The following is a 144,179-nucleotide window of genomic DNA, read 5'->3' as shown; positions in this document are numbered from 1 at the left end:
TTAAAGTCTCTCCAGGCAACCTGAACAAGATAAGATGGTAGCTGTTGCAAGTGTAAACTGGGATGAGGAAAGTAGGAGAATGAGTCAGGGAAAGAGGACATAATGTACAAGCTGTTTTAAGGGAAATGAATTTGATAATCTGGCCATCAACTGAGGCATTGGAACTACACGGGGGAGATAAGCAAAGATCTAGAGACAGAGATCCCCATTGAAATGGAATAGTTAATATGGCCTAAAGAGTAAGGAAACATTTTAAACAATCAAGAAATAGAGAAACTGAACTCATGAGAACCTTAGGATGATCATGGTCAGGAAAAAAAAACTTAGAGGTAAAACTATGAGGAATCTGTAGTTCAGGAATTGAAATGTAAGGAGAAATAATGCTTAACACCAATTTCCACAAGATGGATACAGGTAAAGGGAAAGCTGGAAAAAGGCCTTACAATGCAACCATCACCTTTCCTGCCCATACCACCCCCAGTCTACTGGGGCGGTGGAAAGACAAAATGGTATTCTGAAAAACAAACTAGCTAAATTATGTGAAGATATCAATTTGAAAGGGCCTGAAGCTCTACCCTTGGTGCTCATGACTATGCGCTCTCACCCTAACTGTCTCAAGAGCTTGCATATACAGGTAGTGGAAGCTCAGAAAAAGCCCACCATTGAAGACTGCCATCAATACCAGCCTGGGGACCTAGTCCTAGTAAAGACCTTCAGGAGAAAGAACTGTTTGGAACCTCGATGGGAAGGGTCTTTCCAAGTCCTGCTCACCACCCATATTGCTGTGAAGGTTGAAGGACGCCCTTGTGGATCCACGCATCACACGTCAAGCGGACGCTTGACCTCAGACGGAAGTGCTTGTGCAAGAACTTTAACTGAGCCATCGGAATGCTGACTCTGATTTGGATCCTGTCCTGCGTGGTCCTTGCGGGGGCATGGAATACCAATTCTGCGGTTCAATGAATACAGGCCGTAGCCTTGCAAGTTCATCGGATTGAATGTTGGATTTGTACTCATTTTTCTCCATGCAAGACAGCAGCTGAATTGCATGAGAGGGTGGAAATGACCCTACCTTGTGCTGCTAACAACTCGAATGGCCCTGAAGATTAAAGGGAAGGAAGATTGGGTCCACACCACTCGTTGTAAAAAAAAACATTGTCCGGCAATCCTATAACCGTCGTTACCAGTGAACTAATTTGCATTATGTATCAGATACTGCCTTTTGCTATATTCTGTCTTTTTGCTATATTTTGTGGGGTGTACCCAAAGGATTCTCACCCCAACACCTTTTTGTCTTTATGCCGCGCCTATGCTAGACAAGTAGGACAGGGTGCCTGTTGAATATGTGCCCAGACTCCCCAACATGGAGGTGAGTCAAGCGCCTATCAGGCAAAACCAATGACTGAGGAAGAAGTGAAGGATCTCACAAATTTCCTCACCCGTCAGATGATGCAGAATCCAATATGTTCAGGGGATGGTTCCGTCGCTCTCCACCTGCTAATGGGTGGAACTATACAGATCATGGCATAAGAATCAAACCTCCTCAGGGGCTGATAAATGCCACCTATTGGTGTTCAAACCTTGCAACCAGTACCTATAACCTGGGACAGCATGTTATGGATAAAGTGCGAGAAATAAAGAAAGTTGGAAAGATCAAGCACTTTTTATAACAGGGATTCCTGGTGGGCTACAGTAATGGGGTGGTTCTCCGATTGGGGAAGTTGGCTGCAGTATGTTTTAATCGAGTTAGTTTTAATAGGTGTTATAGGGTGTTGTGCATGTGCTACTTTGAGGATTTGCTGTATCCGGTGTATTAATGGAGCCAAGAATGGAGTCACCACTGGATTAGGAGGAGCTCCCATTGTCCCTCAATTGGTACGCACCCGCCCCAGTGAAACCCACTGGTGGGGAGAAAAAGTTTACCCTGCCAGGGATCAGCCTTTTCCTTATGGTTATGAGCTCCCTTTTGATGATGAAGATACTATTCCTCATTGGTATTAATCTAAAAGATTAACAAGGAGGGATTGTGGAAGAATAAAATACATCTATACTTGTGAGAGAAATAAACTTAAAATACATGTATAATGAAATTACTGTAGAATGTCCCCAAACAGTCATGCAGCCAGCACATAAATTAGCAAATCAAAGGGCCAGTGCTACCTTCCCAGACTAAGGGGCTCTGGATGTCAGATACGGTGGCAAAATCTAAGAAAAAAACTATTGTGTGTGCATTGCCCAGGATATGTAACCAATTAGCACTATCTATTTGCTGAACCATCGACATTGTCCTGTCTACTTGCTAAACCATTGACATTGTCCTATCTATTTGCTAAACCATTGACATTGTCCTGTCTAATTGTTAAATCATTAACACTGATCGCTATCCTTTGAAGCCATTTGAAACTATTGTAATTGCCCAAGTTTCTGTCACGAACCTTTTGCTTTATCTATGTGTGTAAAGAGGTGTTAGTCAGAGTGCCGGCTAGCTCCGTTGTATGCTGTTGGGCTGTCCGTGATATCACGATTATAATAAAAGGCTTCCGAGACAAACCTCCTGGGTCTGAGTGTTTACTCCGTTTTTCCGCAACAAAGGGGAACAGCTGCTCCCTATCCACCCTGTCCATGCCCCTCATAATATTGTACACCTCGATCGGGTCTTCTCTGCTTCAACAAAAACAATCCAAGTCTATCCAACCTCTCTTCATAACTTAAATGTTTCATGCCAGGCAACATCCTGGTGAATCTCCTCTGCACCCCCTCCAGTGCAATCACATCCTTCCTATAATGTGACGACCAGAACTGCACACAGCACTCCAAGGTTCTATACAACTCCAACATGACCTCCCTACTTTTGTAATCTATGCCTCGCTTGATAAAGGCAAATGTCCCATATGTCTTTTTCACCACCCCACTAACATACCCTTCAGAGATCACACCAAGGTCCCTTTGTTCCTCAGAACTTCCTAGTGTCATGCCGTTCATTGAATACTTCCTTGTCAAATTATTCCTTCCAAAGTGTATCACCTCACACTTTTCAAGGTTAAATTCCATCTGCCACTTATCTGCCCATTTGACCATCTCAACTATATCTTCCAGTAGCCCAAGACACTCAACATCACTGTTAACCACCTGGCCAATCTTTGTGTCATCCGCAAACTTACTAATCCTACCCCCCACATAGTCATCTATGTTGTTTAAATAAATGACAAATAATAGGGGACCCAGCACAGATCCCTGTGGTATGCCACTGGACACTGGCTTCCAGCCACTAAAGCATCCTTCTGTCATCACCCTCTGTCTCCTACAACTAACCCAATTTTGAATCCACCTTATCAAATTACCTTGTATCCCATGTGCATTTGCCTTCTTTATAAGTCTCCCATGTGGGACCTTGTCAAAGGCTTTGCTGAAATCCATATAAACTACATTAACTGCAGTACCCTCATCTACACACCTGGTCACCTCCTCAAAAAATTCAATCAAATTTGTTAGGCATGATCTCCCTCTGACAAAGCCATGCTGACCATCCCTGATCAAACCTTGCCTCGCCAAGTGGAGATAGATTCTCTCCTTCAGAATTTTCTCCAATAGTTTCCCTACCACTGACATGAGACTCATGTGGCCTGTAGTTCCCTGGATTATTTCTACAACCCTTCTTAAATAGCAGAACCACATTAGCTGTTCTCCAGTCTTCTGGCACCTCCCCCGTGGCCAGAGAGGAATTAAAAATTTGGGTCAGAGCTCCTGCGATCTCCTCCCTTGCCTCCCTCAGCAGTCTGGGACACAAATCATCCGGACCTGGAGATTTGTCCATTTTTAAGCCTGCTAACAGCTCCAATACCTTATCACTCCCTACATCAATTTGCTTAAAACCTCACAGTCTCTCTCCCCGAGTTCAATACCTTCATCCTCGTTCTCTCGGGTGAAGACGGATGTGAAGTATTCATGCAACACTCTAGCGATGTCCTTTGGCTCCACCCACAGATTGCCCCCTTGGTCCCTCTTTCCCTGGTTATCTTCTTCCCATTGATATACTTATAGAATATCTTGGGATTTTTCCCTACTTTTACCAGCCGGAGCTTTCTCATATCCCCTCTTTGCTCTCCTAAGTGCTTTCTTAAGCTCCACCCTGCACTTTCTGTACTCCACTAATGCCTCCGCTGATTTGCTTCCCTTGTACCCGCTAAAAGCCTGTCTTTTCCTTCTAATCGTAACCTGAATATCTCTGGTCACCCATGGTTCTCTGGGCTTGTTACTCCTTCCTATCACCCTAGAGGGAACATGTTGAGCCTGTACCCTCCCCATTTCCTTTTTGAATGCCCCCCACCCCCCCCATTGCTCCTCTGTCGACTCCCCACAAGTAGCTGTTTCTATGTGCTCATTTACCATTGCCAGTCTATTATGTTCCACTTAAGGAAGCCATAGATATTTGCACTGCAGCACTATACCATGGTGCACATAAGGTTACTTAATAAGATAAGAACCCATGGTGTTGGGGGTAGTATATTAGTGTGGACAGAGGATTGGATAACTAAGAGAAGACAGAGAGTTGAGATAAGGGGTGCATTTTCAGGATGGCAACCTGTAACTGGTGGAGTGCCACAAGGATCAGTGCTGGGGCCTCAATTATTTACAATATATATTAATGACTTAGATGAGGGAAGTGAATGTACTATCGCCATGTTTGGGGATGACACAAAAATAGGCAGGAAGGCAAGTGGTGAGGATGACACAAGGAGACTACAGAGGGATATAGACAGGTTAAGTGAATGGGCAAAAACTTGGCAGATGGAATATAATGTGGGAAAACGTGAGATTATGCACTTTGGCAGGAAGAATAGAGGAGCTGAATATTATTTAAATGGAGAAAGACTGCAGAAGGCTGCGGCACAGAAGGATTTGGAAGTCCTTGTGCATGAATCCCAAAAAGCTGACATATAAGTTCAACAGGTAATAGGGAAGGCAAATGGAATGTTGGCCTTTATTTCAAAGGGAATGGAGTATAAAAATAGGGAATTCTTGCTAAAACTATACAAGGCTTTAGTTAGGCCACACCTAGAATACTGTGAACAATTTTGGTCCTCTTATCTAAGGAAAGATACAATAGCATTGGAGGCAGTCCAGAGAATGTTCATTGGGTTGATCCCAGGTATGGAGGGACTTTCTTATGAGGAGAGGTTGTGTAGGTTGGGCCTCTACTCATTGGAATTTAGAAGAATGTGAGGCGACCTTATTGAAACATATAAGGTTCTTAGGGGGCTTGATAGGGTAGATGCTGAGAGGTTGTTTCCCCTTGAGGGAGGGTCTAGGACCAGAGGGCATAATCTCAGAGTAAGGGGGCACCCATTTACAACAGAGATAAGGACGAATTTCTTCTCTCAGAGGGTACTCAATCTGTGAAATTCTTCACTGCAGAGGGCCATAGAAGCTGGGTTGTTAAGCATATTCAAGGCTGAGACAGACAGATTTTTAATCCATAAGGCATTCAAGGGTTACGGGGAAAAGGCAGGAAAGTGGAGTTGATAATTATCAGATCAGCCATGATCTCATTGAATGGCAGAGCAGATTCGATGGGATGAATGGCCTACTTCTGCTCCTACGTCTTATAGTCTTATGACCTAGACCCGACACCATTGTGTGAACGAATATTCATTGAGGTTATGAACTTGGCAACTCGCGCAGTTGAGTTCAGTTTTAACAACACCATGTATGACCAAATAGATGGTGTTGCCATGGGATCCCCTCTAGGCCCAGCTCTTGTTAACATCTTTGTCGAGTTCCATGATAAACGTGTCTTCGATGCAATGACACCTAACCGCCTACCTCTCGCATATTTGCGACATGTGGATGATATATTTGCTTTATTTAAACAAAAGCTGCATGTAATAATTTCCTTACATGTCTTAATGGGCTCCATCCTGCACTCAAATTCACCTTTGACATGGAACAGTCAAATGAACTCCCTTTCCTTGACATACTAGAAGATTGAAGCTCCTTTTTTTCCTAACTGGTGTAGTTGGAAATTTGAATCTCAGTGCTTGCAATTTCTGAAATCCATTTATCTGCTTTGGGAAAATGTTGACGTCTTTCGCTCAGACTGCCTTAAAGACAATTTCACCGAAGTGAGTAATTCCATTTTAAGAAAAAGGGAAATGGAGGCAGAGTTGGAATTTTGCTGAGTGTAATTAAGCAGTCTTTGTGATGGAAAAGTTAGGAAGTATTCAGTCCAACTGAACATTGAACAGGACCCCATGGTTGCCAATAGTTTATTTTCATCCTGAGATGATGGCCAGGGAGCATGGTGGAATTTGTGGCAGCAGAATGAATTTGTGGCCAGCATGCCAACACTGATGACTTTGTCCTTCTCAATATTTAGCTGGAGGAATTTATGACTTACCCAAGAGTAGATATCGATCAAGTAGACTGAAAGCAAAAAGTGGGCAAGAGTGGATGTGCTAAGGTATGGCAGGATGTCACCAGAGTGCATGTGGAAGCTGATCGCATATCTGTGGATGATGTCACAGAAGTAGCATGTGGCTAAAGAAGAATAGGGGACTAAGGATAAATCCATGAGGTTACAGTGTGGAAGCAAAATGAGAAGCTAATTCTGGATCTGTGCTTAAATACACTTAAATAGACAGCAATGTGAGCATTGCCATGGAGGTGGTCTACGGAAGAAAACAGTTGTAGAAGAACAGTGTGATCAGCTACATGGAACACAGTGGAGAGCACAGGAATGTAATTCGTGACTTTCATTGCTACCATTTCTGGACTATAAGAATGGCAGATCCTGGACTTGAGGGAGTCAAACAGGCAGATTAGACACAGTTGAGCAAAGAGGTGGCAGGGTCTGACACATTTGAAGAAAGGAAAGTTGGAGATGGAGTAATTATTGGAATGAAGTGGGCTTTCTTTAAGGATGGGTGAATAGGTTGGTTTTGAAGGGGGAAGTTGGTGCCTGAGGAAATCTAAGTTTTGACAGCTGCACTTGCATAGGGAGCGAGAAGGAAGATTTACAATCGCAACGTTGATTGGCGATGGGGTTGAAGGACTAGGAGGAAGATTTTATCGATGAGAAAAACTTGGAGAGGGTGACAAAAGATGCTAGGATGGAACCTACACAGAACTGGAATCAGGGCTGGAGTGGGGAAGAGATTGGAGAGACTTTGGGGTATGTTGACAGATGGCCTTGATTTTGGTGATGTGAAATCCATGATGTCCTTGTGTTGGTTGTTTATGTTAGTGTTTAAAGAGAGAATGGAGGTTTAGGAGAGTGATGTTGAAGGGAAAAAGGAACCTGAGTTGGAATAGCTGGCAGTTTCCTTGAAAAGAACAAAGTATGATAATGCTTAGTGTGGTCACGGTAGTCTGGTGATGAACAGTTAGACCAATTTTGTGGAACCTACATTTGAATTAACTTCAAAAAACCTAGAATTCCATATATTAATGCAATCGCTTGTAGATGAGAGGGGTAGATTGGTAAAGGGGTTAAAAACAGAATGATCCAGAATTGCAACAGCAACAACATAGGGCAGGATTTTCCCGTAGGCGAGTGGGAGGCGGGGCCTGCCTGCAGACGCATAAAATGACTTGCAGTGACGTCAGGCAGAAGTCCCGATGTCACCGCGCCCCATTTAAATTTTCAGGTAGGTGGGGGCTCAGCAAAATCAGCTGTACACTCGCCGACCTTAAGGTTGGCGGGCAGGCCAAGAGGCCCGGCAGGAATTAGAGAAAGCATGAAACATCATCCACAGGCGGGATGCGGTTTCATGTAGGTTTTTAAAAATTTTAAGTTTTTAAAAAGTTATGGGCATGTCCCAACTCATGTGATAATGTCACATGAGGGGACATGTCAGGAATTTTTTTTTTCTCTATTTTTAATATTTTTTACTGTAGAGCCGATCTTCCTGAGGCAGCACTTAGCCTCAGGGAGATGAGTGCACTCTTTCGTGCGCATGCGCGAAAGAGCACACTCTCGGGTTTAGGGATTCCCCCCGCCCGCACAGAGACCCCACATTGCTTCTGTGCAGATGTCACGCTGAACGGGCCTTAATTGGCCTACCCTTGTAAAATGGCCCCGATTGGGGCCGCCGATTGGAGAGTGCGCCGGCACTTTAACTTCCCCCAAACATGGCGAAAATCCTGCCCATAAACTGGGCAGTCATTTTACTATTATTCATTCAGCACTATTACCCAAAACAAATTTCACCATCTTTATATCACACCGCACACCTAGAACCAGATTTTTGCTCCCAGGTCATGTGCGCAGGGATGGGAGAACTCCCAGCTCTGCAAACCTGACCTTTAAAGTTGGTGACCCGTGGTTCCAATTTTCATTCTGTGGGGGTTAGGCTGGATTAGAAGTCAGACCCGCCATCCCCAGAACCAGTGCAGAGACTACCATGTACGGAGGTGGGCAGGATAAGTCCTGCCTCTGTGCTCTGGCCCCTTGTTGAATTCCATTAAAAAAATTAAGTCAAAAAACAACCCTCCAGCCTTCACCATCATCCCCCACACACACTCCCCATGCCATATCCATGCCAACCTATGCCAACTCATAAACCCCACCCACCCCATGGCCCCTTATACCCCCTATGACAATACATGCTCCTCTACCCACCCCCATGGCCCTTTATACCCCCTATGCCAATCCATGCCCCCCACTACCACCCTTTGCCCTTAGCCCCTCCACCCCAACACACTTAGTAGCCACCATGGGAAAACCTCAGGAGCCATGCTGACATAAAATAAATTATGTGTTGATTGACAATGTCACTATTTTGAACAAAAAAAACACTCTCATTGATAAAAGTAACACAAAACATAGGAACTCCTTCAAATAATCTGCTATGAAAATAAATATTTCCATTCTATAGCCGCTTGGAGCTGTCGATCAAACTGCTCATTTAACAGGCATCCCACTGTGATAATGTTAATTTGTAAAATCAGTCATTGCAGCATAAATTCTATAATGATAGCCCACATGCTTACGTCAACAGACAGAATGAAATATCAAGTGCTGACTTTTTTTTGAACTCCAGACTGTTTTTCAAATTTAAAGCTCAGCAGAGTTAAATCCATTGACAGCTTTGACAGTTCCAATGAGTTTTGACAGTTATTTGGCATCTTTGACAGTTCCAATGAATTTATACACTTTTTATGCACAATCATGTTTACTATTAACAATCCCAAAGGGTGCCTTACCTCTCCCAAAGGTGTCTTGGGACAACATCCAAAGGGGAATCTTACCTCTCCAAAGGGTTCCCATGCTATCCAAATGAATCCACCTAGTTCAGACCAGCCCTTACCTGGTCTAATATGCACATGCTGGGTTTCACGCTCCTGGGGCAGAATTTTCCATTTGTCGGGCGGGCGGGCCTGACCCAATCGCAGGCGGGCACAGAGCTAATCACCGCCAGTGATCGGGGCCGCACCTCCATTTTTCGTGAGCGGGCCAATTAAGGCCCACCCAGCGTGACATCCACCAGGAAGCACGATGCGCTCCCTGTGCAGGTGGGGGAGAATCCCTAAAATCGAGAGTGGGCTCTTTCAGGCATGTGCACGAAAGAGCGCACATCTCCCTGAGGCTAAGTGCAGCCTGAGGGAGATCGGCTCGACTTATAAAAATATTAAAAATAGAGAAAACAAAAATCCCTTACATGTCCCCTCATGTGACGATGTCACATGATTTGGGATATGTTCATAATTTACAGAGCAACTTTAATACAATTTTTAAAACCCTACATGAAACCTCATCCTGCCGCTGGATGAGGTTTCATGTTTTTTCTAGTTGCCGCCAGGGCTTCTGGCCTGCCCACCAACGTTAAGGTGGAAAATTTAAATGGGGTGGGGTGACGTCGGGGGTTCCGCCCAGTGTCATCCTGCATCATTTTATGCGTTGGCGAGTGGGCCCTGCCTCCCGCTCGCCGACGGTAAAATTCTGCCCCTGGTGTATCAATATCCTACTTCAGTGGAGGCAGCTGGGGATTTAAATGAGCAGCTGCCTCCATAAACCACTCATGAGTGATCCCCAGCCCAACTCCAGAACCACTCCTGCAAAAATAGGAAGTGCCATGTTTGGGGGCGGGACTTAGGATTCCTGGCTCATCCGCCATTTTCACCATGACAGAAAGCCTCTTCATTGTGGTGAAAACCTGGGCCCTAATAGATAAATCTGAAAACTAGAATCCCGGTGCATGATTTGGTGCTCAAAATAAGGGGTCAGAGATTTTAAGAAACTTAAGATCAATAAATGTACTCAACGCAACATGGTATTTGTGTATAAATCCATTATTTTAAGTAATCCAACTTTGCGAGCTATATAGTGCAACCATTAGGCCATAAAGAACATTTTGCATTCCATAGGTAAACATCTGCTTAACACAATAGTAATTTTCTGACTCTTTCCTGGTCTGTACTTAATGCAAATTGACAGAGCGTTTCATTTTAGTCAACTGTAAAAGAGGATGAGCTCATCATTCTTCTACCATATTCAATAAGTAAAACCATTACTTCTCCTGTGTTTTACTTCCTGTACGTCTCAAACCAAACATATTACTATTGTAATCGATTCAGGCCATAGTTAAACATGAAGGCCTGATTTAAAAACCCTCCACAGGTTTCATTATTTGGCAGCTTTCCCAGGCATTCAGCGCTCAATATGAGAGACTGTCCAATAACTTTCCTTTTAATGCCGGGAACTGTTCCCTACTGACCCCAGTGGCAGCCTCCAGCTGCCCAAAATCCTGTTTCTACATGTCAGCCTTCACATTATTGCTGTTGGGATTGGGCAAGATTCAGCATTCTCAAACCCAAATGGTCCTAAAATCTTTTAAAATAAAACCTAAAGGGAGATCAAATGATAAGGCATCACATTCTCATGGCCATGCAAGCCTGCACCTTAGTTCAGCCCTCACCTGCTGCACTTATGCTCCCAATTAAGATCAATGCTTAACAGTTTAAACAACTGCAGATTTGTACAGATTTGGATAAATTTGTAAGGAGTGAGATTGGTCTTTGTCAGTAGCGCAAAGTTGGCTCATAATGAATCAGCAGCTGATTTTACGCACTGTCTGATTTTCCCTTCCATTATGGCCAATGAATCAAAAATCAACTATAGTAAAATAGGCTACTAATTCACCAAGAGCCCATACCACAAGTTGCCAAAAAACAATTTTGCCTCCATACACTCTGCAGTCCCAATTTTAACTCAGTCGGCATAATGAAGTGAGCAGTTAAAGTGATAGTTAAAGCGGCAGTCATTACTTTCTTGATGCATTCCTGTCCAATGTCACTTCAACTCGAGGATAAAACATTCGAGGGATCTGAAGCATTAGGTGTATTTTTGCTAAGTTGAGAGAAAGCAGCATTTGTGATCACTGTTTGCAGCTCACTGCTTGGTGCTTGGCTTAGACGCAAAGATGCAGCTCAGGCCAAATAGTTATAATTAAGTCTTGGAAACCCTATGAAATTGTCATGTTATAATTGACCATCAAGTTCTCTATTGAGCTAATGGTCAATCAATGTGCTGAAAACCTCCTGATGTCTATACCATCAATCTCTCCAGGATGTTCTGAATGACATTAGAAACTTCCTGCAGCATGTTTTAGGTGTGTATAGTGGACTTCTGCAACATAAGAATGATATGCATGGAAACAATAAGCACTGCCTCCACATGAAATCAATGCTACTGAATCATTGTTCTTTTGAGATCTGTGTCTCTAAGTTCCCCAGCCAAGGTACATAATTTCTCTATCCTCACTGGAGGAAAGGCATTTTCCCATTCCTATGGTGGAATTTAATGGGACCCTTGGGAGACAGTTGGGAGATGGAGAGGGGAGGAGCCAGAGAATTGGAAGGAAAGCCTTCCCGACATTGTGGAATTCTCTCAGCAGCGGAGAAGGTCAAGAATGGCCTTTCTGCCCAGAGGCCAATTGAGGCCCTTAAGTAGCCAGTTAAGGGCCACTTAAAGGTCTCATCCCAGGGGAGTCCTACCCTGCTTGGGGGAGCCTACCCAGTAAAATCTGGAAGCCTCCCTGTGACCGTGGCAGGGTCTCCTGACAGGGCACTCTGTGGCCCATAGAGCACCCTCTTGTCATCAAGGGCTGCACCTGCAGGAACAGCCCTCACCAACCATAGGCGCCCTCTGCACATCCTGCCTGCCTGGCCCTGGCAACCCCAACCCATTTACCTTGACCTGAGGGCCGCATCCATGCTGCAGTTCTGGGCCAGGTGAAGTACCAGCAGCGGCCACCACTCCCAGTGGGGGTTGCACTGCTGAGACTGAAGAGTTGTCAGCCCTCTAAATGGCCGTTGTCTCTTAGAGGTGGGATATTGTCCCTTAAAGGGACAGGAGAATTGATGGCAGCTTATTTGCTGTCTGATTGCCACAGAATCCCATCAGGACTCCCTGGACTGGCCAAGGTGAGGTTTCTTCAGGTTTCCAGTGTGCCATTAGGGCCACTGCAACCCCCGCAAAATACAGCCCCTAAATTCTTATTCTCACTAGTGTTTAATGCCTCACTCAATGAAAACTTCATTGTTTTCCTGTCCCTATCCAGAGATTCTTATCCATTGTGTAAAAAAACCCTTATGCTTATATAACACCTTTCATGACCTCAGGATGTCCCAAAACACTTTACAATTGAAGCAAATTTTGAAATTAATCCCTGTTGTAATAACAAAACATGGCAGCCAAACTGCACACACAAGGTCCCACAAAAAGCAATGAGATAATGGGCATATAATGGGATAAAAATTTGTTTGCATTGTTAATTGGGTACAGGACTCACAATTCAAAACCTGACTCCACTGGTTCTGTTGGAGGTGGCCAGCATACAAATTTGGTGCTGCCGCCGGATTTACATGAGTAACATACAGTTCAGCATCTCACATGCTGATGGCTTCCTCAGTGCTTAGCAGGGAACCAAACAGTGATGTACTGAGACCAAGTAGTACAGCCAACCTTCTATTCTTAAAGGTATTCTTTCCCTCTTAAAGTGAAGCTGCACTGAATGACAGGAGGCTGCTGCTGAATACTATTGCTGCAATTCTAAACAAGGGAACCAGAGTGGTGAGGAGGCTGTAGAGCATTGTTCCTTCTAAGCTGCGCCGCTGGCAGCCAAAAATTCCAGTACATGGTTGCACAAAAAAATTTAAAGGGCTCTTGCACTTAAACAAATCACACATGCGCTACAAAAAGAATAGAGAAAGCTTTGCTCCAGAGCTGCACCTGTGGTGCTGGAGGCCATGGAGGAGAGAGGCCATGGACCCACAGGGAGCCAGGAGGCCCTCAAGTATAACCCTCAGAAGGGTTTGGGAGCAGGTGACCAGGGAGGTCAATTCCCAGTATTTGGACCTGATGACCTGGCAGCAGTGCCACAAGCCTAAGAACCTCACATGGGTGGTCATGGTCAGTGAATGCATCTTCACATGACATCTCGTACTCACTGCCTCACCAGCCTCTAATGTTGCTCAATACACCACATCCCTATCACTCATTCAACAGGGGGGTCCCTGGTGAGACCTCAATGCTAAAATTACCAGTTTTCAAGGATTCATCAACAAAGTACACATCAGCAGCACGGATGAAAATTCCATGAGTTTTGATATGCCCAATAACTGAACCATGGAGTGGAAAGGTTCAAAAACAGTTCTTGTGAAAACCACAGGACATGAGAAGACAAGATTCACAGCCCATGTGCAAATATAGCAAGACCTGGTCAATATCCAGGTTTGGGTTGAAAAGTGGCAAGTGCCAGGCAATAACTATCTCCAACAAAAGAGAATCTAGCCATCAGCCCTTGACATTCAATGGCATTACCATCACTGAATCACCCACTATCAACATTCAGGGATTGCCATTGACCAGAAACTGAGCTGGGCTAACCATATAAATACTGTGGCAACAAGAGCAGGTCAGAAGCTAGGAATCCTGTGGTGAGTAACTCACCTCCTGACTCCCCAAAGCCTGTCCACCATTTACAAGGCACAGGTCAGGAGTGTGGGGATACTCTCCACTTGCCTGGATAAGTGCAGCTCCAACAATACTCAAGAAGCTTGACAAAGAAACAGGACAAAGCAGCCCACTTGAATGGCATCCCATTTACAAACATTCACTCCCTCTACCACTGGTGCAGCAGTGTGCACCATCTACAAGATCCACTGTAGGAACTCACAGAGGTTCCTTAGATAGCACCTTTCAAACCCATGACCATTACCATCTAGAAGGACAAGGACAGCAGACACATGGGAAGACCATTACCTGGAAGTTCCCCTCCAAGCCACTCACCATTCTGACTTGGAACTTTATTACCGTTCCTTCACTGTTGCTGGGTCAAAATCCTGGAACTCCCTCCCTGACAGCGCTGTGGGAGTTCCTACAACACATGGACTGCAGAGGTTCAAGAAGGCAGCTCACCACCACCTTCTCAAGGGCAATTAGGCTTAGCCAGTGACTGAATTTTTAAAAATTCACAGTGGTACCAGCCTACATGGCCGACAGAACAAAACAGAAAACTATAGTAGTTTTTAAACATAAAACCATGCCGAAAAGCAAATTCCCTGCAGAAGTTTTTATGCTTGTCCATGACAATGGTTCAATGGATGATGATAGACTGATGTTGTGGAGGTGGGACTAGAAATTCCCACTGAGTGTCAGTGGACTTATTGCTGGTCTGCTAAATGCTCTGTCCTGCCAGCAACGGGTCCTGCCCAATCCTAGCCAATGTGTGGAATAGATATCCTGGTTCCCTAATCAAAGAGCCCAGCTTATTAGTGTGGGACCTATTCAGATCCCATATAACCGATTAAATCAACAGGCGCCTGTGAAGAAGTAACACTCAAATTGTAATTATAGCAGAGGGTCTAATGTTCATAGTTCAAGCTTTGGATATGTCCCTCAAAAAGCCATTCAAGGATCCCGTTCTCTCTGAATGGAATAAATGTTGGTTATTACAGAAAAAACCTTCACAAAGGGTGGAAATAGGCACACTGTCCTGCTTAATGATTTGTGTGAGTTTGTCATCAAGTCATGGAATCCTATTAATGTATAAACGGTTATCAAAGCATTCAAAGAAGGCCAAATATCAAATTCAATGGATGGAGAAAAAGATGGTTTGTTGTGGAGGAATGATTCTGAAACTGAAACCATCAAATCTGATTCACAGTGGAATACTTACAAAGATGCCATAGCCAAAGTGACCCATAAATTCGAAGAACTCTTTGCATCCAATGGCAAAGACGATGAATTTAACAGTTTTTAAAATGTTTTGATTGCGGTTAAAGGCATCCTTGTAGAATTAATTCATTCAATAAAACATGTCACATTGATTTAATTTGAATAAACGGAGTTGTGTATTTTTTCATATTTCAAAATGGCGACCACCTACACCGATGGTTCACATTTTATTCCCGGCATATAAGTCAATCCCCATTTTTGGAAGAATTTTTTTGAGGCTTCAAAGGTCAACTTATATGCTGCCATCTACAGTTTTTCATGAGGCGATCTTGGAAGACCCACTGCAACTGAACATTATGCAATTCAATGCACGTTATCATAACTGGGATTGGAAAGTTGGCCTTTGTACATATCCTAGATTCAGCAGCCATAATTTCTTTCTCCCCTAGTCTGATGTGGGTTCTTCATAGTCTGCTTCAAATTCAAGAGGGCTGTTCTGTTCTTCTGTGGAAAACTAGGCTTGGACTAAGGTGAGAAATCTATCTTAGAATTTAGGCTGTATTTACACATAAGCAATTAAGGTGACTTTGAAGACGCTGTAATACTTCACTCAACATCTGAAAACATTTTAAACTAGCAGCAAAATATATAGATCAATAACCAAAGATGTCCCTTGCTACTCTGAACTGTGATATTAAAATGGACTCTTGCCTAAAAATTCTTCCATTCTCTAATCAGAGGAAATTTGAGGTCTCCGTACATTTGGAACACACTTTAAAAGCTTTAATTGTAAAGGTCAGTGCTTCTGTGGTTAGTAGTTGAAAACGTAGCTGGGATTCACTTCTGTGCAGCTGGGACAGTTATGGTGGATGTTTTTCTGAACAAGGATGTATGGCAAGATATTGGACTGATTAGTACTGTATTTTTGGGTGCTACCAGTGTCCTTAGAACTTCAAAACGTGCACATGTTTGGGCAAATTGCAGGGGGCTGTATCTGCACAGCATGCTCAGGGAGCAATGTTCCTACCTGAAGCTAAGTGAGAAACAATGTGGGAGACACCTGTTCTTCAGTAACTTTGTCCTCACTGAAAATTGCCACAGGCTACAGCCACAACCACAGCCTCAGAGCTGGCAAGGACTGAATTTCCAGTGGCTGTGACTGTGGCTATGATCTTTTACGCGTCTGGTTCCTTACAGGCTGGAAATGGAGATATTTGCAACACCTCACAGATTGCTAGCTTCTATTTGGTAAAGGAGGTCACTGAGGCTCTTTATTCATTGAGAGCTAATTACATTTCATTTTGTCTTTCCAGAGAAAAGCAGGCAGAGCAAGTACAGGGCTTCTTTAGGAATTCAGGCTTCCCCATGCTGCAGGGTGACATGACATTGACTGCATGCACATCACGTTGTGGGGCCTACAATCCAACTCTGCCCCATATGCCGGAGCTGAAAGTGATTCCACAGCAAATCATGCAGGTCCATGCTTGATATCTTGGCAGCAATCACGGTGCCTTCATTCTGCAGCAGCCCACTGTGCCAGCTGCAGTTGAGTCACCACACCAAGCAGATGGATGCTGAGCGATAAGGACACTCTGCTGATCACAGGGCTAATGAATTCAGGGTGCAGCCCACACACACATGCGCAGTATGCATACAGTAAAAGTCATATTGCCATATGAAATGTGGCGTGCTGAAACAAGGGTTCCACCTCATGGACTGTTCTGGAGGAGTTCCACTGTATTCAGTAGAGTGCATGCTGCGCAACCTCATCAACATCAAGGCACTGCCCTTGCCATCATCTATCAGATGAGAAGCTGAGATGCAGAAGCATAAGGAAGAGTAAGAGGAGGAAGAGGAAGGGAGGAGGCAACGTTGGCAGCCCCTTTCTGCCCAATTATCCATGAAGAATGATTTGAGTGTGATACCAGAACCACAACCACAATCCCAATTCCCCATTCATCAACAACCCCACACCTTCCCTCCCCTTTATCACTGACCATCACCACATCTTTTTGGCCAGAATGAAAAATAAGAACCACTACAAAATGAGCATTCCAAATTTATAAATGAAATCATATCATACTGCATTCAAAAATCAACTAATTAATCATGTGCATTACATTAGTGCCTGGCTTCTGTGTGCCTTTGAATGTTCTAGTGATCCTACGCATGCAACTCAATTCGTGAAATCATAACTGGCAGAAGGCTGCTAATTTTCAGTGGAGAAGACTGCAGGTGGCCTTGAAAAACAACCTCAAACAGTTCTGGGCCTGGAAGATGGCACCATATAAGCAAGGGGGGCAATAGTCTCGGCTAAGATAAAAGTAAAATACTGCGGATGCTGGAAGTCTGAGATAAAAACAGAATAAAAACAGAAACAGAAGAAGGGTCATACAAACTCAAAACATTAACTCTGTTTCTCTCCCTACAGATGCTGTCAGACCTGCTGAGTTTTTCCAACATTTTCTGTTCATTTCAGTAGTCTCTACTGTCCAGTTGACAGGCAACAGCAAGTGACAAGAATGGGGAGACAAATGTCTTCCTGAGAGAAGTCATTAGGAGCTGCATTTTACGGGGGTGGGGGTCAGAGACTCATGCCTTCAGCAAGAATGTTGGCTGTAAACCGACTTGCTCCGTGCAAGCCTGTTCTGCAGCCACAATGCGCTGCAAGTGGGCTAAATTGGCTAACAGTGGCAATTCTGCCCCTCACTGGGGAAAGCATCCAGCCCTCAGGAGCTGCGAGCCAATCTGATTGGCCGCCAGCTCCAGCAGACCTGACAGCACCAAGAGCTCAGTAATGGAATCAGTCCCAAGAAGAAGGCCCAATAGATTCTGGAGTGATCAGGTAGTTCTGGGTTATTGGGTGGGAAGAATTTGGCCAGCTTAGGGAGGGGAGCGATGGATAGGTTTCAGAGAGAAGGCGGGTAGCAAGGAAGCGGAGTATTTTCTTTGGTGGGGGGGGAATGCACCAAAGTGCAAAGGCCACCCCCGTAGACAGTACACCACTTCCTTCCCTCCCTTTAAAGCCTTTTTTTAGATATTCTGCTCACTCCCACCCACCTGCCCATGCCCCTTATATATTATGGTATGGGCATTGTATTATCGGGGTCAATTGGCTTGTTAACAAGCTCAATTGACACTTTATTAATTTTTGAACATGGTGGGCAGGCTGCCGATTTCAGTGGGGGTGAGCTCGGGGGTGGGTGGGAAGGTGATGGGCTGGGCATTTACTTCACCTTATTCTCCTTATTTTACATGACCTCCCGCTGAAAACATGCCCGGCAGGTGCAGGTAAAATCTAGCCCTAGCTTTGTGTTTCATGGAACACTACTAATCTCCTGAGACAGCACCGTAGCAATGCCAGTAATCTGTTGCTGCTGCTGTGATTCTCTGCAAAACACTTTGCACACTGTAAACCATAGTCACACCGACATCAGTCTGAGCTTGCATGCTAGTATTGTATAACATCAGTCTGAGCTTGCTTGCTAGTATTGTATAATATCAGTCTGAGCTTGCATACTAATATTGTATAACATCAGTCTGAGCTTGCATGCTAGTATTGTATAACAACAATCTGAGTTTGCATACTAGTATTGTGTAACATCAGTCTGAGCTTGCATGCTAGTTTGTATTACATCAGTCTGAGTTTGTATGCTAGTATTGTGTAACATCAGTCTGAGCTTGCATGCTAGTAGTGTGTAACATCAGTCTGAGCTTGCATGCTAGTATTGTGTAACATCAGTCTGAGCTTGCATGCTAGTATTGTATAACATCAGTCTGAGTTTGCATGCTAGTATTGTATAACATCAGCCTGAGTTTGCATGCTAGTATTGTATAACATCAGTCTGAGTTTGCATGCTAGTATTGTATAACATCAGTCTGAGCTTGCATGCTAGTATTGTATAACAACAGTCTGAATTTGCATGCTAGTATTGTATAACAACAATCTAAGCTGGCATGCTAGTATTGTACAACATCAGTCTGAGCTTGCATGCTAGTATTGTATAACATCAGTCTAAGTTTGTATGCTGGTATTGTATAACATCAGTCTGAGCTTGCATGCTAGTATTGTATAACATCAGTCTGAATTTGCATGTTAGTATTGTATAACAACAATCTGAGCTTGCATGCTAGAATTGTACAACATCAGTCTGAGCTTGCATGCTAGTATTATATAACATCAGTCTGAGTTTGTATGCTAGTATTGTATAACATCAGTCTGAGCTTGCATGCTAGTATTGTATAACATCAGTCTGAGCTTGCATGCTAGTATTGTATAACATCAGTCTGAGTTTGCATGCTAGTATGGTATAACATCAGTCTGAGTTTGCTTGCTAGTATTGTATAACATCAGTCTGAGCTTCAGTGCAGCACTCAGAAGTTGGATGGTTGCTGCTTGTGCTGCAATGAGCTCTGCAACATCAACAATAAGATTATATCATGGTTGGCTCCAGAAAAATGTGAAAAAAGTTGATCACCATTTCTGTGCTGACTTCTTGACATTGATCACAGGCCTTCCAGCAGGATTCTTGATGGATTTGTTGTGCCTTATTCTGCAGTTCGCCAATTGAATTCTTCATCTGAGTCCTCTGCAGCAAGCTCACACTTGGTCCATTCTTGTCCCCCTGCAGTTCACTTGCACTTGGTGTCCTAGCACATGCAGGTCCCATCTTTAATTTATCCTCTAAGATATGCAAAGTGTCAATATCTGAGCTGGTGGCCATGAGTGTGAAATCGAATTATAATGCTGTGTTTTCATCATTGCTCTCTTGTTGGTGTTCCTCCACTACTTGGCCATTTTGCATCCCATCGGTATCTGAAAGAAAAAAGACACAAGGGTAAGGTTGCGGTGCAGTGGCGGGGGGTGGGGTGGGGGGCGGTTGTGGGGTGGGTATTTAAAGGTGCATCCTAACATCATTGCAGCTTGTAAATCAGAAGAAAGTGTGGAACAAGAGAGATTTAGATGTGTGAAGGAGAATTAGGGATTAGGATTTCATCATCTTCAATAGTTTCAATTCTGTTGTTGTCCATAGCAATGGCCTTGCCAATAATAGCCAGCACCATATTCTCCATGGGCAAGAGGACAGGATGGCAGAGCTTCCAGTTATCTCCTGCTTCCTCTGGTTGTGTTCCACCTTGACCTGCAAAAAACAGGGAAGTGTGTCAGTGTTTGGTTGATGTAGCTGTCATGGTTGAATAGCTGGCAGTATTGGCAAGAGGTGAGATGTGGATGTGAGGCTTGCAGCAGTATCAAGTGTGTGAAGGTGGGGTGAAACATACAAATGTTCAGTATGAGTCCTGATTGATAGAGACTGTTGGTAGATGAGTGACGACAGTATGATGATTTGAGCAAAGTGGGTGGCTGGTGGTATGATATGGCATTTGAAGATATATTCAATGGCCTTGACCATTCATTCCTTGAATTTCTTGAAGCAGTGTATTCTCAGGCTATGTGGCTGCAGGTACCGGGAGAGAGGGCTGCAGACATTGCCAAACGCCAGGGCCCAGGATCTGGGACTTGGACCCGGGCTTGGTGTTTCAAACAGTTTCATGTCATCCACGCTGAGCAGCTAGAGCTACAGACCTGAAAGACCAGGTGAAAAAACCGGATCTGTCAGACTGAATTCCGATATTTTTTTAAGCCGGTCTGTTAGCGTCAGGTCAATTTCACTAGTTGCTGCTGCTGCTTCTGAACTTTAGGCAATTTTGTGATTCTGATTTTTCTTTTGAAAAGCCTGCCAGGATACCACAAACTGCCCAAATGTGAGAAGCAGGAGCACTAACTGTGAGTGCTGCTGTTTGAAAAATGGTGAGTCAAATCCCTGTAACTTTGGAACCTATTTGGGGGTGGGGGTTGGAGGTATTGAAATATTGTGATAAAGTTGTGTTGCATAGTAGATATTGAAAATATATTGTAGTGAGAAGCAGTAATCAGCAGAGCCTTCAGACAGCAATCTTCATTGGTATCTGTCTCTGTGAGAGGCTTTATTGAACTGGTAAGAAATGGCAGTCTAATGTAACTTCATCTGAAACAGATGGAAACGTGTTTGTACTCGAAAGAGTTACACAGTCTTAGAGCTTGGCCTAAATAGCCAAGTGGTTATGGTACCGGGTTTGTAACCCCAAGATCAAGAGTTCAAATCTCACAATGGCAAACTATGAAACAATATAACTTCATCTGAAACAGATGGAAACAGGTTTGTACTCAAAAGAGTTACAATGCTTGTCTCATGGCAGTCACATGACCACAGCAAGCTAGGTAGTACACTCAGTAAGATTGCATTTTCAAAAGCCAAAACCACCCCTGTTTCATACCAAACAAAAGATACAAACATTTCCCTTTTCCTAGCGAACAAAAACATATTTGTATTTGAGTTTTGAAATGTAATCAGTCTGATTGTCACATCTGGCTTTCTGTAGTCATGTGACTATGCCCATGAGGCTGCTTCTGTAGGCAGACATCTCACAGCAGTTCAATAAAGTCTGTCACAGAGACAGGCACTGAAGAAGACTGCTGCTCTCATACATGAAACATGGGACGGAATCGCCCCAGCTTTGCACTAAGTGCAGTAATGGGTGGGTAAAACGATGCCGTATCGTCCCAAACCCGCCGCATTAATCATGCATTCCCGGGAAACACGACATTTCCGTCGTGGGCAGGCTCCGATTCGCCCACCACGCCGCCACTTCACCTTTTCATCATGCCGGGTGCCACATTTAAAGTACAGTGGCGCGCACACCTCTCCATGCTTCCAGCCCAGGACTGCTGCAAATAAGACCTGACCATGAAAGGCAAGGCGACCGCAGCCCCCAAGTTTAGTGATGCATCCCTTGAGTGCCTTTTGGATGCCATGGAGGTCTGCTGTGATGTCCTGTATCCCCGGTCTGGCCACAGGAGGGGCAGCAACATTACCACTTCGGCTTGGTAGGCGATGGCAGTGGTGATCAGTGCCAATCAGCACAGAAGAGGTTGGCCATCCAATGCAGATAGAGGATAATGATGTCATCCGTGCTGCCAGGGCAAGGCAACCATCTCATCACTCTAAACTCACACACTCAAGTCCACCACACATTCACTGGCATTTCACTCACTGCCAGCTCAAGGGACATCACCACTCATTCTTTCACACACACCCTTGCATTTCCATCTGGCCTCATCTCCTCTGGAGGCTGCCTCCTCAGCCCTCACCATCTTGAGGCCACTTGCACAGATCTGCTTGCACCCCCACACAAACCCTGGGATACCTCCTTTCCTCAGTTCAGCCCTCACCCTGCAGCCTCTTCCCTTGCCTGAGACCACTACTCCCCCTTCCCCAAACAAGCCCTCACCTTACAAAGAAGCCATACAAAGCCACCCAAGCCTTATGGCTGGCCTGGTAGGTAGAGACTAGCCTGTGAGCCCCCCCTAAAAGTGCTGTGGTGCTGTCTGTGAAGCCTGGCACTGATGACTGCAAGTGCTGACCGAAGCAAGGTAGGCAAATAAGCCTTGAAGAGCCAAGCGAATTGCAGCTCACCAGGTGCACGTCACTTATGTGCAGTTGTGAAGCACGTCGGCATGACTAGTGGACAATCCAGTGTGGGGGGATGAATTCAGTGGGATAACCTTATAATGATGTGCAGATGCATTACAATGAGGCTCCCGACATCCAATGGCAGGAAATGTGGCCCGCTATCGACTGGCTGAGTGGACGATGGCAAACTGGTTTCATGATGTCATGAAACCAATTTTTGGTGTTCTCGCTATATTGTCTGCTCACGCCGCCGAACACACCTGACGCCAGCAGGCACGGATGATTCCACCCATGGTGCCAGGAAGTGAAGAAAAAATAGATTTTTGAACCCTGGAAATTATGCAGAGAAGACTGAGAATCCAGGAACACAGAATGGTTCACATCTGCAAAAAAGCTGCTGAAAAAGGACAAAAAGAAGCTGCACTTAAAATACTGGCTACAGAGAAGACAGAGCTTAGAAAGGCACACAGAAAGGCTCAAATCTGCAGAAAGCTACTAAAAATAAGACAAAGGAAAAGCACTGAGCTGCAGAAAAAGGACAAAGCAAACACAGACAAAGACGGCAAGTAAATCACTGAGTGAGTAAAATAGCTGCTGTAAATTTTCCAATCCCATCTCCAGCCGAATTGAAAAGTGATGCATGGCAAAACTGGCAGTTTTCCCTTTTACAATAGCAAATCTATGAGATTACAACAGACTTAATGAACAAGCCTGAACCGGTAAGAGTAGCCACACTGTTAACACTGCTGGGGAAGGACTGCTACCAAGTGTATACCACCCTAAATCTAACTGATGAGCAGAGAAAACAGACGGCAGAAATTTTGCACATCTTGAACACACATTTTGAAACCCAAGTGAATGTTACATGTGAACAACATGTATTCAACACTAGAGTTTAGGGCAAAAACGAGACCACTGAACATATGTGACTGCAATAACGCAGCTGGCAGAATCATATGAATTTGGACAGCTAAAAGATGATCTGATTAAAGATAGATAGGTCTTAGGCATGAGAGACCCCTCGGTGAGAGCAAGCCTATTGAAAAATGAGAAACTGACACTAAAGAAAACGATAGACGTGTCGAAATGCAGAAGTTGTGATACATCAGCTGGAGCATCTGTATGACAGAGCAGACTAAGAGATGCATTATGCTGGGAGACAGTCCGAGCTGAAAGAGTGGAGCAAGGCAGACAAAGGGTATGATACAAATACTGCAGAGGACAGCATGCACAGGGAAAGAAGGATTGTCCAGCATGGGGAAAACAGTGTTTTAACTGCAAGAAGCAGAATCATTTTGCACACTTGTTTAGCTAGAAAGAAGCAAAACAAGCTGATACAGATGGCTACAGCAGAGATATCAGCATATTAATCTGATGAAGAACTATACACCATACAACAAGTTGGTTCAGTCAAGTCTATAGGCAACGAATGGTTTGTGCCTATTAAGCATGATGACTGCAAAGGGAGAGTATCACACAAACAAGAAATGCCAAATAGGCACTGGTGCGTCATGCAACATAATGACCTTCACAGATTTGTGTGAAATGGCTCGACATGGCGATCCAAATACGAAGCGGTTGAAAGTAAGGTTGAGGCTGTATGATGCCATGATACTCATACCAAGAGGTCAAATTAGCCTGAGAACCCAATACAATGGCAAGAAGGAAGATCTAGAGTTCCAGATCATAGATGGGATGGAGCAGCCACTCAACTCAGCTGAAGCAAGTCTAAATCTTGGACTGATAACCCTAAATGTGCCAACAGAGAAAGGGAAACAAAAGATTCCAGAGTGAGTGACACAATATGTAAGGTCATTGCTGACCACCTCAGTGCAAGGAAATGTACAAGCAGAAGGTAAATGAAGCAGTTCTACAGGAAAATGCACGCATCAGAGCTGAACTGGAAGATTTGAATGGCAAGATTCCATCTGAGTATATATCTTTGAAAATGTTTGATCAACTGAAGTCTTTAACCAAGCTGTGTGAGACCAGAACAAACAAACTTCAGAGACACTAAGGTACTAGTAGGAAAGAATGACCCATAATTCCACAGGTTGGCAATTCAAAGCAGGAGTTGAAAAATCAGATGGACAGCCAGGCAAAATGGTAGGCAGAAAAGGCACGCAAGGAAGTTGTGACCTTGAAAAACTCCTTGAAGAATCAATATGTAGCCATGGAAAAACATGAAGAGCCCGTCAAAGTACAAACCTTCAACGCTCTCAACAGGAGTCAGCCCATCTGTAAACATGAGTGAAGCTGTTCCTTTACTGCAATCGGCTGGTCAGCAAGCAGTGTACTGAGTACAGAACTACCATCAATCCCAGAGGTCCACGTGTCCCCAACTCCAATGGAACAACAACAGTCACCAACGAGACAAGGGCCAATGGAAAGATACTATCCCAACAAAGAACATCACCCAGGCAAACAACCAATGTCAACACGCACGCACACCATTAAGAGAACTGCATGATCTAAAGACTATGGGCAGAATTTTCTATGCCCACTGGTGTTAGGCATGTTTGGCAGCGTGAGCAGACAATATGGTGAAAGGCCAAAAATCTGTTTCTCAATGTCGTGAAACCAGTTTGCAATTGTCTGCTCTGCCTGTCAAGGGCAGGCCACGTTTCCCATCGTCAGGCGTTGGGAGCCTCATTATAATACATCTGCATATCATTATAAGCCGGAATCATCCCCACACGCTGGATCATCTGAACATGTTGGCGTGTGTGTTTCACAACAGCATATGTAAGGTGTGCACTTGGCAGGTTGCACTTTGAGGACAACTCGAGGTGAGTGCTCAGTAAGGTTGCACAGTGCTCGCCAGGGTCACCTGTTGGACTTCAAGGCTGAGGCGACTTGGTGGGAGGATAATGGGCTGCACTGACGTTGAGGTGAGTTGGGGTGGAGGGCAAGGGCTGAACTGCAGTCGAAGCAAGTTTGGGGAGGAAGGACTGCACTGAGGGTGAGGCAAGTTGGGGGGGGCAAGGCTGCACTGCTGTCGAAGTGAGTTGGGAGGAGTTCGGGCTGCACTGCAGTTGAGGCAAGTTGGGAGGTCAAGAGCTGCACTGGTTGAGACGAGTTGGGGGGGCAAGGTCTGCACTGTAGTTCATGCGTGTTTGGGGGTCAAGGGCTCCAGTGCGTTTGATGATAGTGCACATGCATGAGCGGGTTGGGGGTGAGGGAAACGGCCACACATTAGGGAAACCTTTTATAAAGTGGCCATTCCTTCCCAGCTGAGACAAGACAGATGCAGCTTCATTGACATGTTTGGAGTCGGCCCTCTAGCTTATCTGCCCACTCAAGCAATGTAGAGGCATGAAAACACCACCAAATCCTCCTGAATTTTTCACCCCTTGGGCACAGGCTGAAAACTAATGAGTGTTTTAGGGGCAGTTGGATGACTGGGCACGTTATACAATCTCCTTGCTAAAGCTGGCCATGGAGCAGACACTGGTGGAGGTGCTCACCCTTCATCATCGCCTTTGTGGACCTCCTCACCCTTACCCCCACTGACGTCCTGCTCATCGGAGGAGAGGTGCAGCTCCCCCATCTCCTCAGCCAGTTACTCTGCTGTTGCAGTGCCATGGTGAAGCAGGCAACAACGATGCATGACACTCTGTGGACTATATTGCAGGACTCCGCCAGACCGGTCCAGGAACTGGAACCTTATTTTCAGCATCATTCAGCTTTGGACTAGTTTCCCCTCTGGTTCAATCTAACAGTGCAGCCTTGCAGCGTGGGTTAGCAGCATGCCTATGGCTGAGCTGAGAGCACAGCATGCAGTCCAGTGGGCAAAGCTGCTGCCAATCGGTCAGTTAGAGTGGGGCGGAGGTGGATGGGGTTTTGGGCAGCAATGCAGTGCATTAAACTCTGGCCATCTAAGGGGTGGTCAGCACTTTCTGGCATGCGGTAAGGGGCCTTCAGACTTAACCAAGAGAAGTTCTTAGTACACCCAAGCTAACCTACGTGACTCTCCCTTTCATCCTGCAGGAGGAGTACATCAAGAGCATGGAACCTGGTGACCTAGCTGTATGCCTCATGGCATACAGAGAGTGGAAGTAAAGGAGGAGAGAGTGACAGAGGCACCTGGCTGAGAAGAGGTAGGAGCTGCACGCTCAGGAAGAAGGGGCGGTTGGGGTGCCTGCACACACCACTGAAGAGCCACTGTGAGCTATTGCTGGTCGGCGCCTAGCTAGAGTCAGGGTATATAGACACCACTTTTCATTCCTGCAGATGACCAAGAACCAGTGTCGCCGAAGACTGAATGTCTAGGGAACTGGTCGGTCACATCTGCTAGTTAATACAGGATTTGGCGCCACAGGATATGGAGGGCATCCACCGCCAATGGCCATGAAAGTGACTGCAATGCTCAATTTTTACACCAGTGGATTCTTCCAGGGCTCCACAGGTGACCTCTGTGGGATAATGCAAGACTCCACTCACAGATGCATCCATGAGGTCATGGATGCCATCTTTGCAAAGGCACACAACTTTGTGCATTTTGACAGGGACCAGACAACCAGGATACAAGAGCGCTGGGATTGCCCATATCTCAGGTTTCCCACAGGTACAGGGTGCCATCGACTGCATTCACGTAGCACTCAGATCTCCATGGCAACAAGCGGTCAACTACATCAACTACAAGGGCTTCCACTAGCTGAATGTTCAGCTGGTGTTCAGCCACCACAAACACATCCTGCAGGTGTGCGCATGGTTCCCAGGGAGTGTCCACAACCCTTACGTCCTTACCAGGTCTCAGATCCCTGACGTCTTCCAGAGGCTGTAGGGTTGGCTGCTCAGAGACAAGGGCTACCCACAGAGGACGTAGATGATGACAACCGCGCGGCGGCCTCAGACTGCAGCCGAGCAAAGGTATAACGAGGCTCTTGCTGCAACTCGCAACTTAGTGGAACAAACTTTCGGGATGCTGAAAATAAGGTTCCAGTTCCTGGACCGGTCTGGTGGAGTCCTGCAATATAGTTCACAGAGAGCGTCATGCATCGTCGTTGCCTGCTGCACCATGGCATTGCAATGGCAGAGTAGCTGGCTAAGGAAGAGATGGGGGAGCTGCACATCTCCTCCAATGAGCAGGACTTCAATGGGGGTGAGGGTGAGGAGGTCCACAAAGGCGATGATGAAGGCAATGAGGCCATCGCATGGGCCAGACAAGGCAGAGGCACTTGGGAGGCCCTCCTAGCTGCTAGATTTGTGGAGGATGATGATGACATGCAGATCCTTGCATTGCATCTGTGAACGTTTGACTCTAGTCTGGCTGATGGCAGCATACATACCCTCTGTGATAAGACTCCTGTCATGGAGACGCAGTGGAGGCTCTAGTAGTTGCTCAATTCCAGAAGGATGATGACGACATGCAGTGAGGACACTCCATAGATCTTCACATAGCCTCTATGAATGTCTGACTCCTGTCTGGCTGAGGGCAGCTCGGTTGCGCTTTGTGATCAGGGCCATATCATAAAAACCCGGCCATAAAACGTTAAACGCGCCTGATCCTTTGTCAGCCTTCAGCACCTGACCCCTTCAGGAACACAGAGGCACTGGTCACAGATGCTGATGAGATGGGGCCCAGCCCCACCTTAAAGGTGCTGAAAGCTCACAGAGAGGATGACCGAACTCTGTGACACCTGCGCACATTATTCTGGCAGCAGTGACAAGAACTGTTGAGGTGCAGTCATCAGTAATGTTTCCACGGAGTGTGAGGCCGGGCCATCACTTTGGTCTGAAGGCTGCACAAAGCATAGGGTAGAAGAGCCCTGGACTGAGACACCTGACTTTATCTTGCGGCAGAACCAAGGTTTCACATCTGAGTGACACGGACACTGTTCATCAGAACAAAGAGCCATAGCCATAGGCAGGGAGACATTTTTGGGAGTTTATTTACAATAGTGAACATGTACATTTATGTACAAGTGAATAATAACCATGCCCAGGCTGTGCAACTACATCATCTTAACCTTCCTAACCCTGCTGTTACGTCTTGGTGCTCTCCAACATCCACAGTGGAGGTAGAGGCCATCTGCTGACAGGCATGCCCTGTCTGTGATGGCCTTGACAGGCGTCGTCTGCAGGGCTGAGACCTGGAAGGCCCCAGTCTGCTTTTGGGATCCTGCTGTGTGGCAGTGGCACCCTCCTCGGACTGTGGAACTGAAGCTGCTGGAGTCACAGGAAGAGGTGATTTGGATGGGCCAGTCACTCCCAGAGTCACCTGGGTAGACGGCCCCAGGGGGTCGAGCTGCTGGTCCTCCTTCCTATGAGTGCCTGTCGGCCCCAGGCTGACTCCTTGAGGAGAAGAGGAAACTGCAGTGAGATTGAGTTGCCCCACACCCCTCTTGCGTACACACTGTTGGAGGCCAACCATGGCATCAGCGATGGAGTTCAGCCCACACAGCAGTGCAGGACCAATGTCTCCATGGTGGCCGCCATCCCATCAGTGTTGACCTCGGTGAGTTGATATGCCCTTGCTATCACCTCAGCCTGAAGGCGGATGGACTCCTCCATTGTGTCTTGCAATCTGAAAAATGCGGCGACCATCCTTTCCTGATGTTCCTGAGCTTGCCTTTGCAGTTCCAGCAACTGAGGTATGACCATGTCTAGAGGTGTGTCATCTGACTCTGACTCAGCAGATTTCTGGTCTCCAGTAATCCTTCGAATGTTGGAGACCTGGGAAGTCCCTGCTGCTGCCTGCTGTGGATCAGATAGTGCAATGTGCTCACCAGATTGTGATTCCGAGGCTACTCTAAAGCAAGGTCCCACCGAGGTATGTGTCTCTGAGCTGGTGGAGGGTGTGGGTGAGCACTGTGATGAGTCTTCAATGAGGGTGTCTTCAGGTTCCTTCTTCAGAGGTTTCTTCGGGGCTTGATTGGAGGCCCTGGGTCATGGAATCCATTGGCTGTTTCCCAGATGTGCCTGTGAAAGCAAGGAGACATAATTAGTGCATGGCAAGGGACTGCGGAACAGGGGAAGTGACTCACATTGTCTGATAGATGTTGCACAGCTGGATCCTCATTTGGTAGAGCACTGCCAACCTCACTGTCAGCACAGGAATGATCCAGATCTTCACCTGGCAGCTGGATAACTCTATTTTGAAAGTCCATGAGGACTTGATTTCACGCATTCCTCCACCAGTCTGCGACTTCTCCCTCTTGTTGTGTGCCAGCTTGTCCTGTATGAATACAGATGGGCTGAGTGTAAGGACGCCTGCTGGCATGTGTGGGTGATGTCCATGGACGGGATGAGGACAATGAAGATAATGTGAGAGAATGAATGGTGGTGTCCCTTGAACTGGCAGTGAGTGAGATCCCTGTGGATGTGTGATGGGTTTGTGATTGTGTGAGTTGAAAGTGATGAGAAGAGTGACTTACCTGGTGGAATGGAGGAGATCATTCATCCTCTTGCAGCACCTAGTAGCTGTCCTCTTTTGCAGGGCATTGGTACTGACCACCACCTCCCAAGTGATGTTGCTGGCCCTTTTGTGGCCAGAGCAGACGTAGAGGGCATCATGGCGGGTCTCCACAGCATCCAAAAGGCGCTCGAGGGATACGTCACTGAATCACGGTGCTGCAGTCTTCTTGCCTTTTGGGGCCCTGTCTTCTGTGCAGCAGTCCTGAGCTGGGAGCATTGAGAGATGTGTGCGCAGCTGCACTTTAAATATTGCACCTGGCAAAATGAAGTGGCGAGGTGATGGTGTGGAGGGCAAATAAGAGCCCGCCCACCATCGAACTGACATGTTTCCCGAATGCATAATTAATGAAGTGGGATTGGGATGATACAGCGCAAAAACCCTCCATTGCAGCTGGCAGGAAAACCTGCTCCCACCTGCTACCACACTTGGTGCAAATCTGGAACCATTCTGCCCCACGTGTGCAATGCATGTACGGTGACTGACTAATAGAACAAATAGTGGTTAATGCATGAGAACAGCGGGCATATAGTGAGTAACTTGGGTAATTCACAATCACACAGGATTGTGCATACATAGGTGTATTTTGTTCGCTAGGAAAAGAGGGATGTTTGTATCTTCTGTTTGATATGAAAAGGGGAATGTTTGGGTATTGAAATGTAACCAGTCTGAGTGTCACGTATGGCTTTCTGTAGTCATGTGACTATGCCATGAGGCTGCCTCTGGAGGCAGACATCTTACAGCAGTTCAATAAAGCCTGTCACAGAGAGGTACTGAAGAGGACTGCAATCCTTATACATGAAACAATCACAAAACAGATACAATTGTGAATCATTCAGTCTTTGTTCTCTGGCCTCTTAAAAGTTCTGTTGCAACGCCACACCTGAGAGCCCGGAAACAGGAGAAGTACCAGGGTCCATGACTTCTCTTCATTGCTCTGCACTGCTGGCATTGATCTCCACAGCTATCTGCTCCCACTGCATTTTGAGTGTGTGTTTGAAGAGTCTCCTGACCCTGTGAAAATGCAGGGCATTCCTTTCCACCCCATTCATCTATGCCTCTAGTACAGCATACAAGCCCAGAGTCTTGCCTACTCTCTCCTATGTTGTGCCATCATTCACTGTTTCCAAGGTCAGATCCACTTCAGGTGTGACTCAACACTTGCTCCAGATGCAAAACAGTTCCCCTTCAAGAGCTGCAAGCTAAATGTTGGTAGAGCAGATTAGCTTTAATTGGTGCTAGCAAAATATGATTTTGGACCCCCTGCTGATAGCACAGCCTATTAACAACACGATTAACACTTGCTGCATATGCAGCAATCATTCAATCAAACAGCACAAGGTTAGCTCCATCCCTTCTCTGTATTGATGAGGCAGTTTTGCCAGCATTGGGATTGGCTTTCGTGGACCTTCCCCAAAGGAGAGTATAGCAGAGTCAGAAAAATATTCAATGCTTGGCATTATTAAAATAACACAAAATACAAGCCTGTGCATGCTTGATTATTTTAAAGTGGATCTTGTTCCTGCAGAACCTACCCTACAATATAACTGGAATAATAGCTGCAGGATTGGGAGTTGCAGTCAGTATTTAAGGCAAGCACTGCAATGTGGCTGGGGCCAAGCGTATGCACACTTGGCTGGAATCTGGGAGCACTGCTGCAAGTATTTAAAAATTGGCAGCAGGATCTTAAAGTGTTGCTAATCCAGGAATAAAAGTGAAGTTATGGAAGGGTTTAGGAGTGCAGCACAAGCAAAATGAAGCATCACAATTGCAGAACAGACAGATTCTACGATGCAGCAGCAGAGAGCTCCAGCTTGCATGAGAGCTTCCCTGTTTGGAATTCCAGATGTCCTCCCTGTAAGAGGACTGTATTCGGTACCTTGTAGGAAGTCACTTCAAAATTTAAGTTTTAGCATCTGAAGTACCTGTGTGCAGCAGAGGAAGAAATCAGACATGAAGGGTGTTACAAAGTGCCCTGAATGCATATACTATTAATTGTTCCTTTTTATCGCCCCTTTACTGTTGCAACATGCAAAGAAGAGAGACAACCAACAGCTCTTTTATCATACAATCCACCTTATTGTCACACTGACATCAAAGTCCAACCCACCAACCATCTTTTACATAGCTTTTACAGCACAGAATCAAGTCATTTGTCCCAAAAGAGCCATGCCGGTGTTTAAGCTCTTCCCACCCTTCCTCATCTAACTCCATAAGCATATCTTTCTATTCCTTTCTCCCTCATGTGTTTACCTAGCTTCCCCTTAAATGCATCTTTGCTTGTGACTTCAGTTCTATCCCTCCAGAAATGAACCCCAGTGCATTGTTTGTTTTTCTTAAAATGGCCTTATTAACCTATGTTGCTATTTTCCGTGATTTGTGTATCTGTATCCCCAGGCCCCTTTGCTCCATCCGATTTAGAAACATATTTTCCAAGGACTATGTAGCCTCCTTCTTCCTACCAAAATGTACTACCTCATACGTATTTATATTGTAGCTCATTTTCCAACTACACTCCCTTTCTACAAGATCCCTTTCTGCAAGATTGTTAATATCTTCCTGTACTTTGTTGTAGTCCTCCTCACTATTAACTGCACCACCCAATTTGGTGTTGTTCACACATTTTGAATTTGAAGTACTTCCAAATTCTGAATTCAATTTGTTGATGTAAATGATTGTGGAACACCAATTACTTCCCAAATTTGCCAGTTAGAGTAACTACCTCTAACCCTAATGGGCTAGATTTTACAGTCAGCATAAATAGAATGTGGCCAGTCATTTATTACACTTGTTCTTGCCCATAACCTTTTTATGAGCCTTTGCACTGTTACTATAAGCCAACTATTCAAAAATAGCAATGTGTATTTCCTAACCAGTCAGATTGAAGAATCACTAATGAAAAGCACAGAATCTAAATCAGGGAAGCGTGAATTGAAATATTGAATCTGATGACAAATCAGGTATAGAAAGCAAAATAAAGAGATAAAAGGGATAAAAATATAAAGAAGTAAAGTTTCCTTTACTCTCCAACAATAATTGAACTCCAAAGGAATGAGGATCCACAATAGTAAAAGTTAATTTTCAGTATCAGATGTTTTTGGCGATAATTAAGATTTATCACATATTTAATAGGATACTTACAATAGATTGTATAAACCCATCTTTTTCTGGGAAGATTAATCCGTATATATGAGGTAAGTACAGAAACTTCATGCCATTGACTGTATTTGAATAGGAAGCCATTTTTAAGATGTCATTTTTGGGAAATGATTGGAGGAGCAGGTCATCTCAGACAGCAACTTCCCAAGTTCTGCATTTAACTACATGTGTACAGTTATAGAGTCATAGAGATCTACAGCACACAAAAAGGCCCTTCGGCCCGTTGAGTCTGTGCCAGTCAAACAAGTATCTAACTTTGCTGTACACTGTTGTCTGAATTCCACATTTCCCCATTTTTAGACTGGAGAATGGTAGACGGTTGTGTTGCAAATGTTCAGCGCTAGGACCGCCACTTTTTTGACATATAAATTACTTGGATATTGGAATACAGAGTAAAATTTCAAAATTTGTGGATGATACCAAACTTGAAAGTATGGCAAACAGTGACGATGATAGTAATCGACTGCAACAGTACAGAAACAGGCTAGCAGAATGGGAAGACCAGTGGCAGATGGAATTTAATACAGAGAAATGTAAGATGATATATTTTGGCAGAGATAGGCAGGGGCAATATAGACTAAATAGCACAATTCTAAAGAGTATGCAGGGACAGAGGAACTTGAAGGTGTAAGCTCATAGATTGTTGAAGGTGGCAGGACATAGTAAAAGAACAATTAGCAAAGCATAGGGGATCTGGGCTTCATAAATAGAGGTATTGAATACAAAAGTAGGAAAGTTATGCTTGACCTTTATAAATCTCCGATTAGGCTGCAACTAGAATACTGCATTCAGTTCTGGTCACCACACTTTAGGAAGGATATGAGGGTGTTGAGAAGATCTACCAGAATGGTTAGGTTGGAGAAGCTTTCTTCTTGTTCTTCTTGGAGAAAAGGAGATTGAGAGATTTGATAGAGGTGTACAAGATAATGACATGTTTAGATATGGTAGCCAAGGAAACACTGTTCCCATTAGCTGGTGGTACAAGGTCTGGGGAACACGGATGTAAGGTTTTGGGTAAGAGATGCACTGAAGTTGTGAGGAAGAACTTTTTAATGCAGCAAGTGGTAATTTTTCATGTTTAAAGACAGCCGAACTTCTCAGTGCATTCTCATTGTAGGTCTTTATTAAACTGATCTCAAAAGACAGCCTCCAGACAGCTGCCTCATAGTAGAGGTCACATGACTACAGAAAGCCAGATAGGACATGCAGAACTGATTGCCTTTCAAACCGAAACATCCCACTTTTCATACTGAACAAAGATACAAACATTCCCTTTTTCCTAGCGAACAAAAGACAAATTTGTATGCACGATCATGTGTAAATGTGAGTTACTCAAGTTGCCCACTATACACCCAGTTCTCATGCATTAACAACTGCTTGTTCTATTAGTCAGTCTCTGCACCTGTATTGCATACTGTCAAGAAGATGTAATAATTCTCATAATGTTAGAGGAATTTATTGTAAAATAGGGAAATAGTGGGATGTGTCTCTGTGTCTATATGTGTGTGTGTGTGCGTGTGTGTGAGATTTAACTGAACGGGCCAAAGGGCCTTTTTCTGTGCTGTAGACCTCTATGACTCCATGGGCCGGTTTTTCCTGTTGGCGAGTGGGGGCGGGGCCCGCTCGCCGACAGGTTAAATGATGCACGGTGACGTCGAGCAGAACTCCCAATGTCACCAAGCCCCTTTTAAATTTTACGGTAGGCGGAGGCACAGCAAAATCAGCTGCGCGCCTGCTGATCTGTCAATGGCCGGTTGAGGCCATTGACAGAGTAATTAAACTAATAAATGGACCTGCCCGTCCAACCTTAAGGTTGGTGGGCAGGCCAGGAGCCCTGGCAGGAATTAGAAAAAGCATGAAACCTCATCCACAGGCGGGATGCAGTTTCATGTAGGTTTTAAAACATTTTAATAAAGTTTTTATAAAAATTATGGACATGTCCCAACTCATGTGACAGTGTCACATGAGGGGACATGTCAGGAATTTTTTTTCTTATTTTTAATTTTTGTCACAGAACAGCACTTAGCCTCAGGGAGATGTGTGTGCTCTTTTGTGCGCATGCATGAAAGAGCATACTCTTGATTTTGGGATTCCCCCCACCCACACAGGGAGCGCATACCGCTTCCATGCAGACGTCGTGCTGGGCGGGCCTTAATTGGCCCATCCACATAAAATGGCACTGTGCCCCCAATTGGAAATGCGCCTGTGTGTGCCCGCCCTTCAACTTCGCCCTCGGTGGGGGTAAAATCCTGCCCTATGAGTTAGAGGCAGCTAGTCTGGGTTCTTTGATCTAAGAAGAGAGGTTAGGTTTGAAATGTTAATTCCATAAATATGATTAAGTTTAGAGGCATAGGTGTCAAGGGAACATTTGTATTTTGAAATGAACCAGGCTAGATTGTTTTCAAAGGAGGGCTGAAATGTGTCGCCAAGCCAGGTGAAGTTTAGAAACAGTGTGTTTATTTTTCCTAAAGATTACTGGTAAAACTTAGTGCTATGAGTGGGTTTTATTATCAGGCAGATGAAGTCCAAAGACATAGTAAAACAATGGGTATTTGCATTCAAAGAGGAATATATGTATAAAGAAGGAGCAAGGGCTGTATGTAAGGGAAGGCATTTTTAAGATCTTACAGGTATGAAAATCCTTCAGCATCTATGCCTCAAGCTGCTACCTTCAAAGGACTGAAATTAAGAAAACTCACTTGGAAGTCAACTTGTCCTTTGCCTGGGTCTTTTAAAATCTATGTGTTTTACTGCTGCCATAATGGAAGCGTAGCTGGGAGTGAGAATGAGTGGGGGATTTAGAAGTTAGCATAGTTGTAATTTGTAGATCTATGTATGTATTTAAAGTCATTTCTTCTATTAATAAATATTTAATGTAGTTTTGTAAAAACCTATAAGACTTGGTGATCTTATTAGTACTCAATTCAGGGCATGCATCTCAAAATTTATGCAAATTGCAAAACAAGTTGTGGCAGTTGTTTCAAGTTTCCCTTTGGGATTTGGACAGCTCAGCATTTACCATCGGCTGTGCTATAACAACACATAGGGAAGAATTTTCGGGTCGGCAAGTGGGGGCAGGGCCCATTTGCCAACACATAAAATGATGCGCGGTGACGTCAGGCAGGTGTCCCGACGTCACAGCGCATCATTTAGATTTTCAGCGCACCCGCCGAACTGTCAAAGGCCTATTAAGGCCTATTAAAAACTAATTGAACTGATAAAATGAGCTGCCTGTCCAACCTTAAGGTTGGCGGGCAGGCAAAGAGCCCAGGCAGCCTTGGCATTTTTCATGGAAACTCATTTACGGGCGGGATGAGGTTTCATGAAGGGTTTAAAAATTCTATAAATTTTTTTTTAAGTTCATTGACATGTCCCAGCTCATGACACTGTCACATGAGGCGACATGTTTTAAAAGTTTTTAATTTCTTTATGCAGATGTTTAAAACTTAAACTAATCTCACTGAGGCACCTCTGTGCCCTGACTCAAGGAATCCTCCCCAGCCCACACAGGGAGCGCTCAGCGCTTCCGGGTGCGCGTCACGCTGGGCGGGCCTTAATTAGCCCACCCACATAAAATGGCGGCGTGGACCCGATCGAGGGTGCCGATCAGCTTCGCACTCGCTCCCGTCTGCCCCTGCACAACCCCCAGCCTCCAATGGGGAGAAAATTCTGCCCATAGTCTTTAAATCATGCAGGAATCTTAATGGTATGTGTGTGCATTGTCATTGTCTGTTTGTCTGGGTGATATTCCCTCTCCGGGGAATGTCGTTCCCGTGGCGCTTGTTGTCATGGTAACTGCTGTGGTTCCATTGCCGTTCTGGGGACAATACTTGGACCTCTGGGATTGGTGGGAGTTTTGTACTCAGTACAGCCAATTGCTGTGAAGGAACAGCTTTGCACTGAGAAGGAATAGCTTCACTAGTTGTACATATATGCCTGTGGTTGCACTGGTATACTTGGTTGTTCACTTCCACTGTGTATGATCAAGGTGACAATTTCTCTGAGCATGTCCCAAGTTTCCACATGGGCTGACTCCAGTTGAGAGCATTGAAGGTTTGCAGCCTAATTGGCTCTCCAATGCTCAGCTTTGGCAATGGTCTGGCAGTCTTGCCAAACTGAAATTTGGCTTTCTGCTATTTCACCTTGATTTTTTCACTCACTCCTGTAACTACTTCTGGTTTCAATGGATTTTTTGATATCGGAAGAGTAGCTTGTATGTGATGTGACATTAGTTTTTGGACTGGCCTGATCGGCACCCTCGATCGGGTCCATGCCTTCACTTGGTGCGTTTCTTCACTCGAGGATTGCCTTGTATACATCTGTGCTAGTTTGCTTGATTTCTTGATGATACCTTTGGCGATTTTCACTGCTGCCTCAGTCTTTCCATTCAACTGGGGATAGTGCAAAGATGATGTGTAGTGTTGAATTTCCCAATCCTTTGTGAAATGGCTGAATCCTTCATTCATGAACTAAGAGCCATTGTCTCTCATCACAATGTCTTGAATGCTGTAACAACTGAAGTGTGCTTTCAGGCATTCTACTATTCTCCTGTGGTCATTGAAGTCAGCTGGACTAACTCCCAGTAGTCAGGATAATAGTCTATAGTGACAAGATAACTAGTTCCATTCGAGAGTGAAGAGGTCTGTCCCCAGCTTCGTCCATGGTCTGTCTGGGATGTCTGTGTCATCAACTGCTTTCTAACTTGTTTAGCTTGATACCTGTTACACACATCGCACTGGCCAATCTTGTCTTTGATTTCATTGCTCATGTTTGGACAGCAGAGCACTTTTCTTGCCTTCCTCAGACTTGATTCAATTTCTTGGTGGCTGGCATGGGTGCGCTTCAGCATTTCTCTTCTCATCTCCTTAGGGATGATGACTCAATTTCCTTTGTACAAGATGCCATCTTAGGCTATCCATTCACCTTGGAATGCCTAATATACTCTTGTGACCACAAGTGTGTCCTGGATGCTCTCAGGCCACCCATTCATGACTTTCTTGTAACGCTTGGAGAGTTGCATAATATTGTGTAGTTCACTTGATTTGAGTGAGGCACTTGTCTGTCAGATTCCTTGGCCGGAATTTTCCAGCCCCCCGTGGCAGTTTTCCCCGTGGTGGGGCTGGTGAGCCATTAAAATCTCCATTCACATCAGCGGGACCAGAAGATCCTACCGGTGTGAGGGGCTGGAAATTTCCAGCCACTGTCTCTGCTGGATTGATGACTTCCAGATCATGTCGAGCTGCTGCTTCACGTTGAATCTGGAAGATTTCACATTCTGTTGCAGCATCCTCAACTTTCTTCATGGGGAGCACTGCTTGTGACAGCATTTCAGTGATGTACACCTGTTTCCCTTGATTGTATGTCATGTCCAGATGATATCTCTGTATACAAAATAACATTATTTGCAGACACTTTGGAGCAGATAGTAGTGGTTTGAGAAAAATGCTTTGAAGTGGCTTGTGGTCGAACTCCACTGTTACTTTGTCTCTCCGAAGCAGGTATAGATACAAACGCTTACAATCAAAAACAATAGCCAGGCACTCTTTCTCAATCTGAGTGTAGTGTGATTCCATTAGCGTTAGTGTCCTGGATGCAAATGTGACTGGTCATCCTTGCTGTACTTGGATTGCTCCCAGATACGTCTTGCTGACGTCACATCTCAAGGTGACTTCATCATTGACATCATAGTACATCAGTACTGGTGTCGTTGTCACTAGTTGTTTGATTTTAGTGGACGCTGCTTCTTATTCCATTCCCCAGTTTCACTGCATTTCCTGGCAGTGAGCTTACATAATGGTTCACACTGATGACAAATAAGACAAAAATTTTGCAATGTAGTTCACGAATCCAACAAATCGTTGTACTACTTTCACATCTGCTGGTCGCTGCATCACTGCCACATTTCTCACCTTGTCAAGATCTGGGCAAAGACCTTTTGCTCTCAATACGTGACCTATGTACTTGACTTCAGGCATCTTCAGTTGCAATCTTTTCTTGTTCAGCTTCAGGTTCACCTGGCGAGCTCTCTCCAGCAGTCGTATTAAAATCTGATCATGTTCAGCTATGACTTCTATCTCATGCTATCTGCATTGATACTCTTCTGGAACCATGGAAGTGCTATATGACATGCGTAACCATCGGTTTTTCCTGAATGGTGTCCAGAATGTTGTTAGAAAGCTGCTGCTTTCATCGAGTTTCACTTACTAGTAACCATCCTTTGTATCTATGGTAGTAAAGATCTTTGCCTTGGCAAGTTTCAGTAAAATTCCTTCAATGGTTGGCATGGGATAGTGTGATCTCCTCAGCTCTGTATTTAGATCCCTTGGGTCTAAGCATACTCGCAGCTTTCCAAACTATTTCACTACTAGCATGCTGCTAATCCAGTCTGCAGGAGTTGTCACTGTCTTGATTACTCCTCTCTTTTCCAGCTCTTGATCTCGTCTTTTAGGTTTGATTTGAGGGCAGCTGGAACTCTCCTCAGCAGATGCTGAGTTTGTCTTACATTCTCATCTTCTTCTAAATGATATCCTCATGTAGATGTCCTGACCCTGTAAATACTTCTTTGTACTCCTCTAAGATCTATTCTGCCATCAATGGTTTTGTGTGCTCCATCCCACTGAGGCAGCACGAAAAAGAAAAAAAACTAAAAGAAATTTGTCTCTTCCATATACTCTTGTTTAAATTCTGTTTCTTTTAAAATAGACAAATGGCTGGACTGATAAAATGACAGCCACCGACCACGTAATGGTCATTCTGGAAGTTTCTGAGCAGTTTAAAATGGACAAACACTTACACCTCAAATCCCTGCAATGCAACACTCTTGCATTGTAAAAGCATTCCAACCAAGCTAACACAAAGGATAGTAGATGAGACATTTGCACCAACCAGCTATGGACAAAGGCAGAGCTATTTGTGACTCCTCATCTCCAACATTGTGCTAATCGTTCTACCGTTACCTGCTCAAAACACAATGGGTTTTAACAAGGGACCTTGTTATCTGAATAGCTCGACCCAAAACCACCCTGTCACATGACTGAGACTTGAGCTATTTGAATTGCTTTAATTAAACAGCTTTTGGGTTTTATCTTCAGTCACTGTTTAACCTCAAAAGAGAACCAGGACTCCAGGCTAACAGCTTGACTCTGTTTGCCATTTACTACCTAACAGAGCAGCAACAAAATCAGGGCTCTGTCCAGGTTTTAAATTATCTGGCCTGTGTACTACTGGAATATCTGAACTTTTATATCTGTGCCAAGAAGACTAATTCAACTCTACATGCCTTCTTCCATCTGGAAGTTATCACTTCTAGAAAAATGGATCACTTTTCAACAGTTTCAGCCTACTAACACCTGAAGGAAGACACCATTTGACTTTTTGATTCTGGGCTCTGGACTCACATGAAACATAATTCTTATTTTTATTGTGATCTTTACCCTGAACCCCTTTCTTTCCCTTATCCCTTTTTTATTTTATGAATGCAAAAAATGGGTGGATGTTGCAAAATCCCTTTCTGCATTTTGTGCATATGTAAAATAAACTACCCCTCTTAATTTACCTTATCTCGAGTTTGCTGTAGAGTTATTAATAGAGGATTGGATCACTCCAGAACTGAGGGCTTGGGGAAAATACATCACCACTTATAAAATGGGGAAACCAAAAATCAAAAACACCTTTCTGTTTACGGGTACATGGTGAGAGGAGAAATCAAGGCTGTTCCAAATTAAACCCCCTCCTGTCAGTAACAGCTGTGACATGTTGTAAAGCTCTGTTGGCACATTCAGGGTTACCAGTCTACCAGCCCAAGCTTTACACTTGCTTCAGCTGAGATGAGTGGCCATTGTGTCCAATCTATGATCTGGAACTCCAAATCTTCCTTTTTGCCATTGCATTGGGCTCTCAGGCTAATTTATCCTCTCAGTACAAGTATCATGCCATCATATAGCCTCAATCTTACCTTTGAGGGCTTCATTTTTGGATCACCATGTTGCGCTACTTTGCACAGGTCTGTGAAGGTCATGATGTGACATGACGCACCAATGTCTATCTGACACTTCTTGTTCACTTGATACTCTGCTTCTGCGGTCATCATGGTAACATGGTCACAAACCTTTCGTCTTTTGATGGAACCAAACCTTCGGCTCATCCGACGCCTCAACAAGAAACTTTTTCTCTTTCTCTCAAGTGCTAAGGAACGCAATCTCCAACAACTCATCGACACCAACACCCATCTAGGACCCTCCACCCCGGCCTGCCCCTCTGTCCCCACCCCATCTTCCAATCCCAACACCAGCCGTGTATTCACTATACCCCCTGACCTTCCCCTCTCCGATGCTGAACGTTCAGTGCTCAGCAAAGGATTTAGTTTCATACCCTTACGCCCTCACCTCAATGAATTTAGGGCTCGGCATGATGCTGAACTCTCCTTCCGCCGTCTTCGTCTCCGGGCTCACTTCTTTGGGCAGGAGTCCTCTCCCAGTTCAACGGATCCTTTTACCCATCTCCAATATTCTCCCTCCACCTGGACCCCTCCCTCTGGATTCTTATCTTCTCTTGATCTTTTCATTGAGAACTGTCGGCGCGACATTAGTCATCTCAATTTCTCTGCTCCTCTCACCCATTCTAACCTGTCTCTCTCTGAACTTACTGCACTCCATTCTCTCAACCCTGACATTGTCATAAAGCCCGCTGACAAGGGTGGTGCTGTTGTTGTCTGGCGCACTGACCTCTACCTCGCGGAGGCTGAGCGTCAACTCGCAGACACTTCCTCCTACCTCTCCCCGGACCATGACCCCACCACTGAACATCAAGCCATTGTTTCCAGGACTGTCACTGACCTCATCTCCTCTGGGGATCTCCCTCCCACAGCTTCCAACCTGATAGTCGCCCAACCTCGGACGGCCCGCTTCTACCTCCTATCCAAAATCCACAAACAGAACTGCCCCGGTAGACCGATCGTCTCAGCTTGCTCCTGCCCCACAGAACTCATTTCTCATTATCTTGACTCCCTTCTCTCTCCCCTTGTCCAGTCCCTTCCCACCTACATCCGTGATTCCTCTGACACCTTACGTCACATCAACAATTTCCAGTTCCCTGGCCCCAACCGCTTCCTCTTCACGATGGATGTCCAATCCCTCTACACCTCCATCCCCCACCAGGATGGTCTGAGGGCCCTTAGCTTCTTCCTCGAACAGATACCCGAACAATCCCCATCCACCACTACTCTCCTCCGTCTGGCTGAACTTGTTCTCACGCTGAACAATTTCTCCTTCAACTCCTCTCACTTCCTCCAGGTGTGGCTATGGGTACCCGCATGGGCCCCAGCTATGCCTGTCTCTTTATGGGCTATGTGGAACATTCCTTGTTCCAGTTCTACTCCGGCCCCCTTCCACAACTCTTTCTCCGGTACATCGATGATTACTTCGGTGCCACTTCATGCTCTCGTCAGGACTTGGAAAAATTTATTAATTTTGCTTCCAATCTCCACCCCTCCATCATTTTCACGTGGTCCATCTCTGACACTTCCCTTCCCTTCCTTGACCTCTCTGTCTCAATCTCTGGTGATAGACTGTCCACCAATATCCATTACAAACCCACCGACTCCCACAGCTATCTCGACTACAGCTCCTCACACCCCGCTTCCTGTAAGGACTCCATCCCATTCTCTCAGTTCCTTCGCCTCCGTCGCATCTGTTCCGATGATGCTACCTTCAAAAACAATTCCTCTGACATATCCTCCTTCTTCCTTAACCGAGGTTTTCCACCCACGGTCGTTGACAGGGCCCTCAACCGTGTCCGGCCCATCTCCCGCGCATCCGCCCTCACGCCTTCTCCTCCCTCCCAGAAACATGATAGGGTCCCCCTTGTCCTCACTTATCACCCCACCAGCCTCCGCTTTCAAAGGATCATCCTCCGCCATTTCTGCCAACTCCAGCATGATGCCACCACCAAACACATCTTCCCTTCACCCCCCCTATCAGCATTCCGTAGGGATCGCTCCCTCCGGGACACCCTGGTCCACTCCTCCATCACCCCCTACTCCTCAACCCCCTCCTAAGGCACCACCCCATGCCCATGCAAAAGATGCAACACATGCCCCTTCACTTCCTCTCTCCTCACCGTCCAAGGACCCAAACAATCCTTTCAAGTGAAGCAGCATTTCACTTGCATTTCCCCCAACTTAGTCTACTGCATTCGTTGCTCCCAATGTGGTCTCCTCTACATTGGAGAGACCAAACGTAAACTGGGCGATCGCTTTGCAGAACACCTGCGGTCTGTCCGCAAGAATGACCCAAACCTCCCTGTCGCTTGCCATTTTAACACTCCACCCTGCTCTCTTGCCCACATGTCTGTCCTTGGCTTGCTGCATTGCTCCAGTGAAGCCCAACGCAAACTGGAGGAACAACACCTCATCTTCCGACTAGGCACTTTACAGCCATCCGGACTGAATATTGAATTCAACAACTTTAGGTCGTGAGCTCCCTCCCCCATCCCCACCCCCTTTCTGTTTCCCCCTTCCTTTTCTTTTTTTTCCAATAAATTATATAGATTTTCCTTTTCCCACCTATTTCCATTATATAAAAAAAACCCACTAGAGCTATACCTTGAGTGCCCTACCATCCATTCTTAATTAGCACATTCGTTTAGATAATATCACCAACTTTAACTTTAACACCTATGTGTTCTTTTGTACTATTGTTGTTGACATCTTTTGATGATCTGCTTCTCCGCCGATGCTGCCAGACCTGCTGAGTTTTTCCAGGTAATTCTGATTTTGTTTTTGTTTTTGTTTTGGATTTCCAGCATCCGCAGTTTTTTTGTTTTTATTTCTGTGCTTCTATCACTGCTTGTTTGTCCCTACAACCACACCCCCACTCCACCTCTCTCTCTCTCTCTCTCCGCCCCCCACACACACACCTTAAACCAACTTATATTTCAACTCTTTCTTGGACTCGAACTCAAGTTCTGTCGAAGGGTCATGAGGACTCGAAACGTCAACTCTTTTCTTCTCCGCCGATGCTGCCAGACCTGCTGAGTTTTTCCAGGTAATTCTGTCTTTGTTTTTGTTTTGTATTGCATATAGTTCTTGGTCAGATTCTTCTGCTGATATCTCTTCAGTGGTCATCTGGATAGGCTTGTTTGGCTTTTTGCTAGCCAAACGCTTGTGTGCAAAATGATTCAGTTTCTTGCGGTTGAAACACTGCTTTACCCATGCTGGGCAAACCTTCTTTTCCTTTGTATGAAATCCTCCGCAGTATTTTCATCCTGCCCTTTGTCTGCGATTGCTGTGCTCTTTCGACCTAGAATGTCTCTCAGCATAATGTATCTCCTGGTCTGCTCTGCCATACATGTGCTCGAACTGACATTTTACAACTTTGGCATTTCTACATGCATCTATCGCTTTCTTGAGTGCCAGTTGCTCATCTTTCAATAGACTTTCTCTCACCGAGCGGTCTTATATGCCATAACTAATCTATCTGCTAATTCTGCTGCAAAATCCAGCCTAAAATAGCTGTACAATACAAGGGATGAAGGGATGGGGGTTAAATTCCTCTGGGCTTTCCCACTCCACCACTGTAATGTCAGTAGAAACACCATTTGTAGGTGTAAATGGGATTTCTGCTGAACATATCTTGAGCAATGAAAGGGAAAAAAACAGTTGGCCTCATTCTCATGCTCACATGGCTACAGGATGGCCTCTTTGGGGGTTACTGTGTATGCTTTTCAAGCTTACAACATCTCAAAATTATTTTTCTGTTTACTTGTCAAACTGGTTCACAACAGGAGAGAGCAGCCATCCAGTTGGGGAAGGGCCTGCTAATCACACAGTGACATCATTTGAAGAGGCCATGCTGGACAAAATCAGCTTCAAGGATTTTAAATGAGAAACCAAGGTTAATGAACACAGCATAGGACGATTGCATGCAGTTAAACAGAAACTGGGTTTTTTGTGGAACAGAAACAGGATCTGATGTCAAAAATAACTTTCACCCTGCCCTAGTTAACATCCTAACTAGAAAAATAAAGGCTATTAGTAGATCTTAGAAGAAAGATGGATCAATACTGATACAGAATATTAAGATGGATATAAATTTCCTTTCAGCTCTTATCTCCAGCTTATGTAGGTTTCACAGTTTTGTTAGTTTATGTCCACTTTGTTGTTGTCAAGAAGGTTTTTACTTAAGCAGTATTGTTTAAATGAGACTTACAAAAGGGTTCTGTTCATGAAAATGGAAATGTTAAACTTATCTCCAGGCAAACCATCGTGCAGTCTGCTGTGAGTAGCTTTTTAATGTAATCTTTTAAAAATAATTTTGATAGTGCTCATGATGTACAAACATTGCAGATATGCTATAAATGTGAAATTCAAAACATCATGAAATGATTTTACTGTTGACAACTTTCTGACAGACCTTCTATTTGCAGCATTTTTTTGCATTTCATTTGCATGCTTTTGTTACAAATATGCTCTGCCTGAAACAAAGCAAAGTGATATAGCAATAATGTGTCCCTTTCTGTATCCTAGTACTCAACTGAAAGAGCTACTGAGAATTGTAAGATTGAAGAGGCAGTGCTGCTTTTTTTAATTAATTGTTTTCTAAGGTACCCTCTATGTACTTGTGTGGGCGCTTTATGTTTTTTTTTGCGTGGGGCCCAGCTGCAGCTGGGGTGCTGCACCACTGTGCAACTTAGAGTGAACATTATTCTTCACTCTATTTTCCACTATTTCTGTTACCATTATCCCATACAAACAAGAGTGTAGGTATGAGAAAGGCTCATGCTGTCATCATAGGTCTTTTTTCAGCTCGGAACCAAAGTAACAATTTGTTATTGTTGTAATATATTATCCCAGACTTACTCGCCATTAAATCTAGAAGTTATCCACTTCAATCCTTTAAGTGACTCGAGGTGGCAGCCTGTTCTGTAATTTGGCAAGTGGTGGAGGATTATTAAGAACATAAGAAATGTCTAGGATGAGGAAAGGCCTCTCAACGTCAAGAAATAAGACAAAGAATACATGGATATTTAAAAATCACAAATATGACATAAGAATATTGTTGTATCTCCATTTTTAATTGTGGAGCATGGGATTTGTACCAAATGACTTTGACTGGCCAAAAGCGCCAAGGTTTACCTCGAGTCTTCCCTATTTTTACCATTTGCAATATTGATTTGTACTAAGTCATGAACATCATTAATTGTAATTGCTTGTATTATCTGTAGGTCAGAAAAATGCTGTTTTCAGAGCAGTCATAGGGACATAAGACTTAGGAGCAGGAACCGGCCTTTCGCACCTACTCTGCCATTCAATAAGATCACAGCTGTGTTGCCTGCCTGGTGCCAGGGCTTGGGACATCTGTTCAGAGCTGGAAAGGAAATTGCAGTGGAAGGGGGAGGATCCAGTCGTCATGGTCCATGTAGATACCAATGACATAGGTAAAACTAGGAAAGAAGTTCTGCGTAGAGAACATAAGGAGCTAGGCACTAAATTGAAAAGCAGAACCTCAAAGGTTATAATTTCTGGATTATTACCTGAGCCACCTGCAAATTGGCATAGGGTACATAAAATTAGAGAGATGAATACGTGGCTCAAAGACTGGTGTGGGAGAAGTGGGTTCCAGTTTGTGGGGCATTGGCACCAGTACTGGGGAGAGTGGAGGCTATACCATTGGGATGGTCTACACCTGAACCAGGCTGGGACCAGTGTTCATGCAAACTGCATAACTAGAGAAATAGAGAGAGTTCTAAACTAAATAGCGGAAGTAAGGGATCAAATGTGGAAAGATGTGCTATATCAAAGAGTAGAGACAAGATAAGAGTGGAAAATAGTAATATGGGGAATGTGGGTCGGAAAATGGCAGGAAGGAACAGAGAGAAAAAAAACCTAAGAATGCACAAAAAATTAAGATGATGTCACCAAGATAACAAAAAGACTAAACTAAAGACTGTATCTGAATGTGTGTGGCATTCATAACAAAGTAAATTAATTGATGGCACACATTGAAGTAATTAAATATGATCCGATAGCCATTATGGAGACCTGGTTGCAAGTTTACAAGGATTGGGTCCTGAATATTGAGGAGTATATGACCTTCACGAAAAATAGGAAGTTTGGTAAAGGTGGAGGGGTAGCATTGTTAATCAAGCATGGCATTTGTGTGATAGTTAGAGATGACCTTGGTTTAGGAGATCAGGATGTAGAATCGGCTTGGGTGGAGATGAGGAATGGTAGGTGAAAGATGTCACTAGTGGGACTGATCTACAGGCTCCCTAACAGTGACCACAATGTAGGATGAAGTATACAAGAAGAAATACTGGGTGCTTGTGATAAAGGGATGACAATAATCATGGGTGACATTAATCTACATATAGACTGGACAAATCAGATTGACAGTAGTAACCTGAATAAGGAATTCATAGAATGCTTTCGAGATAGTTTCTTAGAGCAGCATGTTCTGGAACCAACCAGAAAGTGGATTATAATAAATTTGGTATTGTGTAATGTGACAGGATTAATTAATGACATCAGAGTAAAGGCACCCTAGGTAGTAGCAACCACAATATGGTTGAATTTTACATTGAGTTTGAAATGGAGAAGAGCCGGTCTAAGACTAGTATTTTAAACTTATATAAGGGCAACTGCATGGGCATGAAAACTGAGCTAGATGAAGTGAACTGGGAGACTAGGCCAGCAGATAAATCAATAGAGAAGCAGTGGCAGACATTTAAGGGGATATTTCAGAATACTCAGATTAAGTATGTTCCTACTAGAAAGAAAAATTCATCTGTGGTTAACTAAAGAAGTTAGGGAAAGCATCAAACTTAAAGAAAAAGCATATAAGTGCGCAAAGATGAGTGGCAGGACAGATGATTGGTCAGAATATAAAGAATGGCAGAGAATGACTAAAAGGTTAACCAGGAGAAAGAAATTAGAGTATTAGAGGAAGCTAGCTAGAAATGTAAAAATGGATAGCAAGAGTTTCAACAGGTATTTAAACAGGAAAAGAGGAGGTAAAGTGAGTACTGATCCTCTAGAGAGAGTGAGAGTGAGTTAACAGCAGATAATAAGGAAATAGCAGATGAAATGAACAAATATTTTGCTTCTGTCTTCACTATGGAGGATATAAAACACATTCCAGTAATAGCTGTAAATTGGGAGGTGGAGGGAAGAGAGGAACTTGGTGAAATTACAATCACTAGGGAACAAGTACTGAGCAAACTGATGGAGCTGTGGGCTGACAAGTCCCCAGGTCCAGGTGAACTAGGGTCTTAAAAGAGGTGGCTAATGAGGTAGTAGGTAGTAGAGAATTTTCTAAAATTCCCTAGACTCTGAAAAGGTTCCATCAGACTGGAAAGTAGCAAATAGAACCCCTCTTTTCAAGAAGGGAGGGAAGCAAAAAACAGGAAACTATAGGCCATTTAGCTTGATGTCTGTTGTGGAGAAGGTGTTAGAGTCAATCTTTGCTGGGTATTTAGAAAAGCTCAAGGTAATTGGGAAGAGTCAGCATGGTTTTATGAAAGAGAAATCATGTTTAACCAATTTATTAGAGTGCTTTGAAGGAGTAACATGCGTTGTGGATAAAGGGGAGCCTGTAGATGTGATGTACTTAGATTTCCAGAAAGCATTTGATAAGGTGCCACATCAAAGGTTATTGTGGAAAATAAAAGCTCATAGTGTAAGGGGGCAACATATTAGCCTGGATAGAGGACTGGCTGGCTGGCAGAAAACAGAGAATGCATAAATGAGTCTTTGTGTGATTGGCAGGATGTGACGAATGGGGTCCCACAGGGGTCTGTGCCAGGGCCTCAGCCTTATACAATTTACATCAATGACTTAGATGAGGGGAGCGAAGGCATGATAAATAAATTTGCAGATGATAGGTAGGAAAGTGTGTTGTGAAGAAGACGAAAGGAGTTTGCAGATAGATATGGATAAGGTGAGTGAGTGGGCAAAAATCTGGCAGATGGAGTATAATGTGGGAAAATGTGCAGTTTTTCACTTTGGCAGGAAGAATAAAACAGCAAAGTATTACTTAAATGGAGAACGACTGCAGAATTCCGAGGTGCAGAAGGATCTAGGTGTTCTCATGCATGAGTCACAAAAAGTTAGTATGCAGGTACAGCAAGTAATCAAGAAGGCTAATAGAATGCTATTGTTTATTACAAGAGGAATTGAACATAAAAGTAAGAATGTTATGTTTCAATTATACAGGGCATTGGTGAGACTGCATTTCGAATACAGTGTGCAGTTTTGGTCTCCTTATTTAAGGAAGGATGTAAATGCATTGGAGGTAGTTCAGCGGAGGTTTACTAGATTGATACCTGGAATGAACGGGTTGTCTTGTGAGGATAGGTTGGACAGGCTGAGCTTGTTTCCACTGGACTTTAGGAGAGTGAAGGGTGACTTGATTGAAGCATATAAGATCCTGAATGGTCTTGACAAGGCAGATGTGATAAGGATATTTCCTCTTGTGGATGAGTCCAGAACCAGGGGGTACTGTTTTAAGATTAGGGGTTGCCCTTATAGAACAGAGATGAGAATTTTTTTCTCTCAGAGGGTTGTGCGACTTTGAAACTCTCTGCCTTAGAAGGCAGTGAAGGCGGGGTCACTGAATATTTTTAAGGCATGAGAATGAAATGTTATTGGGGGTACATGGGAATGTAAAACTCAAAACACAAACAGACTAGCCATGATCTCATTGAATGGTGGAGTAAGCTCGAGAGGCCAAATGGCCTACTTCTACTCCTATTTCATATGTTCATATCATGGCTGATCTGGTGTGGCAAGTGTCCACTTTCCTGTCTGTCTCCCATAAACCTTGACTCCAATGTCTTCACCTTTGTTGAAATGTTGGTGAAGTTTATGATCAAAAACCATGAGGTAGATCACAGACTTATTTAAACAGTTGATGCTGTATTTATATTTAAAAGTAAACAATATCAAAACCAATACATTTTCTAAACTAAATGACTCTCACAATGAGACATGAAGGGCCTCCATTTTATACAGCAGTTTTTGGAACTTCTTACTTATTTAAAATTTGTGAAATATCTTACATACACTTCAGTTGTAAGTTGCATCACATCCAATGTGAATCCTTTCATCTGATACACAAACACATGTAGTTTCGAGCAGGATCACTGGGTCACAGGATGGAGTAGGACCCCTAGCTGATTCTTCCCTCCTGATTCAGAGAATTTGAGAGCAATCAAAGTGTCCCTACTACTGCCTAGTTGAAATCCGTTAACTAATCACATACCAGACATTGGTTCTCTCCTGGATTGTCTGGCCCAATTATTGCACATTGAAGTGGAAATGCATAAGGAGCCTTTGGAGATATGGAAGAAAGGAATGAATTCCATTAAAACTGTAAGCAAAGTTGTACCTTACTTACCTAAATCTAGACAAGTTAAAAGCCCTGGGCTAAGGGATCTACAAGAGTATGAAAGACTACAAGTGGAGTTTAACTATCTGAAACTGCAGCTCACCAGCAGAAAACACACACAAGCTTCTCTCTGCTTCTCCAGCGGAACAATCCTAACTGTATCTGCTAAATTGGTGTGTGTGTAACATGAGTGAAAATGCTGAACTTCAACACCATGGAAACACCAGCAACATGATTTTCATAGTCGGCACGACTCCAGGTCAACAGAAGAATGCAAGCCTAGCTAGTGATGGGCAATTCCAACTGGGGCAAGTCAGAGCAAAGGGCAAGCAGCATCCAACCATGGAGAACAAGTGTAGAAAGGCTTGTGGAAAAAAAAACTAAAGGATTGGATAGATTTGCAAATGGATCAATTTTTCACAAGAAAATGGATAACAGCGACTGTTTCTATGAACAGTTCATTTGCATAACTGACTGATGTACCCGGAAGCCTCCAGTCAAAAAGAGTCCAGACCGAACAAAGTTTAGCCAAAATTTTATGATGAATGGAAAATTCAGTTTTCAGTTGTGCAATGTTATGAGAAGCCATTTTGCCTTTTGTGCACAGCCATTTGCTGAGAATAAGGTAGATAATTTGAAAAAAAAATCTTAAATATGCATTCTGAAGTTTGACAGAAAATTACTGATCAGTTTGCAGAAAGCATGCAGGAAATTTCTCAACTTAAATCCACTCGCAATAAAAAAAATGGTTCTGAAACAACTTTTCATGTGATCAGGTCTATCCAGTTACAAAACTACGTGGACTTTGGTACGGAAAAAGAAACCATTTTATAATGGAGAGGTGATGAAGGTGATTATGGTAATAACTTTGTTGGAGAATTATAGGGTGAAGAAAGTCAGGCAAATGTTCCGTGCAATGGTTATCAGTTGGTCATTGTTTGCTGATTCTGTCTGGCTGCATTAAATCTCAACTGCAAGCTAAGCAGAAGAATTCTCTTACGTTTTATCGATTGAAAATGAAAACCTGTCATATTCATGGCACGTGGCATTCTTGGTATGATTTATTAAGCAAGAATTTCAATTCAGAGAAAAGTTGTTGGTGCTTAAAGTACTGAAAGACCTTATGTGTGTTTCTGACCTTTTGACTACTGGAAATCTTGTCATCAAAAGGTTTAAGCTGAAGTTGGCCAAGCTATTCTCAGTTACCACCAATGGTGCACCGGCCATGATTGGTCATAACTCTTGATTTGTTATCCGGCTGAAAAGACATCTGAGTGCATTTGGAAGCATACAGAGGTCAATGATCTCCTTGAACTGTATAACACACCAAGCGGGTAGTTTGGGCAGAGAAAATTGAGGCCTGATAGCATGATGCAATCCAAACAGACCTAATGATAGATGCCTTAACTAGTTATGTGCCAGATGCACTCAAAGCTCTCCCCTTTGACTGGAGGTAATGAAGATTGGTGCAGTGACCAAGATGGGGGAAGAGTATAGGTTTTATTGGGGACAATGGCAACAAAGATGCAGGTGACAGAGTAAGTGAGCAGATTAACTACTGCAGAAGTACTGAGATGGATGGATGGTCATAAGCTGGGTGGTTACCAGTTTGAGGAATAATGCCAAAAACTTAGGGAAGAGTTTTCTTTGTGGCAAATGCAGAAGAAAATCGAGTTGTAAGGATTTGAGGAGATGTAGGTCACAGCAGGAGATGCAGGATAATGGTTACAGATGGTCTTGTCTGTCACTGAATATCAAGGTTGCATAAACCAAATAGCATCAGAACAGAAACCAGCATCCTTAGTTTCTAAGGCAACCCCTTTTGATTATATAGCAGTGTTGGCATCAGCATATAATTTGGGTTTCATTATTTCTTAAGCAAGGGCTTGAAGATGCAACATTGAATGTGTCAAGATTACCTGCCAGTTTACATCTCTTATTCTTGCAAAAACACTGCTCATAATGCCTGTCTTGTTGGCAGCACCATCTGTGCAAACAGCAACACAGTTCCCCGACTTGAGTGATTCTGATTACATGAAATTGCAAGAAATGAAAATGAGTGGAAATTACGGAAGTACTGGCCACAATTTTTCATCTTCCTTAGGCTCAAGGATGGTCCCAGAGGACTGGGGAATTGCAAACATTACACCTTGTTTGAAAAAGGATGTAAAAATAAGCCCAACAAGTACCTGCCAGCATGGATTTCTTAAGGGAAAACTGTGTTTAATTAACTTGCTGGAGCTTTTTGAAGAGGTAACAGACAAGGTTTATGAGGGCAACATAGTTGATATGGTGTACATGGACTTCTAAATACAATGCCACACAACAGGATTATGAGTTATAGCTCATGGAATAAAAAGGAAGGTAGCAACATGGATGCAAAATTGGCTGAGAGACAGGAAACAGAGAGTCGTGGTTAACGGATATTTTTTGGGCTGGAGGAAGATTTGTATTGGAGTTCTCCAGAGGTCAGTTTTGGGACCCTTGCTTTTCCTGTTATATTTTAACGATCTAAACTTTGGTGTACAAGGCACAATTTCAAAGTTTGCAGATGAAACTGGGAAGCATTGTGAAGTGTGAGGAGGATAGTGTAGAACTTCATAAGGACTTGGACAAGTTGGTGGAATGGGCAGGCGGGTGGCAGATGAAGTTCAATGTGGAGAAGTATGAAGTGATTCATTTTGGTAGGAAGAATGCAGAAAGAGAATATAAAATAAAGGGCACAACTCTAAAAGGGGTATAGGAGCAGAGCAACCTTGTCATATATGTGCACAAGTCATTGAAGGTGGTAGGATGAGTTGAGAGTGCAGTTAGTAAAGTAAACAGTATCCTGGGCTTTATTAATAGGGTCATAGAATACATGAGGAAGGAAGTTATTTTGAATTTGTAGAAGACACTAATTAGACCTCAGCTGGAATATTATGTACAGTTCTGTGCGCCGCACTTTAGGAGATGTGAAGACACTGGTGAGAGTGCAGAAAAGATTCACGAGAATGAGGATGAGGAACTTTAGTTAGGAAGATAGATTGGAGAAGTTAGGACTGTTTTCCTTGGACAAAAGAAGGCCAAGAGGAGGTTTGATATAGGTATTCAAAATCATGAGGGGTCTGGACAGAGCAGATAGGGAAAAATATTCTCCCTTGTGAAAGGAGAGCAAGAGGGCACAGATTTAAAGCAATTGGTAAAAGAAACAAAAGAGACACGAGGGAAAAGTTTTTCATGCAGTGAGTGGTTAAGGTCTGGAATGCATTGTCTTGAGTGTGTGGTGGAGGCAGGTTCAATTGAAGCATTCAAAAGGGAATTAGACTATTATCTGAAAAGGAAAAATATACAGGGTTAAGGGGAGAAGGCAGAAGAATGGCACTAAGTCAGTTGGTCATGTGGAGAGCTGGTGCAGACATGATGGGCCAAATGACCTCCTTCTGCACTGTAACAATTCTGTGATTCTGAAATTATCCAGTAACTTGAATATTTCCTCACCCATTGTTCCTTCTGGTAATGCCTGACAAAAAAAGAAAATCTAAAATTTCCCCCAAACATACCGGACTTAAACTAATAATTGCACCACACTATCAACATCAACTGTTTCATTGAGCTGAACTGCAAATTGCAATTATAAAGCCTTTCTGTCAATTCGTATTTTTTAACTCGTGAAAGGTCCTCAATTCTTCTGTTAACTGTGCCATTAGAAAATGTTATAGCCTTCAACCATTGTTTGGTGTCTTCACTCATCATCACTTTGCACATTTCTTCAGCAGCTGGAAGAATCAGCCCTTCTCTGAAAGAATGGGCTTTCTTGCTGTGAGCAATCTGAAAAACTGTTATGCTTTTAGGATGCTTTTAGGGTCCTTTCGGGAACTGATGTTATCTCCATCATTTGCTTTTTCTTGACAACTGTACTGTTCTTTATTATATTCAAGGAAGACTTTTGGCTTAGCTTTATATTTCAGATGTTTTCTTGTGGGATGTCACTTTAGTTTTGCAGGTTTCATTGCTTAGTTGGATAAGATTCATAAACATACAACATATTGCAGCTGTCCGTCACTGAGCTTCATAAATCCAAATTCTACATGACTCTCCTCATATTTTCGGTTCTTTGTGTTTTGCTACTGGATCAGCACTGCCTATGGCTTCAGCTGAAATACTTGAAATAGCAGTATGAAATTATTTTAATGCTTTTCCATTCTAAAGCATTTTGCTCACACTTTATCACCGATCAATGTTTTTGTGGCATCTGTGTTGTGCAGAAGCACTTAGTTGCTAGAATGACAAAAATGCGAAATGTGTTGTAAAGTTAATCAGTATTTGTATTTATTTTGTTTGCGATATATAGTAACTGTTAGCTTCTACAATGTGCTACTGCAGTCTTCAGGCACTGTAAGGAAGAAACACTTTAAATAGTTACACTTGGTACTTAGGGAAAATGGTACCCTGGGTGAATTTGCATTATTAATTTAAGTGTATGTGGTACTTAAACATTTAAAAATCTCCCCTCTCCTGAACAAAGCTGAACTCATGTTGGGAGCTGCGTGTTTACCTGGCAATTTTGGTGCCCCCCTCAGTGCTCCTCTTTGTGCACTCCCCTCCCAGGTGAAGCAGATAGCTGCATTTTGCTCTCACCTCAGCTCGCATTAAGCCTGCCTTCAGGCCATCACTCATTTCTTTAACTCCTAACCACGCCGCCCCATTGACCATGGCACCATGGGTGAACGTTAGCTTGAGAACCGTTGCTGGACTAAATAAACAAAAACTCTAGGGTGATCTTGTGACAAAGTGCAAAATTGATGAACCAATGTAAAGTTACAGTGATAAAATGTCATGCTAGTTTGGTTTCTTATATGGTGAACTTTTGACCTCAAGTACTTCCTTTGAGGGAGGGAGAGGAAAGCTGGAGGTTCCTTCAACCTGTGTTGTAACCACACAATTCTTTGTGATTGACCACAGACAATATTGGTATTACAATAGGAACAGGTTTTATTGATACTTTGTTTATAGTCATGGAAACAGTGCATTACACAGCAAGATCAAAAGATGGAGATAAGTATGGAATAAAGCAATTTTCAAAATGGATAGCATTTTTAAAATAAATAAGGTTATAAAATGCTTGCGATTTATCTCTTTCAGAATCAGAGCAATAAATAAAGTGACCATTTTATGTAACATTTCAAAACGCCAGCTTTGATGTGATTATGTATAACTTTTATTTCATTTGTTTATAAGGAACACAAACAGCGAATTAGTACAAGCAGTTTTAAACTCCTTCTAAGCTCCTTTTCAGAGAAGTGCAGGAGGTGCTATTTTGTTGGTTGGCACCATGAAAACTGATCTATGGCTGGTAATACCATGTTAATTCACCACCTACATGTGATGCACATCAATACTTGAAACAGTTATTTTTGTGATCATGTAGCTGATGGCAGGGAAGGTCAATAACAGCAACAAATGCAAAATTGCTTTGCTGGCCTCTTCAAGCAGGCAGTAACATTCTGCTCACTGGTAGCCAAAAACATAGTTGCCTCTGCCTCTGACAGCCTATATTTGATTTATGTTGTTCTTGGGTGTTCTAAAGGCTGACAGCAGTACAACAGTCTTGTTTATATTGCCTTTTGCTTCTGAAGAAAACTGGAAATCTAAATGAAGCATCAAACTCTTTCTCTTCAATGTCATAAACTTTTTTACAACACATTCACTCACAGCAGCAGCATGAGGGAGCAGGAAAAAATGTGTCTTGCCCTGGGCAGGATGACATTCACATGTGCACTTGTCTATCTATTGTTTTCAATAGGAGAACAATGTTCTGATATGAGCCTCCACCATGATCTAATCCCCTAACAAATAAAAGAGTTCCTGGCTCAATTATTTTTATTCATACAAAAAGAAATCTAATCAAAACACTTACTAAAATAACAGGATGTATTGTAAAAACATCAATGACTGACATAGTTTCACAGAAGTGCCTCTCCCATACTTAGGATGCTTTCTCAACATTGAGAGTGGGTAGGTATGATTATACCAAAATAAAAAAATGGCTGAGCAATTGCACTCTTGAGTGCAAAACAGTATTGTGAATTCCTGCTGCAATCTAGAGGCTTGACCCTGTAGGCTGACTTAAATGCAATACTAAGGGAATGCTAAACTATCGGAAGTCTTATCTTTCAGATGGGACTTAAACTGTCTGCATTCTTAGCTGAGAGTAAAAGATCCCATGGTACTAAATGAAGGACAGAAAGCCTTTCTGACACTTCCCTTCCCTTCCTTGACCTCACTGTCTCAATTTCTGGTAATAGACTGTCCACCAATATCCAATACAAGCCTACCGACTCCCACAGATACCTCGACTACAGCTCCTCACACCCCGCTTCCTGTAAGGACTCCATCCCATTCTCTCAGTTCCTTCGCCTCCGTCGCATCTGTTCTGATGATGCTACCTTCAAAAACAGTTCCTCTGACATGTCCTCCTTCTTCCTTAACCGAGGTTTTCCACCCACGGTCGTTGATAGGGCCCTCAACCGTGTCCGGCCCATCTCCCGCGCATCCGCCCTCACGCCTTCTCCTCCCTCCCAGAAACATGATAGGGTCCCCCTTGTCCTCACTTATCACCCCACCAGCCTCCGCATTCAAAGGAACATCCTCTGCCATTTCCGCCAACTCCAGCATGATGCCACCACCAAACACATCTTCCCTTCACCCCCCCGGCGGCATTCCGTCGGGATCGTTCCCTCCGGGACACCCTGGTCCACTCCTCCATCACCCCCTACTCCTCAACCCCCACCTATGGCACCTCCCCATGCCCACGCAAAAGACGCAACACCAGCCCCTTCACTTCCTCTCTCCTCACCGTCCAAGGGCCCAAACACTCCTTTCAAGTGAAGCAGCATTTCACTTGCATTTCCCCCAACTTAGTCTACTGCATTCGTTGCTCCCCATGCGGTCTCCTCTACATTGGAGAGACCAAATGTAAACTGGGCGACCACTTTGCAGAACACCTGTGGTGTGTCTGCAAGAAAGACCCAAACCTCCCTGTCGCTTGCCATTTTAACACTCCACCCTGCTCTTTTGCCCACATGTCTGTCCTTGGCTTGCTCCATTGTTCCCGTGAAGCCCAATGCAAACTGGAGGAACAGCACCTCATCTTCCGACTAGGCACTTTACAGCCTTCCGGACTGAATATTGAATTCAACAACTTTAGATCTTGAACTCCCTCCTCCATCCCCACCCCCTTTCCGTTTCTTCCCCCTTCCTTTTGTTTTTTCCAATAATTTATATAGATTTTTCTTTTCCCACCTATTTCTATTATTTTTAAATCTTGTTTGCCCTGCTAGTCTTTCCATCCCACCCCCACAAGACTGTACCTTGAGTGCCCTGCCATTCATTCTTAATTAGCACATTCGTTTAGATAATACCACCACCTTCAACACCTCTTTGTTTCTGTCTGTGACATCTTTTGATTATCTGCTCCTATCACTGCCTGCTTGTCCCTACAATCACATCACCCCCCTACTTCTCTCCGCCCCCCCTTAAACCAGCTTATATTTCACCCCTCTCCTAATATTCACTTAGTTCTATTGAAGGGTCATGAGGACTCGAAATGTCAACTCTTCTCCGCCGATGCTGCCAGACCTGCTGAGATTTTCCAGGTAATTTTGTTTTTGTTAAGTCTTTTTGGTGCTCTGGCCATTTATCCATCAGCCAAAGTCACTAAAAACAGTTTACCTGGCAGTTTGTGTGATTTTGCAATGTGCAAATTAGCTTTGTTGGTCTATATCAAAACCATGACTGTGCTTCAAAAAAGCTGAATGTGAAGCACTTTGAGGCATCCCAAGGACATGGAACATGCCATTTAAATCTAAGTCCTTCCTTTAAAAGCTAAATGCTAGAAATTGACAGCAGGGTCAGTAGCACCATTAAGCCTTCCTCAGAAATGAAAACTTGAAAATGTGCACATCCCTTTGTAGGGTTCAAGAAATAAAGGAGTATGAGGAACTCCAATCATCAACTCACATCAGATATTAATAAGGAACTTATTAATGCGTTGTCTTTTGCTATAGTGTGGAGTGCTTCAGTCTGCTTGCAGTAACCTTATGAAAGGGAATGGTGAATGAACACTTTACCTATTGCACCCCCACCCCACCATACACACCCACCCTTTGTTCTAGCCAGTGGACAGCATCACGCCTGCGCACTCTGACCAGGGGAACGGCACAACGCCTGCGCACCCTGATTGGGGGGTTGAACGGCACCGCGCCTGCGCATCGGGCCGTTCTTGGCGCAGTCCATTTGACCCGATCCCGGGGAGGGGAGCAAATCGGAATCGGGAGGAGGCGGAGGGAATTCTGGCTGCTCGGCGACGGCACCGAGATTAGAAAAGGAGATAGAAGAAATAGAACGGAAGATATAGTGGGCCGAGAGGAGGAGCGGAGTGATTGAGGCCGGAGGTGAGTGTAGGCGGTTGCGGTCACTCGGTGCCGCTGCTGCGGTCGCGGCCTCTCGGCTGTAGGGCTGGGCCCCGGGGCTCTACATCATCGAGTACCGGGGGGGGGGGGGGCGGTTCAGCAACTGTCAGTGGGGAAACCTGGAGCTCCTGGTTTTCCAATTCCAGGGTTTCTAGAACCATCAGGCAGGAAGTGGAGCAGAAAGGAGCATCCCCAGAAAAAAAAGACAAAAGCAGCACAGCACCACAAATTCATCCAAAAAGTACAACTTCCTTCACGCTTAGCTCTTCCTTCTTATTTTTTAATATTATTTGTTGATATTATTGTATTGGTTGGGCTGTGATTTCAATTCATGGTGTAATAAATACCACCCACTTTGTATTTCATTGTATTTATGTTGTCTTGTTAGAAAAGCTGCCCACTGAGTTACTAGAAATGTCCATTTTTAAACCCTCCATGCATCTTGGGCTACCTGCATACTTTTTTCTTCCATTCATTTTTCTCTTTAATTTCTTCTCCAGACTCCCCAGTTTTCTAACGATGAGATACAGTTAGTTTCACAGGTGCCTCTGGAAACTCTCCTAAGCGTAAGTTAGCAACTGTGGTCACTGTTATCAAAGTGGAACTCAATACAGGATTCACCCAGTATTCATATATCTCCCAAGGTACTTCATGGGAGTGTAATTGACACTGAGCCAAGAGGTACGCTTGAAGGATGGTCTTAAAGGAGCAGCGAGAGACAGAGGGGTTTCCGGAGGGAAATTGAGGCAGTAGAAGTCATAACTTGATAGTGGAATGAAGGCATTTGGGGAAGTGTAATAGGCCAGTGTTGAGGAACATAAAGTTCTTGGAGAGTTGTAGAATTGGAAGAAGTTACAGAGAAAAGGGCGAGAGATTCTGCAGTGGTTTGAACATGAGGATTAGAATTTCAAGTTCTGAAGTGTTGTTTGGCGAGTTTGGTGATGGGCAAACAGGATCTGGTGCAAGTTAGGATGTGGGCAGTAGGGTTTTGGATGAGCTCAAGTTTATGCCAAGAGCAAGATGGGAGGCAGGGTAGGAGAATATTGGAATAGTTGAACATGTAGGTAATAAAGGTGCTTCATGAGCAGTGGACTGAGGCAGGAGTTACAGACGTTTAAGTAGATGGCCTTTGTGGTGTAGAGGACATGGGGTCAGAAACTGTGCTTGGGGTCAAATAAGACCACAGATAGTGAACAGACAGTTCCTAGGGTGGGAGTCAAGCGATAATGAGGGAATAGAGTTTGTGGAGGAGTGCTGCTGTTTTCCAACTTAATTCTATTTTGTGAAGTCATGTTAGTGTTAATGTCAGGTATCTAGCTGAAAATAAAACTTTTCATATTGTTAGTACCTAGTTTTAAAACTGGCTTGAAATAAAATCTTAAATTTCCTTTAAAAAATGTTTTACTTCTTAATCTACCTGAGATTACAAAGAGATGCTATTTGGCAACCCAAAGGCTTGTATGTATGTTAAACATTGGGAAGACTTGCATTTTCTTAATGGGAGAAATTTGCATTTAAAGAAATTGAGAGCAACAATTCCTGATTTGTTTCAGTATAGTGTGAAGTGGATTCCATACAAACTGGAGGTTTAGCCTGAGTGTTACTGACCTGTGTGGCTCAGTGCCACATAATTTGGTGCATTTATCCATTGAGAATTCATTGTCGTTTTAAGATAAATTATGATTGACTTGTTTATACACAAGCTTTTGTGGTCATTCCACTCTTGCATTCTAAATCAGTAAAACAAGTAGTGGCTTTGTGTGCTGTATCTAGACAGGTAAATTGCAGATTAGAAAAATCTGAGAGCTAAATGCTATCCGTGTGTGTGGTTTCTCAAACTAGAAAATGCGATAGTAGCACTTCCAAATGTAAGATTTTACTGTTCAGTTCAACCTACAGTTCAAGTTCCATCAGTAATTGAATTTCCCTTTGATATATTTTACAGATTTTCTCATTGAGAGTTAGTGGACTGCATTAACATTTCCTTCAGTCAAGAAATTGAAAACTCTTGCAATCTAGGAATGTAGATATCATAAAAGTTTCTCTTTACTCATAGCCTGATGAGATTCCAGGAGTATAAGCATCTTTCAGATTTAACTTATGGAAAAAATTGTAAATGTTGAAATTACAGTACAGTTTTGTGCAGATGTTTGCTACTGAGATCTCAACAATTAAAAGCATTGTTATCAGATGTTCAGTCAAATGCCGGTTAAAACTGTGACAAAGTACATTTTTGGGGTCATGGATTTGTATGGAATGCCACTGTTATCTAAATTAATTTTAGTTTGTGAAGTGATGTTAGGTTAATGACAAGTATCTTGCTGAAAATAAAACATTTCATATTGTTAGTATCTAGTTTTAAAACTATCTTCACTTGAAATAAAATCTAATTGCCTAAAAGAAGTTTTGTTAATCTATCAGGGATTATAAAGAGATACTATTTGGTAACCCAAAGGCTTGTATGTACATTAAGAAAAAGGAGCATTATCTTTCAGCTCGTATTATTTCAGAATTACAGTAGTAATGACAGCAGAACTAAGAACAACTTCTGGAGCCCACAATTGTGCAATTAAACGCAGGAACCCTCAAGTTGCTGTCATGGATTCTATGCTTTCTCATAGGACCCATGAAGTTGCCCCAGAGCAAGATCACTGAATTGCCAAAATTTTCCCTTTTTGCTGTTAGTCTCACTGTAAAAGCCCTTGAAAATGTTGTACCTTTTTGAATGAGGTATAACTGGGTTTTTAATGTGTACTAAGTTCATCATTGCTGCTGAACATCTTCACTGCCCCTGAAAAACTAATTGTATATTAGTGGAATGTCAAATTTATCCATTCTGATAATTAAAAAAATTATTTTAAGTGTTCGTTTATGATATTTCAGCTTCGACCTTAGTCCTGTGTATATGCCCCAATGATGTATTTTGCTGTCTAAAATCTTATTTAAAAGTGGAAAAAATCAGTAAATTTTACTTCCTGGCTGGCTGCCTGTGGGAATATTTCGATGTGTTTGGCTGTTCACCCTTTTTGATGACATTGTTGCTGGATTCCTAGAGATTCCCTTGACTTGACACCAGAATCATATTGACGTCAGAAAGGATAAATCCCCTTCATAGAGATTGCTAGATCTTTGTGGTCACTTTTCTTCAAGTTCAGTGAGCACCAGTGCATCGCCACTGATTGCAAAAGTCAGGCAGGATATTGTTATCTGTGTGAAGTTTTGAGTGAAATATTACTGACCTGACTAATGTGAGAATAAGCATCTAATTCAAAGCACAACCAAATTCAATAGTAACCATATCCTAATTATATATGTATATTAGTTTCCAACATTAATATAAATTAACAACAGTTACATTTGTGCTGCTTTTGTAGTTAAAATGTCACTAACCTTCAAATAGCTTAGAGGACAGTTTTGATTAAATGGAAAGATTGGCTAAATTTGAAATATTTGCATTCTCAGCCTTGGTTCAAAATGCTTGGAGGGGTCTGTTCCCAGGTTGTGAGCCTAATTTGAAACATCATGTGCTTACCAACAATTGTGACCTGATATATAGTGTTTCCGAAAGCTGAATTAGGGTAAACTTCTATTAAAAAGCATAATACCTCATTTATAACAACAAATAAAAACCTAAAAACCTATGACTTAGCCTCTGTTTGTCATTGTATATGTTCTGAGTCAAAGAAAAATGACTGAAAGGAAGTCCACCTTTTTGGTAGATTTCCAAAAGTTGAAAGGTGCCAGATGTGCCTTCTGACTTTACTTTTCTGATACTCTGAATTGTGGTTCAAAAGGCAAATCAACAGCAGTTTTAGGAAGAAAAGTGGCTGGTACCAGTCTGAATCAATAAGCTTTGTCACTTATTCTCACATGGGTACTTGATATTTTCCTGATCACTTATGGGTACTGTGGCTCCTTTAATAAAATGTCTTTGTGCACCACCAAGCAGCAGCTGACATACAATTGAATTTGTTTAAAGCTCTCTTGAAATATGTTGGGGCACAATATGTTGGGACATTTTAAATATTTTAGTTTTGCCCTGAAATCTTTGCAGGAAATAACACTCCTTCATTGCTGGCACAGGGAGTATTGTGAAGGCTTGGACAGTCAGACTAGTATTGCCAAATTTTTAGACAACTAATTTTCTGTGCTGCTGAGGAAGAGCCATAGCCAAAAATGGGAATTTTCTCAACAGCAGGGCAAAAAAAGAAACAGTATAGGGCTGATGTTTATCAGTGCCATTCTTTAAACCTATCTGTGGTTTTTGTACTTCAGATAATGTACAATGTGTAACAATGATATTGTGCCGATGGGTTCAGAGCTATCATTGTAACCTATGGTAAACCAGCATTCAATGACTGAGCAATTGAAATTAAGTTATCTTAAGGAACAGTAGGATTTACGTTCTTGGAATTAAACTAAACCTCGATAAATAATAGCTTTAAACTAAATAATGTAGTTAACAAAACATGTGAGTTTTTCAGTTATTTGATTTTTACAATAATATGTGCAATATTCTAAGTGAGTTGTTACAGCAGTCTTAAGTTTCCACACAGGAACAAAGATAGCTGTGAAGTAAATATTGTGTTCCAGGAAGTTGAGTTTTGGAGCTTAATTGCTCCAAAATGATGAGCAGGTGCAAAGACTTATACGTTAATAGATCATGCCCATATTGATGAATCTTACATTGAAGAATAATTTTCTTAGTTGTCATGGCGAATGTCACTCCAGTAGAAAATTAATAATTTAATGATCATTAACCTGATTGCAGGATTTATAAGGCAATGAAGTGAAAAAGCTGTTGGGGCTAGCTGAGCTTGACTGGGCTATTCAATTTTAGAAAACATTTCTCCTTTACACTTACCTTTAATTTCTATTCACAGTGAAATTTGTATTCTGAGACCATAGGTCATGAATACATTTTTATGTGTGCCAGTGTGTGTTATAGCAGCAGCTTATTTAGAGACTTGATGAATATTATGGTGATCTTTCAGTGCATTGTGTTATTGAGCAATATAATTTAGGTTTGTTCTGTGATTTCCCTGCTTGTTATAGTTCAAATTAGTAAGGAGCTGTCAACATAAGATGCCAGTTGGAGTTTAACACAGACCAGCAGAAAGGGACAACAACAAATGAGATTGTTTTAGTTGCAACCCCTTGTGATTGATCACACCTGTATCAAAAAATGTGTGGAGCTGGTGAATTATTTGCTTTTCAATAACTTGAGTTAAAATTAAAAGAAAAATCTGTTATGTATTAACTGCAGCAGCGTGGTCTAAACCATGGTTGCCTTTCACTTTAAAATCTTATACTGTGTACTAAACTGCCCAGGAAAAGCAGAATTATTGCACTAAAGTGATTTTATTTTGCTACAGTGAGATATGTCTTGGGTTCATCTTTATAATTTTGACTGATTTTCTTTTATATAAGAGAGAATTTAATCAAATTTGAATTTTAATAGTACAGTAGGTTGTAACAGTTCAAAATCTTTTTGTGCTATAAGTTAATGTACTTAGAAAACACTGCAACTTCCTGCCTTAAATTCCAATTTATAAAAGGTGAGAGCAACTATAGGCTAGTCGGCCTAACATTGGTGGGGAAACTTTTAAAGACAGCAATCTGGGACAATAGCAATTGGAAAAGTATTGACTAAATAACTGCAAGTCAGCATGGATTTGTTAAAAAAGGCAAATTGTGCTTGAATAACTTGATTGAGCTCTTTGAAGTAACATAGAGGGTTGATGAGTGCTAATGTATGGACTTTCAAAAATGTTTGATGATAGATTTGTTAGCAAAATGAAAACCCGTTGGACTATATCGACATTGGCAGGTTGCATACAAATTGGTTATGGGACAGAAAGCAGAGACGAGTGGTGAATGATTGTATTTTCAGAATGCAGTGAAGTGTTACCCGGGGGTTGGTATTAGGACCACTGTTATTTTTGATTTATTAATGACCGGGGCTTGAGTATACAGGGCATCATTTCAAAGTTTACAGATGATACGAAACTCTAGAAATGTAGTAAACAATGAAGAGAATATTAACAGAGTTCAAGAGAAATATAGTCTGATAAAACGGCAGACAAATGAGAGTTCAAATCTAATGCGACTATGTGTTGGTAGGAAGAATGAGGCGAGGCAATATGAACCAAATTGTACAATTTTAAAGGGAGTGCAGAAACAGGGAGACCTGGTGCACAAAAATTTGAAGGTGGCAGGACAAGTTGAGAAGGTTGGTTAAAATAGCAAATGGGATCCTTGACTTTATTAATAGAGGAATCAAGCTCAAAAGCAAGGGAGTAATTTATTGTAAACTTTTATGAAACACTGCTTGGGCCTCAGCAGGTGTTTGTGTTCAGTTCTAAGCACCACACTTTAGGAAGAATATCAAGACCTTAGAGTGCAGAAGAGATTTACAAGCATAATGCCAGGGATGAATAACTTCACATATATGGAGAGACTGGAGAAATTGGATTGTTCTCTTCAGAGATTAGATAAAGGTGTTCAAAATCATGAATGATTTTGGGGGAATATATGAGGCAAAACTCTTTCCAGTGGCAGAAGGGTTAGTAACCAGAGGACATAATTTAAGGTGTTTGGCAAAAGAACCAGAGGTTACACAAGCAAATAAAAACTGAAAATGCTGGAAACACTCAGCAGGTTAGGCAGCATCCATGGAGAGAGAAGCAGTCAGCGTTTCAGGTCGATGACCTTTCATCATTAACTGTCATGTGGAAAGGCATGGACTAGTCAGGGATGGTCAGCATGAATTTGTGAAAGGAAGGTCTTGCCTCACAAATTTGATTGAATTCTTTGAGAAAGTGACAAGGAGGGTTGATGAAGGTAGTGCAGTGGTTGTTGTGTACATGGATTTTAGCAAGGCATTTGACAAGGTCCCACGTGGCAGATTGGTCTGGAAAGTAAAAGCCCATGGGATTCAGGGTAATGTGGCAAACTGGATAAAATGTTGGCTTTGTAACAGGAAACAAAGGGTAATGGTTGATGGATGCCCTTGCGAATGGAAAGTTGTCTCAGGTGGTGTTCCACAGGACTTGGTGTTGGGACTCTTGCTGTTTGTGTTATATATTAATGATTTGGATGTGAATGTGGGGGGCACGATTGAGAAATTTGCAGATGACACAATGATTGGCCGAGTAGTGGATAGTGTAGAAGATAGCCAGAATCTCAAATGATATAGATGGGTTGGTGGAGGGGGCGGTAAAGTGGCAGATGGATTTTAACATAGAGAAGTGTGAGGTCATAGATTTAGGGAGGTCAAACAGCTACACAGTTTACACAATAAATGGGAATATACTAATTGGGGTAGATGAAGTGAAAGATCTTGGCGTACAAGTACACAGGTCCCTGAAGGCAGCAGTTCAAGTAGACGTGGTTGTAAAGAAGGCATATGGAATGCTCTCTTTCATTGGCAGAGGTATAGAATATAAAAGTTAGGATATAATGTTGGAATTGTATAAAACACTGGTGAGGCCACAGCTGGAGTATTGTGTGCAGTTCTGGTCACCACATTACAGGAAGGATATAATAGCCCTGGAGAGAGTGCAGAGGAGGTTTACAAGAATGTTGCCAGGGTTAGAAAAGTGTAGCTGTGAGGAGAGATTGGATAGGTTGGGGTTATTTTACTTCGAACAAAGAAGGCTGAGGGGTGACTTGATTGAGATGTACAAAATCATGAGGGGACTAGATAGAGTGGACAGGATAAAATTGTTTCCCTTGGTGGAGAATTCTAGAACCAGGGGACATAGGTTCAAGATAAGTGGCAGAAGGTGTAGGGGGGACATGAGGAAGAAATTTTTTACACAGAGAGTAGTGGGTGCCTGGAATTCGCTACCCAAGTTGGTGGTAGAGCAGAAACTTTAAACTCTTTTAAGAAGTGCCTGGATCTGCACCTAAAGTGCTGTGAACTGCAGGGCTATAGGTCGGGTGCAGGAAGGTGGGATTAGAAAGGGCCCCTGGGTGTCCTCGGGCTGGCATGGACAAAATGGGCTGAATGGCCTCCTTCTGTACTGTAACTTTTCTATGGTTCTATCAAAACTGGGTAAAGTTAGAGGTGCAATAGATTTTGAGCAGTGGATGGGTGGGACAAAGACAAAGGAAGGTCTATGATTTAGTCTTAGAGCTAAAGAGAATAGTGATGGGGTAAGAAAGGAAATAAAAGTTGTGCCTCGAACAGGTGTGCTGCTGCCTGAAAGTAAAAATGAAAGAAAAACTGAAACGTGCAAAGGAAAGAAACAAAATGAGGATCAATAATTATGGGCTGAAATTATTGAACTCCATGATGCGTCTGGAAAGCTGTAAAGTGCCTATTCAAAAGATGAGGTGCTCTTTCTCAAGCTTATGTTGGACTTCACTGGAACAGTCCAGCAGGACAAAGACAGAGGTATCGACATGAGAGCAAGGTGGAGAATTAAAATGACAAGCACCAAAAACACAGGATCATGATGACTGAATGGAGGTGTTCTGCAAAGCAGTCACCCAATCTGAGTTTGATCTCCCCAATGTAGCGGGGACCACGTGAGTAGTGAATGCAGCCACGTAAATCACTGCTTCATCTGGAAGGAGTGTTTGGGGCCTTGGATGGTGAGGAGAGCGAAGTTAAAAAGGCAGGTATTAGAGCTCCTGCATTTGCATGAAAAGGTGCCATGGGAGGGGGTGGGGTGTTGGGGGTGATTGAGGAGTGGACCAGAGTGTCACAGATGGAACAGTCTCTTTGGAATGCTGAAAGGGGAGGTGGGGCTGTTAGATGTGTTTAGTCGTGACATCGTGCTGGAAATGGTGGAAAATGAAGCGTTAAAAATGGAGGCTGGTAGGGTGGAAGGTGAAGACAAGGGGAATCCTATAGTAGTTCTTGGAGGAAGCGGAAGGGGTGAAAGCAGACATGCAGGAAATGTGGTGGACGTGGTCGAGGGCCCAGTCGACCACGGTGGGGAGATTCCTCGGTTGAGGGAAAAAAGAATACATCCCAGAAACACTGGTGTGGAAGGTTGCATCAATGGAACAGATCTGACAGAAACAGAGGAGTTGTCACCTTTCTTTTCCACCACTTCCAAAGTGTTGGAAATGCTCAGCATATCTGACAGCATCTGTGAAGAGAGAAACAGAGTTAAGCTTTCAGGTCTGTGCCCTTTGAGAAATAAAGCTTAACAGACAAATTATGAAAATAAGAATGTGCATAATTTAATTCATTGTTTTTCATTATGTACAATTGGAAAATGTGCACTTTTAAACTTAGATTGTGAGTCCTAAGCAAGGAAAAACTTGGAAACAAGTAATGCCATTTCTTCAGAAGTAGTCTACATAAAATAACTTGTGGATTTATTTAATATTCATTTGTACAGAATGGTATTTATAGCAAGGCTGTTGGACTTTAAAATTGAGCTCAATGCCTCAGCTAGGAAGGGGAAAACAATCAGCCAGGGACCCTGCTTCTGACTGGGGCTGGCAGGAGGGAGATAAATGCAGTCACAGAGGATATATTTTAGTTACAGAATTTATATCAGTTTAGAGGATTGTGTGAAACTCATCATTTTTGTTCTAGAAATTCTTAAATCTCTTTCTGTTTCACGCATTCCTGGAAACTCACTGAAGTTTGTGTTTTAAATTCCTGAGTCCATCTTGGGCTGAAAATACTCAATTTGACTTTCTGGAATTATGTAGACATTCAACTTTTTTCTATTTTTGCCATAGTTTGCAGCCTGGAAAAATCAATTGAATTGTGTGTAATGGTTTATAAAGCAACATAATAGCAATAGTGAAGGAGAGAATTTTCTTATCGTAGTTCAGGACTTCCCAAACTGTGGGTCGAGGCCCCAGTGGGGTTGCAAACTCTGAGGCAGCAGTGGCTGCTGTGGAGCTCAGGCAGAATACTAAACAGCTGCGAGGGCCCTTTAAATCCTCATGCTTTTCTCATGGGGGCGGGACCTAATGGACAGATGTTTGATACCTGGTTGCTGCTGCAAAAAAAGCATGTGAAAAGCTGGGTGTTTTTTAAAAACCCAGCAGTTTAAACGATTCCCACCACGCTGAACTTCTCCACCCCGTCCCCCTGCTGAGGAGTTTAAACCACACCCTCTCCCTCCCCAGATCTGCTTGGCAGCTGAAGCTACTGCATACCCAACCTCCCCCTAGGCCATATGAAGCCTAAGGCATTAAAATGGGGTCTCACTGTGGAAAAAGCTTGGGAAACACTTGTACTTTGTGGTTAAACTTTGAAGTTGACAAATTAAAATTTAAGAAATCACCTGCATATGAATATATTTTGAAGATATAAATTTAAGAAATGACACTTCTTTTGGGGAATACTTTTAACTTTGCCAGCTGAACCTGTTCTTTGTGCTGAAGATGTAATTCGCTTTATTAAATCTGATCTAGAAGCGTGTTTTAGTATGTTTCAATTGGGAATCATCTGATAACAGTATAATCATTGTCATTAATCCTTTTAACCTGTAAAAGTTCGTACTTTTTTGAAAAAAATCAAATAATTCCTGTGTAAACTTTTCCAGTGGCTCTGGAAATAACTTGTGGCTTTTGGCTTGTGTACTTACCAGCCCATGTTTTCCCTCCATCCATTTTAATGCACAGGAAACTGTGGGCTGACAAGCACACACTGGAAAATCTTAGCCGTGGTGTCTAGTGAACAGACCTTTTCTGATACTTTAAAGACTGAGCCTGTATGAAGATCCTCAAGAAATTTGATCTTTTTCTTTTTAATAACAAGTTAGGAATGTCTCATAGGTAATATATGTCCTATTATAAATAAATCCCGGAATTGGTATGTAGGAGTAAGCTATAAACGAACGATGTAACATGGCAAAATCTTCCCCCTCAGATGGCTTTCACTTCCAGGTCATCCTGCTCTGTGCATTGAAACTGAGGAAGGGAGAAAATGTTTAGAAGTGGAATATGTTGCTCTCATGAGAGATTTAATACCATAGAAATAAAGGGGTCAAATCCATTTATGGAGCCAACTTATTCTTGAGGAAAGCTTGCTTGTGTAGACAGCTCTTAAGCCCTCGGGCTAACTCAACCCAAGGGCCTGAATCAAGCATTATCAAATTACTGATCAAAGTAGCTAGCCAGTACTCTGCAGAGGCAGACTGCTGTTTTGACTGAAATGTGAATGCTTTCACTGTCGTTCTGCTTCCATATCATCTGAGACATTTTGATTCAAATTTTATGATCAGTGGTGAAGCAAGGGCACTTGCTGCTGACCTCTAAGAAAGCTGGCCAGAAAGATTGTGATCTCTGTGACATGGTTTTTCCCTTTCCCCCGATGGCACTTAAAATCTGGCGCCAAGTCAAGGGGATGTCAGCAAGCAGGCAGGTAGACACTCGCATCGAAGTATTCGTACACATATACAACAAAGAAGTTAAAAGCACTTAATTAAGAGTAAAGGATATTTTCAGATAGCGAAATTAATGATTATGGTTAGATTAAGGAAGAAGCTAAATAAAACTTTTATAAATGAAATTTTTTTAAATTTTGGGCTTTTTATATTATGGAGAAAGTTGACATTCCATGAATATAATAATGACTTTTAAGTGCTAGTGAGGGTACTTAGCAGTAATTATGAGCTAGCACGTTACTAAAAACCCATTTACACCTCATTCAACAACATTTTTAAGGCTTTTACAGCGAGATGAACTGCCTAAGAGCGAAAGTTTCTGCCAATATATTTTGGGGGTTGAGTGGACTCAACAATGCATCCATCCTCTGGAGAAGTTGAATCACTGACAGCAAATTCTGAATTTCTGCCTTTATTCTGTGGACTCCTAAAGTTGCCTGTCAGTTTCAGTGGAGTATTCACGATGTGCGTTGACAGTTGTGCCGACACTACCACTGCAAAATCCAGGCTTTTGAAACTAACCTCATGAAGTGAAAGTTTTATCTATGAACTAAAATCAAAGTAAATGACAGTATAGTTTCTAACAGTATGCCTTGAATATTCAGATGGCAGTGAACTTAACTTTCAGCTGTATTAGTGAATGTGTGTTTTTCAGTTTGGCTGGCTGGAAAACTTGATATGAAATTCAGACTAAAAAAGTAATAATTGGAAGCAGTTTCACTGGAGGCAGTTTACGGGTTCAAGCTTCACTGCAGGACTTGAGCACTCATATTTTGGGATTTTTGATAATTTTCCTTTACAGAATGGAATTTGAGATTTGAATTATTGTAAGCATACAAACATACTTGCAAATTATGAGCAGGAGTAGGCCATTCAGCCCCTCGAGCTGGCTCCGCCATTCAATAAGATTGTGGCTGCTCTGATTGTGGCCTAAACTCCACATTCCCACCTACCCCCAGTAACCTTTGTTAGTCAAGAATCTACCTATTTCTGCCTTAAAATTATTCAGTAACCCTGCCTCTACCGCTCTTGGAGGAAGAGAGTTCCAAAGACTTATGATCCTCTGCGAGACAAAGATTCTCCTCATCTTAAATAAGAGACCCCTTATTTTTAAACTGATGTCCCCTAATTCTAGTGTCTTGCACAAGAGGAAACACCCTTTCAGCATCCACCCTTTCAAATCCCCTTATGTTTCAATAAGATCTGCTTTCATTCTTCTTATCTCCAATGGATACAGACCCAGCCTGTCCAGTCTTTCCTCATAATTACCAGTTGATTGAACCTTCTCTGACCTGCTAATGCGTTTATATCCTTTCTTTATTGAGACCAAAACTGTGCATAATACTCCAGACGTGGTCTCACCAATGCTCTGTACAATTGTAGCAACACATCCCTACTTTTATATTCCGTTCCCCTTGCAATAAACAATAACATTCCATTTGCTTTCCTGATCACTTGCTGTACCTGCATACTAATTTTTTGTGGTTCATGCACCAGGACACCCAGATCCCTCTGTACTGCAGAGTTCTGCAATGTCTCTCCATTTAAATAATATGCTGCTTTTCTATTCTTCTTGCCAAAGTGGACAAGTTCACATTTTCTCATATACTCCATCTGCTAAATTTTTGCCCATTCACTTAACTTACCTATATCCTTTTGCAGGTGCCTTGTGTCCTCTTCACAACTTACATCCTTCCTATTTTTTTGTCATCAGCAAATTTAGCATATATTCGGTCCCTTCATCCAAGTCATTGATATCAATTGTAAATAGTTGAAGCCCCAGCTCTGATCCTTGTGGCACTCCACTCATTACCTCTTGCCAACTCGAAAATGACCCATTTATGTCTATTCTCAGCTTACTGTTAGCTAACCAATCCTCTATCCATGCTAATATGTTATCCCCTCCACCATGAGCTATTATTTTGCGTAGTAACCTTTGATATGGCAACTTGTCAGTTGCTTTCTGGAAATCTAAGTACAGCACATCCACGTTGCTTGTTACTTCCGCAAAGAATGTTAATAAATTAGACAGACATAATTTCACTTTCACAAAACCATGTTGACTGGCTGATTGCATTGAGATTTCCTAAATGCCCCACAATAACCTCCTTAATAAAATCCAGGATTTTCCCTATGCAGATGTTAAGCTGACTGGCCTGCAGTTTCCTGCTTTCTGGCTCCCTCTCTTGAATAGAAGAGTCCCGTTCGCTATTTTCAAATCTGACAGGACCTTTCCAAAATCTAGGGAATTTTGGAAAATTAGTACCAATGCATCTACTATCTCAGCAGCCACTTCTTTTAAGACCCTAGGATGAAGTCCATCCTGAGACCTGGGGACTTGTCAGCTTTTAGTTTGAATAATTTTCTCAGTACCCATTCCCTGGTGATAATATTTGTTTTAAGTTCCTCCCTCCCTTTCATGTTCTGATTCACACTTTTATCTTGGATGTTATTTCTATCCTCCACAGTGAAGTAAGGGACAAAATATCTATTCAATTCACCTTATTTCCTTATTTTCTTTTATTAATTCCCCAGATTTTCTCTCTAGAGGACCAATGCTCACCTTATTTTTTTCCTTTTTAAATACCTGTAAAAATTCTTATTGTTTTTATATTTCTAGCTAGTTTTCTCTCTTTATTTTAAAACAATTTGTGCAAGTTTATGAAACCTGTAGGCACTGATGATTGATCCCTACTCATAATTCAGTAGCCCTCATTCATTTTGAGAACAGAATGAGTTGTTTTCTTTGGACTTGCACACAAAAAGCGAGATGTAGGCATTTTCAGTTAATGGGAGGAAATCAGCATCACAGCTCCCAATCTGAGAACACAGAAGGACAAATGGTATGACTTTAAACTAGAATTTGCAAGGTATAGATCTGGGTCCCAGAACTGTAAGGTGATCAGTTTTAGCGGTTAAGCTCGTCTGCCAGAAGGTTCATGTCAGTAAACAGTTCAGACAGACCATGAAACGGAGAAGGTGTGTGGTTTATTATTTAATTATTTTTGAGAAGTGAGATTGTATTAAGGTAATTTGCTTTGACAATCACTCCGTACATTCGCCTGCTGTCTGTGAAATAAAACATCTTTGACAGTTTGTATCTGGCCTCATCTCACCAAGTATTTCAGTTTACCTTTGAAAACGTTAGGAGGACATATGCAAAAGACATAATAACAGTTCAGAATAATAGTTCAGATTGCAAGCGGGTTCTATTCTTGCACCCTCAGATTATGCTATACTGTAATTAGAAATTGGACATTATGGTCATAGCCCTGAATGTAAAATGCTCTGACAGGAACAACTAGCTGTATCTGGGAGAATACGGTATCTTAGGCAGATCCAAAACTTATAATAAACACAAAATCTAACACTGAAGTGCAAGACTTAGCGAGTGCTGCATTGTCGGAAGTATTATCTTTGAGATGAAACATTAAATAAACTCATTCTGCACGTTCTGGTGATTCAAGTAGGACAAAAAGATTCCATGGTTTTAAAAGTTCTACGTGTATGCTGGCCAACATTCCTGTCTGAACAACAGCAGGAAATGGACAGATTAATTGTTTTTCTGGCATGTGCTGGTTGTTCTGAGGACATACGGCCTTGTATTAATGCATGCACTTTCTCTCATATTTCTTGCTGTGATGGATATGGTCACAAAATTATAAATGGATAACCTCTTTGTAGTACAAGTTTAGGGTTTAATATATGAAAAGGCCTTTTATGACTTCAGGATGCTAGAATGCACCTAGTCTTCCACACAATACTCACTTTACACTGAGTTATAGAGGAACATCTTGATGAATTTAATAGCTTTCTATTCAGGAGAGGAAATAAAAGCTGAAGTAGATACAGTGCTTTAATAACGACAGCTGGGAATCTGGTGATACTGTTAGCAGCATTTCCAGTGTCCGTAGTTTACAATCTTTATTTAAAGTTTGTTTTATTAGGCTATGAGCATGTGTTTGCGTTTCTGCTACTAAGGCATCAGTCAGGCATTTCCACGTCCCCCAAGTACTCCTACCAATTTAGACCATGTAAGCAGTTCATGTGAATTCTTTAAATAAATAAAGGTGGGATGTGTTACTCTATACATTTTTGATTATGGTGTATGTTTAATTTAAAAAACCCACCATTAATGAATGATGCATCAAGGATGTTCCCATCTTTGGATTGTTAAGCAGAGTTAATTTCACTGTTTGTTTCTGCAGTGCTGGTGATGCATCATGGTGCTGCTACATTGTGCTATTTAAACTTTACAATTGGCACTCTCCAAAGTACCTTAATTCCTGTATTTTGCCTACAGATGTTCTACAGTTAACATTATCAATGTTTTCTGTATTTTTGTGCACCATTAAGATTCTTCGGGTTAAAGTTGCATTGTTTGGGTGTTGTTGGGAACATAGACACACAATCTGTAGCTCTTTACCAGCTAAGGTGAATCGGAATAAAAACAGAAAATGTTGGAAAAACTCAGCAGGTCTGGCAATATTTCTGAGAGAGAAACCAAGTTAAATGTTTTGAGTCAGTGTAACTGAATAGGGTGTTGACATTTTGACACAATTTTTAAACAAGAATTTGAGGTGAGCAGTTAGTGTGTGTTTCATTAGGTTTGCCTCTACTTTTTATTGTCTTTTGATCCTGCGATCACTAGTGTTTCTGCTGCTTCCATTGGCAGTTGCAAATTAACTCCATGGAGCTGGGTTGCATTTCCATTTATTTCAGGTGATGGTCAAAGAAAACACATACAACCATCTGCTGTCTTCGCTCTACCGGGTGGTCACTCTCTCCACTTATCCATGTTGTTAGAGATCTGGTGCCTAGTGGGATACACCAGGGCTCAGTTTGTTGATAAAAACAAAAACAAAAACAAAAAACTGCGGATGCTGGAAATCCAAAACAAAAACAGAATTACCTGGAAAAACTCAGCAGGTCTGGCAGCATCGGCGGAGAAGAAAAGAGTTGACGTTTCGAGTCCTCATGACCCTTCGACAGAACTAGGTGAATCCCAGGAAGGGTTGAAATATAAACTGGTTTAAGAAGGTGGTGGTGGCGGTGGTGGTGGTGGTGGTTGGGGCGGTGAGGGGGGAGAGAAGTGGAGGGGGGTGGTGTGGTTGTAGGCAAAAGCAGTGATAGAAGCAGATCATCAAAAGATGTCACAGACGGCAGAACAAAAGAACACATAGGTGTCGAAGTTGGTGATATTATCTAAACGAATGTGCTAATTAAGAATGGATGGTAGGGCACTCAAGGTATAGCTCTAGTGGGGGTGGAGGGAGCATAAAAGATTTAAAAATATTTAAAAATAATGGAAATAGGAGGGAAAAAGAAAAATCTATATAATTTATTGGAAAAAAGCAAAAGGAAGGGGGAAGAAACAGAAGGGGGGTGGGGATGGCGGAGGGAGGTCAAGACATAAAGTTGTTGAATTCAATATTCAGTCCAGAAGGCTGTAAAGTGCCTAGTCGGAAGATGAGGTGTTGTTCCTCCAGTTTGCGTTGGGCTTCACTGGAACAATGCAGCAAGCCAAGGACAGACATGTGGGCAAGAGAGCAGGGTGGAGTGTTGAAATGGCAAGCGACAGGGAGGTTTGGGTCACTCTTGCGGACAGACCCATATTTCAACCCTTCCTGGGATTCACCTAGTTCTGTCGAAGGGTCGTGAGGACTCGAAACGTCAACTCTTTTCTTCTCCGCCGATGCTGCCAGACCTGCTGAGTTTTTCCAGGTAATTCTGTTTTTGCTCAGTTTGTTGATCCTCTTGTGTTCCACAGTTGAGAGGCGCTGAGGTTCCTGCTTGGAACTGTGGATTAGACTTGGATTTGGAGACTGCGGTCTAATGTGCTGAGATGGAAAGTTGTGTGGTAGCACTGGGAAGCGTGGTCCTGTGCATTCACAAATTTAGCAGTTCATCCACAATATACTCGGGTTTAAATTGAATTAGTAGTCATGCATCAGTGGTAGTGACAGTATATCATGGGCTTTGTTGTGGAAATTGAATTTTTACACTCCACACAGATATAGATTTGCAGTGTGGAAACAACATTGTTAGAGACATATCTATTGTTTAAAAAGAAAAAGATAGGCTTGTAAATATAGGACCATGACTATTGTACCAGGCTACTTGGTACAATAAGGAGAGACAATCACTTATTCTATTTGTTGAGGCAGTAGTTAGTAATACAAGCACTTCATACACTTCAATTTCCCTGTGAAGATGCAGCTAGATATGTGAGTTATGCTGTAAGTGGTCAGATATTGAAGCAACCCATGTTTACATGCAGCAGCAATATTCAGGCTTAGGCTGTAAAATGGCAGGTAACGTTCACATCACACAAGTGACAGGCAATGACCATCTCCAACAAGAGAATTTAACCATCTCCCCATGACATTCAATTGTATTACCATTGCTGTCAACATCCTGGGGGTTACCATTGACCAGAAACTGAACTGAATCAGCCATATAAATACTGTGGCCACAACAGCAGTTCAGAGTGGGGAAATTCTGCAGTGAATAACTCAACACTTAACACCCCAAAGCCTGTCTACCATCTACAAGGCACAAGTCTGCGGTGTGATGGAACATTCTCCACTTGCCTGGATGAGTGCAGCTCCAAAAACACTCAAGAAGATCAATACCATCCAGGACAAAGAGGCCCACTTGGTTGACACCCTATCCACCAACTTAAACATTCACTCCCTCCACCACTGACGCAAGGTGGCAGCAATGTTTACCACATACAAGATGTACAGACAATTCGCCAAGCCTCCTCAACAGCACCTTCCAGATCTGCCATCTCTATAGGGACAAGGACAGCAGGTGCTTTGGAACACCACCACCTGCAAACCCTCCTCCAAATAACATCCTAACATGTAAGTGTATTGTCATTCCTTCACTGTCGCTGGGTGAAAAACCTGGAACACTCTTCCTAATAGTGCTATTACAACAGATGGACTGCAGTGGTTCAAGAAGGCAGCGCACCACCACCTTCCCAAGGGAAATTAAGAATGGGCAACAAATGCTGACCTGGCCAATGACAGCCACATCTTATGAAAGATAAAAAAAACAACATGCGTCTTGTACTCATTGCATGTATCACTTTCATCTTCATTCCGCTCTCCCGTGGCAACAGGTGGTTTATTTCAATTTATCGTCTTTTCTTTCTTAGTCACACTTTTGCTCTTTTTCACTCCTCCCATCTTCTTGCATGCTAACATGTGTGTTTTTGTGTATATCTCTTCCAAAGCAGAAAAACATAGTGCATCAGACTGAAATTGTGCACAATAAGGCTTGGAGGGTATTCTAAAAAAAATAATTTTGTGGTGGGATTTCAACTCGTATCTCTAAATAAGTTAGTCCAGGCCTTGAGAATACCAGTCCAGTAACATGGCCCCTATGTTACCATTCCCAGTAAATCTTAACTTCTGACTTAAAATAATACCTCCCTTTCTAAAGAGATGCTGCCTGATCAGCTGAATGTCCCTACTTTTTCTGTTTTTATTTCCGATTTGCAGCATCTGCTGTATTTTGCCTTTGTTTTCATCAATTTTTAGGCACTGGTTGAGGGACAAATGTTGGTCAGGATGCAAAGGCTGAAATTTGAAAGGCTGAAACTATGAAATTTGAGGGTTTTCAACCAATAATGCTGGCACAATTTCTGTTTTCTATAATAAAATCCATGTTAAGTTTGTATTGCTTAGCAGACCCTAAGAAGAGACCCATGTTGCTTGTTCTCCACACCTTTAAAGTTTGAGATGCCATGAGCAACCTTTGGTCAAGTAAATGTGTTTTCAGTTTTACTCTTTGTAGATTGCTAGCATTCCAACGAAAGTCTTGTCATGATTCTGAAATGTGGAAGGACTGGTCTGAGAAGTTCTTTCCATGATCCGTGGATCTGCGGTGCCTTCTAAAATAGAAGTTTTGTTTTAAGACTTCCTGCTAGTCATATTGTGATTCAGTCATCAATATCTGGAAAAGTAAAAATTAATTTTTACCCTTTTGCCATGTGATAAATTATGCAACCTGCTTTAATCATTAACTAGTTACAGATGAGCATGTGGGTGATGAGTATATTTTATAAATTGCACATGAAATTCTTCCACAAGTCATGGAAATTGTAGTGTGTATGTTTCAAAAAAATTAGGAAGCTGGGGCTATTTGTGAGGTGGCTTTATAACTAATTAGAATTAGTAGAGCCACTGCTGTTCTGAATGTCAAAGAATGTTGATTGTTGGTCCACTGGGATTTTAAATGATCTAATCTAATATAGATACTAAATATCAATGTCTCCAATTTGGAACGATAAAATTTGGAAGGCAGTCGAGGTATAGGATGCAACAAAAGATTTATTAAAGCCTTTCAACTGAGTGCGCAATTAGGCAAATGAAATTCAAAACTGCTAAATATTAAGTATTACATAGGAGCATACGAATTAGGAGTAGGGGTTGGCTAATCAGCTTTTCAAGCCTGCTCCGCCATTTGATAAGATCATGGTTGATCTGATTATGGCCTCTACTCCACTCTCCTGCCTACCCCCATACTCCAACTCCCTTGTTAGTCAAGATTCTATCACTGCCTTAAAAATATTCAGTGACCCTGCATTCACGTTCTCTGGGGAAGAGAATTCCACAGACTCACGCCCCTCTGAGAGAAAAAAATTCTCATCACCATCTTAAATGGGAGACCACTTAAACTGTGTCCCCTGGTTCTAGTCTCTCCATTCACCCTGTCGAGACACCTCGGGATCTTGTGTTTCAATAAGATCACCTCTCATTCTTCTAAATTCCAATGGATACAGACCCAGCCTAAACAACCTTCTTCAGAAGGTAACCCTTTCATTCCAGGAATCAGTCAAGTGAACCTTCTCTGAATTGCTTCTAATGCAGTTATGCAGTTTCGTATAAAAAGGAGACCAAAACTGTATACACTACTCTAGATTTGATTTCACCAATGCCCCGCACAAATGCAGTATAATTTCCCTCTTGCGTACTCCATTCCCCTTGCAATAAATGACAGTTGTTGATTTGCCTTTTGAATCAATTGCTGTACCTGCTTACTAACTTTTCATGTACCAGAACACCCAGATCCCTCCACACTAAGTTCTGTAATCTCTCTCTATTTAGATAATATGCTGCTTTTCTATTCTTCCCGCCAAAGTGGACCAGTTCATATTTTCCCACATCATACTCCTTCTGCCAAAGTTTTGCCCATTCCCTTAACCTATCTATATCCCTTTGCAGACTCCTTATGTCCCCTTCACAACTTGTATTACAACGTACCTTTGTGTCAGCAGCAAATTTAGCAACAATACATTCGGTCCTTTCATCCAAATCGTCGATACAAATTATAAATAGTTCAGGTCCCAGCACTGATCCCTGTGGTACTCCACTTGTTACATCTTGCCAACCTGAAAATGACATATTCATGCTTACTCTCTGCTTCTGCTAGCTAACCAATCGTCCCATGCTAATACTTTAACTCCTACACCATGAACTCTTATTTTGTGCAGTAACTTTTGATGTGGCACCTTGTCAAATGCCTTCTGGAAATCTAAGTACAGCACATCCTCTGGTTCCTCTTTATCCACGTTGCTTGTTACTTCCTCAAAGAATTCTAATAAATTAGTCAAACATGATTTCCCTTTAATAAAACCATGTTGACTCTGTCTAATTGCATTGAGATTTTCTAAGTGCCCTGCTATAACCTCCTCAATAATAGATTCCATAATTTTCCCCATGATAGATGTTAAGCTAACTGGCCTGCACTTTCCTGCTTTCTGTCTCCTTCCCTTCTTGGATAGAGTCATCACATTGAAAAATAGCCAATCTTATGTGACCTTTCCAGAATCTAGGGAATTTTGGAAAATTAAACCCAATGCATCCACAATATCAGCAGTCATTTCTCTTAAGACCCTAGGATGAAGTCCATCCTGGGGACCTGAGGACTTCTCAGCTTTTAGTTCTAATAATTTTCTCAGTACCCATACCCTGATGATTATATTTGTTTTAAGTTCTTCTCTCTCTTTTACCTGTTGTTTGCAATTATTTCTGGGATGTTATTTGTATTCTCTACAGTGAAGTCAGATGCAAAATATCTATTCAATTCATCTGCCATTTCCTTGTTTCCATTATTAAATTTCCCATTCTCACTCTCTAGAGGACCAAAGCTCACTTTACTTACTCATCTTTTTAAATTCCCAGAGAAACTCTTACTATCTGTTTTTATACTTTTAGCTATCTTTCTCTCAGACTCTAATTTCTCCCTCATTATTTTATTTTTGTTATTCTTTGCTGCTTTTTATATTCTGACCAATCTCCTGACCTGCCACTAATGTGTGCAATTGTACACTTTTCCTTTCAATTTGATACTATTTTTAACTTGCGTAGTTAGCCACGAATGGCCGCGCATTCTTCCCCTAATGTCTTTCTTTCTCATTGGGTTGCAGCTTTGCTGAGTTTTATGAACTACCTCCTTAAATATCTACCACTGCATCTCTACTGACCTATCCCTTAACCTTATTCCCCAGTTCATTTTAGCCAGCTCTGTCTTCATATCTTATAATTGCCCTTCTTTAAGTTTTAAAACACTAGTCTTAGATCCACTCCGCTCTCCCACAAACTGAATGTGAAATTCAATCATATTATGATCTCTGCTACCTTAGGGTGCCTTCACTATGAGGCATTAATTAATCCTGCCTCATTGCACAATGGCAGGTCAAGAATTACCTGACTGGTTGGCTGTAGAACTTGTTGCTGTAACAAATTGTTAGTCACAAAGCTGAAAACACTCTATGAACTCATCTTCCAGGCTACCTCTGCCACTCCGATCTGTCCAATGTACACGTAGATTGAAATCACCCATGATTATCACTGTACCTTTCTCACAAGTCCCCTTTATTTCTTCCTGTATACCCTGTCCTACAGTGAGGTTACTGTTAGACGGCCTGTAAATTACTCCCATAAGTGACCTCTTAGCTTACCTATTTCTTATCTCAATCCAAATTGTTTCTACATCTTGGTCTTTTGAGCTAAGGTCAGCTCTCATTACTTTATTAATGACATCTATAATTAACAGAGCTAACCCACCACCTTTTCCTAGTTTCCTATCTCTTCAAAATGTCAAGCCTTGATCACTCTGCAGCCACTTCTCTGTAATGGCTATCAGGACATATATATTTATTTCTATCTGTGTTAACAATTTATCCATTTGTTACAGATGCTGTTAGTATTAACTTAAACATTTTAAAAGACAGCAGAGATTTTGTTAGCCATCAAAACCACCATTTGTACTGTAAGCAGACTGCCACTACATATGTTTCTCTGCTTCCAGTCTGTTCAGTCACCAGGCTGTATGTGTTGTTGAGGGAAACGTGATACCCAAGCTATTGTACCATAACTGTAATCGATCTAAAGAGAAGCCAATCCAGATGAATTACCTAATTGATTTTTTATGAAAAGAAGATAACTTCATGAGGATTGACAAGTTAAGTGCATGTATTATAAAATATGTATAGCTTCTTTCAAGATACAATGCCTTTTTGTGGTTTCAAACAAAAAAAATTAACTAGTTTGAACTAATCTCATTGAATTCACTGATTCAAGTGATTTTTGTACTTTTCCACTATTTGTTTTTTTTCCCCCCAGCAGAAACAAAATATTGATAAGCCCTTCTTGATATTTTGTGCGCTCCATTTTGAGTTTTGAGTCATTTTTGTTTGTGGCTGTGGGTATTCTCTCGGAAATTGCCTATTTAGTATAACTTACCTTAATGTCTTTAATGTAGAAAACATCCAAAGGTATTCAGTGGTGTTAGCAACAAAAAATGCATGACAGCAAAAAAAGGAAATCGAAGCAGGGGTGATCTGAAGAAGAATCAGGTGCATCATAAGGAAACCTTTTTGTACAAAGCGAATTGTTATGACCTGGAATGCACTGCCTGAAAGAGTGATAGATGCAAAACTGAATTGGATAAATACTTGAAAGAGAAAACATTGCAGACTTATGGGGAAAAGGCAGAGGAGCGAGACTAACTATATAGCTCTTTCAAAGGGCTGGCATGCCTTCTGTGCTTTGTCGTCCTATAATTCTGAAAGTTGTTCAGCCCAATAATTTTATTTGGTTTGATCCTGCTGTAGCTTCCTAATAACTACATTATTTAGTTTATGTAAATTATTGTTTATCATGAATCTGTGGAATGAACATATATTATTTCATTGAGAATCAAATATGCTTCACAGTCTTAAAGTATGTTTCATATCAACAAGTAAAAGTTATTAAATATCAATTTACAATACTAAGTGTTATCAAGCAAATATTTGAAAATTGCATTAAAAAGGTGGAGTGTTCTTATATGGGGAAGAGTTGCAAAGGCTGGAAAAGTAAGGAGAAATTAAGATTTATATTTTGTGAAATAGAGTGCAGTAGAAACAGAATCAATTAGACCAAGTTTATGTTGCTTTTGGAAGTTTAATTTATATAATGTATTTAATGGCTAATAAATTATTGTTATTGATCTCCCAGCAGTCTTTTTCCCAATATTTTCAGTTTTGTGTCTGGAATATTTTTACTCATGTTTTACTGCATTCTGACCTTGTTGAACATCTATTATTAGTGATGTAGTTCCTATAGCTGTTCTACCAATTGACATCATAACTATTAACCAGCTCAAGTACTCCTATATGCATTAAGATTACTCAGAATCCAAAGACCCAGCACCAATCTAACATGCTGTGCTGTAAGCTGCTATGATTCTGTGTAGGCTGAGCAAGTTCCTTTCTGAATTGAGTGAGATACCTGAAATGAGGGGAACGCTTGGGAAACAGTACCTACTATACAATTGGTTTCAGTGTAAGAATATAGAGAGGAAAAAGTTGCATATATTTCAGTAAAGAAGATAGGACCCAAATCAAAGGCTAGAATTTCATGGTTTTATGGGAATGTTAGGTCAAATTTAAAACCAAGAAACTGTTTTAGTACTTACTAAGCAAATGTTTTTAAAGAAAAGGCAAAACAAATATAAATAGGAAAACTTAAAAGGGAGATTTGTAAAGCAAAGGAAGTAAGAGACAATTAATTTAAAAAAATAATAAAAGAGCAACAAAAACACTGTGTGGTATGTCAGCGGTAAGAGATAGGAGCCTGGGGCTATTAAGAGATGGATCAGACAAGATTGTACTGGAAGGTGAGGGAAAGACAGTGATACTAAATAAACAAAAACAGAAAATGCTGGAAAATCTCAGCATCTGTGGCGACAAAAACAGAGTTAAAGTTTTGAGTCCATATGACTTCTGAGCAAAAGAAGTAAAAATGTGATATTTATACTGTGTTCGGGGGGTGGAGCAGGTGAAGCTGGATAGAAGGCCAGCGATAGGTGGGAGCAAAGGGGAGATTGACAAAGATGCCATGAACAAAAGGACAAAGGAGTGTTAATGGTAGTGGTACTGGCTGAAGGAGTGCTGATAATGGCATTAAGGTAAGAAAGCAAAATATGATAATAGCAGGACAAGGGTATAAGCACTCTGGAAAGAACAACATGAACAAGATGCCCTTGTGAGGGTGGGGTGAGAGGATGGGATGGTGGTAGGAAAAAAGATTGAAAATGGGATAAAATGTGGGGATAAAACAATGAATAAAAATGAAAATAAGTAAAATATGTGGATAAAAAAATTTAAAAATAAAAATGAATCTTGAAAAAAGGGGATAAAAAGTGAGGATGAAGGAGAGAGTTCATGGTCTGAAGTTGTTGAACTCAATGTTAAGTCCAGAAGGCTGTAAGGTGCTGAATTGGAAGATGAGAGGCTGTAAATTCACAGTTTGATTGACAGCTCCAGATTAACTGAATCTTTGAGCTTGAGCCTTTGAGCTAGGGTTACAAGCAGAAATGTTTGTTTTTATTAAGGATTAAGTACTTGAAAGGATTTAAATGTATTGTTTGGGCTTTTATCATTGGGGTTTTTTATATAGTCAAGTCCATAACAAATATTTGGAACTTATTTCATCCCAACACTGCTACTGAGGTCTGCCCATGGTAGGCACTGGCTGAGTTGGCATGGAGAGTGTAAGGGCAAAGGGTGGTCATTGGGGGTCAAGTGTTGGCATGGTATGGACTAAATTGGCATATGGGCAATAAGGGGCCATGGGAGTCGGTGGGTGGGGTGCTTTGGGTTGGCATGGAGGGTATGAGGGGCCATTTGGGTAGATGGAGAGGCATAGACAATCATCACAGTCCCAGGACATTGCTACAGGAGTTCCTCAGGATAGTGTCCTAGACCCAACCATCTTCAGCCGCTTCGTCAGTGACCTTCCCTCTTTCATATGATCAGGTGTAGGGATGTTCACTGATGTTGCATAATGTTCAGTATCATTTGCAACAGCTTGCTACTGAAGCAGTCTGTGTCCATACACAGCAAGACCTGGACAACTTTAGGGCTTGAGCTGATAAATGGCAGCATTCATGCCACACAAGTGCCCGACAAAGAGCACCTTGAACAAGATAGAATCTAATCTCTTCCCCTTGACATTTAATGACATTCCCCACTATCAGCATCCTAGAGGTTACCAGAAACGGAACTGGGCCAGCCATATAATACTATGGCTACAAGAACCAGGTCAGAGGCTGGGAATTCTGTGCTGAGTAACTCACCTGATTTCCCAAAGCCTGTCCACTATCTACAAGGAGTCAGGAGCATGACTGAATACTCCCCATTTGGCTGGACGATTGAGGCTCCAATAACACTGAATAAGCTCAACACCATCCAGGACAAAACAGCCCACTTGATTGGCACCCTATCCACCACCTTTAACATTCACTCCAACACTGATATGCAATGGCAGCAGTGTGTACATTTTATGAGATGCACTGCAGCAACTTAGCGAGGCTCCTTCGGCAGCACCTTCCAAACCACAACGCGTACCACCGAGAAGGACAAGGCACTGTCACTGGGGGTGTGTGGAGGAGCATGGATAGCATGAGGAGCCATGGGAATGCATGGAAGGGCATGGGTTGGCATGGATGGGGCATAGTGAGTGGGTGGGCAGTTAAGGGCTTGTGAGGGGCAGGAGCTAGAGGGCCTAGCAATCAACAACACAACTGAGATGATCCAGAGTATTCAGCAGGCCCTTCAGTTGCCTCCTATCTGTAATCAGGGACGGCAGGCCCGACTCCATGCATTCAACCTCCAGAACAAAAATCCTACCATTTGGGGCACTGTTTCCCAAGGCAGGTGCAGCGAGCAGGGATATTCCCCTAGTCTCACACCCACTTTCGGGAGTGAAAATCCAGGCTCTGGAGTCTGTAAGACAACAGATGAAATTCCTCAGCACTTGAGGAAAAATTCAGTAATCAGGCCATGGAGTTCTTAAAATAGGCAGTGCTTGAGCAATCTTTAGAATTTTTTGAAGAAATGAGGTTAGAAATAGTCCATTATTTGAATTTGCTTTATTTCATTATGCTTATTTAATTTGGTAATGATCAAATATTTGAAATTGTGATTGTGCAGAAAAGCCTCTGTTTTATGAAATTGCTTACTTCCAGTTACTGGATAATTTTTTTTTTCAAGCAAATACATTTGAATGAATGACGCTAGACTGGAAAGGAAATGGAAGGAATGTCATTTACATCAATTTTCAAAAAGCATTTAATGAGGTGCCACATAAGAAACTTATGACCAAGATAATGGCACATGGAACAATTTGATCAGGAGATGGCTGGAGACAGAAAAAAAAGGGGCAAGGTCAAAAACATTTTCTTTCATGGTAAAACCTAGTGAGTGGTGTTCTGCAGTGTTCTATGTTAGACTATTATTTGTTATATACAGAAATATAGTTTCAGAACTGAGGGAACAATATCAAAATCTAGACATCAAGTTAGGTAGTGTGCCTGAAGAGGATGTGCTTCTCTGTTCTAACATTCTATATCAGTTCTTAAATCAAATTTAACATTTTTAAGATAAACTGTAAATGGTACTCTGTGTGGTCTAACCAAGATACCCTTCAAGTTTAGCTGAACTTATCTGTTTTTCAGTTCAGTTCTTGCTTGAAATTTCCCCAGTGCTATGATACTTTTAGGGCCTTATTATGTTGCATTGCTACTTCAGTGATTTGTGTATCTGTACCCCTAGATCCCTCCACTCCCAATGAGACACTTGTTTTCCAAGGAGTTTGTGGCCTTGTTATTCTTCCTACCAGAATATACAACCTTACAACTGTCCATGTTAAATTTCATTTGCCAGTTACTTGCTCATTTTGCAATTTTATTAATATCTTCCTGTATTTTATCACATACCTCCTTTCTATTAATTGTAGCCCAATTTGATGGTGTCTGCAAATTTTGAAATAGTACTTCTAAATCCAGCAGCAATCCCTGCGGAATACCGCTTTCAACTTCTGCCAGCCTGAATAGTTGACTTTCAACCCTTACTCTCTCTCTTGTGTTTTGCAGCCAGTTTCCTTTTCGTTCTGCTATTTTTTTTCCTGATTCCACCTGCTCTAACCTTAGTCATGAGTCTGCTGGACCTTTTAGAAATCCAAATATACTGCATTAACTTGAACTATCATTTCTGTTACTATTTAAAAGAATTCAATAAGATTGGTCAAACATGACCTTCCCTTTTGAAATCTGTGCTGAGTAATTTTATATTTTCAGTTTCCTAGATGTTTTTTCTATTACATCTTTGAGTAAAGATTCCATTAATTTTCCTTCTACCACCATTAGCTAATTGGCCTGTAGTTCACTGGACTTGGGCTATCTCCCTTTTTAAGTAATAAAAACAGAAAATATGGAAAAACTCAGCAGGCCTAACAGCATCTGTGGAGAGAGAAACAGAGTTTTGCTTTTTTTCCTTTCTAAGTATTGGAATCACGTTTTAAAGTCTGCTAGTATTCTGACATTCCCTTTTCTAATGAATCTTTTATATATAATATTACCTCATGGGTTTGATCTCCCCCTCTTTTTGTATATTAAATGTATCTATTTCTTTTTTAATCTCTTCTTGCATCGTGTCTACCATGTTACTCTCCCTGATAAATATCAGTGCAAAGTAATTATTTAATATTTCATTTAGTTTGTCGTGTGTATCCCTTAGTAGCTCTATCCAAAGCTGGATTCTTCATCTCTTTTTGTCTGTAAAATACTACACTATTTCCTTTTATATTCTTTGATAATTGAATTTTGTAGTTTCTCTTTGCCTTTCTAACTTTTTTAACTTACTTAATCTTTTCATTTTTCCTTATGTTGTCCTTCTTTGTTTACTATATAGGTGCTGCCTTAGTAACAAGCTATTTTAATCTGTCTCAATTCAACATAAGTATGCCATTTCAACTGAAATACTAACAAGCCATGTCAAATACTTAATACTGAAGAGTCCCCAAATTTCTCTACTCGTTGCAACTTAAGGGTTTTTTTTGGCCTGGCATTTAACTGCCATTATGTCTGCACTTATGCCAGGTAATTTGAACTTTTTTTAACAACAAAGTTATCTTGTTAATTTAAGTTAAACAACCTTGAACTAAGAGGAATGAGTATTAAAACCTGGGTCTGCTACAAACTAGAAAGTGACAGTTAGCATAACCCTTTCTCTTTCCTTCTGGCAAGGCACTTATCGTTTTGTCCACCGTTAAGTTTGTGCTAAAACAAATCTCACATTGCACCACTTTGTGAACTTGGCAGTGTAAATCCATCCCTGTGCCACAACTGTTACACGCTGGCATAGAAGTTCACCCCTCTGATGCTAAGTTTTTCATACAGTTACAATATTTGGCTCCTGGCAGTGTGTTCAATATCATGCCAAAATCAGCCTTTGTTCTTGCTGAATATTTTGAGGCAACTGTTATGCTTATTTGAAGTCAACAGACTGGCATTCCAACATGTTGAAGTGACTCTGAAAATCCACATTCCGCAGCAAAATAGACAAAAATACGTAGACTAAAGATTAGTAGAATGGAACCGTCTGCAAACAGATAGACTTATGAATCAATTTATGTTCAATAGTTTTCATAACGGTGCCCTTGTGTAACTTAATTCTTACTTTGTTGAATAGAGACCTTAAAAAAATTCTCACTTGTGCTGGCGTTATTTCCTGTTAAGATAGTTGAGAGTTATGATAACAGTCTGTGCAGAAGAATGGTATGCTCATTATTGACTCTGCTCTTACACTTGAGTTATTGATATTAAATAAAATCTGTTGTGTCTGTGTTCCAGCTGATTTTGACTACTTCATGTTATACATAGTCATTATTGTGTGATCCCTTTGCACAAAGAGAAATACAGGCTAATATTCAGATGGCTATTAAATATATAATTTAGCAAGGATTTTTAAATTTACCGGGATTAGAATCTAATATGGATAAACTGGCAAGTTTTCAATTCTCTAAGTCAAGACTTTTGTCATTCATGGAAGCTTGATAACCTGGTTTATAATCTGTAGTCTTAGAATTCACTTTTAGTTTTATCTTGCTCTTAAGATGGACCTTATGATTTTCAATTTGTGTCCTTATCTGTCTTACTCCAATTTTATTATTTTCATTCTCTTAAAATTTAACCAGTGCTTCAAACCACCCTGCGTTTTATGTCTCAGGGGTCAGTTAGCTCAGTTGGTGGTTTGTGATGCAGAGTGATGCCAACAGCACAGGTTCAATTCCTGTACCGGCTGAGGTCATCCATGAAGGCCCTGCCTTCTCAACCTTGCCCCTCGCCTGAGGTGTGGTGACCCTCCAGGTTAAACTCACCACCGGTCGTCTCTCTGTAATGAGAGAGCAGCCTATGGTCCACTGGGACTATGGCGACTTTCACTTATTTTATGTCTGCATGTAACCACTTCTATTCAATTTTCCATTGTAGAGAGCTGTAGTACATGTTATCATAGGCTCTCGAGTAGTGGAAATCTGAGCAATTGAACATGTCCATATTGACAGCACCCATAGACACTCCACTAACTAAATTAGTTAGACATGACCTACCCATCACAAATCTATGCAAACTGTCTGTGATCATCTCACGTACAAAAACTTGGCCAATCTGTCCCTGATAGTTGCAGGGAAGATACTGGAATCTGATGTTAAATTGACAGGTCTCAGGGGCAGATGATTGACCTCCAAGAACCATAGCCATCTTCCTTTGTGCAAGGTTTGACTCCAACCAGTGCATGGTCATTTCCCCCCCACCCCCAACTCCCATTTGCCGGGGCTTCTCTATGCCACACTGGGCAAATACGGCCTTGATGTCAAGGGCATTCACTCTCGCCTTACCTTTGGAGTTCAGCTTTTTTGTCCATGTTTGAACTAAGGCTGTAATGAGGTCAGCAGCTGAGTGGCCCTGGCGGAACCCAAACTGAGCACCAATGAGCAGGTTGTTCCTGAGTAAGTGCAGCTTGATAGCACTGTCCAATACCCCTTCCATTACTTTGCTAATGATTGAGAGTAGACTGAAGGGACGGTAATTTGCCGGGTTGCATTTGCCCTACTTTTTGTGGACAGGATATACCTGGGCAGTTTTCCACATTGCCAGGTAGATGTCAGTGTTGTTGCTACAGTGGAACAGCTTGGCTAAGGGCGCAGCTAGTTCTGGAGCACAAATCTTCAGTACTATTGCTGGAGTGTTGTCAGGGTCCATAGCCTTTGCAGTATTCAGTGTCTTCAGCCGTTCTTGATATCACATGGATTGAATCAAATTGACTGAAGACTGGCATCTGTAATGCTGAAGACCTCGGAAGGAGGCAGAGATGGATCATCCATTCAGCATTTCTGGCTGAAGATTGTTGCAAATGCTTCAGCCTTGTCTTTTGCGCTGATATGCTGGGCTCCCGCATCATTGGTGATGGGAATATTTGTGGAACTCCCTCATCTCATTACTTGTTAAATACTCCACCACATTTCACGACTGGATATGGCAGGACTGCAGGTCTTAGATCTGATCTGTTGGTTGTGGGATTGTTTAGCTCTGTCTGTTGCATGCTACATTTGCTGTTTGGTATGCTGTTAGTTCTATATTGTAGCTTCACCAGGTTGATACCTCATTTTTAGATATGCCTGGGGCTGCTACTAGCATGTCCTCTTGCACTCTTCATTGAATGAGGTTGACCCCCTTGGTTTGGTTGTAATGTAGAGTGTGGGATATGCCGGGCCGGGAGGTTACCGATTGTTGTATACAATTCTGCTGCTGCTGATAGCCCACAACGCCCTATGGATGCCCAGCTTTTTGAGTTGCTAGATCTGTTCACAATCTATCCATTTAGCATGTTGGTAGCGCTACACAATATGATGGAAGGTATCCTCAATGTGAAGGTGGGACTGTAGGGTGGTCCCTCCTACCAATACTGTCATGGACAGATGTATCTGTGGCAGACAGGTTGATGAGGATGAGGTCAACTAGGGTTTTTCCCTCTTGTGGGTTCGCCCACCACCTTCCGCAGCCCCAGCTTAGCAACGATGTCCTTTAGAAGTTGGCCTACTTGGTCAGTAGTGCTGCTACCAAGCCACTCTTGGTGATGGACATTGAAATCCCCTACCTAGAGTACTTTCTGCACTCTTGCCACCCTCTGCTTCCACCAAGTGGCATTTCACATGGCGGATTACTAATTCATAAGCTGATGGGGGGGTGGGTGGGGGGGTGTACATGGTAATCAGCAGGAGGTTTCCTTGCCCATGTTTGACCTGATGCCATGAGACTTCTTGGGGTCTGGAGTCGATGTTAAGAACTCCTAGGGCAAACCCCTCCTGACTGTATACCACTGTGCTGTCACCTTTGGTGGGTCTGTCCTGTTGGTGGGACAGGACATACCCAGGGATGGTGCTGGTGGTGCCTAGGACATTAATTGTAAGGTATGATTCTGTGAGTATGACCATGTCAGGCTGTTTCTTGATTAGCCTGTGGGACAGCTCTCTGAATTTTGACACAAGGCCCCTGATGTTAGAAGACTTTAACAGGCCAACGATAGGTTTGTCATTGTCGTTTCCAGTGCCTAGGTCGATGCCGGGTGGCCCATCTGGCTCCATTCTTTTTTGTAGACTTTGTAGCGGTTTGATACAACTGAGTGGCTTGCTTGACCATTTGTGAGGGCATTTAAGAACCAACAATGTTGCTATGGGTCTGCAGTCATATGTAGGCCAGACTAGGTAAGGATGGCAGATTTCCTTCCCTAAAGAATATTAGTGAACCAGTTGGGATTTTACGACAATCGAAAAGGGCTTCTTGGTCGTTATTACCGAGCCTAGTTGTTTTCAAAATTCTAGATTTATTAATTGAATTTAAATTCCACCAGCTGCCTTGATGGGCAAACCCCTGCCCCCAGAGCATTAGCCTGGGCCTCTATGCCACCGCCTACCTTTAAGGTTGGGCAAATTGAAAGAACTAGAACTGAATTTAACAGCAGGACCTGGATATCATTTTTCAGTTTGTTTCCCAGCCAGATTGAGAGGCTGGATGGCTGGCTGGTTGTTGAGTGGGTACCAGGCATGAAAGACCTCTTTGATTACAAAGCATCAAAGATGAGTCTGACCTTTTCTTTAGAGGACACCCACAGCATATCTGGGTTAGGATCAGGAATCCTAGTTGAATTTTTTGTCACTTTGTAACTCATAGGAAATGAGGCTAATTATCTGATCCAATTTAGCATCATGTCTGAGATTGGAACTTTCCTAGTTTGCTTTGTTCAGCTATGCACTAGATTAGCTTTGAAACATTTTTTTATCTCTCTATATGGATTTCTGTTGGCCAATTTAAGATGGGGCTTTCCCTGGCTTTCCTCATTTAAATCAAGGTTTTTGGTTCTTTGCTTAGCTGTTGTCTTCTGAACAAGTCCATTTCAATTGAGGCTGCATTATCAACTTTTTGCAAAATATGCAAAAGTTTGAAAAGAAAACTAGTGCAATGCCAGTTCATGTGCAGTTACTCACTGGAGCCCATTTCTATTTACCCAAGTGCTGCTAACACCGCTAGTTTTTATTCTAGTAGTCCCTGTAAAATATTTGATTATTTTATTTCGTTTATCACCTTTATAGTCTTTTAATTCTTAACAGATATTATTTCAGACCCCATTTCAAAGAGAAAACACTTTGCTGGTTATTTTTGATGTAGATCTGTACCACGTGGATTTGTATCTTGCTGTTCAACCTATTTTCTTGTGTTTCTAGGTTGAAATGGTTCTTGGGTGCTTGAGTAATTAAAATAATAGATTGAGCACATTTAGCTCTACATGGACCTGATCGCACTTCAGACGGCAGTGAGTTCAAACCTACATGGGTTCATAAAACTTTACTTTGCTATGCTGATAACAGCACCCTGTATTTATATATAACACCTTTTAAGATATTAAAGTCCCAAGGCACTTCACAGGAGTGTTATCAAACAAAATTTGACACTGCTACATAGGGAAGTATTAAGGGGAGATGACCAAAAGCTTGGTCAGAGGTAGATGGTAAGGAGCATCTTAGAAGAGGAAAGAGGGGTGGAAAGGTTAAGGAAGGGAATTTCAGAGCTGAAGGCCTGGGCAGCTGAATGCACGGCCACCAATGGTGGAGTGATTAAAATTGGGAATGGTTAAGAAGCCAGAATTTAGGGGAATACAGGTATCTCGGGAGGACTGTGCAGCTGGAGAAAATTAGAGATAGGGAGGGGCAAGGCTAAGGAAGGATTTGAAAACAAAAATGAGTTTTTTAAAAACTAGGCACAGATTTACCAGGCGCCAATCTAGGTCAGCAGGCAAAGGGATGTTAGGTGAATGGAACTTGGTTTGAGTTAGGACATGGGTATCAGAATTCTGGATGACCTCCAGTTTATGCAGGTTGAAATGTGGAAAGCTAGCCTGGAGTTTGTTAGAAGAATCAAGCCTGGAGGTAATGAAGGCATGGATGAAAGTATCAGCTGAGGCAGAGGTGGAGTTGGATGATGTTACGGAGGTAGAAATAGGCGGTCTTAGTGTTGGCATGGATATGTAGTTGGAAGCTTATGCAGGAGGTGAGACATAACACCAAGTTATGAGCAGTCTGATTCAGTCTCAGACAGTTGCCAGGGAGATGGATGAAGTTGGTGGCAAGGGAATGGAGTTTGTGCAGAGACCGAAGACAGCAGATAAATTAACTCCTAGGTTGACACTGGAGTGTGTTATTTCAGGAGGAGAAAATGTTTATTTGGTGAGCCTGTTTGCTGAATAGGACCACAGTTGGCTGTTCAGTGTTGCAAGTTGCTGCCGTAACACTATGGTCTTGGATTTGGAAGGTAGCATCCTGACTGTTGGCTGCCAGATTGCAGTGTTAGTGCCAACACTAGTTTTCCTGTACAGAACTCAGCCTTGAGATGAACAAATAATAATGAAATCTAACAATAGAAACAATCCCCCCACCTATACTTCATTGCTGGTCATATGTTGTTTTCTTCAGCTCAACTCTGTGCTAGAATTCTTTTAAAGCTGCCACTCAACAAGGTTAACTAAACTAGCCTTGACCCAAAACAAGGTTGGCCAGATTTCCCTTGATCCCAGATGCTTGCAGAAAGTAATTTTTGCATCTCTATGCCAGGAGAAAATACTTTGAAATGCAGATTTTAAAACCCTTGTAGTTAGTGCAGTTCTGGAACTGCTGATGTAGCTGTTTTGCATTAGCAATCAGTCAGTTTATGGGCATGGTGAGGTTTTTAGGCTACCATGCACTGATGCATGATGCAGATTTGGAGCTGTGCCTTAATTATACTAAAATAGTTGTAAGTTTGACATTTAACCTGACAGCCAAGTCTGAGATTTTTCTTTGATGGACTACTATTCAACTCTAAATGCTATGTTGTCATTGCATGTTTAACTACTGTAAATCCTATTGGTACTGCTCTTTACCATAATTATTCTTTTAACCCACACAGGATTTTTGGAACATCCCAGTAACTCAATAGATACATGTACCTGGTGGTGGGCTTTGTCACACAGATCAGAAATGATCCTGTTTCAATCCCTGATCTGTGCTGAAATAGCTTGTCTTAAATTAGAGTGATCGAGAGTGATCAGTTGCAGTTGGGTAGGGGGGAGTGAGGAAGACTGAGGGTTTGGTGCAACAGCCAGGTTTATACTTCTGTTTATATTAAGAAGTTGCATGTCTGGAGAGCTACTGAGGACAGCAACAGGTTCGGGTTGGGTGGCTCATACATTAAGAGTTACACTTGGGTCAGATGCAAAGGGTTGTGCCTGTGGAGCTAGTGTGAATCAGAATCTTGAAGGAGGAGAGAAAATTAGAAATGCAGAGGGTAGCAGGGAAGAGATTACCATTTCACACAATAATCAATGATTTTGGCTGTGAATATGTTGCATTGTGCAATGTATTTTATAAAATGCCCTAATTATTTATTTGTCAATTATATCTGCAAATTCTTGTCAACCAGAGTACAAATTAGGAATGTAGGAATTTATTATAAATCTTATGTTTAATTAACTTTTGATAGTCAATATCTGCAAATCCTTTGGCTAATGTCTTTGAAGGATGTTACACTGTTTAGCTGCTGTAATTTGTGGAGATCTAGGAGCTTTTGTGTTTATGATTTTCTACCCTTTTTCATGCCTGCTGCTTTAGGAGAAAACAAGGTGAACAGCGACACAGAAAAATCTTCCTTTAATTAATTTAATTCTTGCAAAGTTTATATTGAAAGTAAAAGCCCTCCATGTTTACATTTGTAGTTTCTCGTGTATTTCAGCCAGAGTTGTAAATTGTGTGACACCACCATCGTCATCTTGTGACAAAAGGCTGCTAATCACATCTCCTCAAAGCAGTTAATGGCTGCCACAGTACCAAGTAAGCCTCCAATTTTGAATTTTTCTGCCATGTGATAAACTACGTTCTTTGTATAGATTACAAATTTTTTGTAACCTGAGGATTTCCATGTATTTAAGACATTGATGGTATTCCAGTTTGATACTAGAACATTGAGCTAAAATTTAGTTATTTTGCCTGCCTACTCTGCTGTAATTCACTCAACAATACTGTGCTTGAAAGCTTATTGTCTAGAAGCCTATGAATATTTTTGACAGTTCATTGACAGCTGTCTGTGCATTAGATATTCATTCATTTCTTGTATGCAAAAGCGATACTCTGTTCATCAGTGATAGTAAGTTGGTTTCCAGCATTTCTTTCTAACTTCTAGCCAGTGCTGTCCTGTTTCAGTGAATTGACTCTTGAGCAAAACAGTTGAAGTTTAATCAATAATCTGATTTGCCCACAAATTGTAAAAGGTTTCTTCATTCTGGGTTAGATAAGAATAAATAATCTAATACAAATGTTTAAAGTGCAGTCTCTGAACTTCTGAGTTTCTTATGCCCATTATATCGGCCATGTAAGTGTTTCGGGCCATAAGTAACCGTCAGAAGTTACCATGCTGTTGTGCAGGCCTTATATATGTTGAAGTTCTACATGGAAATACACTTTTCAGATGAGAGGGTGCTCAAATTGCAGTATTATTGAAAGAATCCTACTTGAACCAAGGAGCTATTGGGTTTTTCAGTTTTAGTGTTTGACATCAGCACAATACCGCTAGAAATGTTTAGAATGGAATCTTGTATTCTTTATTTTGTTCTAAGTTTTGGGTTTGAAAATTATTCAGAATTATGTAGTGCTAATTCTGTGCTGTAGAATTCTGAGGCAAAATGGCACAGTTGTAACACAAATAAACTTGCATTAAATATTGCGTTTTTATCCAAGCCTAAAATGGGGACCCAGTCCATGTTAAGTATACATAATAAATCTGCCAACTGTTCTTTAAAATCATCATTTTCCGCCACTAAATGCCCTTTGTTTTGAGATAAATATATATTTGATTGTTGTTAACTAACGTTTCCATTCATGAGATTTCACAAAAGTAACATTTGTGTTAAATAACGAGTACAGTTCTTGAAAACCATATGTCTAAGCAATTAAACCATTGGTGCTTCACTAAGTACTGTGGAGAACAAAGCGTACTCTATCCATTGTAATAGATTAAAAATTTAACTAGGAAGAGATAAGTGCATTTTACCATGAGTGAATGAATCAGATAACTTCACTATTAATTTACTCAGGCTAACTCATTTTGCTGCTCCACTAGCCCAGTAATGATAACATACAGCCAGCTAGGATTCTTTTTAGATAGACTGTGCTTTGTAGTGCATCCAGAGTAAACATATAGTAAAATTCGAAAGCAAAATATATTTACTTCACTTTTTTATACTCCTTAACAGTTAGCTTGCTTGTTCACTAAGCTTGAGGTGTTTTGGATCTGCATATAGTGGCAGATGTCCTGTGAACTCTCTCCAGGGTTCAATCAGATTGGTTCCTAAGGTCCAGAATGGATTGTAGAGTTTCTTGTATAAAGGAAGTCAGGTTCAAGATGGGCATATATTTTTGCCAAAGTAGATTATCTGTTGGTGATAAGTAAATCTGTTATGTTGCATTGGTATTGGACATCTAGAATGTAATTGTTGCTAGCATGTCATAATCAGCTTTAAATAAGGTCTTGCACACTAAAAACAGATGTCTGCTGCACTGCCGATGAGATTATTTAAAGTTTGGTTAACAGCTGTTGGGAAAAGTTTTCTGCAGGTCAGGAATTAGGGCATGCTTTTATATATCCAAGCACAATGCTCTATGATTCCAGCGGGAGAAGCTTTTACTGCTGAAGCTCTGAGGCAGTGCGCTTATGTTGAATTATGCAGCTCCCCATTTTGTTCTTGAGTTCCTATGAAATGCTGCTTGCTTAGCAAGGGCTCAAACCTCCTTCAGACTTGGAAGGAGAAGAGATAATGGGGTCTTTTCGGGGTTGAAGAAACTCCAAGAGTACATGCCTGGTGTTAGAAGACAACCTTCTGCAGTAGATTTAGTAATCTGATAATCTGAGCGAACCTGATTCACAGTGCTCCAGAGTGCTTCTGATTGATCAACCAGCCTGGTTTATTGTATCTGGAGGCCTGGATTTTTTCCATGTTTCTGCAGATGGCCTTTGAACCAATAGTATAACAGGTAGAGTGGTCCTGGTTAGACAACAAGCAGGAGATTTACTTGTGCTGTTGGGCTGTGTAGTTCCCAAATGAACTTCAGCAACGCCTCTACTCACACTTGGAGGTCCTAGGCCTTGACTCCATATGGATTTAGGTAAATTAAACATGTCCCTATGGGGAATGGGTTTAGGGAGAGAAAAAATATGCGCTTCATATTGAGCGAAGATATTCTAATCATGGATTGCATAGTAGCTTGGTGTGGAGGCTCTTGTATGGTGATGTGTTTCTGTTTGAGTCAGATACTGAGCTGACCTGAAAAAGCATTATTCTGTCTTTTCGTAAAATCCAATCACTTACTGGTATTCTTGTACAGTCTTTAGCCTATATACGTCTTCATATACTGTAATGTCTTCTGCTTGTAAAAGTTTCTCAATATTGAGCAGTCCCTTGGCAAGCAGTATTAACACTGAACTCTAAGAATTCCACTGGAAGTTCTGATAAGATATTTGACTGTGATTTATGGAAGCTGACAAGTGCTTATTAAGTTTGAGCTACAACCGCAGTTTGCACAGAAGTACAGGCTATGTATCCTTTATCCAAAACCCTTGGGACCAGTTGCATTTTGGATTACAGGTAATTTCAGTTTTCGGATACAACATATAAACTTATACTAGTCTAGGCCTAGGCTACTATAGCCTAAAGGAAATAAAATTAATAGAAAAATAAGATGCATCACTGAATAATAAATAGAGTACCTGTCATAAGTTTCTTTTTAACATGATCGCCATAAAAATCACAAGGTAAACAGTGCAGACAAACAGCTAAACTTCCCACGCTAAAGGTTGATGAGGTTCAAAAAAAGTGCGGTTTTTGGATGTTTTCGGATTTACGGATAAAGGATACTCAATCTGTACTTCCAGTTAATGCTTTTGGAATTTCTGAAGATAAACGCTGATCTTTCTTGGTTAGCAAAAATATAGATCAATTATAGTGAAATATAACTTCCGACTTATGCAGTAGCTAAATGTAAATAATAAACAATGGAGGGAAATTTGCTGAAAACATTATCAGGTTAACAACTAAACATACATTGCCTTGCCTCTGAAAAACTATACACCTCAATAGCTGGTCCTTGGGTTTATTAGAACCTCTTGAGTTCTTCCCTCAGTATAAGTTGAACATTGTGTTGCATCTCATTCATTCCTACCTCACATTGTTTTGCACTCTCTCAGATAACCCTAAACATCTCATGTCATGTAGGAAATGCAAAAATACAACAGTGACTACAATTAGTTGTAAAGCATTTTGGGACATCCAACGATTGTGAAAGGTGCTGTGTAAATGCAAGTCTTTTTTTATTAATAATATGAATTTAGAATGATTGATATATATCTAAAGTTTCATTCTCAAACTGAACTCCTATAGGTGTAGATCTTTTTAAAGCTAGAAAGCACAATAATGGGCAAAGGCCCATATTGTAGTACATCATCAAGGTTGAAAAGAATGAAAGAAAATAAACTAGGAAGTGATGTTTAGCTTAATGCCAAACTTGTGTTTTAAAAGCCAGAGGATTCTAGGAGGATTTATCGATGTCAGATATTAATATTCATTGCTAACTTTGGTGTTTAGAAGCCTCCCTTCAGAAATAAGTTGGTCTGTTTGATAGAATTAAAGGCCAGACTGATTTTGGGGCAGGCATAACAACACCTTGCATTTATAAAGCACCTTAAGATAGAAAAAATCCTCAAGTGCTTCACCCAGGTATAACCAAATAAAAATGGAGTAGTGTCTTAATTAGGGAGATGGATGTGGGGCGGTTGAGTACTTTAAGGAGAAAATTCCTGACAATGGGGCCTAGGTGGCTGAAGATGCATCTGGTAGTGGTGGGGCGAAGGGAGAGAGGGATGGATGTGCAAGAAGTCTGAGTTGGAGGAACAGAAATCTGAAACAGAAAATTAGTAGGGTTGGCAGAAGTTATAGATGTAGAAAGGAGTGAGGCCAAGAAGAGACTTGTCCTACCCACCACCACTTTTATCTTCTCTTGCCTCCTTGTGTACATGGTGCAATGGCAGAGTTTTTAATAAACTGAATTTTACAGAGTATGGAGAATGGTAGGCTAGCTAGAAATAGGCAAGTGACAAGGGCATGGGTGAGACTTTCAGCAGCAGATGGGCTGAGACAAAGGCAGAGGTGAAGGCAGGCAAAATTATGAAAGTGGAAATGGGTGGTTTATATGATGGAGAGGATATGGAATGGGAAGTTCGGCTTGGGGTGGAATAGGATGTTAATGCATTTGGCTCAGATCATGTGTATCATTCGACTGGATAACAACATTCTAAATTTAAATGAGTACAATCTGGTTCAACCTGAGATTATGACAAGAGAATGGGATGGAATCAGTTGTGTTGAAGGGACTAAAGATGATGTTTAACTGGAAGAAATTCAGATCAACCAAGTTTGAATGTCAAGACAAGCATAGAGGCTGTAGAGGGGCCGAGAGAGGTGCAGCTATGTGTTGTCAGCATACACTTGTAAGCTGTCCCCATATTTTTGGACAATGTTAGCAAGGATAATGATGTACACGATGCGTGTCTAATTGTTAGAACTCTGCATTTTCAGTTTCAATTCAGAAATTTTCTTGGTTCATTTTGGACCTTTCGGAAACTAGTGAAATGGGGAGCAGGCAGAAGAAGAGGAAATAAGATTTGAAAGAAGATTGGAGTAAATGGAAAATGTTGTGTCTATGTTGTCAGTATTTATTTTTAGAGGGTTCTGGTGTGTAAGTATTACACTTGGACTCAGCATAATCAGAGTGTCATGAAAGCATGTTTTTTTTTAGGAAGCCTTGCTTCTCATTGGGCTGTCTTTCTTAATTGAAACAAAACAACTATTCATTAACCACCCACGTTCTCCTGGCTGGCCAGAGCTTGCCATCACACCTTTCTGTTTTAAAATCTTGACCAACTTCAAAACCATCTTTGGACCTAATTTTCTACCTGTCTGTCTGTCTCTTTTTTCCCCCTCTCTTCAAAGTGCAAAAGGACCAGAAACTCCCAAGTTAGTGGGTATGAGTGCTTATCAATTGCTCTCACAGCCTAGTGAATCGCCTATGGGAAAACTATATATGAAAGTTTAGAGCATTACCATTTTCACCATATATGGTTCCATTGTTTTTAATTTATGTGGATATAGTTTGCTTTTTAAAAACTCAACATTTCAAAGTAATTTTTATTTTTAAAATCTTTTCTATGGAAAGATGATTCAAAATTTCTGAAATGTAGGAAGTGGTGTTGCCTCATATGGAGCTGCCAAAGAGATGCATTTGGCTCAGATCATGTGTATCATTTGACTGGATAACAACATTCTAAATTTAAATTAATATAAACGTGACTAAGAATGCAAAATTTGAGGCTAGTGTATATATTTTCATATAAATGAAGTATTAAAAGAAAAGTGTTTATCTAATATCAAAGCTCTATATTGCAACAATTTGGAACTTGTTGCTAACGGTCAACTGTGATGTCTTTCAGAGCTACTGGTTGCTAATAGGGCAGTTTGGATTTTGAAAAGTGTTTCATACTAATATGGCAGTCACATAAAAGTATTGTTGGTTATATGATTGCAGAAGCTGTCCTCAGTCAATTATGTGCAACTAATAGTGAAAATAGATTCAAGACTGGATCAGTAATATTGTCTTGATGTGAACTTTAACCTTCATAGTCTATTTGGATCAGGTGTCTCCAAAGGATACAATTGAGAAAGGAGTTTTTAAAAATGCATATATGTGATTCTTTCCATTTTTTACTTTGGCAAAGCAGAGAATCCTCGATGTTCAGTTGGCAAAGGTGAGATATTGTGCTGGACAATGCATTGTTTAATGCTGAACTATGTTATCTCTGACAGGAAGGACTCCATGAAAGATGACAGAAGAAGTTATTGTAATAGCAAAGTGGGATTACACAGCACAGCAGGATCAAGAACTTGACATCAAGAAAAATGAGCGATTGTGGCTGCTCGATGACTCTAAAACTTGGTGGAGAGTAAGAAATACATCAAACAAAACTGGATATGTTCCGTCAAACTATGTAGAAAGGAAAAACAGCTTAAAGAAAGGGTCACTTGTAAAGAACATCAAAGACACTTTAGGCAAGTACAAAGCCTTAACCAATGGATTCTTTAACCTAATTTACTAGGATGGTGGAGAGTTACACATTTCTCCTGTTCTGATTCACCAAAGCATTGTGGGTCTGACCCTATTCAGCCTCATTAATGTGATGCCTGATTGTTTGAAATCAAGCTCTCCAAGTGTTGACGGCGTAAAGGGAACAAATATGCCTATCCATCACCAACAGAATGCATTTCGATAACTATTGCAGGCTGTTCCTCCCCTTTACCAAACAGGAATGATTTTCAGTTTTGCATTTTTCCTCCAGCTTTATTAGAGTTACCATATTACAAATAAGCTATAATCGTAAAAGTAAAAAGAGAAAGACTTGCATTTATATAGTGCCTTTTGGGATATTGGGACATCCCAAAGCACTTTAAAGCCAACTCAGTACTTTTAAAATCACTAATGTGGGAACTGTAACAGCAAATTTGCAAACAGCAAGCTCCCACAAACAGCAATGCAATCACGGCCGGATAATCTCTTCTTCTGTTATGGCTGAAAGATAAATATAGTCCCGGACTTTTGGAAGAACTTGCTGGTCATCTTTGAAATATTGTTACAGGATCCTCCTGAGAGTCTGATAAAGCCTTGGATTAATACCTCATCCGAAAGACGGCACCTCCGGCAGTGCAGCACTCCCTCAGTACTACAGCGGAGTACTACAACCAGCCTAAATTATGTGGTCAAGACTCTGGAGTGAGGCTTGAACTCATGACCACCTAAGTTGGTTACCATTGAGCCACAGTTTAGATTTTCTAACATAACCTATAACTGCTTGTCAGAAGTACAACATTACTGAAAGAATAATATTTATTATACAGTTTCGGCTCATCTGTTGCTGAAACCCTCATCCATGCATTTGTGACCTCTAGATTTGACTACCCCGGTCCACACCTGGCTGGTCTCCCACATTTCATCCTCTGTAAATTTGAGGTTATCCAAAACTCTGCTGTCCACCTCTTAACTCGCACCAAGCCCTGTCTGCCTATCACGCCTGTGTTCATTTACCTCCATTGTCTCCTGGCCAAGCAATGTCTTGACTTTAAAGTTCGGATCCTTGTTATCAAATCCCTTCATGGCCTGGCCCCTCCCAATTACCTAATCTCCTTCAGCCCTACAATCCTCCCATATATCTGTGCTCCTCTAAATCTGGCCTCTTGAGCATCCTTGGTTTTAATTGCTCCACCATTGATGACCATGTTTTCAGTTGCCTAGGCCCTGAACTCTGAAATACCCTCTTCACATCTCTCTGCCTCGCTACTTCATATTCCTCTTTTAAAACACTTAACCTATGACTTCGACCAAGCTTTTGGTCACCTGACCTATTATCTTAAGTGGCTTGGTGTCATATTTTGTTTTATAATGCTCATGTAAAATGCCTCAGAAGTTTCATTCCATTAAAAGCGCTGTATAAATATAAGTTGCTTTCTTCTGTTAAATAGTAAACATACAAACTAGAGGTATATGTTTATCTTGGATGGCCTGTATGTTATAAAAATAGATTTGAGGTAATCGTCAATGCAGTGATAGAACATGAATTATCTTGCATGTTCAAGAAACAGTTCCTTGTGCCTGTGACTGATCAGCAAAAGTTGGGCTACGGTTTTGAGATTAAGGTTGCAAAATGGACAGATATTTAGGAATGTTTAGCATGTTAACATCCAATGCCACATTCTGCTTTATTTAGCTGAAATTAGAGATGTCCCAGTTGCTGCAAAAGCAAATAGAACACTAAGCTGTATGGCTAGATTAGTATAACACAAATCTGAGGAAATCATATTTAACTGCAGTTCTCAAGTCAGAGTACTGTGTTCATGCTGTGTGACTATGGAGACACAAGGGAAACATTCAAGTACTGGAGGTGTTTCATATTGATTGATCTAGATTGAGATGGATATGTTGTGAGGGAATATTGATGTGTATGGACTCTTCACATCTTGAAATGTGATGATGAAGATGGAGCATTATTGGAAAAATATCTTGAAAACATTGCCTGGTTCCAAAGATAGCACACTTGTAGGTCCTACTCTCAACATTATGTGATCAATTGGAATAAATGGGGCACCACCTAAAGTTACAGCCCAATTGATATGTTGAGTAAAATCGCTAAGTAAGCAATGGGCAAAACCGAACTGCGCAAACACTGCTGAGGCAAAAAAAAACAAGTTGGGGCAGAATGAAACTTTATTTTGGAGAGATTCAAACATTGGGAAGACTGAAGTCATTGCTTTTAGTCCCCATTCCAAACTCTGTTCCCTAGCTGTCGACTCCATCCTCTCACTGGTAACAGTCTGAGATTAAGCCACAACTTGGTGTCAGCTTTGATCCTCATATGAGCTTCCAAACTCATATTTCCACCTTCGCAACGTTGCCCAACATTGTCTTAGCTCATCTGATGCTGAACCCCTCGTGTTTTATAATGCTCCTATGAAGTGCCTTGGAATGTTTCATTACATTAAAGATGCTATATAAATATAAGTTGTTGATAAATATTAAATAATGCTTAGCAGAGAGGATTGAATATGAAAAACCATTTGGAGCTATAAAACTCCAGCTAAACTTCATAAAAAGGAACTCCCTCCACTGCTGAACAAGTTTTCAATGACTCCCAAATCCCAGAAATTTGAAGTGCCACCAAAGGTTTGTGGTCTATAATCGATAAAAGAAAACAAGTCCAAGTCGGCATAAATTAATGTTGGTTGCTGAAATCCTAAAGAAGCAATGGAATTTCCAGCATTGGGTTGATGTAAAGAGAGGAATAAAGCCAGCAGCTAATACTGCAACTCCTTTAATTGGACTCCCTCCTATCTGAGCAGTAATTGTGGACCATATGTCTGTTTTTCCCCACTCTCTCGCCACTGGCCCCTCCACGAGCCACAAGGCTTGCAATGAAAGGAACCCACCACCCCATTAGCTCAAATTACTTGTAAGATGCATCACCCCTACCTCTGTCTCCCTGTTCCTCCTCCTCCTCCTCCTCCTCCTCCTCTCTCTCTCCCCCCGCCCCCAGCTCTGTTTTTGCTCATTGAATTTCCTGTTTTAATTCACCTGCTGGCTGCCAATTCCTTCCTTCAGATTTTCACAGGCTGCAGCTTCCTCTCCCTCTACCTCTGCCCTCGATAATCTCTCTTTTAGAGTAAACTACACTTACAAATGCACTCTCTCCAGCTGCCCCCACCACCCCAGGCTAGGCACTCTCATCCCTAATGGCTGATTGTCCTATGCCACAATTCCCCTACAATCCACTGATTTAAATTCTCTTTCCTCAGCATTCCCAGTACCAGCTGAATTTTAGTAATTGGTAATGCTCCTCCTCCTCCTCCTCCTCCTCCTCCTCCTCCCCCCCCCCCCCGCCCACCCCACCCCACACCTTTACATTGAGAAGCTTTCCAAGGTAAAGACGCAGCCCACTGAGCAGTACCCCCTCCTTTGTCCATCCCACTCCCTCCTCATTTTATCTTCTCTGTTACAGTCAGATCAGCCATGATCTTATTGAATGGCGGAGCAAGTTCGAGGGGCTGAGTGGCCTACTCCTAATTCATATGTTCCAGTCCTTCTTCCGTACACCACACTTGCCTTTTGTGTATTATTAAATAGTGTTGCAGAATTGCAGCTGCAGCTTAAAGGGCTAATGAGCAATATCAGATTCCATTGAAATTGTGTATAGCAATTTCGATATTATAGTGAATATTTTAAAATATTTTTTGTGGTGATAATAGGAATTTTTGTTTTGAAACATGCATTTAATGAGATTTTAGATGGACAAGCAACCTACGTAAGTCAGTTAACATTTTTATAAAGTCATATTGTGCAAAGTTGTTTTAGTTACAAATGGCATGTTGGCTTTTATTGCAAGGGGATTGGAGTAGAAGACATAAGGAAGTCCTGCTGTAATTGTATAGGGCTATGGTGAGACTGCCCCCAGAGTACCTGCAGTTTTAGTCTCCATATTTAAAGCACAATATACTTACCTTGGAGGTGATACAGCAAAGGTTCAGTAGATTGGTTCGTGGGATGAGAAGGTTGTCCTATGGTGACAGACTGAGTAAATTGGGCCTATACTGTCTGGACTTTAGAAGAATGGGAAGTGATCTCATTGAAATATACAAGATTCTGAATTGGGCTTGACAAGGTAGCTACTTGGAAATTGAAACATGGGGTCTGGATAAGGGGCCAATCATTTGGGACTGAAACAAGGAGAAATTTCTTCACTCAAAGGATTGTGAATCTTTGGCATTGTCTTCTCCATCTACTGCATCATGGAGAATATTTAAGATAGATTTTTAGTCTCTCAGAATCAAAGGATATGAAGGGGTGGGGTGGGGTGAGAAAGTAGATTTGAAGCTGAAGATCAACCATGATTGTATTGAATAGCGGAGCAGGCTCAAGGGGCCAAATGGTCTACTCCTATTCCAATTTCTTATATTCTTATGTTAATCTTTGATAGCTGTCTCAATTCAGGAACTGCGCATTTAGAATGGAAAATTGCAAATGTAATTCCACTATTTAAGAAAGGCGAGAGAGAGAAACTAGAAAGTTTTAACACCTGTTGTGGGAAAGTTATAGGAATCTATCATCAAGGACAGAGTGACTGAGAACTTGAAAAATTTGAGCTGATTAGATGGAGCTAACATGGCTTTATAACAGGTATGTCATATCCAATATGTCTAATTTTTTGACAAAGTAACTAAAATAATAGGTGGAAGTACATCTATGGATATAGTTTATATGGACTTCAAGATGGTTTTTAAGTTTCCACATAAGCAGCTGTTCGTTAAAATTAAAGCTCATGTAATTGAAGGTAAATTATGACTTGTATATAATAGAGAGCAGGAATAATGGATATATATTTGAATTGGAATGAAGTTTGACTGGTAGTGTCCCAGAGAGACCTATCCAGTAGCCTCAGCTAATCATTATATTTGTTAATGATATGGATAACACAATAGGAGTCAAATATCCAAGTTTGCTGATGCCATAGATTGTCAGCATAACAATATAGACAGGAACATCAAATTACAAAAAGACACTGATAGATTAAGTGGGCAAAGCTGGTTGATGGATTTCAACACAAGTAAATGTGAGGTTAGCCATTTTGGATCAGAAAAGGATGGATCCTAGTATTATTGAATTCATGAACACTGGAGCTATGAAGAGGTTTAGGGGGCTCATGTACACCATTTAAAATGTGGTAGGCAGGTACAAAAAGTAACCAAAAGAGCTAATGGAATGCTAACCTTTATACATGGAGGGCTAGAAAATTAATGGGAGGGTGTCTATTTACAGCTATAAAAACCCCGGGTTAGATCATAGCTAGAGTACTGTGTACAGTTTTGAGCGGTGTACTTTAGGATATATTGGCCTCAGAAGAAATGCAGTGCAGATTCACCAGAATGTTAGCAGAATTTCAGTGGTTAAATACATAAACTATGCTCGTGTTTCCTGCAAGGTAATGGAGTAATTTGATTGAGGTTTTTAGGATTTTGGGAAGAATAACCTTTAAATTAGTGTCAGGTTATTCAGGAGAGAAGTTAGAAAATGCTTCTCCACACAGTTCTGGAAATGTGGATGAAAGCAAAATATTGGGGATGTTGGAAATCTAAAAAACAAAAAAATGCTGGAAAAACTCAGGTCCAGCAGCATCTGTGGAGAGGAAGACAGCATTAACGATTCAAACCCATATGACTCTTCAGAGCTCTAAAGAAGAATCATACGGGCTCGAAATGTTAACTCTGTTAATGACAAACAGAATGTTTGCCCAGTTTAGTGTCAGACAATATTAGTAGCCAATGCTGTCTTTGGATCTGGTTTCCCAGATGGGTACAAGACTCGTAGAGTTAAGTCTGGGCCAATGCAAAAGATGGGGCATTTACGTGTTTATTTGGAGATTAAATTTCGGTAGGTTTCTGTTCGCCATACATCAATACAATTGACTACTAGTGAACTAGCCATCTTTGTAATAGAATATCTTACTAGTCATCCAATCAAATACAAGTTGCTGTACACATTTATTTCATTCCTTATTTTGCTGCTGAAACGGCAACTAGTAAGCAATCTTAAGGCTTCTCTATACTGTACTCAAACATCTGTTACATGTGTCATGTCCATAAGACATGAAAGAGATCATAAACTGTTCAAATCAAACCTTACTTTCTGCTTATTTAAAAAAAATAACTTTGCTGGACCAAAAACATGGCTGCTACAGATCACATGATTTGCAAGTTGGCTACAGTCCTGGAAACTTCCAGAAGTAATTACAGGACAAAGCTGAACCCTCATCCTTGTAGAGACTCACACCTATCATTGTGCAGACTCATTATGGTCAACAAAACAAGGCAGCAACTGACGGTCTTTCTCTCCTGGGCTAATAACAAAGGGGGAGCTGTCAAAACTGGTTGTACCTGCAGAGGTGCTAAGAGCCACCATCTATCTCCTAAGGAGAACAATGGATTTTGACCAGGGACATAGAATCTGATTGTTTACCTGAAACTGACTCATTTATAGGCAAAACCACATAGCCTAAGCTCCTTTGGAAAGTCTTAATGTTACATTCCTGAACTCCCAGGGCAGTCTGCTGTAAAATATTCAACCTGCCAACACTAAAGCTGGACTCCAGGCTGGCAACAAAGCCTGTCTCAAGTCTAAACCTCCTGGAAGCTTGGTTCTCTAGAAGATTCCTATCATAGTCTGTAGAGTGAACCAAATCTCTGAAGACCAAATAAAAACAAATAAACAAATAAAAACACAGTTCTGTTGAAGGGTCACGAGGACTCGAAACGTCAACTCTTTTCTTCTCCGCCGATGCTGCCAGACCTGCTGAGTTTTTCCAGGTAATTCTGTTTTTGTTCTCTGAAGACCAACCTCATCTTGCTGCGCTATCACCAATTTTGAAGGAATTCTGCAACTCCTGCTGAATCCGCCTGAACTTTAGCTCCTACATGAAGGAACCCTCATTGGATGCTGACGTTCTGGACTCTAACATTCACGTGAATTAATATCCATGTCTTTGTTTTTTTGTTATTTCTAGTTGTAAAGCGTTTCTTTCCTATCTCCTTTTTGTGTGCTTGTGTGTGTATACAGTTGCAGCGACCATCCCCTGGGTTTGAATGTTTGAATAAACTGTTGTGAAATAGAGATAGCTTAAGTAAGTTATATTGGTATTTGTAGGTTTTAAGAATGAGTTTTAGCTTTAATGTTTGTTTGATTTGTATTTCTGTATCTGTGTATTAAGAAAGGTTAAATTGAACTTTAGTTTCATTTTAAAAGGTGCTTACGTTTCCAGTGAGGTTTTTACAAATGTTAAAAACCTCATAAAAAATGCAAGCACCTTTTAAAGTGATGCTAAAACTCAATTTGAAACAAATAATAGAAAAATTGGGCTGTTGCCTAGCAACAGGTGTCCAGAGAGGCAGGTCCCTCCCACAGATACACAACACAAGAAGAAAAACAGCAGTTTGATTTTGGAAGCTGTTTAAATTCAGTTGGTTTTGAAAGTAGCTGCCAGGAGAGACTGGAGTAAAAGGGTACAGATAGCCAGTCCCAAGCTAGAGAAAAGATCCTAAAATTCAGAGGAATGGAACAGGAGGAAGTCCCAAGCAGACCTTCTAGTCAAAGGAAGGACAGGAACCTGGAAATGGCCCTGTTAAGTTAAGAGCAAGGGGCAGAGAGAAAGGCTCCAAGCTTCAGATTTAAAGAGACAAAAGCTGCAGAAAACCGATTTAAAACAAGAGCAGCTTGCAAGAGACAACTGAAGGTCTGCAACTCTTTGCTATGGACACACTGCTATGTGAAGCAGTGGTACTGTTGACGGCTGAGTCAGTGCAAGAGTCTGTATGGAAGACAGCTTGAATGCATGTGGTGACCCACAGAAGAGGAACATCAGACGGAGAGTTCAAAACCCTGGAGATGAACCCTTGCGGAAGGTGTCTAAGAGAAAGCGTCGGTTTGGGAGAAGACTTGACAGGGTTGATGCTGAAAGGATATTTTAACTTGTGGGAAAGACTAGAACTAGGGGACACAGTTTAAAAATAAGGGCCCTCCCATTTAAGGCAGAGATGAGGAAGAAATTTTTCTCTTGGGAGTCATGAGTTTGTGGAATTCTCTTCCCCAGAGAGCGGTGGAGGCAGTTTCATTGAATATTCTTAAGGCAGAGTTAGGTTCTTGACTGGAGACAGTCAAAGGATATAGGGGAATGGCCAGGAAAGTGGAGTCGAGGGCAAGTTTAGATCAGCCATGATGATATCAAATAGCAGAGCAGGTTCAAAGGAATGAATGGCCTACTCCTTTTAATTGGTATGTATGTAATGTAAGATATCACTACATTTCTGACGTTAGTTGTTAGTAACAACAAACTATACAGTTGAATCTGATGTTTGCTTGGGAGTGTAGAAATGTTAAGGACATTGGTTTTACTAAAATTGTTCCAGAGTTCCTCAAGTAATAAAATAAGGACAAGAATGTTGGAAAGGCGCATGGGTTGACCAACATTTGAAAGATAAAGGTCGCATTTTTGGGTGTGGTGCTTCATCACAACGGGTATCAGAGGCTAGTTAGCTCCATTGGAAGTACAGTATAATATGTGTAATAATTTCTGTTCATCCGCCCATGGTTGTTGCTGGTAGGTATGGGGCAGATAGGCTGGAATTGCTCACATTATTACTGTATTAAGATTTTTGCTCAAAAGCACATTTATATATTACTGGAGCTCACCAACTTTGTTAAATTATGGATGGAACAGAATCACTAATTACCCCACCAAAGGAACAAAGTCTTCCACTGATATTAAAGATGATGGATTTTGGAATTTCATACTTGACCTCCTTCAAAATAAGTTTATAATTATGTTGATTAATGTAACTGTTCAAAACCCTCACCCAGCATCTGGTGCTCTCTCTTTGGGTGGTGAGTAGGGTTGCCTCAGAGTTGAACTCTTCGATTGACCGTTTGGCTTTTGAAATAAATGTGTCCCTACAGGTTCATTGTACTAGTAGCACAGTGTGACTGCCAATAAAATGGGACACCAAAGATGTTCTATCCATGCCCATTAATGGACTGTTGGAGTATGACATGAAATGCATTTGAGCAGACAAAGAAATGGGGCACCCTGACCTTCTCTGTTTAGAGGTCAAGTGTTTATCTGTCATTCCTCAAAAAAGGCCATCGTTAAATCAAGGCTTGTAAAAGGTACTATGAACAGGAAACTTTTAAAATGGATGTAGAAGTCCCAGGAGTGAATTCTTAGAGTGCTGAGTCTACACAATGGCAGTATATTGCATCCAGCCAAATCAACTCTCTGATGCAAGATAGTTATTCCATGTAGAAATGGCAGATTACTTGTAATCTATGCAACTAGATGTTAACCAAAATTGTCCCTCCTGTCAGGAAATCAATCTTTAATTTCATAAAGCTCTGAGCCTACTGCCATAATCTCTCTTTATAGTGTGCTGCTTTTTGTACTCTAGTCTTTGTTGTTCGGCTCACTCATAATGAAATATGCACTATCTGTTTTCTTAGATGTGGACTTATCCACATGGGATGTAGGCATTGTGAAGATTATTACTAACACCTGTGAACATAAGTACAAAAAAATAGTATAGATTCTATATAGCAGAAAAATAACTGGAAAAATTCAAGGGACCATATTAAAATTCAGGGTCAGCAATTAAAAATGTCAGAGGTGGCATCATGCATTAGAATGCTGCCCACTCACCTTTTAGGATCTGAGTTTGAATCCTAGACCAGATTGATGAACTGAAGATGCCTCTGCACGGTGTAAGGGTTCTTTATGAAATGTAGTTGGGCAGACTCAATTTAATTTTCAGTGGGTTCAAGTGTTAGTTATCTATACCGGAACAGTTTAGTGCCAGGTGATGCCATTTTTGCAAAAAGAGTGGTTGGTGCGAGATTTAAGAAGGCCAACTATGTGGTAGATGTTTAGCCTGTCATTGGGATTAAGCAGGTTGTAGAGCCTTAAACATGTGCTGTACCTGCCCTAAGAGTCTAGGAGATAAGAACTGAAAACATTTCCTTCGCTAATGCTTGGAGCACAAAATGCAGACCTTCTGCATAAACATCATTCTAAAGTAATTCGCACCAACATAGGTTATATCACTTTTAATTAGCATTACTTTTCCTGTTATATGTTTTGGACTCTGCATTGATATGGATTAACATATTTGTATTTAAAGTACATTGAAAATACAAAGAAATGTAACTTGATTATTCATGAGAAATATATAATTAGATCAGATAGTAAAATGGTGTGAAAAAGCAGAAAGACAACATTGAGGCTGAGAGATATGTTCAAAGCTTGAACATCTTCACAACTCTTTTTGAAATTACCAGACAGTGGCTAATATTTTAACTTAATGTTTTTGGTGGTAATTTTCATAAATTCCATAGGTATGAATGACTGAAACTAATGTCATTTACTTAAGCAGAATGCTACAACTATGTTTGTTATCATATGAAAGATAAGACACAAACATAGTTGTAGCATTCTGTGTAAATTTAAAAAAAATAACTATTTTACTTTTTGATTTTCGACCTTTCTCTCCACCGTCAAATAATTGAATTTCTGCTGGTTTCCTTTGAGAATGTATTCAGAGATATTTATAGCTATTTCCGACGATTGTAGCAGAAGCAACAATAGCAGTGTTTTTATGCTAACCAGCAGTCAGTCACGCTCACAAAAACATTCGCTTTCAAGGATTAGAATGCAGAAACAGCAGAATGCTAACTGAGGCAATTAACTGCACTGCTTTGCGAAAGCTTGGATATCAAGTTGGATTTCTGTGAAGTTCTTAACATTCACAATTAACTCCAGGATTATAATAAATCTGTTTGTACTTTAACATTGTGAGCCCTTTCACTGATGTTTGTAGGTTGTTTAGAAATTCTTCCTGTTTCTGTCTTTGCAGGATTTTATTGCAGGGATTGTTACCAGAATATTTTCATATAGTATTCTAAAATATTGAATGTGTTTGAGGCTGGTAACTAACAACTTGGAATATGGTGCACTGTGCATTGAACAAAGTTAGCAAAATCTCTTTCCTATTAAGTTTAAGCCAGGTGTCTGGGAGATGGGTAGGGGTGCTGCCATTCAGAGCAAAGTAGTAGAGGAAACTTGAGAAATTTTTACTGGTTGGGAAAAAGGAGGAAAGGCTGCTGAACAGATTGTTTCTCTGTTCCGGAGGCTGAAGATTCTATGAGCACATCACATTGAGATAAGGGGATGGAGAGGGAGAGATGGAGGGAGTCCGGAGGCTGAAGATTCTATGAGCACATCACATTGAGATAAGGGGATGGAGAGGGAGAGATGGAGGGAGCCGGTCAATAATAGAGAAAAGGAACCTGAGAGATCCTAGGGCAGTGGTTGGGTTTGGCTGTACCACAAAGAATAACAGGGATGAGAGGTGGTGATGACTTTTCTGGGGATTAGGGAGTCAAAGTTATTGCTTAATCTATAGGATATTTAAGCAGCAAACTTATGTTGCTGAAGTACCAAACTTCAGCATTGCCTTTTCCCTGGGAAAGATTTGTTGTTTGCAAAATATTGTATTTTAAATTCAACCACTGCCCTCTCCCACTTAAGCACAACATTTTACAGAATAACTACAAGAAAATGTGCGATGCTTGTTTGGTTAGAGAGAGGAATCTACATCTCACATTTAACATTTGAATTTAGAGGTCTGGAGCCCTCTAGTATTGTTCTGTATTTTATGTACATTGTTGTACTGTTAAAAGTAAATTGGCAGGCTGCTGGAACTAATCCACAAACATTATAAATTAACCACGTCGATACAGAGTATATTTTGACTAATTTTTCAATGACCTTGCAAAAATAGTTAGAGATGCAAATATACAGTATGTAGGATATTTCATTTAACAAAGGGATATGGAAGGAAAGTCAGTTTTGTTACTGGGGCTGGAAGAAACTAAGTTTGCCAAATGCTTTGGAGGAAGGCAATGGCCTTTTAAGGAATGCCTGAAAAATGACACTTTAAAATGATTACCATTTCAATGAGTCAATTTTTAATATTCAGATCCTGACATTAAATGGATTCCTAAGTATTTGTTGAATTGCTACTTGCTAATGAAGAACTATAATTCTATTCTGATTAAACATCTGAAAACCAAAAATTATTTCTGAAGTCTATGGAAGCAATGTGAGCAGCACATCACATTCTGCATTGACCTTTTTCAAAATATAGTCCTCAGTGAGCAGTAACATTAATTTTGAGTGCTTCTATATTTGAGAAGCCTCTGAGAATTCAGTGGTTGCCAATCAAATGTTCAAATGCTTTCTGTTAAATGTAAACTTTGACTTTTTTTAAACCCTGGTGTTGCATTGCTCTTTTAATAGAATATCGTTTATCACATTGTTACATGTTGCAGTTTATCTTTTTTATTCCTTCTATTTTTACATAGGTTTGGGTAAAACGAAAAGGAAAACCTGTGCAAGAGATGCTTCCCCTACACCAAGCACAGATGCAGAATTCTCATCAAATGGTGGAAGCTCTGACCGTATATATGATTTAAATATTCCAGCATATGTTAAATTTGCATACGTAGCAGAGAGAGATGATGAACTGTCTCTAGTGAAGGGGTCACGTGTTACTGTTATGGAAAAATGTAGTGATGGTTGGTGGAGAGGTGGCTACAATGGACAAGTTGGTTGGTTTCCATCTAATTATGTGGTGGAGGAAGTTGACGAGGCAACCGCAGATTCACCTGGCTTCTTCACTTCCAGACTTGGAGCAGCAGTGAGTAATGGGCAAACCACAAAAGTCCTACATATGGTGCAAACTCTTTACCCATTCAGCTCTGTCACAGAGGAAGAACTAAATTTTGAAAAAGGGGAAATTATGGATGTCATTGAGAAACCGGAGAATGACCCAGAATGGTGGAAGTGTCAAAATTCTAAAGGGCAAATTGGCCTTGTTCCCAAAAACTATGTAGTAATCTTAAATGATGCACATGCTATGAACAGTTCACATGCTCCTCAAATAAGCTATACTGGCCCATCATCTACAGGAAAGTTTGCTGGAAAAGAATGGTATTATGGTAGTGTCACCCGACATCAGGCTGAAATGGTTCTAAACGAGAGAGGAATTGACGGTGACTTTCTTGTCAGAGATAGTGAATCATCGGTAAGTATCAGGTTGCACTACTAGTCAACAATGTAACTTTTTTGGTGTCGCTTTTGCCATTGCTAAGGAGCAAATTCATATATTGCAACTATGGTGATTGGTGTAGATACATAGAGCTGAAGGAGTTTATAAGTAAGAAATGGGCACTAATACTACGGTTAATTGCTATTGTGAAAAACAAAAAAAATCCCATTTTACCAAACATTTCTCTCTATTTTATTAAGTGATTGTCAGCTTGGCAAACAATTCCACTTTCTGATTTGCTTTACCATAACAATTCTGTTGTCTAGTGTTTAATAGATCATGCATTTGAAAATGTTTTTAATATTTGATGTTGATTGGTAGTGATGCTTCAGCCATCATAATAAGCATATATAATGTAATGTTTGCCTTTGACAATTTTTAATTTGAAATTTACTTGCCATAATTTACTACTGATGATTAATAACTATTATAAATTCTCAAACAATGAAAGCTATGTAAAAGAAATTTGTGGATTTTATATATGTATGTTAAAGTCACTAGCTCAGCTTTGTGCAATGACCAAGCATGAATTACAAACACAGAGATGTCGTTAGTAAGTGACCTGTAAATATATTGGCATAAAAAGGCATGAGGTATTCATTTCCAACTTAAAATGCATTCATGCTTTGTTGTACAACTGCATGACAAACTTGGATTTCTCCTTACAGTACCATCAGACTTACACTATTGCATTCACATGGCATTTTCATGATATGGGTATTTGGACTGCACACAAATGTACTATATGTCAAAGCTGTGCCTCCCATGTGAATGTGGCTCCCGGTTTCCCCTCCCAATAAAATTCCTTTATTTTGACATCAAAACTTTGTATGTTTTTTTAAAAGGTGAATGAAGATTGCAGATCTGAAATGCTAACTCTGTTTCCCTCCACAGATGCTGCCATAACCTGCTGAGTATTTCCAGCATTTTTTGTTTTTATTTCAGATTTCCAGCATCTGCAGTATTCTATTTTTTGAATATTCAGCCAGTATCTGCCAACAGATGGCATTGTTGCATTGTGTATCTCTTGTGTGTGTACACAAAAGTCCATTACTATTTCCCTACACTGAAATGTTTGCATGATTTTTTTAACATGCATTTTTACTATTGCTTGCTTAAATGAAATGTTTTCCTCTTAGTCTCCATCCACTAAAAGAGGTAGGAACTTGTGCTTCACCTTAAAGAATGTATTCCAGGGAGTAAAATGTCCTAGCTTAAAGAAAAATCTCATTGGTTTGCTTTTGTCAGCAACTTTCTTTCTTCGTTCCACTTACAAAGTAAATATTGGCATCTGCTTCTCTTTTGTTTTCAAACATCATCTTTCACCCGGTCACAGGAAGACATCACTTTTAAGACTTTCCCTAGTCTCTTGATATAAAATTAAATAGCACAGAAGGAGACTATTCAGTCCATCATCCCTTTTACCAGCTATTTGAAATTTAATTTGTACCATATCCTTGCTCTTTTCCCATAACCACTGCAAATATTCCCCTTTAAGAATTTTACAGTTTTTGCAAAAGCTACGGAAGTAGATTAGAACTTTGCCATTCTAAATTAACGAAGAATTTGAATCCATGAGTTACAACCAGTTACCCCCCTCCTCTCTATATTCACTGTAGAAAAGTTGAGGTCTAATATTGCTGTTGCTTCTTAGCCTTGCTTTTCATTGTACTGAGGCTTTTCAGGCCACATCAGTTATTTTTTGTTTACATGGGTACCACAGTCAGCAACGCACATTTACATGTGCCTAAACTTCTGAGATTACATTGGTTATTTGTACCTATAGATCTAATTCATTCTGACTTGAAGACAGCTGCTTTAAAATTCATAGCTTGCCATTACAAAACCTAAATTTAAGCCCATCAGAAGCTGATACCTGAATCTAGTTGTTTAGCCAATACTGCTTTGCTTTGGTTCTTTGCTTCCTTTTTTCCTTTTTCAAATTGTTAGCAAGTTTCATTGTCAAATTCCACATCTCCTTTCATCAGTGGTTATAGTAAGCCTTTACTCTATATTAGTACGGGGTATATCATTTACCAATCTATTTTACTGTTTAATTTCTTGGTGATTTAAAGAGAATTAATCAAGATAATTCTGTCTCTCTTCCTTAAGTGAATTTTGTATTTGTTGCCAAAGATTTCCATAGACCATAAGAAATAAGAGCAAGAGCACGCCTACCTGATCTTCAACTCAACATACCCACACTATCCCATCTTCCTTGATTCCCTAAACTGATAAAATTTCCTAATATAAATGATATAGGATGAAGCCTTACTCCTACCATTAATGAATTGAAGCTTGGATGTGAACAAATAATTTCCCTAACACTTTGAAAAAGGAAGCATTTGATTTTTGGGAAGGATTAGTACAGAACACGGGAGGTATTAGTAGGATCACTAGCAACTGGAAGTCCCCTCCAAGCAGCTCACCAACCTGACTTGGAAATATATCGCCATTCCTTCACTGTTGCTGGGTCAGGGAAACCCTGGAATTTCCTCCCTAACGGCACTGTGGATATACCTAAATCACATGGACTGCAGCGGTTCAAGAAGGCAGCACACCACCACCTTCTCAAGGGCAATTGTTTAGCTCTCATTCTTCTAAACCCTAGGAAATATAGTCCTAGTCTACTCAATCCTTCCTCTTAGGAAAATTCCCTCATCCCAGGAATCACTCTAGTGAAACTTCATGGTACTCCCTCGAAAATGACTACATTTTTCCTTGGATAAGGAGAACAAAATTGTACACAGTTCTCCCAAGTTTTATCTCACCAAGGCCCTGTTTTAATTGTAATAAGACTTCTTTATTCTTAGGCAAAAACAGAAAATGCTGGAGAAACTCAGCAGGTCTAGCAGCATCTGTGGAGAGAGAAACAGAGTTAATATTTTGAATCTATATCACATGGACTTGAAACATTAACTGTTTCTCTCTCCACAGATGCCGCTAGACCTGCTGAGTTTCTCCAGCATTTTCTGTTTTTGTTTCAGAATTCCAGCATCCGCAGTATTTTGCTTTTATTTTTCTTCATTCTTAACCTTTATTCAAAGGGATTGGAGCATAGCATACATTTAGTTTCATAATTCCTTGTTGTACCTACGTGTTAACTTTCTGTAATTTGTGTACAAGGCCACCTAAGTCCCCTTGAATGCCAGCATTTCCCAATTTCTCTCTACTAAAAAAATCTGCTTTTCTTTTTTGCTACCAAAGTAGATAACTTCACAATTTTCTGCACTATATTCTTTGTGCCATGTTCTTGCCCACTCACTTTATCTGATAATATTCCTTTAAAGCCTCCTGGGATCCTACTCAAGAGCTTACTTTCCCACATAACTTTGTATTGTCAGTTAACTTGGATATGTTACCTTCGGTTCTGCATCTAAGTCATTTATATAGATTGTAAATAGCTGAGGCCCAAATACTGATCTTTGCAGTAACCCACTAGCAGTGGCCTGCCAACCAAAAAATGACCCGTTTACTCCCACTCTATTTTTGTCTGCTAACCTACTCTCAATTCATGCTAATATTTTACCCAAGTTGCATGAACCCTAGTTTGTGCAATAAGGACATGCATGGCACCTTATTGAATGCTTTTTCGAAAATCCAATTACACTATACAGCCACTGACTCCCCATTATCTACCCTGCTGATTGCAACCTCAAAAAATGCTTAATAGTTTGTCAATCATGATTTTCCTTTTCATAAATCCATCTGGACTCTGCTTAATCAGATGATTATTTTCTAAGTGCCTGTAATAATAGATGATAGCATTTTCACTACTACTACTGACAGGCTAACTGGCCAATAGGTCCCTGTTTTGCTCTCTCCCTTCTCTTTTGAATAGCGGTGTTGTTTGCTACCCTGGAATCCACCATGACTGTTTGAGAATCTCGGGAATTCTGAAAGATCAAAACCAGTGTATCAAATATCTCTGTTGTTACTACTTGTAAAATCCTAAAAAGTAGACCATCAGGTCCTGAAAATTTGTCAACTTCTAGTTCTATTAATTTCTCTAGTATTATCTTTTTACTTATAATTTCTTTTAAGTTCTCATTCTTGCTATATCCACTATTTTGAAAATGTTTGTTGTGTCTTCTGTCTGTCTCTGCCAGGAAGCCATGTTTATTTTTGCTAATCTCTTCCTTTTTACATCTTTGTAGAAGCTTTGACAATCCGTTTTTATATCTCTTGCTGGTTTACTCTCATATTCTCTTTTATCAATTTTTTGGTTATCCCTTGCTGAATTCTAAAATCCTCCCAATCATTAGGTTTACTACTCTTTTGGCAACATTATAAGCCTATTTCATTTAACTCCTCTTGTTGACCTCGACTGGACCACGTTTCCTGTTGAGTTTTTACTCCTTAAGCGAATGTATCTTTGTTGCAAACTTTGTTTATCTAAAGAAGTAATTCAATGGCAAACATTTAATTTTCATGTACAAATATTACCTGCAGCTTTTAACTTTGGTTTACTTAAGTGTGGTACGTTGTTTGAATGCTTATGCCAGAATCTGTACATTCCACCATTATTCTGTAGTACCTTTGTGATTTTTTTAAATTCACTTATGGGATGTGGGCATTGCCAACTAGGCCAGCATTTATTGTCTATCCCCAATTGCTCTTGATGAGGTGGTGAGCTACCTTCTTGAACCACTGCAGTCCATGTGGTGTAGGTATACCCACAGTGCTGTTAAGGAGGGAGTTCTAGGATTTTGACCCAGTGACAGTGAAGGAACAGTGATATATTTCCAAGTCGGGGTGGTGAGTGTCTTGGAAACACCATTGCCTGGAAATTCCCCTCCATGTGTCTGCTGCCCTTGTCCTTCTAGGTGGTAGCAGTCATGGGTTTGGAAGGTGCAGTCTAAGGATCCTTGGTGAGTTCCTACAGTGCATCTTGTTACTTTTTATATATCAGTAAAGCTATATGGATTGTGTTATTAGAATTAAATTCAAACACTTGTCACCAGAATTAAGGCTTTAATGAATAACTTGTTCAACTAAAATCAGGCACTGTGATTTAAAATGGTGCTCACTATCGGCAGAGCTGATCTTTGAGCTTATGGAAGAGGTCACATAGTTTTGATAGAACCATATCACTTTCTTCATTAGAGGTTAGAATAATTCACTTCTCACTGCACTCCCTTATTTTATCTTACTGAGGATTGCGAAGGAGCAAAATTAGAATGAGTAGCAGGAATTGTATGATCCAACAAAGGCTCAGGCACACATGAAGCAGCAGGCTTTGTGAGGGGAAAGTTTTCCTTTGGGCTGGATTATAAAATATCAGTGATTTTATATGCTGAATTTCTGTTCAAATATTTTTGTTTTGAAGTAGACTCTTCCCTAAATTTCATTTTTTTTCCAATCCTTCACATGTTTATTTTATGACTATTCAATATTTCAATTAGTGTTTCTTGGTATTTAACTTTTAAGGTACAACGTGCCCATTATATTTGCTTAACTTTATCTAAATATATGTAAAATTCAGAGCCATTTCCCAGAATTTTGACTGTCTACCCACATCTGCCACAGTTACAAGCTACCTTTGAATATCCAAAGGCTTGATCAGCTTCCCAAATATACATGTTGCTTCTTTAAATACACATGCAAAAATGATTTCTGTAAGATTCTGATCTCTAGAATTAATGATATGCAGAACCAAATAAAGCATTCATAGCATTCTTTAATATGAAAGTGTAATTGTGCTTCTCAAAAGATTAAGATCAGTGCTATGCCAACAGAGGCCAAGGCTTAAAAAGGGTTTATTGGTTTGTCATTTTTATAAAATATAACCATCAATCCTACTTGGGTTGGAGGGGAAATCAAGATTATTTATTGAGTAAAAAGCTGCAATGGAACTGAATCTCAGGTGCTGCATATAACGGGTGGCCAATCCAATACTACCTGTTATAGAAACAGAAACATATGCCACTACCTGAGATGAATTTCTACCCCCTAGATTGTACATAAATTTATCCTGATTAAATAGTGTAATTGTGAAAGTATGGGTGGATATTTTTACTGGAGTAAATATTTTAAGATTGATATTCCTGTTAACAATATGATCATAGCCAATTATTTTTCTTTCAGCCAAGTGACCTCTCAATATCACTAAAAGCATCAGGGAAGAACAAACATTTCAAGGTCCAGCTAATAGATGGAGTGTACTGTATTGGGCAACGCCGATTTAACACCATGGATGAATTGGTAGAACACTACAAAAAGGCACCTATCTTCACAAGTGAACATGGAGAGAAGTTGTATCTAATCAAACCCTTGCAGTGATGCAGGCTACATACCTGGAAATGACCAGGTTTGACAAGGAGAAAAGCCTTAGATCTGAACAATTATGCAGAGCAGAAATAAGATCCTGATAATTTCTTAGTTCTCTTTATGGATTTGTTGCTCCGTTATGTCTTTAATTATTTTTTCTTTATATTTTGTCTGTTTTTTCTGTTAATTTGCCTGTATGTCTTTACTTTCATTAAATTTGCGTTGCCTTCCAAAGGTTAGGTTGAACCTCTTTCTCAGTGATCACTTTAGCATTCGCTTGGGCTAGAATTTCCCCAATGTACATTTAATTAGCTAGAAAATATGGATCATTGGGGGATATTGTCCATGAAAATGCAGTGTTAATTAATCCAGTTAAAATGCTCACTAATTATTTTCCTTTTGACAAAGACATTGGGCACAGTTTAAATGCACTGAAGCTACAGCTAATTAAGAGAAAAGTAGATATAACAAATGTGGCAGTAAAACTTTTTTGCTTACCAAGTAGTTAATGAGATTTCCTAGAATCTAGAAGTAATCTATACTGTATTCTGATATAAACTTTTTTAATTTTATGTAAAGAGTACACTAATGGAACTGCTAACACTTAACTTACTAGACTACAATGGTAAGATTGTAGAAATAACAGTATAGCAAATTTTGATCTGTAATTTACAGCTAATGGAGAGTACACTTTTTTTGAATCGATGGAAATCAGGTGTCCGTAATGTATGAGGTTGAATGTTTGGCAATGTTACCTGTGCACCCAGCTGTGCCATTCACATTATGCTTGTTTCTTGCACCCTTATGCTTGTTTCAAGTAAACAATAAATATTTAATTCTCACCATAATATGTAGCAGGTTGTTGACACTAATAAGTGAGATTAATAAAACTGATCAATTTTGGGGTTACTGGCATTAGATGTGTAATTTGTGAATTTTTCTACACTATATTTACACTACATAAACCTGTGTGTTCTTTTATGTAAAATGCTGTTTTAGCTATATAAACTCCACTTGTTATCGTGAAATGGGATAATGTCAATTTTTTAAGATGACAAAACTTGTTTTACTACTGCAGTTGTATAGTTGCACACACATTACGCATCTTTGGATTAATTGACTTGATACCTTATGTCAAAGTGCTCACTTTCTTTGTCTAATGCATAATATTGTGAAGTATGTCAAACAAGCAACAATTCATTGTTTCCACATAGTTGTGTGTTTTTTATGTTCCTTGTTTCTTTTAAAATTTATAATAAGGGCACAATCCATGGTTTCAAGTCTTCATAACAAAAAACCAATTGTAGAAACATTGGACCAGTTTGGCTGGAGGCACGAGGAAGCAGCTTGTTTTTTTAAAATATATTTATTCCATTTTGTTTCGCCAAAATCTGTTGATTTATGTCATCTTATGCAGTTGTTGATTTATTATCTAAAAGAGTTCTACCGACAAGTTTCAATGTGTATCTTAGCAGTTTAATACCCCTCCTGATTTTCAACTGTTATGTCTGTATTCTCCCAGAGTTTATTTTTTTTGCAGGGAAGAATATGCTGCATATTCCCAAGATTCATGTGTACATCTTTTTTGTGTGTATATATATATATATATATATATATATATATATTTGCAGAATTGTCTGGGCTGTCCCATTAAGTTAATTTAATAAATGATCTAACAAAAATATGATATACTGTAAACACATGGAAATGTTAGTTAAACAGATTAAATTCAAATGAAGTGATGGCCGTATTCAAGTAGTTATGAATGTGATATCTTGTGTTCAGCACAGGATAGGGGTACAACATTTATTGCAGTTCTACAACATTATGAAATAATTTTCTTACCCTATAATTTTTTTGAAAGGACTGACTCAATTGTTCACACTCAATCCAGAAAGTAGCTGAGCTGTGTTACCAGGTCTGACAGCTACTTTATTTGAATTACCATCTCAACTAAGGTGGCAGCTGCAAACACTATTACCATTGATGTAGTGTTCCTCAGGAAGACGTAATGAGTCAGGATTCCTGCTCCAGATTACTATCCATTTGTTTGTGGATATTAGGTGAGGGTAAAATTTAGCCCAGTTGTGATTTCTCTTCCCCAGTTCAAAAGTGAATGATGGCTTGGGCTTGATGTTGAAGAGTATTTCAGGAAGAAGTCAACATTTTCATGGGTGCATGAAAAGGAATATCATCAATAGAAGAATAGAATGATTCTACCTCCAGAAAAGCCCTTAATTTCAACATAAAATACTTAAAGCTTGCCAGTTTTTTTTACTGTTATGTTTGAGGTATTTGACAGTAACATAGTCACAGGGTCATGTGGTGCTCCTTCAGTTATTTTGTACTGACCTTTTGAAGGAAAATCATTAAAATATCTGGTTAGTATATAATTGAGCATTTATTTTACAATTAGAAATATAGGCAAAGGCCTGTAGCTGATAATACTGAGAAGGTTGAAGCTGGAGAAAAGATGAATTAGATAAATTGAGTTAAAGTTGTAATGATACTGAGGGAGGTGTAGGGGCTCCCTTTTCCCTCAGAGACCCCTCCACACTCAAGTTCGTGACACCAGATTCACAAGTGTATGGCTTAAACAGAGTGACCAGCGAGACAAGTTTCTTCTGATAATTCATAATTGCTCTATTGAATTACCCGCAACCCCACAGTACAAAACCCAAAATTTAAAACAACCTATTCCCAGTACCTGACATAGTCACCATGACTTGGTTAAAACTTGCAAAAACACAGGCAGCATACCAAGTCCTGACCTGAAACCTTAGGAAATATACCCTTGGACCAATATCACTAAAATATAGTTAAAACAAGTTACAAGGTGCTGGCAAAAAACAGCAAGTTTTCGCCCCAAACCTCCACAAAACCTTCAGACCAATATCACTACGCTTTGGCTGAACTTACAATCTCCAATACAGCTGGTCTGACCGGTGTTGACTGTAGACCTGAGCCAAGGTGACCAAACTTGACCCTTCTTCCAACTGTAGCACAGATGCTTCGATCTGCTCTGAGTTTATAATAATTTAACTCAGATATGTCAAAACATATTTCCTGTTACTCTAATGTCCATTTCGTTGATTCTGTGCAAAGACAAATGTCATCAGCTCCTGCTGGTTGAAATGATATGGGGTTTTCCATGAAAGATGTATCCAGACGAATATTATCAGTTCTCATTGCATAAGCAATTCTCCTGCTGTTTGAGGTGGCACAGTAACAGCACTTGGCTCCAAAGTTAATGAGGTTTGAATGACCCTGTTCCAATACTATTGTCTGTGATGGTTGAATAATTCGGAGCGTATTGTATTGATGATATGTCCTTTGTGCCGTTGTATTGTGTAATCAGACTTCTTGATCACGTTAGTCAACATACAAACCCTTTTGATGGGTCACTCTGTTTTCACTAAATGTCCGAATTAACCCCTTGCTGCCCAGCCCTGTACTGCTGTCTGCAACTTATCTTTTTTGAAATTTATAGTTCCAATCATGAGGTCAAAACATGTCCGTGGGTTTGAAATTATGCTTCATAAATTCCCCAATTGGAGGGGATTTTGATCCTATGGAGTCCATTGGGCGAATGAGTACATGTTGGTTCTTTTTAGAGAAATCCAATCAATCCCGTTCCTTCCTCCATCCCCCATAGCCCTATGCCCCCCATTGCCCATCCAATTTCCCTTTGAAACCTTTCATCATCTCTGTTTCCACCACCCTCATAGGCAACAAGTTCCAGATCATTAGCACCCACATTTTAAAAAAAAGTTCTTCCTCAGATCCCCCTGCATCTCTTGCCCAAAACCTTAAATCTGTGTCAGCTTTTCTTTGTCTACCTCAAATAAATCTGTCATGACCTTGTGTACTTCTAGCAAATCTCTCTTCAATCTCCTTTGGACCAAATAGATGAAACCCAGCTTCTCCAACACAATCTTGGAGCTAAAATCCCTCATCCCTAAAGCCATTGTGGTAAATCTCTTTTGCACCCTTTCAAGGACCCTCACATTCTTCCTAAATGTGTTAACCAGAACTGGATGCAATCCTCTAGTTGTGGTTTAACGAGAGCTTCATACAAGTGCAGCCTTCCGTGTTTTTTGTACTCAATGCCTCTATTTTGGAAGTCCAAGATTCCATATGCTTTGCTAACCACCTGCAAAGATTTATGCACATGAACCCCATCCACCTTGTGCCTTTTTCGAAGACCTATGCACATGAACCCCCAAGTCATTCTGTCCCTGTACACTCTTTAGAACTGTACCATTTAGTCTATGTTGCTTCTTCCTATACCTTCTGCCCAAATGCATCACCTCACACTTGTTTGTATTAAACTCCATTTGCCATTTGTCTGCCTATTCTTGGAGCTTATCTATGTTCAGTTCAGTTGATTGGTATCATCCCCACTCTTTGCCACACTTCGAAGTTTGGTATCATTGGCAATTTGGAAATTTTACTGCATTTCAATATACAAGTCATTTATATATATCAAAAAAAGTGGCCCTGTCATTGAATCTCGGGGAGCACCCCTGTCTACCATTCTCTAGTCTGAAAAACAACTATTTGCCACAACTTGCTGTTTTCTTCCTTAAGCAATTATTTTTATTCAAACTGACTCCTATTCCATGAGCCTCAATTTTGTTAACCAGCATTTGATTTTAAAAGGTTGCAAGGGGAATTTACATTAATGTTGGAAGGAAAAAGATGCAGCAGAATTTAGTTGTGAATAACTATAGCAGTGTCTAGAGAAAGGCAAAGGTGCAATGGCGTGTGACAAACGGAGTTGAATTAAAAAGCAAAATACTGCAGATGTTGAAAATCTGAAATAAAAACAAAATGGAAATACTTTACTGGTTAGGCAGCATCTGTGGAGGGAAACAGAGTTAACCATTCAGAACTGAGCAAATGTAGAAATATAATTGGTTTTGAGCAAGTGAAATGGAGAGGAAGAACAAAAGGAAAAGTGGGATAGGCTGGAGGGCAGGAGAGATTATATGATGTTTCATGGTATAAAAGCCATCGAAAGTGGTAATGGATATAGTAAGTAAACAAAAGATGTGTCTTTCATGTATCCTGTGCAAGAGGTAGAGAAATGCTTGAGTTTCAACAGATGTCCATCCGAGACTTCTGGTATGGCATCTTATTTATCAATATTTGAGTTGTTGGAAGTGCAAAGTAGTCCGCAGTTCATATTTTAAGGTGATTGTTAAAATTCCCAGGTGCAATTGAAATGTGTATTCTCAGTTTGTATCTGGGCCTAAACATGAAGTTAAAAGCCAAGAATCTCTGAAGAAGTCATAAGGACTCAAAGCATTAACTTTTTTTTTCTCTACACAGATGCTGTTGGACCTCCTGAGTTTTTCCAGCATTTTCTGTTTTTGTTCCTAAACATGGAGTGTTGTGTCTTATAGCAAATTGTTGCACCTTAAAAAAGAACATGCTATTGTGTCTATTTTGTAACAAAAATGTCTACTGCAGAATAATGAATGACATAAAGATCAGTGGGCCATCTGTTAAGGGGGAAGAAAGGGAATTTGAAGATTAAAAATGAAAAAAAATGTTGATTTGTTTTTATTGATAAACCATGTACATCACAGGATCATAAAGTGTGGGGGGAAATCTTTTTGGTCCATTCAGCTGACTCTAGTTCACAACCACTTAATTGATTTTCTGATTAAATGTTTCAACTTGCATCTCAAAATTATTAATGTTGATGACCACCCTTTGCAGTGCATTCCAAAGATTCACCACCCTTTGTGCAAAGTAGTTATAAATACTATGATCTATCCATTCACCTCCGAGTTTCAGGTCATGCCCCTTTTTGGTGCCATTCTCAAAAGGCTTGGAAGTGTGATTGTCTCCATTTTTAGCTTTCCTTCCTTCTTTTTCCCTATAAAAATTTAAACTCCTACACTACTGTGTACTTCATTTTTAGGGCTAAATTGAAGTAGAAATTCATTCACCCAGCAGTTTAAACTCTGACACTTACTGTGCTGAGAAACCATGAATGTATTTAACATGTGATGAAGTGTGGGAATTGGTTTGATACATCCCTAAACTGTTAGCTTTGCTCCATTGCATTTTTGACCATTGTAAAAATAAAAATAATTATTGAAGAGTGTAAACATGGAATGAAACCCTGCTGTTGATTGTAAGCGCAAATTTTATCTGTACTTGGTTTTGTAACAATGGTTGGAAAGAATGAGGAAGCATGGAGCGACCCAAAGACCGGCGCTTCATGAACCAACTGTTAAGTCTTAATTTTGTTGCAGGTGGTATCTCTCTGGTAAGTTTTTCTCAAACTGTAATTGCGATTAACAGTCACACTCTGACTTAGGACTTTAAAACTGCAAACTAGTTATAAAACCTAGTTAACAGAAACCGCCTGGCAGTGGTAGCTATATGTCAATCAATTGAAAGTGGTTGCCTGAATTAGGTGTTAATTATTGTAGCAGAAAGCTGACTTAGCAGTTGCAACTTGGGTGTAAGTCATCAACTCTCGATAAAAGTAAACCAGTTTTGCAACAGCACAGAGTGATCAGAGGACAGTGTGCTAAATTGGGAAGTTGGTGCAGAGAGAGAAGAGGTGTTGCTTTTTACACCTTTTATTCCAACCTCCAGGAGCTGATGAGTGTTCTTTTGTCTGTAAGCTAGGGGATCGTAACTTGCTATGTAACTAAATTAATAACTCATTGACAGGAATGGTATTGTGCCATGACTGCAACATGTGAGGATCTGTGGAAAGCATTACAATTCTGAACAACCATATCTGTGGTAAGTGCCTGCAACTTGAGCAACTTCAGCTCTAATTGCTGAGTTGAAGTCTGAGTTGCAGACATGACAGGGCATCAGGAACAGGGAGAGTTACCTGGACACTTTGTTCCAGGCGGCAATTATAGTCCTTAGGTTGGATAGAACTTTAGAGTTGATCAATGTAAGGGACAGGAGACTTGACTGAGAAGCAGGTATGGGGATCCAGCACGTAGCGAAGGAGGAGCCTCAGGCCTTAACTTTGACCAACAAGTAGGACGTGCTTGCTAGCCGTGTAGATATGAACAAGGACTGCAGGGTGGTTGGGCACCATTATTCAGGAAGCATTCAAGTGGGGGAGTGAAAAGGAATGTGATTTTGATAATGGGCAGTATAGTCAAGGGCCTATAAATTGTTGTCAGCAGCTAAGATTGGGAACTCCAAACACTGTTGCCTGCCCAGTGCCAGGGTTAAGGACATCTCCTCATGGCTGGAAATAAATGGAGTGAGAGGGGGAGGCTTTAGTTGTCGTGGTCCACATAGGAACCAACCACAATGGTAGAATTAGGAATGATGGTCAGTTGAGAGAATTTGAGGAGTTAGTTCCAAATTAAAATGCAGAACTTCAAAGGTAATCATTTCTGGATTGTTATTGAGCCATGCACCAATTGGCATCAGGGCAAACATAATTAAATACTTGGCTCAAAGGGTCGTGTGGAAAGAAAGGGTTTTGATTTCTGGGGCATTGGCACAGTACTGAGGAAAAAGAGTTGTTCTGCTGGGGTGGGCTCAAATTAAACTGGGCTAGACCTATGAATTGGGAAATTGTGTAACCAGGACTGTAGATGTGTATTTAAACTAGGAGCATGGAGAGGGTTTAGGTGAAGGGAGATTTAGAAAACCAAAGAGAAAAGTTGAGGAAATAGAACAATGTTGCAATGTGGATAAAGATGAAAAGAAGAACAAACGGAGTTTAATAATAATCATCAGTGAGCATGGTCCATGCAGAATATAGTGTTTTTAAACAAGGATCTTTATCTGAATGCATGACAAATCCACAATAAGATAGATGAACTAGTCTCACAAATAGAGATAAATGATTTAATTGCCGTTACAGAGACATGGTTGCAAAGTAAACAAGTTTAGGAAATAAATATTCCAATATAACCAACATTTCAAAAAGAATGGAAAAGGGGAGGGGAAGCCCTGACAGTAAAGAATAACATAAGGATGTTAGTGAGAAAGGATCTCTGCTCAGATCATCAGAAAGTGGAATCAGTATGGGTGGAGATTAGGAATAGCAAGAGCCATAAAACACTGGTTGGGAGTAGTTCATATCCACCCTAACAGTAATGCATCACCCTTCAATAATGCATTAAACAATAAATGAATTGCCTTTCTTACAAACATATGTAATAATTTTGGGTGACTTTAATCTTCATATAAACTGGACCAATCAAATTGGCAAAGATGGTCTTGAAAATGTGTTTGTAGAATGCTTTTGTGACAGGTTCCTGCAGCAATACATTGTGGAACCAACCAGGGATAAAGCTATTTTAGATCTAACATTGTGTAATGAGGCAGGCTTAATTAGTACTCAGTAAAACATCTGTTAAACAGTGAATATTAGACAATTGAATTGCATAATAGGTTTTCAGAGGGGCACACCCCAGTCCCAAACAAGAATCGTGGACAAAGTGTTACGGAGAGGGGAGGGACACAAAACTGAACTCATTTATTTTCCCGCCATCTGTAAGCAGAGGTGTTTTAATGTTTGAAATAGGCTGTGGCATGTGTCCTTAAACCCTGCTTGAGGTCAATTTTTAAAGTGCTCACCACAAACTCTCTTTAGGATTAAATTAGAAGTATAGTTTATTCACACATTCAAACCCGGGGAATGGTCACAACTTCATACACACAAGCACACAATAACAAGATAGGAAAGAGTATTTTTTAGAACTATGAGTAACTTAAAAAACACCACAGATTTGGATATCAGTTCATATGATTGCCAGAGTCCATTCAGAGTTCCTTCATGGAGGAGCCACAGTTCAGGTGGGCCCAGCTAACTAAAGCAGGAGTTTGCCGAATTCCTTTAAAGTTGGTGGTGACAGAGCAAGGTGACATTGGTGTATGGAGACTTGGTCTGCTTGGCACAAATCCTCCAAAGAGACTTATACTTGATGCAGGCTGTTGGTCAGACTGGAGTCCTGCTCCAATACTTGCAGGCTGGAGTGTTATCAGCAGACTGAGTTGCAAGTATAGAAACTTAATATTAAAACTTCCCAAAGGCCAAAAGCTTATGTCATGTGATGTTCCACTTTACATGAGTTGGTTGCAGGCTAACAAGCTTCTGGTCAAAGTCCATTGTTCACCTTAGGAGATAGATAGTGGCTTTTAGCACCTCTGCAGGCATAGTGAGTTTTGATGGCTCTCCCTTTGTTATAGTCCAGGCTGGGGAGACAAGTTGTCTGGTGGTCTCTGGTTTTGTTGACTTTACTGTGCTTTCACAATGAGAGGTGTGAGATTCCACAAGGATGAGAGTTGATCTTTTGTCCTGTAACTGCTGTTGGAAGTTTCTAGAAACTAGCCAACTTGTGATTTGTGACCTAGAGCAGCCATCTTTTGGTTCAGCAATATCCACTTTTTAAATAAGCAAGAAGGTAAAGTTTGATTTAAATTGTTTATGGTCTCTTTCATGTCTTAGGGACATGACAAAAGACAGTTGCATAGGTATAAGGGAAAAGATGGCTAAGGTTGGTTGGGTACATAGACTAAAAGGTATGGCAGTAAATAAAAATGGGAAACATTTAAAGGAACAATTCAAAATGTTCAACATAAAGACTTTCCATTGAAAAACAAAAGCTCAGCAAGAAAGGTCCATCTGTGTCTTACTAAGGAGATTAAATATACTATTAGATTAAAAGAAGAGGCTAATAATGTTGCAAAGAAGTCTGAGGATTAGAATTTTTTTTAGAAACCAGCAAAGGGCAACCAAAAAGTTGATGAAAAGAGAAAAAAATAGAATGAGATTAAACTAGCCAGGACTAAAACCACAAATTGTGAGAGCGCTTACAAGTATATAAAAAGAAAGTAGCTAAAGTAAATGTTGATTCTTTGGAAGCAGAGGCAGGAAAAATTATCATGGGGAATGAGGAAATGGCAGCGACATTGAACAAATATTTTGTGTCTGTCTTCACAGAGAAGATTCAAGTTACATAGCAATTGTAGAGGGTAACCTAAGGACTAAGTGGTGAGAAAAAGTTACAGTAATAATGAGAAAAAGTACTGGAGAAACTTAAGGGTCTGAAAACCAGCAAATCCCCAGAATTTTATGACCAACATTCCAAGGTTCTAAAAGAGATAGCCATCCACTATCTCTGCAACTATGATATTACAAAATTCCCTAGCTTCTGGGTTAGCAAATGTGGCATCACTATTTAAGAAAGGAGGGAGAGAGAAAATGCAGCACTGCAGACCAGTTAGCCTGATATTAGCTGTTGGGAAAGTTCTGGAATCTTAAAAAGTAAGTCTTAACAATTCACTTAGAAAATCATGGTATGATCAAAGTCAACAGGTTTTAGGAAAGGGAAATATTGTTTGACAAATTTATTAGCACTTTGAGGATGTAACTAGTAGGGTCATTAAAAGGGAAAATCAGTAGATGATGTATATTTAGATTTCCAAAAGGCACTTGATAAGATGCCACACAAAAGGTTAATAGGCGAGATAAGGGCCCATGGAGTTGATAACGTATCAGAGCTTGGAACAAGCACAAACAACTCATGAGGGCTTGTGTAACTGAAACCAACACAACTACCCTTTACTAGATCCAGCCTTACTATCTTCAACTGGTCCCTATATCCACTTTCCAATTGGGTGCAGCTGGGCCAGTTAAACTGCTTTTTTCTTTGGAAGCATTTTCAATTTGGCAGGTTGTGAAATTTTGCAAAGATTAGTGCTATGGGCCTCAACTATTTACGATCAATATGAATGACAAACAGAGAGAGAACCATGTATCCAGGTTTGATGATGATACAAAGCTAGGTAGAATGTAAGCTGTGAGGAAGATAGAGGCTGCAAAGAGATATAGACAGGTTAAGTGAGTGGGCATGGAGTGTAATGTGGGAAAGTGTGAAATTATTCATTTTGGTCATAAGAATAGAAAAGCAGAATATTTTTTAAAAGGCATGAAGTTAGTAAATGTTGTTGTTTACAAGAGACTTGGGTGTGCTTGTACAAGGAAAACAAAGGTAACATGCAGGTACAGCAAGCAATTAGGAAGGCAAATGGCATATGTTGGCCTTTACTGTAAGGGGATTGGAGTACAAGAACAAAGAAGTCTTACTACAATTGTACACCTGGAGCACTATGTGCAGTTTTGGTCTCCATAGTTGAGGAAAGATTTACTTACATTGGAGGTAGTAGAGGGAATTTTCACTTGATTGATTCCTGGGATGAGAGGGCTGTCCTATGATGAGATGCTAGTAAATTGGGCCTGTATTCTCTTGAGCTTAGAAGAATGAGAGTTGGTTTTATCAAAACATTCAAGTTTCCGAAGGAACTTGACAGGATAGACACTGGGAGGTGTTTTTGCTGCTTTGTGAATCTAGATACAGGTGCATGGTCTCAGAATAAGGGGTCGATGATTTTGGACTGAGCTGAGGAGAAATTTCTTCACTCAAAGGGTTATGAATCTTTGGAATTCTCTATAGGGTTGTGGTCCTCCATTATTGACTATGTTTAAGGCTGGGATAGCCAGGTTTTTGGGGTCTCAGGGAATCGAGAGAGATGGAGAGCAGGTGAGAGAGAAAGGGGAGTTGAAGCCCAAGATCAGTCATGATTGTATTGAATGGTGGAGAAGGCTGCTATTATATTCTTCTGTTAACCTGAAACTTGTTGCTGGTGCTGAGCAACAATTCTGCCAAGGCCATGGTCAATGTTCATCTGGGGTCAATACTTCGTTTTGACTGATATCATTACTGAAAATCCAGTTTCCTGTAGTAGGTTGTACTAAATGGAACCAACACTTTCACTGCTTCAGAAGAAGCAGTTCTAGATTCACTGGAGCATTCACACGAAAATGTCTCCAGTGACATTTAACTGACCTTGATTCGGATGGGGGCAGCCTAATGAAATTTCAATGAGCTCCAGAATAACTTTGGGACAAGAGGATGGCAGTTTACTTTCAATATTCTCACTGAAAGGGTTTGTAGCTCACAGGTGTGTAGAAGGTTGTTTTGCTGAGAGTTCTGGAAAATAAGTTATAAATTTGTTGCATAGGCCAGAAAGAAGAAAAAGGGTCCTGTGTAGCAGTGGGTAGCATCCCTGCCACTGAACCAGAAGCTCCTGGTTCAAATCCCATCCAGGACTTAATGGCCAGCCAGGAAGAGGCGTTCAGCCAAATAGATTGAGTATCAACCTACAGATCCTTCCAACACTCCAATGGTAGGTGGTAAGATGGGAAAGATTTCTGGTCAGCCATGTGATGGAAAGAAAGTTGGAGTCTCTACCATCACTATCCATAGCTCCAAGCTACAGTATGCATGAAAAAAGTGTATTTTGCTACCGCAGTTCAGACTCCCTGAGCGATCCCATCATCAAGCAAATGACAAGCACAATGTTAAATGACAGCATGCAGCCTGTGTGGGCTCCATATCACCATTCTAGAGCGGGGAGTGGGTGGCAGTGGTGGGCGGCCACGATGCCCTGTAACATTCTGCCCAATGTGTTTTACTTAAATGAATGTAGGAGCTCAAAAGCATTCGTAGTCTCCCCAGAGGCTGGAGCTTTCCAGAATGCATCAATTCTTCCGCAAATACATAAGTTCTCCCCCCTTGCATAATTTTATATGCCCGTGAGCTATCCCGGCTTAGCCAGCTGCATGCAATGACTCAGCACCTCAGCAAGTTCAGGTTTATTATCAGCTAAGAAATTACATAACTCTTCCCTGAGATGAAATTGTCATGGCAGCAATACCATAGCCCGAATTACTTACAGACATATTGAATTTTTGAGTAAAACATGTATTTTTTAAAAAAGGACATACCAGCAAAAATTGGCTGAGACTGTAAAGTAACCACTTGCTGGAAAATTTCTATATGGATTACACGTGACCAACTATTCCAGAGAATGGAATGTCACACCTAAAAAGATGTCAAGGCCTACTTCAGACAGAGACACTTCAAAGGAAAAGATGCAGTGCAAAAACTGAAGTGTAATCTCCTGTGGTTGCAGAAATCATGAAGACTGATTATCACCTCAGCAGAAACAATCTCCTGTGAGTTATATCCCATTCTGTGGACATGACATGGTTGAAAAGAAAGCAGATTTGGGCTAAAGACATGTTTGTTTTTTTCCCTTCCAAGAATACACAAGGACAGTGGTTAAACAGCTAACTGCAACCTTAGTTGTGTGCTAGTTTTGGCGTTCCAGGCCTGGTGTGTGAGGATGTGCTGTGAAGGTCACAGCTGAAGAACATCAATTAGGCATCCCTGTACTTGCAGCTAAAATAGTCCTCTCTCTCTCTCTCTGATTGCTAGAGGCAAATCACAAGTCAGCAAAGCCACAGTTGAAAAGGAAACAGGGCAACTCCTTCAAAGTCAGCTCTACCAGAATCACCTAACTTCATGGCTGCAACATTTCGCCATCTACTTCTCACGGACAAGCCACACGACTAATTTGTATACCTTTTCTTAACCTTTATTTATGGACTCACTTCTCATTTCTAATCTGTGTGTATGTATGTTGCATTTTTATTATTTTTCTTGCGTATTAGTAACTAATCAACTCATGCGTTCTTTGACTTAAGAGAGCCTGGTTAAATTGGCTCCTTTTAAAACATAAATACATTTGGACTGGGAAAAGGTATCCATGAGGGAAGGGATCCTTTTTAAATTAACCTTGTTGGGACCAACCGAGGGGATTGAAAAAAGGGGAGCCAGTTTAATCCCTCCTCTCCCGGGAGCATAACAATTTGGGGTACCTTGTCCAGGATCATAAATTGGGGGAATCTCACCCGGGGACCAGTCATAACAAAATATAGAGGTAAGCATTCTGCCAAGTGATAGCCATCCAATTTCTGTACATATATGCATGGAATTGTGCTCTGCATCCATTTCCTCACAAAGCATTGGAGTTTGTTGCTCTGGATTTAGTAAAATTAACAAGTGTTGTTCTTGTGTTGAGAACACTCTGAAAACCTGATTCAGTCTCTTTCACAACAAGCACCCCTTGATGTAAAAAACACTGTATCTAACTAGTGCACTGGAATTTTTCTGTCCACCAAAATCTTTCTGGTTTTTGCCACAGGCTGATCAGTACAGATCCCAGTGCACTATGTCCAGCTGATTTCTGCTGAAGTCATGAAATTAGCTACATGTTTCCTACATTACAACAGTGACTAAACTTCAAAAGTATTTCTTCTGCTATAAAGCACTTTGAGACGTCAGGAGGTTCCCACACAAGGGTCAGGATTTTTTGCCCCTTGGCAGCAAGAAGGGTTTAGGGGCAGGCCCCACATCTTCCTGCTGCCATTCCATTTTGCTCATGGCAGGCAAGTTTGGAGAAATGCAGCCCACTGGGAGCCCAAATGGCCAATTCTGGGCCTCTTCCTGCCTCTGCAGGCATTTAGCCAGCAGCAGAGGGGCCCACTGCCAGATGGGGAGACTGTCCAGTGAAACTGGGAGAAGTAAGAAACGTAATAGGTTTTGAGCAAGTGAAAGGGGAAAGGGTGGGGTAAAGAACAAAAGGGAAGACCTGTGATAGGGTGGAGGGCAGGAAAGATTAAGGCTCAGATCTTCAGCAAGGAAACGGGAAGCAAGAGTCGGGAAATACCCGAATTCACAAACCTGCCTTTGTTATGGATTCCCCTGCCCACAATATTTTAGTTCCACGGAGACAGGGCCAGGCCGAAGATGGGCCTATCGCAAGTGCAAGAGGAAACGGGCCTTGATGTAGAGGAGGCCAAATTATGTTTTGAGGCCAATATAAAGGCCCACATTGGATGCCACTGCTTTTGCTCACAGGAGTAATGTGCTTCAATCAAGCTGTGATTTGTTCTCAATGTACTTCTGACTCGTGTCATGTGAGAATGACTTTTAACTGTCATTGATGGCCAACAGGTTGTGAAAGCTCAAATAGATGGCCCAGCATGAGCCTTCCATTGATGAACTGAGAATCCTTTGCTGGCTACCTGCACTCCTTGTGAGGTTACCATACACATTGGACTCATTCCTGGAACAGTCTCTCAGTATTCTCCTGTACAAGTGGCTGCACTCTGGCAGCTTCAGCTGCAGTAAGTGCCTGAACTCTGCTGTATTTAAATCAGCAGCCCACATCGAGGGCTGATCTTTAGAAGCTGTTGCCCGTTTGCCTTTGGCTTAACGCCTAAGACTCCCACGTCACTGGGTTGGTCACGCAAATATGCCAAGCCCATTCATATCAGAGCTTCACACCATGAGAAAGGAGTGACTTAGGGGAAGCAGGCCAGCAGGGACATGGACATTCAGTGTCAGAACATATCATATTGGCATGCAAGCAGGAAAGGCAAGGTCACACAGGCTTAACACTGTTCATGTGGTGTGTAAAATGGCTACTTCCCAAAACCTTTATTTACAAAAGATGATATCACATGTCATGAAGCTATTAATGTATATAATATTATTGGAAAATATTTTTCTTTTAAAATAAAGGTTTAGTCTGTGGGTGTGTCTTAATTGGATTAAAGCCAGCTAGTCTGGATGCTTTGCTGTGTACTGGTTTTGATATGTAAGAGAGATAGAGTGTATCTGCATTTGTTGGAATAGAGCATTCAAGAAGTGGGATGAAAACTGACATTTATCTAGCAGATACCAAGCAATATGTTTATATTACTAATAACATTGGTACTACAAAAGGGGTTCTATGGTTCTAACCTCATTTTGAATTTGTAAGGTGAAAATGCTTTGCCTGGTGTCTGGTTAAGTCTATAGGTTGCCTTAATGGAGATTAGTTTGGGAATTTGTTAAAAGTTATGATAATAATAATTTGTAGCCATGTGTATATATATTTTAACCAGTGTAAATTAACAAAATGATTCATTTAGTTTAATGTAAAACCTCGAGAACTGATGGTCTGATTCCTGAATTGAGTCACATCTCGAATATAACACTTAAACTTATAGGTTATGACAGTTGTTTAAAGTTTTCCTCTGGGATTTTTAAATAACTCAGCTTTACCAACTGCACTGGTCATAACAACTGGGGGCTCGTCCGGGATAAATTATATTTCTAATTCCTTGATTGGTTTGGAATTGGTGAATCTTAAGCTTATGAGTATGAGAGGTATTTTGAATTCAGGAGTTGGGGAGGTATCTTAGAAGTGGTGAGACTGCAAGATGGCTTTGGTAATTGCTAAGACTAGTCTGGGAGTAGAAGTCTGATTGGGTTGAAAAAAATAATCAAAAGTAAGTTAACAGAGTTAGCAGATAAATTAAAATTGGGGTTACCTGCAGGGACTAGGAAATCAGATATAGTTAAAAGTATAGCACAGCATCTACAGATGGAAGTGAAACCTGACCCTGGAGAGTCACAGCTGGAGGTAGTAAGACTTCCATTGCAAATGAAAAAGCTTGAATTAGAGCAAAGGACAGAGAAATAGCTTTAAAAAGGGAATTAGAAATTGCAAGGATGAAGAAGGAGGAAATAAAAAGAGAAAGAGAGAGAATTCCAACTGAAAATGTTGGCAGTTAGAAAAGAGATGTCACTAGGTGAGGAAGGATTTGTCTCTAGAATAGAACCCAGTGGGGAAATGTTTAAATTTGTACAAACTCTTCCAAAGTTTGAGGAAAAAGATATTGAAGCATTCTTTATTTCATTTGAGAAGCTGGCCAAACAGATGGAATGGGCACAAGAAAACTGGACATTATTATTACAGTCCAAGTTGTTGGGTATGGCACATGAGGTATATTCTTCACTTTCAGAAGAAATGTTGATGAATTGTGATGTGGTGAAAAAAGTTACTTTGAATGCATATGAGTTGGTTCTGAAGCATAAAGGCAGAAATTTATGAAAATCAAAAAACAGCCTGGGCAAACTTATATTGAGTTTGAAAGAGTAAAACAAAGTAATTTTGACTGGTGGATATGGGCATTAAAATAGAGACAACCTATGCAGTACTTAGGGAAATAATCTTTTGGAAGAATTTAAAGATTCAATCCCTTCAGCAGTGAAAACTCATGTGGAGGAACAGAGGGTTGATTCTGTAAGACAAGCAGCAGAGAAAGTCAATGATTATGAGTTAGTTCATATAGCTAAACCTTTTCCTGTCACCCTTTCAAATTGGAAAAGGATAAAAAGTGGGAAGGTGAAAGGAAGGTAGGTAGTTAGGGAAGAGAAGGAGTAGCTGGAAATTCCCAGGAAGTTTTTTTCTCAGAATAAAAAGGAAGTTGCTGAAGGTAGAAGTGACATTCAAAAATTGAAGTGTTTTCATTGTAATAAAGTGGGGCACTTGAAGTCAGTGTGTTGGAGATTTCAGGAAAAATCTGTAGGAATTATTGGGGTACAGAAAACCTCTGGAAGTAAAAGTACTGTGGGTTCTGATATTCAGGCACAGGAGAAACCAATGGTTTGTGTACAGGTGAAATAGGGAGAATCAGTGAAAGGTGAAGAAGTGGGATTGTGTTTACAGTTTACTCAAGTGTTACTGAGGAGCAGATTGCAGAAAAGTTTAAAGACTTTGTATGTGAAGGGAAAGTCCATGTGTGCAGGTGGAGTAGGTAAAGATGTTGAAATTTTAAGAGACACAGGGGCGAGTCAATCCTTAATGTTGTGAGATAGTGATAGTTGTTGTTCAAAGGGAGTATTACAGGAGAAGGTAATTATAAGTGGGGTTCATGGAGATGCTAAATCTATTCCATTGTGGAATGTAAATTTAAAGACCAATTGGAAGACTGGTGAAGTTATTGTTGGAGTGGTGGAAAAAATTGCCCATTGTAGGGGTTCAATTTATTCTAAGTAATGATATAGCTAGATCGCAAATGTGGGTGATGCCTATGGTAGTTGAGTAGCCTATAGAAGTGTTTTCAACAGAGATGTTACAGAAGGAACACCCTGGATTGTTTCCTGATTGTGTTATAATGAGATCAAAGGCTCATAGAGAAAAACAAGACAAGCTGGCAGTTCAAAGGCAAGAAGAAGGTGTCAAACTGTACTTGATAACATTGTTCAGGAGGAAGGAATGCCGGACAGTTCAGTTGAAATGTTTAACTCAAAGAGGTTAGTGGAGTTACAGAAAAATAATTTGCAATCAAACCAGTTATATCAGAAAGCTTATTCAGAAACTGAAGCAAAAAGTATTCCATTATGTTATCTTCAGGAAGGTATTCTGATGACAAATTGGCGGTCGGATCATGTCTCAGCAAATGAAAGCTAGAGGGAGGTGCATCAGATTGTTATCCCATTAGGGTATAGAAATGTGATTCTAAGGATTGCTCATGAAATTCCAATGGCGGGACATTTAGGAATTAGGAAAACACAGGAAAAGATAGAGGTTTTTTTGACCAGGATTGCATAGGGATGTAGTCAAATTCTATAGAACCTGTTATAGATGTCAAATAACAGGAAAACCACAAGCAGTGATTTTACACCTTTAATCCCAATACCAGCATTTGAGGAACCTTTTACCAGAGGTCATGATTGATTGTGGAGGATCCCTCCCTAAAATTAAAAGTGGAAATCAGCATTTATTGACATTAATGGATGTGTGTACCAGGTTTCCTGAAATGAAACCTTTAAGAAATATTACACCTAAGAAGGTTGTGGAGGAGTTAATTACATTTTTTACAAGATATGGTTTACCTAAAGAAATACATTCAGATCAGGGGTCAAACTTCATGTCACAGCTGTTTAAGGAAGTAATGAAGAGTTTGGGGATGAAACAGTTTAAGTCAACAGCTTGTCATCTGGAGTAATGGGTGCTTTGGAAAGATGGCAACAAACTTTAAAAACTAGGAAAAGAGCATACTGTCAAAATTATGCACAGGATTGGGATACAGGGATTCCATTTTTGTTATTTGCTATTAGAGACACTTCTAATGCATCGACTGGTTTTAGCTATTTTGAACTAGCTTACGGTCATGAGGTAAGGGGACCACTGAAATTGATTCATGAGAAATTGGTGGTCAAAATTCAGAAACTTTATGTCCTGGATTACATATCAAATTTCAGAGGAAGATTGAACAGAGCATTTGAGTTGGCTAGGGAACATTTAAATATATCACAGCAAGAGATGAAAGTGAAAGCAGATAAGAAGGCTAAAATTTGCAGTTTTGTTTCTGGAGAGAAAGTACTAGTTTTGTTACCAGCACTAGGTGATTCATTAAATGCAAGATTTAATGCGCCTTACAGGATTGAAAAGAAAATGAGTGAAGTAAATTATTTAATAAATACTCCAGATAGAAGTAGGAAGCAGAGAGTGTGTCATGTGAATATGCTTAAAAAGTACTTTGACAGGGAAGAGGAACAAAAAGAGGTATTAGTGATGGTGATGATGAGAAAGAGATAGAAGTACAGGAATATGAAATTGATTTTTCTCTAATCAAATTGGATAATGAGGGGGAGCTTGGAAATTTAAATGAATTATTGAGTTACCTTCCAAGCAAGTGTCAACATGATTTGGAAAAGCAATTGCAGTCACACAAACCTATTTCTGGAAATAAGTTGGGAAAGACACATTTAGCTTTACATGATGTATGTATAAGAATATGATCTTCAATAAGGTAACAGCCTTATACATTAAGCTATCACAAAAAGAAATTGATTTCATGCTTCAAAATGCTATTGTTGAGTCTAGTTGCGGTAACTGGAGGTCGCCTATTGTACTGGTACTGAAACAGGATGGAAAACAAAGACTGTGTGTGGACTATTGAAAGGTGAATGTGGTGACAAAAGCAGATTCATATCCTATACCATGGTTGGAGGATTGCATTGAGAGAATAGGACAATCAAAATTTATCACAAAAATTTACTTGCTAAAAGGATATTGGCAGGTGCCATTGTCGAAGAGAGCAAAGGAGATACCAGCTTTTGTAACACCAAGTTGACTATATCAGTTTAAAGTCATGCCATTTGGTATGAAGAATGCACCTACAACATTTCAAACAAAGTAATTGCGGGTCTAAGTAATTGTGCAGTTTATATTGATGATCTAATCATTTTCAGTCAGACATGGGAGGAGCATTTACAGCATCTGGAAGAATTATTTACTTGACTACAAGAAGCTAATTTGGTGATGAACCTGGCTAAAATTAAATTGGCAAAAGCGCAAGTTACATTTCTAGGCCATACCATTGGACATGGCCGGTGGCTCCGAGAGATGCGAAAGTCAAGGCTATTGTGGATTTCCCCATGCCTACAACAAAACAAGAAGTTTTGGGCATGAAGGGGTTTTACCAGAAATTTGTACCAAATTTTAGTAAGTGGTTGTCCCACTGACTGAACTATTAAAGTTTCAACTGACACTGAAGTGTCAGAAGTCATTCGATAGTTTGAAAACTGTATTAACTATGACACCAGTATTGGCAGTACCCAATTATGCCAACCAATTCAAGTTAGCCATTGATGCAAGTGATATAGGCATTGGGGCTGTACGGTTACAGGAAGATGATACTGGAATTGAAAAACCGATAGGGTATTTTTCACAGAAGCTGAATGTACAACAGAAAAGATATCCAACAATCAAAAAAGAGACTTTGAGTTTGGTTTTAGCATTGCAGCATTTTGAAATTTATTTTGCAAACAATTCATCAGAAACAATTGTTTATACAGACTATAATCCTTTGAAGTTTTTGGACAAATTTTGAGACAAAAGTGCAAGTCTTTTCAGATGAAGTCTATTAATACAACCATTTAATCTTCGTATTATACATATTGCTGGAAGAGAAAATCTGTTCACAGATGCATTATCAAGAGTTTGAAGCTTAAAGGAAAAAGGGACATTTAGCTATCACAAGCCACTTTGTACAGAAGTATTTCTTCAAACATCCCCTTTTCAAAAAAAAGTTGCATGCACTATCATTTCTAATTTACCCATAAAGAAAATTATCATGCATAAACAGCAAGCTTTGTTCTTTCTCATATGCCCCAATCTTTAAAGCATTCAGGTCTTCTAAAGGTACCTGTTTGAGTTGTTGTTGGCTGTTCATCTGGTGTATGCTGGTTCCTGGGGTGACATTTGGGGAATGTTGTTGCCATGTCAAGTGTGGCTGCTGTGGTCATTGTTGCTGCTGATCCATTGTGTTTGTTTGGGAACGGTTGATCTCTGGGAATGATTGTTCTTCAGTTCCTTGCTCAGTTGGTGAAATCAAATCTTCCTCATCAGCTGTCTGCAGTGAAGGAGCAGCTTCTCCATTGCACGTATATGACTACATATCTGTCAGTGACTTTCACCATGTACGATTGAGGTGACAACGGTTCTACACAGGTTCCAAGTTGCAAGCGGGCTAACTTTTGTTGAGTGTGTTGAATGTTTGAACTCTGACTGGCTCTCCAACTCTCAACTCTGGCAATGGTTTGGCAGCTTTAAAAAAGTGAAATTCGGGTTTCTGTTGCTTCATTTTAATCTTGTCTTTCACTTCTTTTACTAATTCTGGCTCACTAGTTTTTAACTATTGAGTAACATGCTTACCTGTCAGGTTCAATGTCTCTGCTGGATTGATGACTTCCAGAGCATGTCATGCTTGTTTATTCTTGTTGAATCTGGAAGATTTAACACTCACTATGAGCACCATCAACTTATTTCAAAGAGATTCCAGCTCTTGGCGATGTATATCTGCTTCCATCACTTGCACTTCACTTCCAAATGATACCTCTGGAAATTAAGTAACATCCTTTGTAGATGCTTTGGAACAAATAGAAGCAGTTTGAGAAAGATGCTTTGAAGTTGCTTGTGGTCAGAGTCCACCATCACTTTGTCTCTCCCAAACAGGTACTGATTAAAATGCTCACAAGCAAAGACAATAGCCAGACACTCTTTCTCAATCTGTGCATAGAGTCATTTGACCTGCATTAACACTCTGGATGCAAACACAGCTGGTTGTCCTTGCTGCATGAGGGTTGCTCCAAGTCCTGTTTCACTGGCATCATATTGCAGGGTGACTTTGTCGTTAACATACCTCAGCACTTACCCTGTCTTCAATAGTTGATTGATGTGAGTGAAAGCTGATTCTTGTTCTGTGCCCCAATACCACTGAACATCCTTTGGGTGAACTTGGGAAGAGGTTCACACTCTGACGACAAGAGCTTGGCTAGGTGTTTCACAAATCCAACAAATCATTGCACTGCCTTCACACCTGTCGGTTGCTGCATCTCTACTACAGTTCACACATTATCAGGATCAAGACAAAGTCTAGTGGCTCTGCCTCCTGTTGCCCGGGTACCTGGCTATGATGACTTCACAGCTGCCACTGTCCTGCTTCTCTGGCCTGGATTTGGGAAGGTGCAACACCCATTCTTTATAGCAGCCTTCCTTTATAAACTTATCCTTTGCTGCTTAGACTGGCAGTGTTGCCTGGTGCCAGATAATGTGAATAATCTGGAGGGGCTTCATAGATATTCACATCCTCTGCTCCCCACCTTGCTTTGCACTGCCAGCATTTCAAACAGTAATTTATTGGTAATTTTAAAATACTTCCAATGCTGAAGAAAACTTACTCACAGGTCAACACACCTTAAATCTGCCCTCCAGCAGCGTTTACATCTCCAGCATCTAGCTGTGCTTCAGAAACCTTCCTGAAAGGTGTCAGGAGCAACAAAAAATCCGGTGTGCTTTAAGTGGTCGCTGGAATGAACTGGCTCTCCCCAGTTCAGCTTCTGCGTGTGTACAAATCTATTCTTTCCCCCTTTCCCATGAAGTCAAATATTGGCTGGCTGGAAATGTGGGAGGGACTTGCGAATCCAAGCCTCGCCCGCCATTTTTTTGAGTCCCACTTCCAATTGCTGACATGAAAATTTTCCCCTTAATGACAAAAGGTTTCATGACAAAGCTTTCTAACTTTTCCAAAGTTCTGATGAAAGATCTTTGACCTGAAACATTAACTCTGCATTTCTCCCCAAAGATGCTGCCAGGTCCACTGAGTATTTTCTGTTTATATATGTCAACCTGGCGAACAAACAAAAGCTGACCAAACAGCATTACAGAATTTTGTTATTTTCTGCTCCTCTAGTCTATGGTTAGTTCTCTGCCTCATTACTGCCTGTCTTGCACTGCACCACGATCCTTTTCATCATTCAATCACTCCTGCCTTCCACTCTTAGCAGAGACCTTCGTCTTCCCCCCTCCTCACTCTCCATCCCTCTGTACTTATTAAAATCTGCTACATCTCTAACTTTTTCCAGTACTGATGAAAGGTGAGACCCCACCCCTACCCTCACCCCTCGTGCT

The 144,179-nt window shown here is 41.0% G+C and overlaps 1 protein-coding gene across 4 annotated transcripts; it reads left to right on the top strand.

Moving 5' to 3' along the window:
* Window positions 1-58,882: 58,882 nt before the first annotated feature.
* Window positions 58,883-121,928, top strand: LOC121284277 (cytoplasmic protein NCK2). 4 transcript variants are annotated; one of them, XM_041199626.1, is made up of 6 exons: window positions 58,904-59,084; window positions 92,590-92,678; window positions 95,129-95,226; window positions 101,304-101,546; window positions 113,998-114,719; window positions 120,831-121,928. In XM_041199626.1, the coding sequence occupies exons 4-6, from the start codon at window positions 101,321-101,323 to the stop codon at window positions 121,023-121,025; spliced, it is 1,143 nt and encodes a 380-aa protein (XP_041055560.1). In that variant the 5' UTR covers window positions 58,904-59,084; window positions 92,590-92,678; window positions 95,129-95,226; window positions 101,304-101,320; the 3' UTR covers window positions 121,026-121,928. The 4 variants fall into 4 exon arrangements, with proteins under 4 accessions (XP_041055561.1, XP_041055560.1, XP_041055563.1 ...); XM_041199627.1 differs by lacking the exon at window positions 92,590-92,678 and having other exon boundaries at window positions 58,883-59,084; XM_041199628.1 differs by lacking the exons at window positions 58,904-59,084; window positions 92,590-92,678 and adding an exon at window positions 59,650-59,668.
* The last annotated feature ends 22,251 nt before the right edge of the window (window positions 121,929-144,179 follow it).

Source organism: Carcharodon carcharias, chromosome 11, assembly GCF_017639515.1.
Source record: "Carcharodon carcharias isolate sCarCar2 chromosome 11, sCarCar2.pri, whole genome shotgun sequence".
NCBI classification, from domain to species: Eukaryota; Metazoa; Chordata; class Chondrichthyes; order Lamniformes; family Lamnidae; genus Carcharodon; species Carcharodon carcharias.
Note: the sequence above shows the minus strand (reverse complement) of the source record. Positions and strands in the feature narration are given on the sequence as shown.

Coding starts and splice junctions, on each gene's coding strand:
- LOC121284277 (XM_041199627.1), top strand. CDS start 101,321: ATGACAGAAGAAGTTATTGTAATAGCAAAGTGGGATTACACAGCACAG. Junction 101,547..113,997: donor GAACATCAAAGACACTTTAG/GCAAGTACAAAG, acceptor ATTTTTACATAG/GTTTGGGTAAAACGAAAAGG. Junction 114,720..120,830: donor TCAGAGATAGTGAATCATCG/GTAAGTATCAGG, acceptor TTTTTCTTTCAG/CCAAGTGACCTCTCAATATC.